At 36.3% G+C, this 144179-nt stretch overlaps 1 protein-coding gene across 2 annotated transcripts; it reads left to right on the plus strand.

Moving 5' to 3' along the window:
* The first annotated feature begins 18546 nt into the window (after positions 1 to 18546).
* Positions 18547 to 115312, plus strand: PLOD2 (procollagen-lysine,2-oxoglutarate 5-dioxygenase 2). 2 transcript variants are annotated; one of them, XM_046002161.1, is made up of 20 exons: positions 18547 to 19077; positions 60095 to 60186; positions 63673 to 63809; positions 74992 to 75155; positions 78570 to 78682; positions 80869 to 80932; positions 82356 to 82453; positions 90223 to 90324; positions 93258 to 93383; positions 95089 to 95210; positions 98626 to 98730; positions 102526 to 102651; positions 105106 to 105247; positions 106459 to 106521; positions 107534 to 107647; positions 110710 to 110775; positions 111851 to 111955; positions 113116 to 113262; positions 113372 to 113497; positions 113673 to 115312. In XM_046002161.1, exons 1-20 carry the CDS (start codon positions 18969 to 18971, stop codon positions 113826 to 113828), a joined length of 2277 nt encoding a protein of 758 aa, XP_045858117.1. In that variant the 5' UTR covers positions 18547 to 18968; the 3' UTR covers positions 113829 to 115312. The 2 variants fall into 2 exon arrangements, with proteins under 2 accessions (XP_045858117.1, XP_045858118.1); XM_046002162.1 differs by lacking the exon at positions 106459 to 106521 and having other exon boundaries at positions 18553 to 19077; positions 113673 to 115177.
* The last annotated feature ends 28867 nt before the right edge of the window (positions 115313 to 144179 follow it).

A 144179-nucleotide genomic window follows, 5' to 3' on the forward strand; every position in this document is an offset into this window, starting at 1 on the left:
ACTTAACACCATCAGAAATATTATTTGTTTGTTATTTGTTTATAATAGTTTCAGAGAAGGCAGGGATTTTGTGTTTCATGTTTACCACTATATCTTCATTGTGTGTAACAGTGTCTAGCAAGAAACAGGGACTAAATAAATTTTAACTAGAGGCATTGAATATAGGCAAAATAACATGGCCTCTATAAAGATAATTCTAAAAGAGAAATTTAAAAAGATAGGGATTAGAATAGCATCATTAGAATAATTGTGTCCCTAGTCCTGATGGCTACTTTGAAGGAAGTTTATTATTTATTCAGAGATATCCATTATTATTTATTCAGAGATATCCAATCCCAAATTGGGATGCCTGGGTGGCTCAGTGGGTTAAGCCACTGCCTTCGGCTCAGGTCATGACCCCAGGGTCCTGGGATCGAGTCCTGCATCAGGCTCCTTGTCCAGCTGGGAGCCTGCTTCTCTCTCTGCCTCTGCCTGCCACTCTGCCTGCTTGTGCTCTCTCTCTGACAAATAAATAAATAAAATCTTTTAAGAGAAAAGAATACAGCAAATTATATATATTCAGCTTGACTCTTTGCTCTTATGGTCTTCTAAGCCTTTAGCAAGAGATATTTAACTTCTGGCAATTTTCTTGGGATATAAAATCCAAGAATAATTTTCTCTTCACCAATTTTTTTTTTTTTCAGAGGGCTTTCCTGGCTAGGCCCTATCTGGGGACTATGGTTAGGAATCCAACAGATGTCTCAGAAGAAGGCCTGGGAGCCTGGGAGATGTTAGTTGGACTCATTTCCATCTCAGAACAACTGATTGCTAGTAGATGATTACTGGTTGAGATGGGAGTTTACTGTATGGTTTTGGACATTTGTTACAAAGAGAAAACAAGGACACCCCAGTTGGTCAATGGTCGACCTGAGGCTCTGTCAATAGTTTCTGGAAGGGAGGAGTGATGGTTGTTGATAGAACTTCTTATCTTCTTTGCTGTTGTATCAGGAATGGCATATTAATAAAAGATAACAGGGCTTGTTTATAGGGCAGAAGATTTCTTATATCTGAGCCTTGACCTTTATATTTATTATAGACAGGAGTAGTTAGTGACTTTATTCATTTCTAGGTTGGGAAGTCTTCTTCAAATTGGTAAATACTTAAAAAACAACAATAACAACAAAAAGTCAGTGCCAGACTATTGGCACTGGGCACAGAAACCTAGGCACCAGGGAACTCAATCAAGGTTAACTTGGCTGACTCAGTAGAAGTGAATAAAACTGAAATATAAATCTTTTCAGAGCAAGATGCCAATGAGAAGTAAACCTTGATTTGAGGGCCTATATTCAAGAGGAGAGGAGTAATGTCAAAGAATGTTGTGGCCACATTTTAAACTACCTGAGTTCCAGACAATGAAACTCTTTTCTGGAGCTTAAGGTAAAGAATTGTCTCACCCTGTGAGCCAGACCCAGTGATAAAGAATGAATAGGAGAAAAAACAAAAGGCTTCATAGTCCAGTGAGTCTGAAGTAGACTTGGATAATTTGGGGCTTGGCTGGTCTGAGCTTGAGAAGGATCAAGTTTTCTTTGGTAGCAGAGCTTGGCATGAAGAGATTGAAAGAGAAAGCTTGGCAAGGAAAATGGGAAAATAAAGTAGAAATAAAGAAAATAAAATCACTCACCACCCAGAAGGAACTAGAGTTTACATTTTGATGTGTTTCTTTCAGTGTTGTTATCTGCGTGTATGGGAGTGAGAATTGCACAATTTCAGTGAGTGAGTGAGTGAGTGAGTGTATGTGTGTGTGTGTATGCACACATGCAGGTCTGTGTGTTTGTGTGAGCATGGATGTGAAGCATTTCCATCCTACCATATATGTTTTGTGACGTTGTTTCAACCAATTTAATTTGGTGGGAATGATACTATGTGAAATATGTGACTTATGCAGCTGGGTCATGAAAGGCAATGCAGTTTCTAACTTGTTTTCTGGAATACTCGCATTTGGAGCCCTAAACCACTGTGTAACTTCTGACTGCCTTGAAGCTACCATGTTATGAGTAGCCTCAGCCCCATGGCTAGACCATGTTTAGGTTTGCTGAGCCCAGCAATGAGAGTGAATGAGACTTCATTCTCTGGAGGGTTCCCCCCTACCCTTCACATCTTCCCCGCTGCGTCAGTCCCCATACATGCAGAAGCAGAGTCATGCCTTTTATACTATGCCCTGTCTGAATTACTGATGATAGAATCTGTGCGTTTAATAAAATGTTTTTTTTTAAAGATTTTATTTATTTATTTGACAGAGAGAGATCACAAGTAGGCAGAGAGGCAGGCAGAGAGAGAGAGAAGGAAGCAGGCTCGCTGCTGAGCAGAGAGCCCGATCCCAGGACCCTGAGATCATGACCTGAGCCGAAAGCAGCAGCTTAACCCACTGAGCCACCCAGGCGCCCCTAAAAATGGTTGTTTTAAACTACGCTGCCATTTGGGGTAATTTGTTACACAGCGATAGTAACCAAAGCAGGAAACTTGAACCCAACTTGAGTCAGACTTCTGACAAAGAGCTGAAGTCAGCTATTTTTCCATGGTCCAGGAGCTGAGTGCAAATCCTTGTTTTTAGGTTGATATAGTGCTTTTCCCATATGTTTTACCAACTCAAGCAGCCTGAAGGAGAAGCTCCGCTTCCTGTTACAGAGATGCCCAAGGAGGCTCTAGGAATAGCAACTCCTCTTAAAAATCATATCCTTTCCTTAATAAGGAAATATCCTTAATAAATTATATCCTTCACCTGTGCAACTTTTGGATCCTTGGGATTTAAGGACTCATTTTCTATACCTTTTAAAATTCTAGAAATCTTCTTTCTTCCTAAAAAACATGCACTCACCTGTCTCCTTGCCTTCCAGTTTGGATTTAGCTGAAGATTCTAATCTCTGAAAAATTTTTTCAGGCTTGACCTGGGTCACATATACCTTGAATGTCAGAGATAAGAAGAGGAAATGAAGTCAAGTATAGAACACAGATACTAGCTGGAAGCACGGGGTTAAATTAGGAACCGAAAGAAATATAAAAAGAACTGTCATTCTTGGTTGTTGACTGTGTGCCAGTAGTTATACCTGTTACGCCACTTCAGTATAACAGCAGTCCTAATGATGAAGGCATTTTTATTAGTCCTATAATAAATGATGCACAGGTTTTCCCCAGTACGGCTGATAATCATACCCAGGAGTCAGTCAGGGGTTTAAAACCGGATCCTGCTCTTCTTAACCACTAGACCATACTGTCTAGAAAGAGCCAAAACTATTTTCACAATAATATTGAGTTTATTTGACTTGTTTACTCCTATTATCTCACGTGTGTGTATTTGGAAGAACTGCATAACTCAATGAGCCAATATATTTCACATTTTTAACGCACAGTGTTACAACATCATACAGAAGCGCAAGATCCATTCAAAGTGCAAAATAAACCAGTGAATTTTAATGTAACAGAATGCCAGAAGTTCATTGGCATGATTCACTTTGCAACTAATCTTTCAGATGCAAATTTTGATGTGGCATCAAAGAAGAATTGTCTAAAAAGTCTATTAAAATAATCTTGTCTTTTTCTGTCTACATATTTGTATGATACTAAGTATTGTTCATGTACTTTAACCAAAAACCAAAACATTACAACCAGTTGAATGTAGAAGATAAGAGAATCCAGCTTTTTTCTATTAAGCAAATATTTTGAAAATTTACCATTCTTCCTATGGAAATATGTTTTTCATAAAAATATGTTATTATGTTAACACATAGTGACCACAAAATGTAATGAATAAACAAATTAAATAAATAAAATACAAAAAATTAAATATTATTTAAATAATAATTAAATAAAATTAAATAAATAGTATTTAAAAGTCTATTTTTATTTTGGTTATGGTAAATATCAATGAATACAACCCACACAAACAAAACATCTTTGGGACCTGTCCTAGGCAGTTGAGGCTGCCTTAACGAAATATGTTAGACTGGGTTACTTAACCAGCAAATACTTATTTCTCTCAGTTTTGAAGGCTGGGAAATCCAAGATCAAGAGTCAGCAATGGGAATAGGGAGGGAAGGTAGTTCATACCATTTATCTGATGGCTTCCACTTCTTCTAGTAAGCAGAAGACAAATGGTTCTTTAAAGACTGAGATTGTAGGGGTGCCTGGGTGGCTCAATCAGTTAAGCATCTACCTTCAGCTCAGGTCATGATCCCAGGATCCTGGGATTGAGCCTTGCATAGGGATTCCTTGCTCAGTGGGGAGCCTGCTTCTCCCTCTCCCTCTGCCCCTCTACCTGCCTGTGCTCACTCTCTCTCTCTGTCAAATAAATAAAATCTTTTTTAAAAAATGAGATTGTATGGAGGATCTTAGGAAAGAAGTGAAGAACTTTACAAACTATTACAGGAATAGGGGAGAAAGTTTTCCAGGAACATTTAGTCTTATGCTGGCAAATGATCACAGATAAACTGTCGAATTCCTGAAACTTTCCATGGAAGAACTTAACAAATGTTTTTGTTGTTACTGAATATTGATCATTCATATTGTGCTTAGCTCGTGTGAAGGATCATTATGGCATTATCCTACTTTTGTAAAAAAAAATCCTACTTTTAATTAAAAAAATTTATTTAAAAAATCCTACTTTTAATAATCCCTCTGGAAGGCAAATATTTTATTGCTTAAGTGCACAAAAAGATTAGTGACACCATCCATGATGTGAAATTGTATTAGCAGAGCCTTGAGATGACTCAGGGAAATGGTAAATCTATGTCTCAATTTCAGTGACAACCTCTTCACACTGCCATGTGACCAAAACCAAACTTTCTTCAAATGATGCAGTAAAAAGACACATGGATTCCTGTTATAGAGGGAAATATGAAAGTCTCAGCAATAATTGACAAGAAGGGGACAATATTAGTTTGGATCATCTTGACAATGATCAAAGACAAAAAGCCAAATTTTCACCTCAGCCTTTAGAGTCCCACCACCATCATGACACTCAGCAAATGCTAGCCCTCAGGCTTTAGAGACATGTACATGGGAAAATATTATTTTAAAAAATACAAGAAGTATTGTTAATTTAAAAATTATTTCTTCAAATATGTTTTATTCTTTCAGATTTCATTCAACAGACAATTCTGTACTGATTTATTTTGGAATTTCTAGCTCTATGAAGCAATCAATTAGATGATCATATATGTAAAGATCGGTAGAGTTAGACCAAGACCTGGTTGTCTGCACAAAAGGAAAGCAAGCATATGTTTAAACAAATTTACATGGCCTCAAATAAAACTTTGTTTAGTCCTCAAAACACTTATTGTCTTTTAAAAATTCCATAATTAAACACTTTGGAGAAATGACAAATATATTATAGTGAACAGTTGTTATAAAAATGAATATTTTCTGAAGAAACCAATGTGACACCATGTTATTAGTGGTTTCCAGTCTAGATTGACTGACTTTGCGAAATACTAATAAATACTTTTTTTTTTTTTTTTTAATCAGAAAAAGTTTTGGGGCATGTTGGTGGCTCAGTTGGTTAAATGTCTGACTCAGTTTCTACTCAGGTCATAATCTGAGGGTCCTAAGACAGAGCTGGTTTCAGACTCCATGCTGGGTATGGGAACTGCTTAAGATTCTCTCTCTCCCTCTTCTTCTGTTCACCCCTGACACCTGCCCTCTCGTGCACTCTCTCTCTCTCAAATAAAAAATGTACAATAAAAAAATCAGAAAAGGTTTTATCTACTAGTTACAGTTTTCTAGTTTTCTTGTTGTCTGTAAGTTGCCTCTTGTTTTCCTTTTGACTTCTGATGGGAGAGGTACTCCTATAGAAAACATTTTGTTCTTATCACATTATTATTATTATTTCAAATCTGATAATATATCACACTAGTTTTTAAATATTTTTAAATGCCAGTTTTCAGATAAATTCTGATAATATTCACAGTAGGTCACAATATGAGACAGCAAACTAACATGATGTTTCATTTATGATGAACCTTTACAGTTTGACAGGAAAAAACATTATGGCTCAATTGAACATCTCTCAGCGGTCTGAAAAAGTACCATGTTCAACAGTCACTCTTCCCAAACTGATAGCACATTCTAGTAAATTTAACACCAGCTTCCTAACATCTGAATCAAAAAGAGGTGGAGAAGTGGAGATTCGGGTATAATGATGCAAAAGAGTGAACCAATTAAAAACAAGGAAGTACAACTGTAAAAGTTTATAGAGTGGGCTGTGGCATACCATTATATAAGAGGGGTTGATGCCCTGTTTTATTAATTTCAGTATAGTAAGTAAAATAAGTATATATCCATTATTGAAATACTGGTTAGAAAAACAAAACAATGAATTGGGTCTTTATATTACGACAGAAAGGGGCAAAATAGTAAAAGCACTCATTCATTCTTCAGATACTTATGGCATGCCTGCAATTTTCAAGGCTTTGGGGAATACAAACATGAATCAGGTGGAGCCCTGTCTCAAAGGAAAATACAACCCATGTGTGAGGAAGTAAATACTCTGATTTGGCAAGCGTGATGAAGGATACAGGCAAAATGCCAGGCAGGGCAGAGAAGGTGGGGTACTTGCAGCAACATGGACCAGGGAGGTCCTTTAGTGATAAAATGATTAGCTGCCTTCTTTTTTTATAGAATGTCCAGACACTATTAAATTCATTCTTAGTGACTAGGTCCACCCTGATGATACAGTTTTTATTTTATTTTATTTTTATTTTATTTTATTTTTAAAGATTTTATTTATGTACTTGACAGAGAGACAGCAAGAGAGGGAACCAAGCAGAGGGAGTGGGAGAGGGAGAATCAGGCTTCCTGCTTGAGCAGGGCACCAGAGGTGGGGTTTGATACCAGGACCCTGGGATCATGACCTGAGCTGAAGGCAGAAGCTTAACAACTGAGCCACCCAGGCACCCCGATGATAGTTTTTAAAGAATAGATCTCTAATATGTTGATCACTTGGACTTTATGTAGTCTGTAGTGATGATGGTTTCTATCAGGCAACGTATGGAAGTCCCTCAGATTTTGGTTAACAGAAGTTTGACAATTAGAAATATTAGAAATATTTATAAATCCATTTTTAAGTCTCACTCACCCCCCTTTCCCCTAAATCATCTTAGTCACACCAATAGTTTGCCCATAGGAAATGATTACAAAAATATCATTGTGTTTAACCACAACAAAGAGATAATTATTTGTTGGGATGGGGGACAGGGAAGTCATCAGTATATATCAATGACAATGGGTTCGCTAAGTTCACATTTTGATGATTGCAGCCTAGTAGGCCTACATGTCTTCATCTGTGAAATGCATGGTTTTAACTACAAAGATGTTTTATTTAATTAGTAAGTTCTTGAATGCAAATATGAAAAATTCAATCCAACTTAATTAGAAATAGGTAGTAATCAATAAACAGAACAGGCAACATTTCTATTCTTATGGAATTTTTAACATAAGATAAAGAGAAAAGAACATATTTTCTTGTGAATTACTTTTGCATATAAAGGTTATTGTATATATGTTTTATAACTTTAATAATAATATTCAGTTGCTGCTTATTATGTTAGGCAATGTACTAACAATTTTAATGCTTTGCTCCTTTAATTCATCAAACATATCATGAGATAGGTACTGTTAACATTCTCATTATATTGATGGCAAAATTGAGGCTTAATGCAGCTTGACAGATACCTAGTCAAATATAGTAGATCAAACACATGGATTCCTGCCTACTTTCTCCAAAAGTCCAGCTAAAATATAAAGGAAGGCATAAAAACAAAGTGGGTAAACCCAAAAGATAATATGAGTAGGATGAGAGTAAGTGATATTAGTACATTATGGGAATGGGTAAAGCAGATAGATCCCTAGCAACTCTCTTAGCAGAGTGGAGAAAGCTGAAACCTGAGTGCCTACAGACAAGAAACAAAACAGTTCTTGCTGGAGAAAAGGCTCATAATTTGGAGCTGCCAAATACCTTGGAATGCGAGACTGAGTGGTACAAACAAAAGGCTTGGTTAAAGGTCTGTGTAGAAAGTCTGTAGACCTCAGATCCCCTGACCCACCTGCATGGTCAGAACACTACTCTTTCTTTGACTCCCTCCTTCCTTCCCCCAGTAGGTAGAGATTCATTCTCTGCAGATTATGGAACAGAGGGCATGGATTCAGGGACCCATGTTAGATGAATACAAGGAGTAGGGGAGGAGGGCAGAGGGAGAGGGAGAGAATCCTCAAGCTGACTACCAAGCAGACTATAGAGCAGACTACAGAGCCCGCTGTAGGACTGGATCTCACGATCCTGAGATCATGACCTGAGATGAAATCAAGAGTCTAATACTTGGGGCACCTGGGTGGCTCAGTGGGTTAAAGCCTCTGTCTTCAGCTCGGGTCATGATCCTGGGGTCCTAGGATCGAGCCCTGCATTGGGCTCTCTGCTCTGTGGGAAACCTGCTTTCTCCTCTCTCTCTGCCTGCTTGTGATCTCTGTCTGTCAAATGGATAAATAAAATCTTTAAAAAGAAAAAAAAAAGAGTCTAATACTTAACCAACTGAGCAACCCAGGTACCCCATGACAATTAAATATTTTAAAATGTAATTATTAATCCAAGGAAAAAAACACAAAATTACAAGAAAGGAAATGAAACCACAGAAAGTTACATACCTTAATAGTGAATATTATTTACACAACCATAATTATGCAAATTTATATAGTAATCTAAGTAAAATCATGACATATTTTGGGAGAGGGAGCACGTATGTGAGAGAAAGATAAAAATACTGAATCCTCCACTTACCTTGTAGCCAGCCAATGAGTAGATAATGGGCTATTGTTGGCTGTCAACCATTTATTCATTCTTCTTAATGAAATTTTAATCTTGTTTAAGTTCAAAAAAAACCCTCCCCCTCCATGTGACTCAGAGAAAGGTTACCCTATCCACATCTCTAGTGAAAGACACTGACCCTAAATGTGAGTGGCAATCCCCTTCCCCCACCATGATTAGTTTAGTAATGACCGTGTGACCTAATTCTAGCTAATGACACCAGGGAAGACTTTTGACATGTTTTTTGGGGGACAGTTGCTGGGCAAAGACATGAAAAATGGCAGTTCCTTTTCTTTTTCAGGATATCTTCATGTCAATGTAATACCTAGAACTCCTGCATACATGTTCCTACCAGTCCAAGAGCAAGGGTAGGGCAGGTCAAGAGCATCAGAAAGAATCAGAACCAGAGACCTAACACACCGTGCCTAGGGACCTCCCTGCTTCTGGACACTGTTGATTGTGTAATAGAGTTTCTTTAATTTCAACCAACTCAAGAGGTCAAGAAACCAGGTCAAGATTTCATGGTTATAAACGGGGTAGAATTAGGATGGGAACCCAGGCTGACCTGAGTCAAAGATTTGAGGTAAACAGAATGCCAAATTGTCACTGATGAAATACCTTCAGTGTACACTTCAAAAGTATACTTATACTTTGTATACTCACAAAACTGTTTTTGTGGCAGAGGAAAAAATTAGAGCATATGAAAGTTAGCTGATAGGCAGTATTGGTCATGAGTAAAGACTATATTAAAACTTTAATAACTTACCTTCCAATGCTTTATTTTTGCAAAAAATGACATTTTTGTAATTTTTTAATGTAACTGAAGTAACAAAATTAATTATTTCCTAGGTGTGAGAATTGACATGAATAACAACAAAAAGACTTGAAAGAACATAATATTCTATTATTTAGTTAGGTGCCAAAATCAGTAAACAACAAATGCTACTCCTATCCTTATAAATGAGAAATGACCAAAAAAATTACCTTGAGAGGATAATTCAAGTTATTATTTTATATGAGACATCAAGGTCTATCCCCAATATTCTGTTATCCAAAATTCAGAACATTTTTTTCTTTAATAAAATTTTATTTAGATATACTATAGGCTAAAGAAATTATAACGTGATTTAATTTACTACTTAGTACAGTGATTTAGACATGCATGAATATATACAAAGTGAGAGAAGTGTCTAATTCATTTTGAAATCCTGAGAACAAGTAATGTCTGCAATATGGTACCTGCCCAGTAATTATTTGTTAACTGAATAATGAACAGCTGTGCACCTACTTTAAGGAAAACATAGGTGGAATAAAGAGAGAAAGGGATTTCCCACTTTTGTGATTGATCTGGGGCAATTTTGCTGTGTGGATACTAGTTGCAACATTTGTTTTGATGTAGACAGGAAATAATAATTATTGAAAAACTGAAAAACTCAAAGGTTGGCATTTATATAACTGATTTGATTGTATTTTTCATTTTCATTAAGAGATTTTTAAATTTTTAAGAAAAAATATTTTTGTTTAAAAAATTCTTCTTTATTGGGGCGCCTGGGTGGCTCAGTGGATTAAGCTGCTGCCTTCGGCTCAGGTCATGATCTCAGGGTCCTGGGATCGAGCCCCGCATCGGGCTCTCTGCTCTGCAGGGAGACTGCTTCCTCCTCTCACTCTGCCTGCCTCTCTGCCTACTTGTGATCTCTCTCTCTGTCAAATAAGTAAATAAAATCTTTAAAAAAAAAAAAAAATAAATAAATAAATAAATAAATAAAAAATAAAAAATTCTTCTTTACATGATTATTTGCCTTTTATAATCTATTCCTGAAACATTTTTTTAAGCTGATAATCCTTTGCAATTAAATAGTGTTTCCACTTTGAGTTAAAATTGTAGTTCTTAAGAATCATATTAATAGTTGGAAAAAAACCAGGGCCACACATGAACAAAGTAACAGGAGAGCAGTAATTAAGGAAAACACTGTGATTGAAGGAAAAGATAAATTAGAGGGCAGTCACCAAATGGCTACCTTCAGATACCAGAGTGGTGTCAGAGATAATGTCAGAGAACTTTGCAAAATATGATGCCTGCAGGGAGTTCACTGAACATTCACATATGATACAAAGAGGCTCACAAGCAGTCAGCAAGTGGGTTGCATGATCATTACAACTCTCTTCAAACATATGAAGGTACTCTGTGAATTGTGATCTGTGTCTATAATACAGAAAATTACATCTGATGCAAACCATCTCTTTTGGAAACCTGTAATGGAAAATGCTCTAAAGAAGACAACACTTATAATTCTTGGGGATGCATTCAGAATGTGTATGGCGTGGCATGCTGACCAACGCCATGCTTTTCTCTCTTGGCACACCCTTTATTTTTTTATTTTATTTTATATTTTAAAGATTTTATTTATTTACTTGAGAGAGGGAGATCACAAGTAGGCAGAGAGGCAGGCAGAGAGAGAGCAGGGGAAGCAGGCTCCCTGCTGAGCAGAGAGCCTGATGCGGGGCTTGATCCCAGAACCCTGAGATCATGACTTGAGCGGAAGGCAGAGGTTTTAACCCACTGAGCCACCCAGGCGCCCCTTGGCACACCCTTTAAAGGAAACCCTTCTACCTTTCAGTTCTATTGCAAAAATATTTCCTTCAATGTATGTCACAAAATTCAGTTTCCAGATTTTAGGAATGATGAATTAAAAATAGTACTAGAAACTTCATGGCATATTTTTAAATAATAACCATTTCTCTGGAGCCAATGCTTTATAACATTCTGATTTTATTCTCTCTCTCTCTCTCTCTCTTTTTAATAACATCTAATATTGGAGCTACTTATATCTGTTTTATTGCATAATGGATCCATGTTTTTCTTAGCTAGGCTATGCTTCATTTCCAGTTAACATCATTGGAGATCTCACCAAGTGAAATTATAACACAATCATTTTACTCATAGTATTTTGGCTGAATTAAACACTCATAATCAATGTGTGCTAAGTTCAATTCTGGCTTGATCAGCTCTGCCAGAACAGGGATGCTCAGAATCAGACCAGCCAACCATAGGGCAGAGCACACAAGGAAGCACTCAATAGCAGGTAGTAAGATGGTGGCAGCAGGAGGCCTTGAGGGGCTTCAGAGGTTGGCCAAACTAAAGGACTCCGTTCTTTGGAGATTTATGAGACAAAGAAAGCTCTCGGTCTGAGATTCATTAGGCTATCAGACAGCAACCCAAGATAAAGCTAAATACTTGAGCTAAGGCATGCAAAGGAGAGCTCAGTCACATAGGAATAAGGTGACAAAACCATTTTTGGAAACTGGGCATGGTATAAGATCAGAACTGACTCAGGAAGGTCTAAGTCCAAGCTGATCAGGAATTACTGATTATAGATTCCTTATATTCTCAATACTTGTAGAAAAATTGGGTCTAGATTTAGAGGTAGGACAAGGAATGAATCAAAGGATTAAAGTTGATATCATTTTAGCCCTTTTTAAGAAGAAAAAGACCGTAGAGTTACAAATATAGAATAAGGTAAAGAGTGAGTATTTATTTGGGATAAGGAAAGTAAACCTAACAATTGATAGAATCCTTGGGGTTCAGGTCTCCATTTTTTTCTAGGATCTCCCTTGGCAGTTTCTGTGAAATGTTTTTTTAGTAACTGTTCCTCATTACAATCTTGCTTTCTACTCAACACAGGATATTATACAATTCCCAGACACTCCCGATATGCCCAGAGGCTCTTGCAAGTGAGGGCACTGATGCTTACACTCTGTTAGCGCAGAGTAAATGTGCCTCTAGGTAGAGATGTTTCCATAGAAAGGAGTTGAATGGTCCTGAGAAGAAGCAGGTCCAGGAGAATGAGGAGCAGAAAAGGTACCATAAGAAATCATTAGAAATTACTATTTGAATAAGAAATTTTTGACACGATATTGTGGTTAATCAAACTTAATGTCATTCTGGTGTCACCTATGTCAGCAAATATGTCACAGCTTTGGTATGAAACTTTGGTAAAACTGTTCGGAAGACTGAATGCAGAAGCCACACATTACTTCTGCTGACCTTGTAGAGTGACTCACGGCCCAGACAGCTCTGTCCCAATCTGTGTAAATGGTCACAAAACATCTGTTAGGATCATCTTTGGAGTACTTTTGTGCTCTCTGGCTCTCTTTCCTGGCCTCCTCTTCTTACTTTGAATCTGGCTGTGTTCAGCTTTATGTCTGACATCATTTTGCTAGGTACGAGGGTTTCACAATTCATATCTACCTAGAGGGAGATTCTATACAGCCGTGCTCAGATGACTAACTCATATAATGAAGGTTTGAAAAAGTGGCTGGAAGTGCTGAATGGGAACTCGAATGTATTAAGGGCTTCTCTCTTTTCCTGAAGACAAAAAGAAGCTAGAGAAGAAGAAAACTTCACAATACAGCCCATGCACATTTCCCCTATGATAAGTTAATGTTTTTCTTGGGTAATGAAAGCTCTTTTGCTTACCATATGTTAAGCATGTGTTTATTTTCTCATACTGGTCTTGTCTGAATAGCCAACTGTTGAAAAATCGCCTTGGAAATCCTTCCCCTCAAATTGCAGCTTGAAGAATTTAAAAAGAAGATGGCTGGGGCCCGCAGAGTGTGCTAGGAACCTCTCATTCGTAGAAGATAACTTCAGCTTGGTGGCAACTTGCTCACCCTAGATTTAGAAAGGCCGCCTCTGACATGTGCAGGGACGCTGATTTAGACTAGAGGAACAGCCTGAACGTTCTGCGGCAGTGTCCTCCACGCCCTCATCTGCAGTTTATATTACATTCACTGTGGTTTCTGCTCCCATTAAAGGATTTGAGCTTAAGCTCAGCCTCATGGTGCTACAAGCACCAATCTTTTCCTAGGGTTTCTTCTATTTCCAAGTCTCTCTTTTGAAGAATGTTTGCTGTTTCTCCGACTTTATCAGTGTCCTTTGTCGACTCCTCCCCTTCCCCTAAAAGCAATAGTCTTCTCCAAGTTTCAGCTCTTGGCTGGCTGGCTGTTTTTCCTTCTCATCTATTGCGTTTAACCTCTCCTTCCATCTCCACCCCCAGGGCTATTTCATGTGTTCTCAAGGTTTGGCTTCTTACTCATTCAACAAATATTCATTGAATAAATATCCTCGTCTCCTTTTTTTTCTCTCACACCTACATTCAAACCATCAAATTTTGTTGGCTTGGTAATCAAAATCTATTTAGAAGTTGACTTGCTTTTACTGCTATCCAACAGGCTGAAAGCACCGTCTTCTCCCGGACCACTGTATTAGCTTCCAAACCGGTCTCCCGGCTTTGTATTTCATTTTCTCCTGTTCCTTAGTCTAACCATGCATCTGGATTCTGTGAGCCTTTTCAAACCCTGCACCAGACTATGGGTACAGCCATCAGAATGGTGTTCTCTCTCTCTCTCTTTTTTTTTTTCACTTGCGGTGAGAACACTTACCATGAGATTGACCTTCTTAACAGGCTGTTAAATGTACTGGAGATTATTGTTATCTATGGATGCAATGTTGTTCAGTAGATCTCTAGAACATATTCATCTTGCGTAACTGAAATTTTACACCCTTTGATTAGCAACTCCGCTTTTCCCCCTCCCCCAGCCTGTGGCAATCACCATTCTATTTTTTGTTTCTATGAGTTTGACTGTTTTAGATGTCAGTGGCTTATCTCACTTAAGAATAATGTCTTTAAGGCCAAAGATGGTACCAGATTCCTGACTTCACACTGTCTGCATGTCTGCTTACTTTTGTCCTCCTTGTCACCTCTCAGGGTCTACATCTCCCACTGGTCTTAGCCACTGTCACTGAACTCCTGCTCATTGCTATCTTGCCTTCTTTTACCATTCCAGCCAGATATGTTCTAGCCTTGGAATCTTTAAACTCCCTCTCTCTTCTTCCCAGGCATAGTTAGAATATAGCAGAATGACTCTCCTTCCCTCGCTACTTTTAGGTCTTTTCTCAAGCATCATCTTTTCAGTGAGGCATTCCTAGGACTTCCTATTCCAACTTTCCACATACCTTCTCCTCCTTGGTCCTCCCAATTTATTTTCTCTCTACCACTTATTCCCATTATATGTTTATTTTCTCTTTCTTAATGTAAGAGTAAATGCAAAGGGATGTTTATTTTTTCACTGATATATTTGTTTTACCAGCATCTAGAACAGTGCCTAGACAGAGTACACAGGTACCTAGTCAATGTTTTCTGAATGAAAGAATGAATGAATGGGGGGCGCCTGGGTGGCTCAGTGGATTAAGCCGCTGCCTTCGGCTCAGGTCATGATCTCAGGGTCCTGGGATCGAGCCCCGCATCGGGCTCTCTGCTCTGCAGGGAGCCTGCTTCCTCCTCTCTCTCTGCCTGCCTCTCTGCCTACTTGTGATCTCTCTCTGTCAAATAAATAAATAAAATCTTTAAAAAAAAAAAAAAAAAAAAGAATGAATGAATGAATACAGGTTACTATGTGCCAGTTATATAGTATGCAATGATTAAAAAACAATTGGATTCTGCCCTCAAAAAACAAACTAATAAAAAACTAATTGAAAAACTCACTAATGAGGGGCGCCTGGGTGGCTCAGTGGATTAAGCCGCTGCCTTCGGCTCAGGTCATGATCCTGAGGATCATGGTCAGGTCAGGTCCTGGGATCGAGCCCCGCATTGGGCTCTCTGCTCCGCGGGGAGCCTGCTTCCTCCTCTCTCTCTGCCTGCCTCTCTGCCTGCTTGTGATCTCTCTCTCTCTGTCAAATAAATAAATAAAATCTTAAAAAAAAAAATCTTAATAACAAAAAAACAAAAAAACTCACTAATGAGTTTTGTTTAAGGTGTTAGAAAGCCTGGAATAGGGATACCTACCTCAGCCCGAGGTAGGCCCTGTAGGAGGCAGCTCCTGAGCCTGAAAAAAGTTAGCCCAATGAAAGGAGAGGTTTGGAGAGGAGCTTTTTAGATGGAGGGACAACATGAACAGAGGCATGGTATCTGGGCTGATGCTGTTAGTACTCCTCTCATTTCTCCTCAAAGCTTTCTACCATTTCCAAATAAGTCAACCTGACTTGGGGCCAAGAGCTGCCTCATTACTGGGAGCTTGCTGCGCCTATGAGCATAAGCAGGCTGGAATGCCTGAGAATTAATAAGTACCCCTCAGCTCTTAATGACTAGTGAGTGTTGGGGTATATATACCCTTGTTCTCTTGCCCCATGGCCAGGATGTTTCTGAGGGGTAAGTACAGCAATTTTGTAGGATTGAATTCTAATTACTGTTGTTGATTTACTAATGTACCCATTATCAACTAAATTCTCTTTCCTGTGTCACTTCACCCTCAACTATCCCTTTTCTTTGAAACTCCCAACAAACTGTTGATCCTTGAATCTTGGGTCAGGGTTGGCCTCTGGAAAAACTCAAATGAAGACAATGATTTTTACCCAAACTCTAGGGAGTAAAAATGACAAAGTCTTTGGCCTGCTTTGGGAGATAATAAAGCAAGCCATATTGGTTGTGTATAGGTGTAGGGAGAGGTTAGTAAAGGAATTTGAATTCTACGTGAAGGGATTTGGACTGTTTCCAAATTCCTTATGAAATTTGAGTTTGGGGGTAATGTGATCAAAAACATATCTGAGTATGATGAATCTAGCTGTGGCATATAGTGGTATTGTACTGGGGAGAGGAAAGGTCTAGTTAGGAAACATTCAGGCAGCACAGTTAGGATATATTCAGGAGTGCATTAGTGAGGTGGCAGTGAGAATGGAAAGGAATAAATGGAGAGAAAATGTCAAGGGAAAAAATGACAGGATTTGGAATCGAGTTCTGAGTGTTGTAGGGGTGAGAGGGGAACAGAAAATGTCCCAGGCTGTGTGAGTTAGAGAGCAGAAGTATCATTAACAGAGTTGAGGAAGCTGTGAGTGGGATCTGGATTTGATGAGTTAAAGACATTTGGAGTTTGTGCCAGTGGAATGTTCAAGCACAAACGTTCAACAGACAGCTGGAAATATAAGAAGGCAGGAAGGGTTTGGTTTCAGAATTGGGGCTCTTTTAAACAGCGATAAATGTGCCTGGCTATGTGAAAATCCCAAAGAAATGCTTGCTTTATCCAAGTCTTATAGTCCTGACATTGTGACTCTCAACAGAGGAGAAATTTCATAGTAACCCACTGGTAGACTTTGCAATTGAAATAATACTTGTGATGTAAAGAGGCTTTATGTGTGTATAGAGACAAAAGGGGAGTGCCAGGGCAGGAAGGTAGTCTCTGACCAGGTGAATTTTTGAAGATACTGGACAACCAGGGAAGCTCAAAGTCCAGTTCAAGGAGTCTGGCAGAGTTCAGGTACTGTTGGCAGGTTCTGGAATTCTGGAGACCTAGATTTGGCCAAAAGACCAGCCATTCCTTTCAGAGTCCTCAGACTCAGAAGACTGATGTTGTTTGTTTTCTGCCTAAATTTACTGAGTGGCATTGGCCACACACTGAAGGATGTTATTAAGGAATCCATCCCTTAGTGTTTTCTTCTTCCGACTAAATAAACCTATTTCATTCTTCTCACAGGTCATACTTTCCATTTCTTTAATTATTTGTTACTCTTCTTTGTATTTTTTCCAATTTTCCTCTTAAAATCCTGAGACCAAACCTTCAAAGCAGTAACAACTGGCTTAGCTCTGGGCACAGAAAATTATTTTCTAAAATGTCACACCCAGGCAACATTTCTTTGCAGGTTTTTTCCACCTGTTTTAAATGTGAACATTTATTACTCATCTTATCTTGAAATCATGCTAATTTTGGATAAAATGTGGTCATAATTGGATTTTTTTCAATAATTTTCTGTTTTAACTTCAAATGCTCTGAGTTGGAAAAGATACTGGCTAAAATTACTATTTTTTTTTTCATTTTAGGAAAATACAGGTAGAAGATTACAGAATCCTACCGTATTACCAGTCTGATTCTTTTTCTTCCATAAGATAGCTCATGTTAGCACTGGGTATTGTGCAAAAAGAATGAATACTGTTACGCTGAAAAAATAAATAAATAAATAAAAAGGGGAAAAAAAAAAAAAAAGATAGCTCATGTTATGAAAGATATGAAAGAAAACTGTCACAATTGAAGTTTTTGTCCCTGCTCACCCCAACAGATTAAATACTGGGCTAGTTAAAATGTGATGAGATGTAATATAGAAAAAGGGAATTTACTTAGACATGAGTCAAAACTGGAAGCAGGGGAGGACGTGCCAAGGACCTGAGAGATCGCTCAGACAGCCCTGGGAGTGATTTTCCATGTGGACTGAAGGAAGATCTTGTAAGGCACAGCCCCAGGTTACACATGCTGGACTGCAATTCTGCGGGATTTACAAGCCATTACTGGAGAGAGTCTATGGCTCTTCTGGCACAGGCAGAGGAGGAAGAAATGTTCACTGGACAGTAAAAAAATTCGGTTTACAGGGTAAAATAAAAACAGGGCCTTCTTACTACAGAGTGAAGAAACTCGCCCCCTGAGTAAGGGTTGAGAAAGGGGAGGGGGATCCATTTTCTTGACTTAAGAGGTCTCAGCTAAGATTGCTGAGAATCTGCAGTCCCTGCTGGTTAGAAAGAAGTCTCCGAAGGCAGAGAAGAGCAAATTCACACCCTCTGAGGCTACTGGGAACCTTCTGGTGCTGAGGCAGCAGAGAGGGGAGGGGAGCACCGCCCGCCAGACTCCCCGCGGCTCCTCCCCACTCTCCCAGGCCCACTCCCAAACTCAAGCACACGCTCCCCTGTTCCAGCCAGAGGCCGGGCGTGAGCCTCTACACGTAGCCGCAGACAGCTCCTTAAATAGGTCGGAGTTGAGCAAACAATCCCAGACGTGGGGCCGGGAGAGGCGAGCGGAGGCGACCGCACCGGCGCGGCGGGTCAGTCGGCGGCCAATAGCCGGGGTGCGGCCCGCCCTGTCGCCTCCCCCTCGGGGAGCCTATAACTTGCCCGCAGCGGCCGGAGGGCGCCCACTCTTGCGCGCCTCCGCGACGGCCTCATTCCGCCCGCCCGCCGCTCCAGCCGCCCGCCGCGCCTCCGCCGCGCGCACTTGGCCCGCGGGTCCCGCCCGCAGTCGTCGGCCCGGGCGGACCGGGGTCCCCGCGCTCTCGCGAGAAGTGAGCCGCCGCCGGGCGGCGTGGGCTCTCCAGAGGCCGGAGATGGGGTGCCGCGGGGTGAAGCTGCAGCTGCTGCTGCTGGAGCTGCTCTTCCAGCTCTGGAGTCCCTGCCTGGGTGCAGACTCGGAGAAGCCTCCCAGCATCCGCACAGGTGAGCCCTCCCGCGGGTTGCCTGTGTCCCCGGGGGCTCGGCCGGGCGGGCAGTTCATTCATCCACAGGCCCTGCGCGCGGGGCTTGCCAGGTGAGTCGGCGGGGCGCCCTGCCTCCCCAGGACCGCAGAGGTGAGTAGGTGGGAGCCTGTCCTTCGCCCGGACCACCGAGGTGAGGGACTGCCCAAGACCGCTGAGTCCTCCCCAGAACTGCGCTCGGGCGGCGCTGGTCCCCGGGGAAGAGGGAGCCCCCGCGCTCGTCGGTTCTGGGAGTTCACCGTAACCTGTGAGCGCACGAAGTTTTCTTCAGCACAAGCTGCGGTTTCCTTTTCGTCTTGCAGGTCACTGGGCGCCGACACCTTTCGGGCAGCTCTCCTTTCTCCTCCTTTCCTGGAATTGGCAGGATTTATGCGTGTTGGAAGAGGCAGTAGTCCCTCTGTGACCTAAACACGGGGCTCAGTGTACTTTCTGATTGATGGTGACACATTCCTTCCAGCGCCCCAGGAAGCAGCCGGTAACACCTACCTTTTGCCAAAAACAACGCTCAAAACCTTGGTTGTTTTCACTGAGGGGGCCTGGCTACCCAGTAACCTCCGGGCGGCAGCTTTCCTCCTTGGGGACTTGGAGGGGAAGCTGTGGACACACATCTCCCCTCAGCCACCCTTTTCCTAAGCCTGGTGCCGTTTCTTGTTTTCAGAAGCTGGAACTGCAGCGAAGAATCCAGTCTAGTTCCTGTAAAACAAAACCTTTTACATTTACCAAGATTAAACAGTTTCACCACTTGTTGCTGCTCAGGAGATGTCCTTGGAGTTTTCCGCTTTTGTGCTCTGACTATGCTCAGCCCTCTGAAATTAGATCCTGCACTTAAATGTCCTTGTGCTGTACTGGTTTTTTTTTTTTTTTTTTTTGTTTTGTTATTTTTTTTTTTAAGTTAGGATCATTCTGTTCTTTCTTTCTCTTTCTCTCTCTTTTTGGTAAGTAAATAGGGCGTTTTTCTGCTTGAACTTTAAGCACAAGGACAAATTTCTATTTTGGATTTACAGTCGGAAGATGACATTTGGTGTAGAATCCAGCTCATCCCTCTAAGCAGTAGTTTTGTCTTCATCTTCAAGTGTTTCAGAAGGCTTCAGTGGGCTAAACTGCCCATCTTTCTACATTCCTGCCAAACAGTACTTGCTTTGTTAGCTTGAGAAACTTCACCCTGTAGATGATGCTTTTCTTTCTCGTAGATAAATGTGTTGGTTTCACAATGGGTTTCTGAATCCTCTGTGGTTCCTTTAAATTTGAACTGAGTTTTTCCATAACTTTAAATTTTCTTTGAGTATAACACCTAGAAAATAGACAAGAAAATGCCTTCAGCAAACTTGGAAATGGAGACATTAAAAAAAAAATCCCCAGAAAAATGACTTTCTTTGTTGAAGCACCCAAGGAAACCTTACTGGGAAATAAAATAACCTCAAAGGGCTTTGCTACTTTTAGAGGAATCTCTTTAGCCTTTGTATATTTTATTTAAGTGCATTACCACCTCCCCTTTTTATTTACTAGAAGGCAACTCTTTGTAGCTTCATTTAGGTTTACAGTCAAAATCATCTTGCTTTCCCACTCTGGCTTTTAAGTTTCATGGATCTGGATAGTAAAGTTTTAATGGATTGTAACACAACGGAAAGGGAATTTCCTCAGAAACTGACCACATAAAACCCACTGCTGAAATCTGAGGTCTCGTCCATCTTGTTGGGTAAGCATGGGGATTTCAATTAGCACCTAAATCCAAGAAAATACTAATTTGTAGTACATGGAGGCAGCAGTAGCCAGTTGGATTATGAACATTTGTGTAGGTAAATGTGATGAGCTGATAAATATAGATGATACACTGCTCAATAACATGGCCAGTCGTGGACCATGTTCTGTTTTCTCCCTAAAATATTGCAACTGAAAATTGCTAAATTGGAGATTTTATTTATCCATCTATCAAGTGAACTTTTTTTTTTTAAATTTTATTTATTTATTTGACGGACAGAGATCACAAGCAGGCAGAGGGACAGAGGTGGAAGCAGGCTCCCTACTGAGCAGAGAGCCCAATGCAGGGCTGATCCCAGGACGGTGAGATCATGACCCTAGCCGAAAGCAGAGGCTTTAACCCACTGAGCCACCCAGGTGCCCCTATCAGGTGAACTTTAGAACTCTAACTTGTTTCGCTTAACAGGAGGTCTTTAAGAAAAGTACTTACCATTTCTGTCCACCTGTTTTTGTCACCATGTCCCAGTTAGCCGTGAAGAAATACATTAAACCAGGCTTTCTTGGCCCAATTGACGTTTTGAGCCAGAAAATTATTTATTGGAGGGGGGCTGTCTGATGCTTTATGCCATGTTTAGCAACATCCTTGGCCCCAACCCAGTAGCACCCTCTTCCGCATGTGAGAATGGAAAATGTCTCAAAATGAAAAATGGCCAAATGTCTCCTGAAAGGCAGAATTGCCCAGGTTGAAACCCTTGGAATAGAAAAATGTGTATCTGAGGCAATATGGCATTATAGTGTTACTGGAATAATACTAGCAATTCCTTTTTGAAAGCAAATGTTTATAGTGATTTTCCATTTTTCCACTGTAGTAGGGAATGTGCTGTTTGAATCACATTAATCAAGTTTTGGAATATGTTTTTTCCTAGCTTTCTTTGATACTGTGTGTTGACTGGCGTGGAGAATGCTGCTTTCGTTACACCTACCAAGGGTTTCGCTGTATTATGTGTTCATTCCTATTTGGTTGCCACTTTGTTTTTAGCATGGAAATAATCTAAATAAGATTTTGGTTAAAAACAATTATTTTCTCCCAGAACTATTTATAGGAATTTTCCCTTAAAATTTTATCCCTGTGGGAGCTTTTGAGGCAAAACCTTCCTAATGAGTGTCCACGCAGCAGGTTAAAACCCTGATTTATCTTTCCTATAGTTTTCTGCCTTCTGGATGAGAGGGAGAGAAGTGTGGATGTATATCTGCCCTGTATTCACAACAGGGTCTCCAGGCTTGGATCAAAATTTTTGTGTGTTTTCTAGGGTACCTTGAGTATTCCATGTTCTAAATTGGGCAGAAACTAAGTTTTGGGCAAAAATGGAGGAAATGGTTTCAGATGTTTCTGTCAAGACCCGTATTTTTCAACCATGTTCATTTATGAACTCTTTAATTTACTCTGGCACATTCAGGAAGGAAAGGAAAGGTTTGTTCCATCTGCTGAGGCAAACTGACAATTTTTGGGGTGGAGAGGGAAAGGCCAAGGTCCTGGAGAAACCTCTGGAAGGAAGAGAGAGAGGCTTGTCCTCTGTGTATTTTCTGTGTCCTGGACGCCAGCCGCACAGAACAATTCATCATGCTTAAGCAGACTATGCCATTTATTTCATAACATAAGAAGGGACCTATGAAATATCTATGGAGTATGTAAGGATAGGAAATGAAAATTAAATTGAGATATGCTTTTCTACCCATCATGTTGACTAAAGCATTAAAATAAACTCTGATCATAACAAATGTTGTAAGTATGGGAAGCTGCTAACTGTTGATAGAAGTACATCATTTTTGGACAACAATCTAGTGGAATTGATAACCCACATACCCTGCAATTCTAGATACATACATGTACAGTAGTCTCAAATTTCTGTGTCTGTCTCTTCTTGAAATTCTATTCATTGTTAAATCCAGGTCTCAGGAAATCATTTCCCTTACTATCTTTTTGTTTTTTTTAAGATGTGTTTATTTATTGAGGGGGAGAAAGGTAGAGGAGAAGGGAGAGGGAGAGAAAGAATCTCAGCAGACTCCCTGCTGAGCCTTGAGCCCAAGGACAGAGGGACTCACTCTCAGGACCCTGAGATCCCCACCGGAGCTGAAACCAAGAGTCTTGCATTCAACTGACTGAGCCACTCAGGCCCCCCACCCCTTACTATCTTTTGTTTGGATCACTTTCTAACTTTTTACTGCAGTTGGCTTATATAGATCACACCTGCTTTGTGTGATGGATTTTTATGTTTAATAAATTGTAGATTCTTTGAAATGAGGGACGAAGTTACTCATTTTGGGGCTCCTCACAGTATCTTCCGTGTTCTGACACAAAGATTTTCAATGTGTGTTTGTTGAGTGTCTGGCCCGCTTGTAGAATTTTGAAAAGTGGCATGCAGTCAATGAGATTGCTGGATGCTTATTTTCCTAGGATTTTAACTGAATTCCCCTAACATCCTTTCTCTACACAAGGACCCATATACTACCATGATCTAGCAATTTATCAATGAAATATCTGGCAAGGACTTGTTTCTGGACTGAGGTTTGGCAACTTTCTCCACATGTCCTTTTTTTTGCTCTACCTACCTTCCTCAGTATAAAGTTACACCTTCAGAAATACTCTCAAATGATTGGATACCATGATTTTAATTTGTTTTTTAAATTTTATGAGTGGGGAAGTGGACACTTGGAATGGTAATATAACATGCAGAAGATCACAGAGCTAGAAAGCAACATGGCTGGAGCTTGTGTCCTTTCTCCAGGCTGTGTTCTATGTCTTTCCTGACCTCCTTATTCTGCTGGGCTTTTGGAACCTATGGGAAATAAATAGAGACTAGACATTAGAGACCGAAAGAAGCAAAAGGAATGCTTTGCTAAAATGAAAGCACATATTCGTAGGTTTGTGTAAATGGAGGGGAAAGGGATTGGCACAGGCTGAAGGAAAACTGGGCCGTGGCCCAGAGTGGCAAACGGTGGCCCAAGGGCCAAATATGGCAGGCCACAGCTATCTGCTTTTGTACGGCTGCTGAGTTAGCAATAATTTTTACATTTTTGTAAATGTAAATGTAAATGTTGAAAAAGATCAAGTGAAAAGTAGTATATCGTGATATGTAAAAGTTCTATGAAACTCAGTAGTCAGGTCCCATAAAGTTTTACTGGCAGACAATTCTACTTATTTATTTACATATTGTTTGTGGCTGCTTTGGTGCTCTGAGGCAGAGCGTTATAGTGGCCATAAAGACTGTATGACTTGTAGAGTGTAGATTATTTACTATCTGGCCTTGTACAGAAAAACTTGCTTGTGGATCCTTGCTTAGGAGGTAACATCCCCATTTCAGCTGTGGCTCGGGCAGAGCTGCTGCTCTCTTGGAAGGAGCTGGATTCTAGACAGTAGCAGCTGATTCCAGGCATTTGAATGGTCTGTTTTTCATTTTAGACTTTCCAGTGATTTCTGTGGTGTTTTTAATTCAAAGATAGAGCTTCTCTGTTACGTTTTTTAAACATGGCCCTTGATACTAAATAGACATGTTGCTGTGGTGCAAAGAGTGTACTCACGATCAAGAAGGAGGAAGACACTGATGACTGGTTGGAAAGGAGATGCATGTTTCTTCTTCATAGCTTGTGGGTGTTGAACACTTTGGTCTAGAAACTTGGTTATGAATTTGTGGCTCCATTCCTGGGAGGAAATGATTAGCATATTTATCAGTGAGTACTTTTATTTTTCTTCAACAATGCTATGCATTAGGCTAAACTGAGAAATTGGTGGGTTTTAAAGTGACAGATATTTCTCTTTTACATTTTACTTGTTTGCATTTGCAGTAGTGTGCTTGCCTCACTAAATTAAACTTAAATAACAGAACTAATTTTTACAGCTATCAAAATTACAGTTAGCCAAGAAACAGTCAGCCTGAGGGGTAGAATTATAGACAGTCTGTTATGATTTGTTGTCATTATACTGCTCACTACCTTAAGGCTTATGTGTTGCAACCTGTGTTTGAAATGCTGTTAGGATGGTCTAGCAGTGCAGAATTTACTACTCTCCTATCAGTTATGTCATAAGAATGCCCCTTCAAGGGATGCCTGGGTGGCTCAGTCTGTTAAGTGTCTGCCCTCAGCTCAGGTCATGATCCCAGGTTCCTGGGATCAAACCCCACATGGGGCTCCCTGCTCAGTGAGGAGCCTACTTCTCCTTTTCCTACTCCCTCTGCTGCTCTTCCCGCTTGTGCTTTCTTGATTTCTCTCTCAAATAAATAAATAAATAAATAAATAAAATCTTTTAAAAAAAGAAAAAAAATGCCCCTTCAAAAACTGTTGTTTATAATGAGAAAATAACTTTGAACATCTCCCACACAAGATAACTTTATTTTAAAATAAAATTCAAAGAGTGGAGGTATGTTATTTTTATACACAGAGGAAAGATTTCTATTCCATACTTTTTTTTGTATGTTGAAAGAGGGGAAATTGACTTCTGTTAATAATTTTACTTAATTTTTAAATATAAATCTCTATAAAAAAACTAATTCAGGATAGTGGATTTATATACTTAGTTGTTGAGTTGACTCAAGTATTTTTCAGGCCTTAAATTGTATTAGTAGCATACTGTATCGGTTTTGGGAAAATAACAATCATTTTTTATTTTTGCTGAAATGTGCATATATCTTCTCCCATCTTAAATTTTTATCTTTTTTAAAAAAAAAAATTAATTATTCATTTGGGAGAGTGAGTGAGAGAGAGAGAGTGCGTGTGAGCACAGGAGCACAGGAACCGGGGCAGAGGGAGAAGGGGAGAGAGAGGGAGAAGGGGAAGCGGGTTTCCCTGCTGAGCAGGGAGCCCATGTGGGCTGGATCCCAGGATCCTGGAATCATGACCTGAGACAAAGGCAGTTGCTTAATCAGTTGAGCCACTCAGGTGTCCCTTAAATTTATATCTTAAAGAAGATATGATTAAGTGAGGAAAAGCTTAATTTGTTAGTAAAGAAATATACTTTGTTGACTATTTCTCTTCTACAAGAAATTTATTTTTGTTTTTAGAGATTTTATTTATTTATTTGATAGAGAAAGACACAGTGAGAGAGGGAGCACAAGCAGGAGGAGTGAGAGAGGGAGAAGTAGGCTTCCTGCCCAGCCCAGAGCCCGATGTGGGGCTCAATCCCAGGACTCTGAGATCATGACCTGAGCCGATGGCAGCCACTTAATGACTGAGCCACCCAGGCATCCCAAAAAATTTGGTTTTAAGTTTAGTTTGTATAACTTTAGAATTAAATTTTGTCTGCCAAGGGAAAAGCTTTAAACAGTGAATAGTAGACAGTCTTGTCTTTGCTTTCATTTAAGATCAACACTGAAATATTTTCTTTTACTGTTCTTTTTGAATTTTATTCTTCCTCCAAGGGAGTATCATCCAGTTTCTATGCATGTTTCTGAGTGATGGGAGCACTCCCGTCATTATGAAGATGGAATGGCAGGGCCTACTACATCTGAGTATCTTCTCCCTTTAGCCTGAAGGCTCATATTTCTGGAGAATTACTACTTTTATAATCAAAGTTTTCACTATCAAAGGAAAAAAACCCACCACGTTTTAATTTTAATACAATTCAAAGAACATGCAAAAATGTATTCTCTGCATATACATTATAATAAGTATACAAATATACTATATACAACTTTTAATACTAATAAAAGTTGTGGTGAACATACAGTTAGTGAAGGGCTGAATTTCTAACAAATCTGTTTAAATTTCTAAAATGGGTCAGTTTCTGAATCTCATTTGTTAGATTGTTATGTTGATTTTAATAATTGCTTTCATTATTTTGGGTGCATAAGACATACCAGTGTGTATTATGTTTACTGGTCATCTAGTCATTTCCATTAAGATTACATTCTCAAACTTGTAGAAGGAATTCTCTTTATTTTCTAGTTACTGTTTATCTGTTTTAAAGGGCCTTCCAAAGGGAAAGAGAGGAGGTTCTCCTCTGATTTAAATGCTAACGTCGTCCTGCTTCTCCATGCTGTGGTCCTCACAAAGTAAAGGTTCTTAGGGCATGAAGGAACTTTCAAGCACATGTAATTTTTATCTCTTTCACCACCATCTGCAGTCAGTCCCAGACACTCAAGTACGTGAAGCTGAATATGCATCAGGCCACACAGCCCGCACAGCAGCAAGCGGAACTCCTGGCAGTTTCGGATTCCTGATTCTGGGCCTTGTTCAGGAGAAACTCCAGAAGCTATCCTCCTTAATTCCAGTGGCCACAAAGTCTTGGCACAGAGCCATTGTCCCATTAACAAGGTTCTGTCATTGACTGGTGACTGGTTTGAAGCCACAACTTTCATGGGGCCATAGGGTGCTAATTACCTATAGGTACTACACAGTGCTAAGAAGGAAGCCAGTTACTTTTCTATATTTCAAATTCATTCCCTGACCAGTTCTTTAAACTTTCAGTCCTTTTCTTCCTGGTTGTCTGGATGATAAACAGCAGCAGCTACTTCAACGTCTCAAAAGAAAATATCAGCAAATACAGAATTTAAATCGTTTCTTAAAAAATGAACAAACAAAAAAAAAACAAAAAGAAGCTGGCCAATATTTTGCAGGCAGACTAAAATGACCTTCCTAATTCAGTCATCTAGGGAAGTCTCACAGAGCTGTTATGCAGTGAACAAACTGATTCTTTGATGGGATTTTCCAGTTGTGCCCAAGCCACTCTGAGGCCCCTTGTGTTCAGAAGTCCCCCCTCTTCTTCTCTAGACATGTTAGGTCTTTCCTGGCCTCCATCTGGCACCACTGTGACCAGCTGCCCTGCTTGTCCAGACCCTCTGAAATTCTTGTCGGCCACATCTAGAGAAGGACAATTCTCCTTTTCTTCTTAGTTTAGTTTAAACAGGGTTGGAATTTTTTAAACAGTGACTTTACTAGGTAACCAAGGCAAAACAAAACAAAACTCCAAACTGGAAAACCACCAAAGCAAAGAAATGAACAGACTTACAAAGTAGAGACTCAGAGTTCTTACTCTACTCTGACTTGAGTATAGTTAAAGACCTGCATACCTGGCATATTTTGGGGGGCTTCCTAGGTTGTGTGTTGTTGCTCAGCTTTTCTTTCTCCACACTTCGATCCCACTTCTAATTCTTCTTATCATGTTCTTTTACATAGACAGCTCTTTCTTCTCCAGGGTTGGAGTCTATAAAATCATGGACTTTAGAAGTCCATAAGTGTTAATAGGTTGTGAAATAATACGAGATATATTTTGGTCTGTGCCTCTGTTTCTTGCTAAATATTTGGTCTTTGACCCTTGTTCCTGACTCAAAGTTCCTAAAACCCTTATAATTTTTGAGTGATAGGAGTATCTGTCATAGAACTACTAAATTCCTTAGAATTCCTGGGTGAAAAGAGCATCTTTTGTTCTAATGAAGTGACTCTTGTTGGGCTCTTGAATGGTCACCAGAAAAATCAAGCCATGATTAGAAGATTGAAGCTTTCAGGGGTGCCTGGGTAGCTCAGTCAGTTAAGACTCTTGATTTGGCTTGGATTGTGATCTCAGGGTTATGAGATCAAGCCCCATGTGGGGCTCTGCGCTTGGTGGGAGTCTGCTTGAGATTCTCTCCTCCCTCTGACCTTTCCCTTATACTCCCTCTCTAAAAATAAATAAATCTTTAAAAAAAAAAAAAGAAGAAGAAGAAGAAGAAGCAACTTGAAGTTTTCAGGCCTAAACCTCATTTTCTGAAGAGGGAGCGGGGTTAGGAAATAAGTTAATAATTGATTATTCCTACATGGTGAAGCCTCTACAAAAAGAACTGAAGTATGGGGTTTGGAGAGCTTCTAAGTTGAAGATTGCATCTATGTACGAGGAAGGCGGTATACCCCAAATTGATGGGGACACGTAGGATCCTTTCAGATCTCATCCTATTTACCTCTTTATATGGCTGTTCATTTGCATCTTCTAAAATATCCTTTGTAATAAATCTGCAATAGTAAACTTTTATCCTGGGTTCCGTGGACTGCTTTAGTAAACTATCAAACTGGAGGAGGAGGTCTTCGGAACTTCTAATTTGTAGTCAAATCAGACAGAAGTTGTGGGTAACCTGGGGACCTACTACTTGTGATTGGCTTCTGAAGTGTGAATAGTCTTTTGGGACTGAGCTCTTAACCTGTAAGGTTTAAAATTCTGGTTGAATTGAATTGAATTGAATTACCAGACACTCAGCTGCTGTGGGAAAATTGGCAGTGTGGGAAAAAATCTATGCATCTGGTATCAAAAGTATTACATGTGAGTGGTAGAGGAGAGACATGACTGTGTATTCTATAGACATAGGTAGACTAGATATCTTTATAGTTTCATGGGACATATCAGCACAACCTTAGCCATTAGACAATCTATTTTCTTCTGTGAGTGAAACTTTTTATGCATTTTTTGCTTATAACTCTGTTGGTAGTGCTTTAATTCTTCATTTTGTATAGCAATTTACATTTTCTTTTATGAGTCTACATACTTTAATAAACCTGTTTATTTAATTAACTAAACTTCAAAATTTCTCCCAGAATATATTTTTTCTAGAGGTAACTAACATATTGTAACTTCCTAGATACAAATGTATGCTAAGAACAATTCCCATTGTGTAATACTCTGAATATGACTATTAATATTTCAGAATTTAATTCAAGTATTTACTTAGTGACTAGCCTGTGTTCTATGTTGCCTTATGCGAAAGAAAAATAGAAAACCAAAACAAGGCAAAGAAAAAACACACCAGGCTCAGTTCCTGCTCCGCATTGAAATTCTAAGATTCTTGTGGGAGAAATACTGCGTGTGTAAAACGGAACAAATCAAAGAAGCACTTAAAGTGAATCAGCCTGGCTTATGGGGAAGAGCACTGACATCTGGGCATCAGGAAACCTTCATCTAAGTTCTAACCCTTCCATTCACCAACCTTGAGCCAATTACCTTGCTTCTCCAGACTTCCTTTGTAATTTATGATCTTTATAGGTCTGTTATTTGATGTCTCTTGAATTCTAAGTGTCAGGATATGGAGTAGAGACACAGGCTGCAGGAATCAGAAAACAGGCCTGAAGGAAACTTACTATGAATACGTTCGGTATGTCAAAGGAAGCATAGATACAAAGTTGTTTTGTATTAAAAGTCTAGTTATTCACTCAGGAGTTGGACTTGGACAGCCCTTGAGATTGCTTTTTTTCCTAATTAACTTTTGATTTAGAGGTAAGAAAGTAAATCTAAGAATAACTGGAATTAAATTTACATTTAAAAATATTCCAAAGTGCTTTAATGTGAGACAAGAAAGTAATCTGGTGTTTATGTGAAGCTATTTTCTGTCTTCTGAAAGGAATCATACACTCTTCAGTACATACTATAAGCTGTTTTAAAAAATAACTTGATATTCTTCTGCTTCAGTTTTGACTGTTTAAGTCCTATTGATTAACAAAAATGATACTGGAACTCTTTAAAACTAGAAAAAGGTTTATTTGTTTTATTTATTTGTTCATTTATTTATTTATTTAATATATAATGTATTATTTGCTTCAGAGGTACGGTCTGTGAATTATCAGTCTTACACAATTTACGGCACTCACCATAGCACATACCCTCCCCGGTGTCCATATGAAATGTGCGGTTTAAAAATTGGAGGCCCTCTTCCAAATTGTTCCTGAAACAGTTATCAAATCACCTATCTAATTTTTAGATTCACTAAAATGTCTTTAAAAGAGGATTGCATTCAGTAAACTAGAAACATGGTAAATAAAAAGAAAATCAGTGTATTGGAGAAAAGTAGTTGTGTATCTGACTCTGTGTATATGCATGTGTCTCTAGCCATGGAGATTACTGTTAAGCCTTAAGAATGGAGTAGAAAGTTGGAATGCCTTTTGATCTGGAATTTTCTTTGATATGCTGTTCGATCATTGTCACAGTAACATTTATTCTACATGTTTTTGTACTTCTAGAATGGGACTTATCTTGAGAGTGGTATTGTCTTAGACACAGTCTTTGGAGGAGATAGTGGTGCCCAGTGCTTTTTCTCTTTTCTTGGCTTTTCCCTCTACTATTTGCAGAGGGATTTTATGTAAATTGAAGGCAGCAGTTCAAATAAAACAATTGGAGGAGGAAGAGAGTGGTTTAATTTTGAAAATATATACAGTTGTTGCTTTTTCAAGTAAGATTACCAGAAATCACAGAACCATTTAGCCTGGATGTTGATTTTGGAGATTAACTGTGATTTTTTGAATAAGCAAGTAAGCATTAGCAGATGTTTTTCCCGTGGGTTAGGCAAGTTAAAGAAAGATCTGTTTTAAAAACTGATAAACTAACCTTTATATTATTATTTAGTATAAAGTGGTTGGTATTTTTATATCCCACAAATGTAAGCGTTGGTTTTTTTCATACGGTATAAAATCCTAAACTGCCAAGTCACTGAATGGCTCTATTGCAGCAGTATCAGCAGCACCATCATGGGCTATGGTTTATGGATGAGTGGATAGGTAAGATTTTTCAGGTTGAGGTAAAAGATAAACTAAGCAGCATACTTTAAACCGAACATGCAAACTTAAGAAATGACTACAATTGATAGTTACATCTTCTTTTCTGTAACTGTATTTAAATTCTTTGTAGTTGCGAGATACGAATTTTTCCTAAATGTCAGAATAGCCCACACTTGAATTACTTTCAAGCATATTTGAATTGTAGAAAATCGTTTTGAGAATGAATCCTATTCAGGGTGAAGAGGTGGTGGAAGGTAGAAGGTAAGTGGAGAAAAGGAGGTGAAATTACTTGTAAGCATGTTAGAAAATTATAAAATAATGTTATTTGAATGTGTTCAGACAAGTAATTAAAAAACTCAGCACTAGAAGCCACTGCCCCAAATGCTAGCAAAAGGGAATTTTGCTTATGGTAGATTGGATATGCACCAAACAGAAATATGGCTTGCATATTTTCATACTCAGGAATTTGTTTATCTGGATTATGCTAGTTGATAGTATAGCATTTCATATTAACCATAATGGCATGCCCTGACCCCTAGCCTGCTGTCCTGCATTAAGGACCCTAGTGGGACCCACACCAGGGACAGTGTGCAGTACTGGATTCACTTTTCATTTGGTTGCCTTGGGGATCAGCAGAAGTTCAGAAACGTAGATACTGTGACTCTGTGAAGCCAACCGTGGCTGTGTTCATGGTGGAAGAGGGTGCCTCATATCTCTTGGTATGTCTGATAAACCGAAGTACAAGTCTGTTTTGCTTTGAATTATCTGGAAAGCTGTCTTGGTCCCACTTTTATCTTGAATATGATACTGATACTTTGAAGGAAATGCTACTTTGTTCTTCAAACATTAAGCGGTACAGAAGAGAATGTTTGCTTTCTAGATATAGCCAAAGAGGGTTTACCATACAGGAAGAGGATTGGACACCTCTTACTGTGAATTAAAGGTATGTGTGGTCTTGCCTAGCTCACTGGCATACATGATTTATTTTAAGGCCAGAGGCTAATATACTGCTTGCCTGATGATCATGAAAGATGCACTGTGGGAGACAGCCTAGGGTAATGGTTAAGGGGATAGGGTTTTGGAATCAGGCAGCTTGAATTTAAATCTCTTCTCTATACTCATTTGCTGTTTATCCTTGGAACAAGTTACTTGAGATCTCTGAATCATAGTTTCTTTATAATGATAATTATTGCCTAGGATTGATTTGAGGATTAAATGTGGTAATGCCAGTAAAAGCCTAAGACAGTGTCTGGGAACAGAAAGTGCCCAGTAAGTTCTACTAACTAATGTTATTATTTAAAACAGAATTCTGATTGATATTATTCTAAAGTGGAACCTGGACTTCCTGTATAGAATTAATTCTTTTATTCTGATTGGTAATGGGAGAAAAGTATCGGCTGTCAATAAATTCTAGAAAATAAGTTTTAACAAGATGTATAGACAGCTTTTTCCAGGGGAACCCAAAGGAAATAAATAAAAAATTTAGTGGTTCAGTCTCTTTGGTGATATTCTTTATTTGCTCAAACTCAAATCTTTGAAGTCCCTTTTCCTCATTCCTCAGATTTATTCTTGATATTCAGTTGTGTTGAATTCCACTCATTTTCTCTTTTTTTTGTTTCATCTATAATGAAAAGCGTATCTCTATATATCTCTATATAACATATAATTAAATATCTCAAACAGATGAGTCTTTTTTTTAACATAATCTTAATACCATTATCACACTCAATAGTAACTCCTTCATGTCATCTAATGCTTAGTCAAGTTCACTTTTCCAGCTGTTCTCAAAACTATTTTTTTACAGTGGGTTTGTTTGATCAGTATCCATTAATTTCTCCTAAACTCTCTAAGCTATCATCACCTTAGTCCAGGCTGCAAATCTTGGGTAGCTTGAGGGTTAAACCCAGCCTGTTTATTGCTTTCCAGAAAACTTAAACTAAGTCCTATATTTTTAAAATCAGGGAATTTACTTAAAAGTCTGGAATTTACTTCTCTTGGAAGGGGAGGTAGGGAAGAAAGACCTGGAAGCCTGGATTTGCCTTCCCATGGCAACAACGGCTGACTGATGCTGGGGGGTTCTCTCCTTGAGATGCTGCTTATGCACCTGTGTTCACCACAGCTCCTGCTGGCCTCTTCACTAATATGTGTTTGCAACTCCTGATCTGGGCACACTTCACAGGATGAGATAGCTATAATTGCTTCTTAAATTATTATTCTTATCTCATCTTTCCACACTAATCTTTCTGGAGTCCAGTTGCTCTTAATCAGGAATGATTCTGTTACCAGCCCTGGGTATATTTGGTAAAGTCTGGAGATATTTTTGACTGTCGGGAGTAGTGGGTGCCACTGGCATTCTATGGGCAGAGGCTAGGGATGCTGCTCAAACATCCTACGGTGCACAGCACAGCCCCCACAAGAAAGACTTACCAGGCTCCACATGTTTCTAATTTCTAATTTCACTGCCCTATTCAGAAGCTTCCAGTGCCTTCCCTATTTTCAAATATATTTATTGTTTCTCAGTTTTCACTCTGTATTCATACCAGACTCCTCATTATCCAGTGAAGATATAATGCTTTTTCACCTTTCTTAAGTCATATCTGTTTTTCCAGTCCCCCCCCCCCCCCCCACTGTCATAATCCCACTTGTCCCTTTTAAGACCTCCATCTTTACCATTCATGAAGATGGCTTTGATGTCACCTTATCACAGTATTCTCCAAAAATCATCTTATCAGAGTTGGGAACTTTTTTTTTTAATATTTTATTTATTTATTTGACAGAGAGAGATCACAAGTAGGCGGAGAGGCAGGTGGGGGGGTGGTGCGGGGGAAGCAGACACCCTGCTGAGCAGAGAGCCTGATTCGGGGCTTGATCCCAGGACTCTGAGATCATGACCTGAGCCAAAGGCAGAGGCTTAACCCACCGAGCCACCCAGGTGCCCCAGAGCTGGGAACTTTCTTAAAGATGACTGATGTTAATATTTTCTCTTACTACCTCCCCGCTCCTCTAACCCAAGTAACTGTATGTAGAAGTATTAAGTGATACATTCAAGGTGTCTCCTGATTCTTTGTCCCTCCCCATGCTAATATATAATCTATTACTTAATTGGTACTTAATATGTTATTCTCAGTCTTTTCTTGTGAATTAACTTCATTTTCTTAGCTGGATTTACATATAAGAGGACAGAAACGGTATCTTTTATTGTGGGTACCAAGTCTGTGAATTGCTATGCCTTAGAACTGAAGCCTCTCAAAGTTTCTTTATGGATCCTACAGAGGGGTCTGGTAACCCATGGCTCACCTCAGTCACAACTACTGAGAGGAGTGGGCACCTATGTCTGTCAGAGTTACATTCAGAAAAGAGAAGCCATTTTAGATATTTGGAGCAGAAAGGAATTTAACGAAAGTAGGTATGGGCTTACACGACTGTGGGGAAGGCTGGAAGGGTAGGCTTTAGACTGAGCCTTCAACCTTGACACCTAGGACAACAGAGTAGCTGACCAAAGTAGGAAGTTACTACCTTGATTAGAGTTGGGGTGTACTGAGTTATGAATGTGCTGACATAAACAATTCTGGGATCAGGAAGCTGTCTCCACTGACTCCTTACTCACATGAAGCTGGTGACTAGACTCTAGCAAGCAGAATTAAACTACTGCCTCTGCAACATGTCTGTCTGTGTGTCTCCTTCCCTGTCTCCTTTTTCTCCCTTTCTTCTTTCTTCCTACACAAAATGGAAGACTGGAACACTAATGTAGGTAACTCCACATCTTGTTGAAACATGCCTCCCAGTAGAAACAGCCAGAAGTCATGGGGAGAAGACCATCTGTCTTCCATATCTCATAGGCATGAATCTGAAAGATGGGGCATAATTTTCATCTAGAAGTTTAGCTCCAAAGGAGTTGGAGAAATATAGCTTTAACATTTATTTTTGTATGACTTTTTCCAGTAATTGTTCTTGAAGGTTGACAAATGATTCAGTAATTTCAGAATTTTATGTCTTTTTGACTGTGGGGAATCCAAGTATGGGGTCAGCATTACATAAAACACATGCTTTACTTACTAACATGAAAGTCTATTATAGAATTCTAAGATTTTTGAGTACTTTCTCAAGTTTTAAGAACAACTGCTGAAGAAAGTCATGGGGAAAATGAAATAAAACTATAATAATAGGAATTTATCTCCCCTTAGTCTCTCTCTTTTTTTTTTAGGCCAGTGGATCATAACTTAATGTGGAAGGCAGTGCAACTTATCACTAATTAAACTTTTATAGTGTTTATTTGGCTTTCAGCTATTCATTCATCTTATTTTCTAGTTTTTTCATCTCACACAACACCCTATTAGTCTTCAGTAATCACTTAGCTAACTAAAGTCACTTTTCTGAGATGAAACAACTGGGGCTTATTTAAGGCTTCTGGAATTTGAGAAGGTCAAGAGATAGTGGAAAAAATTCTGGTTCATTTAGGAAGGAAGGATTTAATTTGATTCCACTTCTTAAGTAGTCATGAAAGCAAAAGTACAAGAGAAAACTTTTGGATCACCATAACTCTACTTCACAATTATAGATTTAATGATTTTTATATGTAAATTTGGTTTTCATGTAATTTTTTTTAACTTTTGTAGTTTCTTTGCTTATTGTGGAAACTATAAATAAGCTTGTGGCTGAAACTTCTGTGAGTAAATTACAGGAGAATCTTGCATTATAATTAGAATTTTGGGCTTCCTTAAAATTATTGGAGCTGAGACATACAGTGCTTCATTTTACTTCTCTAGGCTCTAAGCTCTTTGCGAAGTACACATGGCATTTATTTATTTTTAAATTACATTTGTTTTGCTTATTTTTGATAATTTTTGACAATCCCAGATGATAAGTGCATACACTTCAGTGTTAAAATGAACAAATAAACAAAACTAGGTTGGAGATGGGTGGGGTAGATTAATAAGTGCTAATACCGGTTTAATATGCAGCCATGGAAAGTTTAGCTTTTTTGGTTTTATGTGTATGTGTTTAAAATAATAAATCTCGAAAAAATTTGCTTTCATTTTGATGAAGATAAAAATAAATCTTTGGTGAATCTGGATTTATTTTGATGGCATGTGCCCAGTAAGCGGTTAGTTTAGCCCTTTCTAAACTTGTTTTTCACCCGAAAATCATTCTGAAAACTAGTAAAAAGTGACAAATCTTTTCTAAGACATGTTGAAGCACCAGTGGGAGTCAGTAAGAACTAAGATACAGTAGACTTCATGAAGATGGTATAGTTTCATTTAAAAATTATATTTTGGGGGGCTCCTGGGTGGCTCAGTGGGTTAAGCATCTGCCTTTGGCTCAGGTCGTGATATCAGGGTCCTGGGATCGAGCCCCGCATCAGGCTCTCTGCTTGGCGGGGAGTCTGCTTCCCCCTCTCTCTCTCTGCCTGCCTCTCTGCCTACTTGTGATCTCTGTCTGTCAAATAAATAAATAAAATCTTTTAAAAAAATTATATTTTTGGTTACAATGAAAATAAATGTATGTAAATAAAAATTAAGACATTTAAGAAGAATAAGTTAAATTTGTCCATAATCCCACTATCATTAATAAACAATATAAAACATTTTGATAGTTTTTTCGCTTTCTTAGTTCATATTTCTTCATAAACTTTATAAAATCAGGACACATACACATATTGAAAACCATAAAGAGATAATTTTACATTCTGCTTTATTTACAAAACACTACATTGTAAGTATTTTCTCATGGCTTAAAATACTGATCAAGTCATGATTTTTAAGTAACATTTTGATATCTGTTGGGTTATGCCATAATTTGTAACCATTATTCTATTATTGGATATATGGTTTCTTTTCTATTTTGTAGTAGCAGAAATAACATTGTAGGGATATTCTTGAAAACGTGTTTTGGTTTCCATTTTTACAAGACACGTCCAAGAAACAAAATTTGGAAATCAATGGATATGAACTCTTTTTTTAAATCTCTTGTTGCACATTATTGAGTTGCTTTTCAGAGCTTATATGGATTGTCATCTTTACCCATCTCTTCCATCTTTTCCACACAAATGGTCTGTTGTGTGGAATTCTCAGTAACATTACTTTTAAGATTTTCATCTAGTTTCTATGGGAAATAAGAATTTGATTCTCAAATTTATAATGATTTCTTTCTTTACTTGTCAAAATAAAATCATTCTCTTGTCCTTGCTATTTCTTCTGTGAGTTGCATCTTCCTATCAATGAAGCGTACATTCTAGTGGAGTAAGAAAAGACAATAAACCGGTGTACTAGGTAGATACAAGTATCACAAAGAAAAATCATATGGGATGAGGGCCAAGAGTGTTGAGGTTGGCAGTGCCATTTTAGGTACTGTTTTCAGAGAGGACTTTCCATACTGGTTATATTTGAACAGACCTGAAGGGAGGAATTGTTGCTGGGGGAAAAACGTTCTTGGCAGCAGGAATCACAAGTACCAATGCCTTAGAATGTGCTTGATGTGTCCCTGGATGTGTCCCTGGAACATGTGTCTGCAGCAGGGGCAGGGAGGGGCTAGTGGTGGAAGAGGAGCTCAGAAGGACAGGACCAGATCACTTAAGGACCTGGAGACTGTGGTAAGGAGTTTGAATTTTATTGAGAATAAGCTCCTTTCCTGGGTGGCTATGTGGAGTACATCTACTTGGTTATATACTGAACAGCTGACAGTGTTGTAGTGTAAGGAATAGTTTGGAGTGGGCAGGGATAAATGCAGAGAAATCCTTCTGGAAGCCATTTTGGTAGTCCAGGGAAGAGCATGGTGCCCAGATTTAGACCACTCACAGAGATGGTGGTTGGGTAAGGCTGGATTCTGTAGTGCTGATAGAATTGCAGATAGATTGGATGGGGAACGTGAGCAGAACAAGAGAGTCAAAGTTTTGCATGTTAGAAATTTAAATTTGTTCTCAGTTCAGGCACCTACCAGGGATATTGGAATATATGCCCCACCAATAAGTGGGGGGGGGGGGTGCGGTATGACACTCCTGTATATGTTAAACCATTATGCTGTACGTCTTAAACATACACATTGATGTATGTCAATTATTTCTCAATAAAACTAGAAAAAAGTTGAAATTTACCTAAATTTAAATCAGTAATATAATCTAGCCGCCATTCTTATATCTCATTTTTGTGAGATTTATGGTTTGGAACTTCCCTGAGAGATATTGGTAACTATTTTATACAGTCATTTTAATAATCACCATTATTAAAACTTAAAGTCCGTTTTGTGTCTATAATATTGTTATCCAAATGTTTATTTGGTAAATTGCTGGTACTGAAAAACAGACCCCTTACAACAGAAATTTTGCAAGAGAAGTCAGAGTGTTAAACTCCAGGAAGGAGGCCAAAACAGCTGTTATGATTCACTGAACTGTGAGCTTGGGAGGGAGCACTCAGCAAAAGTGACAGTTAAAGTGCTGAAAAATTACAGAGCAGCTTGCAGCAGATTTTTAACTTTACAGAAATGCCATATAACCAAAATGAGGAAGATGTGAACAAATAGGGGGAAGCTCTGGCTTCATGACTTTAAGATCTGTCAGTGCTGCACTCAGTGAGCTGTGGTTTGCATCAAGGCATCGTTGCGTTTGATTTGACTGGAGATTGGAATGTGCTGATAATGCCTTTCTCTTATAATTGAATGCAGTGTGTTAATTAAAAACCTTAATTTGAATTCAGTTTTTATTATTTGTTATTTATCATGCTTAATATGTTTAAAGGCAAACACTAGGAAGGAGATGTATGTACCTGGAAAATACTCCCCTCACCTGCTTTCCATTTAATTCAATGGGAAAATTAATAGTGTAAGAGAGGGTTGGATTTTGCAGTATTTTCACTGACTATCCTTTGCATAGAACATGGAGCTACCCTGTAGTTGGAAAAAGGTCCCCAGGGCTTCTGATATGTGCCACTGTTAGTTTTCTGAAGGAAATGGATGGATAAAAACTGGAAAAAGACATTGAGAATGAATAAGCAAAGAGAGGAGAAAAACAGTAGAGAGAAATATCTGGAGGGAATAGTTTGATACAGTTAGATAGTGAAGTTGGTGGTAAACTTTTTTGCTAATTGAATCAAACAAGGAGACTTGTTGGATTGCATAATTTTCTGTTTACTGAGAAAAAGAAAATACCGTCCATTGATTTGGGTGACAAAAATTGTTTAGAAAAAATTAGTTTCTTTTAATGAAGGGAATTAAGTAGTAGATAGTAGCTTCAGTTATAATTTATTTACAGTTACTTTCAACAGGATATTTTCTTATTGTGTTAAGTTGTAACTTGGTAATTGTTCTTCTGACAGAACTTTTGTTAAATGATACAGTAACAGACATTGTTACAACATCTCTAACCCTCGAGGAACAGAAATGAAAAAAATCCAGAATAGCTGTCTTTTAAAGAGGGGACTCCTGCAATGTCAAAATTGCTAGATTATATTCAATTCCAGTCTCTATACAAACAGTACATTTTTTCACCTGAACTCTTCTTTCCTCCAGGTCTCAGCTTCAGTGTGAATTCCTGAGAGTTTTTTCCTAACCTCCCAATTTAAAACAGTTTCCTTTATTAAAATCTCCTCTCTCATTCTTGCTTTGAATTCATTCTTAGCATTTACCAAAATTTCCACTTACACTTAGTTATGTAATTATTTTCTTATTATCTGCCACCCTACTCCCTATTATTTTGTAAAATCCATGAAGGCACTGATTGATTCTTCCAAGAATATTTACTGAGTGCCTACTATGTGCCTACTAGGAGTTGGGAACACAGCTCTTAAAGTTTACATTGTCTTAAGTTCTGGTGTTTGCTTGTATCTCTAACGTTTAGCACACAGGGCCTGGTTCTCAGAGAACCATCAATAACTATTTGTTGAAAGAATGAAAATGAAAGCCGTTGATGATAGAATGCAGTCAAGGTTTAGATCTAGTTCAGGAATATAAACTCCTAAGGCTGGGACTCTTTTCCCCTATCGCAGGCTGAAATTGCCAAGTGCCCCTGCCTATGTGGTATTCCTTTGGTGAACAAGGGTTTCTCTCTAACCACAGTGATCTACCTCTCTGAACAGGGAAATAAGAATAATCCAGAGATACTGAATGATTAATTGGCTTGAGGTGAGTTGGGGCACCAGTTTTTGTTGTTGTTTGTTTCTTAAGTTCTTTAGGTGTTTGCATTATGCATATCAGGTCCAAAATTACTATCCTAAAGGAACAAGAGAATGGAGTTTATGTCTGGAGCGTTCTCACTTCAAATACTGCTTGTCTTATTTTGGCAGAAGAGTTTTTAGGTAGGGTGTGTGCATGTTTGGTTGTGCATTTTTCCCCCAGAAGGAGTTTTGAATTTTTTCCATGCCATTCTAATAATTATCAAAGCAACACAAATTTTCACCAAATACCACGGAAGCCAGAGATATTTTTCACTGCTTCAGCCCGAGAATGTTTTAGGTCAGCATGACTTTTTTTTTTTTTTTTTTTTTAATAAAAACTAGAACCTCCCTAAAGTTAGATAATATTTTATAACTGCATTTGGAGAGTTTATATAGTTTAAGTAAGTTGTAAGATACATCTTTAAAGTCTTCCAGTGGTAGTGATCACTTGATAAACATTATGAAATACAGAGATTTTAATTTTAAAATACTTAAATTTGTTCTTTCCTTTTGGATATAATTAATCGAAACATCTAGCTGTCTCTTGATATTACTGATAATTAAAGATAGGAAAGCCATTTATTGACTTTATTTAATACGGAGTATGAGCAAATGAGTCTTCTACCTCTTAGTACATAGTATGTTATGAAAATTATAAGGGGGCAGTAACTGGAGAAACATACTATGTTGTTGATAGAAGCAGACTTACTGACACTCAGACGTCAGAATGGAGACCAAGAAGTTAAAGGTAGGAAATAGCATGTGAAAAGCATGGGGATAAATAGCTGTATAGAATTAGATGTGTTTGGGGAATTACTGTATCATGGGAAGATAAAGTAAGGAGGTATCATGAAACATCAGGAAGAGATTATATTTGGTATTCGCACTTAGAGCATTTTATAGAATGATTTCTATTAAGTGTTTAGAGGAAGATCAAAGGCTCCATGGTTTAACTGACTGGAATGCTCAATGACTAAAAATGCTAACAGAGTAATTTGTGACTTTGGGAAAATATTTTCTATTCTTATTTTAAGCCATATTGTATATTTCTGGAAAATGACACATAAATAGTGTGGCTTAATCCAGAATCTCTGATGTAAGTAATATACCTATTTGTGAAATCACTGTGAGTTTTCTCTATTTTGAGAAATTCCAGAATGAAGAGCAAGTGAGGAGTGCTGGAGAGGTCTTCGATGCTCAGAAATGCTGAACGCTTACCCCTGCTTCTAGGTCACAGTGAAATCAGACTTCACTGGGGAGCTGGACTCTGATGAGTAATGTCAGGAACTGTTTCGGCAGTGGGAATGTCTCCTTGTTTTACTCTTGGGAGTTTGGATTTTGGGGGATTCCTCACATCAGTGGGTCCCATGTGACACGGGCCGAGCTTTCCAACCAGGGGATCTTCATTCCTATTACAGAAGTTTTATGGCTGAAATGCTGACTCATTCAGATATAACCTGACCCAGTACCAAAGAGCATCCTGCCCTGATTGGACCGACACTGCTGAGATTAGACTGCATTCAGAAGAGAGCTATTTTATAAACATCTGTTTTAAATATGCATCTTGTTTATGGCGACTTAATGACTTGCTATGTTTCTGTTCTTTTTGAAGAACCAGTTGAACTATTCATTTCTAATGTGTTGCAGCTAGGTATTAGTAGAACATGATTGTACAAGAGACAGGGAAAGAGAGGGAGGGAGAGATGAGCTTTTGCGCAGTGACCATCCTCCAACAATGCTCTTTGCCAATAGCTGATATTTCTTTTCCCCAGCTGCTTTTCGATGTACATGTTCTAATCCTTGTAACACATTTCTTACTAATGACTCAAAGTGATGAAATTTATACAGGAATGTGCAGCTATGCCTTGCTTATTCTAAAATCATTTTTTTATAAAAAAAGAAAATTTCTGCTTATGATTTCTGCCTAAACCAATAAAAATCTAAATAAAATTTTATGAAGTACAGAAAAGCTTCATATTTTAGGATGAGCTCAGTCATTATCCTGTTCTATGCATTATAATGAAAGCTTAATCTACATTTAGGGGTGTCTGTAATTCCTCCAGGAGCAAACAAATGACAAGGAGATGTTAAAAGGAAGTTATAAGGCCTGTATCCCCTTCAGGATAGGGAATATGGCAGTTGATATCTTTATTATCTAGAATTGCACAGTAAATACTTTTAATTTAAACATTTTCCTACCACTTTACCCACGCAGCAGGCCAATCTTTTAAAGTTTGTCTTCTTAAATAACGTGGAGTTCTTCTTCACTCCTTTCCTCAAATCTGACATTTAATAAGTCAGTCAGTTTTGTTTAATCTACCTTCAAAACATATCCAAACTGACCATTTTTTATCTTCTTTACTGCTACTCCTTGATCCATATCACCATGGCCTCTATCCTAGATTGTTACTGTGAACACTTCCTAGTCAGGCTTCCCGATTTTATCCTTGACTTCTTTCAGTCATAGCAATCAGAGTAATCCTATTAAACTTCAGTCTGATTATCGCATAGCAGTTATGAGCACAGACTTTGGAGGCAGATTGTCTGGGTTCAAATCTAGGTCCTGCCATTTATAGTCTGTTTAACTTAGGGCAACATATTTAAATGTAAAACTGGAATAACTGTATCTTTTTAGGTTTTTGGACCCCATGCCTATTAGGGTTGCTCCTCACAATAACCCCTAGCAATTCTCAGATACCAGCTGGGTGTCTGAGAATTCAACTCAATTCTCTACTGTCTACTCTGGAGATAGCATCAGATTTCATGGGTTAAGTGCTCAGTCCTGTAAGATTGCTTCCCACCCCTCATTTCAGATACCCGTTGCAAGTTACATGTGCTTCTGACCAAATGGCTGTAGACTGGAGGTTCCAATGAATTCCTTAGGTTCTTTTAATTTGCCAGAGTGTCTCACAGAATTCAGAGATACACTTACATACTTAACACTGGTTTATTAGAGGACATAGTAAAACCTATGTATCAACATCCAGATGGGGGAGATACATAAGACAGGGTATGAGGAGAGGGTGCAGAACTTCCATGCCCTCTCCAGATGTGCCATTCTCCCTTAATCTTAATGTGTTTACCGACCCAGAGGCTCTTTGAACCCTGTTCTCTTGGATTTTTATGGAAGCTTCATTGCATTATCATGATTGACTAAGTCATTGGCCATTGTCTGATTCAGCCTCCAGCGCCTTGCCCTTCTCCAGAGGTCAGGAGGTATGACTGAAGGTTCCAACCTTCTAATCACATGGTTGGTCCTCCTTACAACTAGCCCCCACCCTTGGGTGAGTTCCAAAAGTCACCTTCATTAATAACAAGATACCCATTTTCACCTTTATGGCTCTGAGGCATTTTTAGGAACTGTGGAGGAAGACTAAATTATACCTGAGAAACATGCTTTGGTCATTGGAATGACCAAATATATATTTCTGACAAATCATTATATCACACTGTAGTACTTAGATTAAATTAATTAATAGTATCTACATGGTAGACACTGCTATTAGTAGTAGAGTAGTACTAGTAGTAGTATACTAATAGTAATATTTAGCAACTGTCATGTCATCCTTTCACTCAAAATCCTCTTAAGAGCTTCGTATTGCATTTGGAACAAAAGGCAAATCTTTACCATGACCTGCTAGGCCCTGCACAATCTATTTATTCTGACTTTTGAACTCATCTCATTTTCTCTCTTGCTTAGTCTCTTCTGCCCATTCTGGTATCTGTAGTGTCCTCTCCTCACTCCCCCAAGGACATATGAGAACTGGATCCCACTTAGTCAGATTCTTTGTATTCTTTGTTTCCTTTTACTGGAAAGCTTTTCCTGAGGTGTCTGCCTAGCTGGCTCACTTCCTATGCTTCATGTTACCCTCTAAGTGAAATTTGGTTATGCTATCCAAACTGTAATATATTCAGGACTCCCTATTCTACCCCCCTTCTCTTTAATCCTGTAAGTTAAATGAACATATTTTGTTTGGCTTTTGTCTACCACATGTATGTAAATTCCATGATGGCAATCTTATCCCATCTTTGAGGCCCACCTAAAACTTTTTCTTATGTGCGAATATCTCAACTACTCTTGACTTCTTCCTTCATTGTTTAACATTCTCATTGGACTATAATCTATAATTGGAGTTACCTAAGTATGTCTATTCATTGGCATAGCTGTTCAGCATCGTCACCATCTCCTGGTGCCGAAGCCTGGGCTCAGAAGTTATTCCTGAGCTTTTCCCAAGACATACCAAATCAGAAATTCTGGGGGCATGGTCTTGAAATTTTTGCTTTAATAAACCTCTGGGTATTTCTAATGCGTGCTAACATTTGTGAAACACTGGACAAGGACATTGGCATAATTAATCAGATTGGGAAAGTCTGGATTAAGGATCTAGTTGGATCTTCAGAGTTCAGGGATCTCCAGGGGTAGAAGGAAACTAAGCTGGGTATAAGAGGTTCAGAGGTAGAATGTTCCAAGAATGAGTACACAAAAACATTTCTCTGAAATGGTTCAGAAACTGAGAAGTATGTCTGCAAGATAAAGGAGAGTCAAGGGAATAGAAATCTGCCAAAGACTTTCTTATTAAGTAAATTTTGGAAAATAGATGGTTAGCAGGGAACTTGGAAGTTATGAGTGTTAGCATCTGGCAAATCTTGAGAATGGTAAGCCATGCAAAGATTAAGGCAATGCATATATCCTTTTTTGGGTGGTGAGCATTTGAGATAACAGCTCTTTTGATAGGAGCTAAAATTAAGGAAGATTATACAAAACCAGATTCTGGTCACCTATTGAAATGGTATGTCATGATAGAGTTCTGACCTCTGATGGAAGTAGGCTAAGAAACACAGTTATTAAGAAAGGAATATATCTCTGCAGAAGAGCTTGGAATTGGAAGAATCTGAGCACTGAGAGTATGTCGGCGTGAGCTTCTGGAACAAAATTAAATGGCCTCAGAGGTAGTGTTTAGAGGGGCTGGTTTTTACATAAATCATTAAGGTCAACAGTGTCTACTCTGTGTTACATGCCAAATTAAATATTTTACTTGAAGATAGGTGATTTATAAATTATACATCTTTCTGTCTCTTCATTGCCAGAATGATAATGGATTGAAATCAAATACTTTCATAGCTTTCTGTTTATGAGGACATATTTTAATTGTATATATGTGTTTACTATGTGATATCGATCTTTTTTACCTTTTCCCCCTAATTTTGAACTTGAATAAAACAGTGCTTCAATCACCAGGAGAATATAGCACATGTTTAGAAAGACTTTTGGCTCCCTGCTATAACTGACTTACCATGGGCGCAAAACTTAGAAAAGTGAACATGTTCAGGGTTTTATATTTTGCATGAAATAAGATAGAAGTTCAATTGTGTTGAGTTTCTCTGCTGCTGTCCTTCAAGTGTTCTGAGCCCCATGAGGGGCTTAGAGGTGCATGCTTACCCATATCACATCATCCTCATCTCATGGAATTTGCCTAGATCTGGGTGTGTAGTGCAGGGGTTCTGATGCACTATGACTGGTATGACTGAGGCTGTACTGGGAGGATGGCTGTTTTAAGATTGTGAGGTTAATCAGACACAGGCTGGATTTGTCTAACAATGACTTGTCAGAGAGAATCATCCATGTATGTATTTTAACATATGACTTGGTTCAGATTTCAAGTAAGTCATTATTCAGAATTGAGAGAAGAAATAAGAAGGGAGGAAAAACAGGCACTTAGACAATAGGGAGCCAGTTGGGACAGAGGTAATTACATCTTAGGTGAATTTTTGTCAGTGTGGCAGATGGGAGCACATAGAGAACCTTCTCTATAGAGAATCTTCTATATAAGGCTTTATATCTAATCAAAATAGTGTTAGAAAGCCAATTTTACTTAGAAAAAACCTTTATGAAACAGTCTTCCTGTTATTTTTAGTGTTTCAGGGATTTGTATACTTTGAGACATGTAAACTATCTTGGTTTATTCTGTCTTTAAAACAATCACAGGTCACTATCCTGTCAGACTTGAAATAAGTAATATTTTTCACAAAGCATTATGGTGTTAATTCATCATAAATTTTGATAATTCAGAATGGAATCTAACGACTTCCCTGTTGGAGTAATATGAGAGAAAATCTCAGCAGGTTCATTACTTCATTTGTGCAACATCAGAAATACGAGAAAAGAAAGAAATGTAAAAAGATGAAACTGAAAGCACTAGAAGAAAAGAGGGAAGAATTGTTGTATAGCTGTAGGAGGTAGAAAGTCTTTCTAATACCCAGAAGGCATAAAAGAGTTAATGGCTGATAAAAACAGTGCCATAAAAAAAAGAAATTCTGCCTGGCAAAAATCATACAATCAAAACAAAGTCAAAAGATAAATGGTAAATGGGAGAAAAATATTTGACCTGAAAGTTCTACTTTGGATTTATTCTACAGATACAATCTTATAAGTGAAATAAATCAGAGAAAGATAATTATCATATGGTTTCACTTATTTGTGGAACATAAGGAATAGCATGGAGGACATTAGGAGAAGGAAGGGGAAAATGATGGGGTGGGGTGGGGTGGGTGGGAATCAGAGGGGGAAACAAACCACGAGAGACTATGGACTCCGAGAAACAAACTGAGGGTTTTAGAGGGGAGGGGATTAGGGCATGGGTGAGCCTGGTGATGAGTATTAAGGAGGGCACATATTGCCTGGAGCACTGCGTGTTATACACAAACAATGAATCATGGACCACTACATCAAAATGTACTCTATGGTGACTAACATAACATAATAAACTTATATAAATCATTATCCATTACAGATTTTTTAAGTATAGCATTGGATTGGGAACGATGTGAATAACTGTCACTAGCATAGTGTTTTATTAAATTGTAGTTTATCTATATGATGGAATATAGTGTAGCTGGATTACATTTGGAAATATCTCAAAGATATGTAGATTTTAAAAAGAGATGCAAAAAATTTTTTGAACTACAGAATAGCCAAAAAACTGTTAACAAATCATCAATAAGCACATACTTATCAATAATTACATTGAATGTCAGTGAACTAAATTTTCTAATCAAAAGAAATGGAGTGGCAGAATGGACAAAAAAAACCCAAGACATTTATATGCTGCCTATGAGGGACTTACTTTAGATGTAAGGACACACTGGAAGTGAAGGGATGGAAAAAGATATTCCATGCAAATAGAAACTAAAGAAAGCTGGAGTAGCTATACTTGTATCAGACAAAATGAACTTTGAAACAAAGACTATAGTAAGAGACAAAGAAGGACATTACATAATGTTAAAGGACTCTCCAAGAAGAAGAAATAACATTGTAAATATTTATGCACCCAACATATATAAATATATAAAGCAAATATTAACAGATCTAAAGGGAGATACAGACAGCAATAAGTAACAGTACGTGAGTTTAGTATCCCACTTACATCAATGGATAGATCATCGAAACAGAAAATCAGTAAGAAAGCACCAACCTTGAGGCGCCTGGGTGGCTCAGTGGGTTAAAGCCTCTGCCTTTCGCTCAGGTCATGATCCCAGGGTCCTGGGATGGAGCCCCGCATCGGGCTCTCTGCTTGGTGGGGAGCCTGCTTCCTCCTCTCTCTCTCTCTGCCTGCCTCTCTCCCTACTTGTATCTCTGTCAAATAAATAAATAAAAAATCTTAAAAAAAAAAAATCACCAACCTTAAATGATGCATTAGACCAGATAGACTTAACAGTTAACATTTCACTTAAAAGCAACAGAATATACATTCTCAATAACATATGGAAAATTTTCCAAGATAGATCATATCTTAGGCCACAAAACAAGTTTTAATAAATTTAAGAGAATTGAAATAGTATCAAGCATCTTTTTTGACTAGTGGTATGAATCCAGAAATTAATTACATGAAGAAGACTGGAGAATTCACAAGTCTGTGGGGGAAACAACATACCACTAAACAACCAATAGATCAAAGAAGAAATCAAAAGAGAAATAGAAAAGATACCTTTAGGCAAATGAAAATGGAAATGTAACATACTAACATTCATGAGATGCAACAAAAGCAGTTGATTTCTTTAATCTGACCCCAAAAACAAAAGCATCAGAAGCAATAATAAAATACACAAAAACAAAAAGAGAAAACCACCAAAACCAATAAACATGTTGTACTATGTCAAACTAAAAGGCTTCATCATAGCAAAGGAAACCAACAAAATGAAAAGGCAATCTACTGAGTGGGAAAAAATATTTGTAAATCATACTTCTAATAAGTGGGTAATATCCAAAATATATAAAAACCCAACTCAACAACAACAACAAAACAATTTGATTTTAAAAATGGGCAGAAAGTCTAAATAGACATTTTCTAAAGAAGAAATATAGATGGCCGACAGACACATAAAAAGATGCTCAGCATGATTAGTCATCAGGAAAATGCAGATCAAAACCACAGCGAGGTGGCGCCTGGGTGGCTCAGTGGGTTAAAGCCTCTGCCTTCAGCTCAGGTTGTGATCCCAGGGTCCTGGGATCCAGCCCAGCAGCATCCTGCTCTCTGCTCAGCGGGGAGCCTGCTTCCCTTCCTCTCTCTCTGCCTGCCTCTCTGTCTACTTGTAATCTCTGTCAAATAAATAAAATCTTAAAAAAAAAGAAAACCACAGTGAGATCACAGACACTTGTTAGAATGGCTATTGTCAAAAAGATAAACAATAACAAGTATTGGTAAGGATGTGGGAAAACGGGGAACCCTTGTGTACTCTTGATGGAAATATAAATTGTTCTAGCCACTGTGGAGAGCAGTATGGAGATTCCTCAAATAATTAAAAATAGAAATACCATGTGATCCAGCAATTCCATTTCTGGGTATTTGAAGAAGATGAAAACACTAACTCTAAAGTTATGTATGCACCCCATGTCCATTGTAGCATTATTTACAATACCAAAATCTGAAAACAACCTAAGTGTCCATCGATGGCTAAGTGGGTAAAGAAATGCAGTACATATATACTATGGAAACTTGCTCAGCCATAAAAAAAGAGTGAATCTTGCTATTTGTGACAACATGGATGGACCATGCAGGCATTATGCTAAGTGAAATAAGTCAGAGAAAGACAAATGTCATACGATCACTTTTATATGTAGAATCTAAAATATGTATCAACCAAATTCATAGATACAGAGAACAGATTTAGTGGTTGCCAGAGGTCAGAGATGGAGGAGGGGAAGGAAAATGGGTGAACTTTTGCTTTTTAAAAATTTTTTTAAAGAAATTGAATAATAAAAATTTAAAATATGCAAAAATGGAGTGTAGGATATGTATTGACATTTTTTGAAGCATCCATAAGAACAACATTATTGGTATCTCCTAGGGGAAAGTCAGCTAGAGTCTGGGAGAAAGGTCTGGGAAGAAATAGCACTTCCTACTTTATCACATAATCCAAAAAAATAAATTACTAATTTGAGGGCTGGGAAGGAAAAATCAGTCATCAGTATATATAAACATTTTTTAAATCTCTAACTTGGCACAGTGACTACTCGAATGTGTCTTACATTTTCTGGGACATACCTTCCAAAAAATAGGACATTTCTCTTACATAAAGATGAAAGCTTATGACAGTTTACAACATAAATTAAACAATAAAACTCCTTTTTGGGGGGGGAGTCTTATAGTAATTCCATAGAAGGAGGTATCCATAGTTGTAGATATCAAATCATCTATATTTAGTTTTATGTTCCCCAAGTATCAAATGTACAGATTCTATTTTCTAGAAATCTCTTAATTATGACAAGTTCAGTTTGTTGAACAATGTAGGAAGTTGTTGGGGGAGGATTTTGAGCTGCCAAAATAGATGCCATAAAACTTTCTAGACAGTGTGGGGATGGGCTGCTGCTCCGATTAAATGTACTCATTTTGTGCAAGATGGATACAATGGAAAATACGGTCTTTGAGAAGAATGTATTTATAATGTGTTCATGGCAGTGTGGAGTAGAGGAAGCAAATGTTTATACTTGAAGATGAGGAATGAAAGTTACGACTTTTTTCTTGTTTCCATTTCAGCCACTCTACTTTATTAGGTGTGCTTTTTGCATCCCAGATTCATTTATTTTTATTCCTTTAGGTTAGGCAGACTTCATGATTTTTCTTTTTCCATTATGGAGGAGTAAGGCCATTTTGGGTCAGACACTTCATCCTTCCAACTTTTTCTCTCAGAGTGTGGCTTGCTTAGCCACAAGTCCATCTCAAGTTGGCCTCTGCCCAAGGGCAGATCTTCCTTTCATTTGTAGTTGAATTAGCAGGAATATGTTATCTTAGCCTCTGCTGTTTTATACTGGTTGTTAAGTTTGCAGTTGATGCCCTTTGCTTATGACTCTGGGAAATATTTTTAGTGCCTATGTAAGATATGGAATAAACAGCAATAAATCAAATTTGTTTGAGTAAACTACATAACCTTGGGACCAGATTTTTGGCAGACAATTCCTAGTCTCTGCTAAAGCATTTGGCTAGCAGATGGGTTACCCCAGCCCATTCAGCGGAGGTTCTCATTATTGTTACATCTTTCTATTTTGGAGGTTGCTGTAACCTTTGAACCCTTGGAATTCTACAGATTAAAATCTGTTCTGTCCGTGAAGGGGGCAATGCCATTTCCCTTTGACATTAAAATTATAGCCAAGATACAAATTTCTTATTTTGAATGAGTCAAGTGTATCCCCCAAGTAAAAAATCCTGGAAAATGGACCTATCCTCTTTGTATATAAAGATAGGAAACACTGCTTTTCCAAGACAGTCCATTCATCCTGGATCCTTTTAATATACTTTGTATTTGCTGTGGTCTGAATGTTTGTGCCTCCCCCCCGCCAATATTCCTATGTCAAAAACCTAACTCCCAAAGGTGATGGTATTAGAAGATGGGGTCTTTGGGAGGTGCTTGAATCACAAAGGTAGAGACCTCATGAATATGGTTATATTATAAAATATATATAAAAGAGCCTCTTATAAAAGAGGCTCCAAAGAGACCTCAGCCCCTTTCACCATGTAAAGACACAGGGAGAGGGTGCTGTCTGTAAACCAGGAAGAGGGCTGTCGCCATACTGGTGAGGTAATCTTGGACTTTCAGCCTCTAGAACTGTGAGAAACGAATTTCTGTTGTTTATAGACTACAGGGTCTGTGGTGTTTTGTTATAGCAGCCTGAATGGACTAAGACAATACTGATATCAAAATCTGCCTTCTCTCCATTGATTCTTCCCCAGCTAGTTATCTTCTTTAAAATAAAATAGAGGAAGTCTATTTTTTTCTTTTCAAATGTGATAAGGTAAGGAGATGCTGGATTTTTTTTTCAGGTAGAAAAATTCTCAATGCCTCAACTATTCAATATATGAAATAATTGTCAGACCTCTAACCATGATGGTCAAACTCCATATTTGTCCAAATTTTCCTCAGTGTAGCATGCCAGACATCTCATAATTTTCTATGGGCTGCACTGATTACAGAGGGATCCTCACCCCTCTTGTCAAGATAATTTTTTTGTTTGTTTGTTTGTTTTGGCCAGCTGTCTCATATATTGGCTCATTTTTGAGTTTATATTCTGATAAAGCCTGTAGGGTACTTTTTATCCTTTCATTTTTTAAAGTCATGTTTTGTTTACCCTGATCGAAGCCCTCCTTACTGTGATCATTCCTGGTGTTTAAATTTTAGTTTCCCCTTCTAAACTCCAGAAACAATTTGTTGGAACTCAGTGTATAGTTTTTGACTGCAATCAAGTCCTTGCATTTTTATCTGCATGTTTCTGGAAGGGGATGGGGATGACTGTAGAGGAGTGAGTCTCCTTTAATTTTCTTCTTGTCTATCACCTTTAGGTTGAATTCTTAAAATTCTTAAAATTTAGGTCATGGATATTTATTGTGAAGGATGGTGGGGTATTACCAAAGAGAGTTATTGAATTGGAGTTCTGAAAGTTTGTTGTTGTTGTTGTTGTTTTTAAACAGTTTGAATAGATTATATTGTTCATATTAATGTTTTTCTAGAGTATGTGAATACTTTTGTGATTAAGTGAAGACAAATTTGTTTAAGTATAAATTTATTTAAATTTATTAAATATGTATTTATATCAATGTTTTTATAATTTTCTCAGTGGTTGCTGTGATTAACATGGTTATAGAGGAGCCACAATTTTTGATATTAAAAATTTCACCTCATTCTAAAATTCCAGTGTTATCCTAATAGTTATTCAAGTTTTACTGACTATACGTGTGCTAAAATTGATGTTTTTGTAATGTAATTATCTGTTTGAATGCTGTTCTTAAATGCCTTTAACCTCTCATAGCACTGTGAAAGCAACTAGCTGCTAGGAATTATCAGGCAAAATATTAAATATCTCTTTTGTCTGTATCTTGAAATTTGTCTTTCATTCACTAGTAGGTTACCTAATAAACTAAACATGGGTATATACTGTCAGGAAACATGGGCCCCCCAAAAGCAAATTAGAAAACATTTTTTAAAAAGGTGATATTTAGTGTATGTACAAGTTGTGTTTTTTTTGGAAAAAAAAAAGTTTAGAAATGTATATTATGATTTGAAATACTTATGAGGGAGGCAAGTGGTCTTTGTCGACTTTGACCTTTTAGGTGCCTAAGGCCTCTGGTGGTCTTACTCTGGTCCTGCTTCACTATATCCGGTGTTGGTTAAACTTCTGGTTCTGGAAGTGTTTATCCTTAACATGATGCTGTCCTACCATTTGGCTCCTGGACCATTTGTTATTCAGTCTTTTATACATAACTGGCTATATTCATGTTCTCTAATCCCACTGCGCATAATGCTATAGGGACCAAATCATCCTGATTTGCTCAGGACTTTCCAAGCTGTGTTTTTTGGTTTTTTGTTTTTTTTTGTTTGTTTGTTTTGTTTTATTTTAATTGTGTGTGTGTGTGTTTTAAAGATTTTATTTATTTAGCAGAGAGAGAGAGAGAGAGAGAGCGCATGCTTATGAGCACAGCAGGGAGAATGGCAGTCAGAGAAGCAGACTTCCTGCCGAGCAAAGAGCCAGATTTGCGGGGGGAGGGGGCGGGGGCAGGAAGAGCTCCATCCCAGGACCCTGGGATCCTGACTTGAGCCCAAGGCAGATGCGTAATTGATTGAGCCACCCAGGTGCCCCAGGACTTTCCAAGTTTTAAAATGGAAATCCCCATGCTCTGGGAACTTTCTTAGTTCAGGGCTGACTGGAGTGATAGGTCATCCTACATACTGCCCTTCCCCTCTAACCCGTGGAATATCTCCTGATTTGCTGTAGATCAATGCTGTAGCGTTGTCCAGAGTAGGCTGTGGAAGCTCAGGCATCCGTCAGAATGCGAATGTGTGAAGCTATTCCCTATGTAGCATCAGTGGTTGAAAGTTTATTTTTACTTTTTTTTAAGTATTCCCTTTTTTTTCCTACCCTTTCCTACAAAAATCCTAAGGAATTCTTTGATGTCTGACATACCCCTTTTCGGTTTTTTTCTTTGTTGGAATTTTTGATATTAGTTGTTTTTGAATCATTTTTCTTTTGATTTTTTTTTCAAGAATTTCGCAAAATACGGTTTGTTTGCTACCTACACACTGTAGCTTTGGTTTAATTGTCATAGTGTTTGGGTGATGCAGTACTTAAGAAAGCAACAAAATTGTTCAATACGACGGTTTAATTGTCATAGTGTTTGGGTGATGCAGTACTTAAGAAAGCAACAAAATTGTTCAATAGGACCTAGGAAAACCAGGTTTTTAGTAACTGAGAATCCTGAAGTCCAGTCCTAGATTGGTTACCACTGAGTTGGAGGATCCTGAACAAATGTTTTCTCTTTAGGTCTTGTTTCCTCCTATGTAAGAGAAGTGGACTTTGCTACATTATTCAAGAGGTCACAATTTACATTAAAATAAAATGACTCTGGAGCACCTGGGTGATTTCAGAGGGTTAAGCATCTGTCTCTGGCTCAGATCATGATCCCAGGATCCTGGGATCCAACCCCTCACTGGGCTCTCTGCTCAGTCAGCAGGGAGCCTACTTCTCCCTTTCTCTCTGCCCCTCCATGCCCCCCCCCCCTTGTGCTGTCTCTTGCTCTGTCAAATAAAGAAATCTTAAAAAGAAATAATAAAAATAAAATAAAATGACTCTTGGCGAAGGAACAGAGTGTGATTGTCTTATGTACCAAATACTTCTTCTTTGGAGTCTGGAGTCTTTTCTGTAGCTCTGTAGTGTGACCTTTGAGCCCTAAACCCAATACCTATCCCTTTATCAGGCACATAACCAATTAGGCCCATAATGTCTTTTTTCAGATGAAGATTTGCTGCTTGTAATTAGAAGCATGTTGGGTCTGGCATCCTCAAGGCCATCCATCCCCAGATTCAACCATTCATTAGGATTAAGAGGATGTAGCATTTAAGTCATACTTATTGTTGTGATTTATTATTGTGAAAGGATATTAAGCAAAATCAACAAAGGGAAAAGGCACATGAGCCAATCCAGGGAAATGAGATGCAGCTTCCAACAGTCCTTTACCAGTGGCCTCACACAGGATTTGCTTAACTCCCCTAGCAACTAACGGTGACAGTACATGTGAATTGTTATTCATTAGGAAAGCTCATTTGAGACTCAGTGCCCAAGGTTTTTAGTGGGGGCTGGTCATATAGGCAAGCTCTGTATCAAAATTCCAAGCTCCTGGAAGGAAAGCAGTTGTTCAGCATAAGTACATTGTTTCTAAGTTTTAGGCACAGTGAACCATTCCTATTGGGAATGGTGGGAACCCTCCCTATATCCAGTTTTCCAGATGGCAGCTAAGGACCATCCCTGCATGCAGGTCTTTCTAAGAATAGAAGCTTCAGGCTTGCCACGTTCTCTCTTTTCTACACATGTAGTAAAACTCAAAGTTCGTATCTAGTCTCTTAACTTCTCACTAGCAAGTAAGTCCACGTGAAACATTGGAAAGAAATGGACTTGGAGAAATAACTGAAGTTCTATTCCTGGCTTTGCGAGTAATATGTTGGGTGACTTTAGTGAATTGTTTAACTTCTTTAAACCTTACTTTCTTCATCTGTGAGTTGGAGATAATAAAGCTAATGACATAGGGCTTTTGTTAAGAACACATTATTTTATATACACATACATATGAAGCACAGATTTACATGTCCCTGAATCTACTCATTCAACAAATGTTTATTAAGAACCTACTATATGCTGAACACTGATATACCGTAGAGGTGTAGTGTTGAGAAAAAGACATCCTGTAAGACATTTATAGTCTAGCTGGGGAGAAAGACTTTAATCTCAAATAATAATTGTGAATATTAGTACACAATTTGTGGTAAGTGCCTTGAAAGTGAGGTAGTCAGGGACAGTCTCCCTAAGGAAATAGCCTATTGTGAGAATCTGAAATTTCAATAGGGAGTGACTCCATCAAGAGGTCAGGAGGGGAATTAGATAATGACGTTGTATAGGCTCTTCTCTTTAGGTGGGAAGGAGTAGGTGTTGTTGCAGGGTGGAAAACAGCCAGGCAACTTGGAACAGAGAGAAGAGAGAGAGCGGTAGTGGATGGCATTGGAGAGGGCCACTGTCAAAGACCACACTTATGCACCATCCTAAGGGCAATGGAAAGCTAGTTAAGGGTGTTTAGCGGTGTGTTTTGAAAAGATCACTCTGACTGCTTTGTAGAGCTATGACTGGAGTGGGTTAAGTGGGTTTAGGAGACTGTTGGAGAAGCCTGGGCTAGTGATGTCCATAATTTGAGTTAGTGTTATAGCCTCATTGGAGATGGGGAGAAATGTAAATATTTGAGAAGTCCTATCTGCATTTTCATGCTTAACTATTTGAATAAATAGCTTCAAGCTTATAGAGGTTGGGTTTCTGTGTTTGTGTGTTTCAGTCATTACTAGGACCATAAAATCTTGAGACTTGGAAGGGGTATCAGATTCTTGAGTGTGTAACTGGTTAGAGATGGAGTTATAACCTGCTGAGATTTGCACAACTAAAACCTACCTTATCCATGCATTTGTTGAGTAGAAATGAGAGGATACTATCTATGTAGATATATGTAGACTTCACAGTGTCAGCCACTTTGTATATATATTAACTAATTCTCACAACAAACCTATGAGGCAGGTGCTATTATTACACATAATATTATAGATGAGGCATAGTTGGAGACACACAGAGCTGACCAATTTCTAACAAATAAATGGAAGAGCTGGGATTTGAACCCAAGTATTTGTCTTAAGATTCATTTGGGCAACCCCAGTGGCAAACTATGATTCTTAGGTCAAATCTGACCCACTGTTTTTGTAAAGAGAGCCAGAAAATTAATAACTTAAAAAAATTTGTAAAAGCGTTTTAAAAAAAGAATGAATATAAAGAAGAATCACGACAGAGATTATATATGGTCCACAAAACCTAAAATATTTGCTTTTAGGCCTTTTACCATGAAAGTTTGCTAGTCCCTGTGCTATGCTAACCATTACTAAGAAGATACAATATGTTCCTTCAGTAGAAGGTTGAGAGTCATTGATAAAGGACATATTGGTCATAAAATGAGTTAGTTGCAGAGAGAATAGTATACTCATAGTTCCTGTTTTAGAGTTATTTTTCTTGCTATCTGCAGATTTTAAAATTGAGGACTGGTTTGACTTTGTGCAGAGAAAGTTTCTTGGAAAGATAAATTTATCCTTCCATAGTAGGATCAAAAACAGCAGGGCTAAAGCTGAGTTAATTAATGTGATAACTGTCATTAAGACATTGAATTTCAGATGAATTTTATGTGCTGGTTTAGCATTTGGAGATGGTATATTATCACAAAACTTTCTCTTTAAAACCCATGGTTTGCTTTTGAAAAGAAAAATTAGGTCAGCACTAAATATTGATAAATTCTGCTCTTATAACACAACTATTTGGAGAAAGAATGTCTCTTTAACAATCGATTTCTTCTGCCTCCAGAACTTCATTAATAAGAGAATATAGCATATTGGTGGCATTTCTAGACAAACTGACTTCTTGGTTTCTTCAGAAATTCTGATATTCATCTGAATTTTTATAGAAAGCTATATATTTTGCCACTTCATATTTACTAAATCTTACTAGAATGACAGGTGTTTGGGGGATTGTAAAGATGATTACAGAAGTTTTTGTTTGTTTTTTTGCCATGGTGTGAATTTTCATTGATAAATGGTGGTTCTAATCTACCATACTTTATAGATGCATTACATGTTTCTTCCTTATGCAAACTGTATTAGTCTATTTTATGACAGGACCAGACCGTGGCAATAGAGGTTACATTTGGTCACAGTTAAGCTTCCATTTGTCTTTTCTTTGACACCATTATAGATTGGTTTTGGTAATGGTTGATGGGTGCCCCTTATTCAAGCCCATTTTCTTTCTCCATCATCTCACATTATCATTTTGGTTGTGGTGCGTGAATTGAGTGAAATACTAATAGTAGTTTATTAAATTACAATTTTTTGGGTTAGACTATTTCTGCTGTTTCATCCTTGTTTTTACTTATTTAAATGGTTAAAAGTTTTATATTGAATCTTTTTCTGATTGGAAGATTAGGGATTGTGTATAAATTTGAACTCTCTTTAATTGTAGAAATTTCCAAACGTATACAAAAGAATCCAATTTTAGCAGTCATCACATATGGCCAGTCTTATTTAATCTTTATCCTCCTCCTTCATTGCCTCTTCTCAACCTCAGACAATTTTAAAACAAACTGTAAGTACTGTATATTATTTCATTGGGTAAATACTTAATATGTGTCTCTAAATTATGAGGACTCTTTAAAAAATCAATGCCATTAGCACAATAAATTAATAAATAAAAAATTAACAGTAATTTCCTAGACAACAAATATCCAATTAGTGTTCAGATTTGCCTAATTTTCTCAAAAATACCTTTCTGAAGTTAGTTTTTCAAATCAGAACCCAACTAACTCCATGGTTTGCTTTGGTTGAATTATCTGTTAATTCTATGAATATACTATATTAGTTTCCCTTCCATTCTTTTTCCCCTTTGCCACTGATTCCTTAGTCAATTGTGAAATCAAGTATATATCAAATTTATGTTAAAGTTTTGACAAGGATACTTCATAAATGGTGACCAAGTTAGACTCTTGAATTGATTGGTGAAAACTTATGAGTGGTACATGTCAACACTTTCTTCTTTTATTGCTCCCAATTGAATAAGATTTATTTCTCATCATAGCAGTGATACTGAATACCAGGTCAGAGGAAACATGTTTATATGTAATGCTATTAAACATAACTTTTTTTAAACAAATTACTAATTCATTATTTGTTTTTGGTGTTTTTATTTTTGTTTTTTTTGTAATTAAAAACAATAGTAAAACAAGTGTAGTCCTTATTTGGCAAAAGATTGCCAGACATAGTCAGACTACACATTTTAAATTTTGCCTTCTGAGTCATTGGATTAGGTAACATTTCTGTCTACTCAGTGGTCTGGCCAACATTACTTTTCCTATTAAGGATGTTGAAATCCTTGCTGTTAATTTCATACTGAAAATAGTAAGTATCAAAAATCCATCTGACCAAAATCTAAGCTTGTGGATAATTCTTACGATTTGTGTATAAAATATTTACAAAAAATCTGGTATTCTCTTTCAAAATTCATTGTGAATGGTAGTATATCACATTTTTTCAATCAGTTAAGCCTTGTTTGAAACTTTACAAATTAAATTTTGTTTTTTAAAAAAGAATGGTTAGTTTAAAAAGTACTCTTAAAATATATTCATTTGGGGCCTGACAACTTTATGAAAATAACTTATTTTTCCTTGAATTTTTTTTCTCATAATGGTGAAAATTATGTGAGATACACCTTTTTCCAGGAAAAAAACCCCTAAGAATATTGATATTTATCTCCATGGAAATGTTTTCTTTTTTTGGTTGACTAATGGATGTTTGAATCTGTTATTTCTTTATCTGTATTGCACCTATATGCTTTATTGTTTTATTTATTTTAAAAATTTGATGGAAAATTATTTTGATTTATATGGAATTATTTCTAATTAAATTCTTTAATGCATTAATGCTATTTTCAATAATTGCCTATTACTTAGAAGACATTTATAAATTTGTGGATTTTTGGTTATTGGTAACAGGCAAGTGAGAATCAAGCAATACAGCTCAGTGCCTAGAATGTTGAAAAGATGTTAATTTTTGCTTTCTTAGTCCACGGGTCCTTCTATGTCCTATGGTTAAAAGAAATGTCCCAGCACTTTTGATATCTGCTAATGTACTTGCTTCCTTTGTGTATTTTCCAGTATGTCTTTTCCTGATAATGATTCTCCTTAATAGCTTTTATGGGTATTTCGAAATGATTCCTTAAATCTACTTCCTCCTACTAAGAAGTGGTTTTATGTTGGATAGAAAATAATCATCATCCTTTATAAAATGGTGACTAAAAGTTGTATATTTACTAGAGCAGTGCTGATTTGGTTTCCTTTATTTGTTAAAAAAAAACGATGTACTGACTGTGATGTCAATGTTGCTGTGGCTTTTAAGAGTTCATTACAAAAACTAACAGGAGGTAGGTGGGTAGGTTTAGTGAGGACTCTAATCGCTATTGTAGGTTGTAAAGTGGGAGCATTTAACCTCTTGGTAAACCATCTTATGTTAGCCCTTCTGTCTTTGCAGATAAATTATTAGTCATAACTGTAGCAACGAAAGAAAGTGATGGATTCCATCGATTTATGCAGTCTGCCAAATACTTCAATTATACTGTGAAGGTACAGTATATCTTTTAATTCATGGAGATGTTAGAATATATGACTTAAGTACATTTTTTCATAACAGTAAAAATACCACCCCCACAATCTGCAATCCATACAAGGGAGTTGAAATTTGGTTACATAGTTATTGAGTTTGTGTATATAGTTGATTGTCTTACAGGTATACTTTGACCTTATTAATACTGTGCCACTTAGGTAATAATTTCTTCATATTTGATAATGCTTTATATAAACACATTATATAAAACAACATAAAATATGTTATATATATTTATGTTTCTTTTGAGGGGTCATATATAAGCACAGTATAACAGATTTGACAGTAATGTTTTTCACTTTGAAGAATTTTTTTTTGTAATGGGTGTGTCTGTCATAGTCTGTTTCTTTGTCTATAGAGAATTAGAAACATGGCTGTGAGGGAAACACCTTTTCTGTCCCATTATTGAGAGTTGTTCTTCCTATTGTTTGTTTTAGAGGAGTTCGGAATGTTATAAAAGTATAAAAATGTTTTTTAGAAGACTGACCTCCAGGACAATATCTCATTGATAAATGATCAGAGGAAACCTGGGGACTTTGGTAGAACTAGTAAACTGAGTGTGAAAGGCCTGCCTTTTTAATTTATTTATATATTTTTTTATAGAAATGAGGATCTGTCAGCCAAGTCTTTTCACAAATAAGAGGTGGATGGGGAGGTATCCCAAGTAGGAAAACAAACCAGCCAACTAACCAACAAACTGAACACATTTACAAACCTCCCCCCAAAGAAAACCCTAAAACCAACCAACCAAACAAAAAACAACATTAAAAAAAAAAAAAAAAGAGCAGAAGATCATTTTGCTTAGGGAAAAACTGAGCTGTTCTAGTATGTAATGTAGAAAGAAGGTGGTATTCACTTACATAACCCCTGGGAGACTAGGTACAGATGTTAATATAGAGCAGCTATTAAGGAGGCTAAGCTCTGCTGGAAAAGAGCTCTAGTGTTAACAACCAGATGTTTAATGTGGAATAAATGAGAAATAGGTTAGAAGTTTGTTAGGATAGAGGAAAAATATAGTAGTATGTACTGATAGGTGGCATATGGAAGTAAGTTGTGAAAGCAGAGCAACATAATGCTGAAATCCAGTAAGGAGGGGAAATCTTTAGAGTTTGGACTGGGGAGAGTGTGGATATTCCTTATATGTGAAGCTGTTTGGAACTTTATATATTGTATTCTGTTGAAACCAAATATGCTAGATATTATTTCATTTCTAGGTAAGGAAAACTTGCCCTAGAGTATATAGCTATGAAATGTCAAATCTTGGACCCAGCCCATTTGAGTGACTCTTGCTGTCTTCCCAATCATGAAATGTAATAGTTCTTCAAGTGTGGACTGCAGACCACCAGCATCAGCATCACCTGGGGAATTGTTAGAAAGGAGATTCTCAAGGCTGACATCAGACTTACGGAATCACAAACTCTAGCAGCAGGACCCTGCCTGTCAGAGACAGTAGGATCCTATATTTTTTTTAATAGTTATTTAAGAGAGAGAGGTCATGAGTGGGAGGAGCACAGGGAGAATCTCAAGCAGACTCTTCACTAAGCACAGAGCCTGATGTTGGGCTCAATCCCATGACCCTGGGATCATGACTTGAGCTGAAACCAAGAGTCAGACCCCCAACAGACTGTGCCACCGAGGCACCCCAAAGCAGTCTGTGTTTTAACAGACCCTCTATGTGATTCTGATTCATATTAAAGTTTGACACACTGATAGAGTGGAAAGAAAATAGAGAATAGAGCTTAACGTGGTGCACTGCACAGAGTAGGCTCTTGCATGTGGCTGGGTCTGGTATTACTGTGATATTGGAGAAATCCAGAAGGGTTTTGGAGTTTAAGTATAACAAAGCACAGGGCTATAGGAGGCCAGTTTTTAGGACAAAAACTAACAATACTCCTAGACTAGCCTCAATATGAATCCAGATCCACATCAGTTTTGAGTTTTCTTGGTAGCGTTTATCTCCAACCTGCAGTAGAGATGGTGATCCAGTAACAACTAGAGATCTGAGGCTAGGAGCCCCATGGACTTTGCCAGCCAGGTTTATATTTGGTTCAGGGTTTAGTGATGTTGGAGCTAATAGTATTTATTTTCTAATAAGCAACAAAACTAAAAGGAAACCTACTGTGTGGGAGAAGATATTTGCAAATGATATATCCAATAAAGAGTTAGTATCCAAAATATATGAAGAACTGATACAACTCAATACTCAAAAAACAAATAATCCAATTTAAGAAAAATAGGCAGAAGACAGGAACAGATATTTCTCCAAAGAAGGCATCCACATGGCCAACAGATACATGAAAAGATGCTCAACATCACTCATTATCAGGGAAATGCAAATCAAAACTACAATGAGTTATCACATCACACCTGTCAGAATGGCAAAAATCAAAAACACAAGGGAAAGGAATTGGCAAGGATGTGGAGAAAAAGGAACCCTCTTGCACTGCTGGTGGGAATGCAAACTGTGCAGCTGCTGTGGAAAAGAGTACGGAGGTTCCTCAAAAAGTTAAGACTAGAGCTACCCTACGACCCAGTAAATGCACTATAGGATTTTTACCCCCCAAATATAAAAACACTAATTCAAGGGATGCATGCCCCTCTATGTTTATAGCAGCATTATTTATAATCACCAAACTATGGAAGCAGCCCAGTGTTACCATGCATTTCCAAAGTGGGAGCCAACTGCTGAGCCTGAGGCAAGCAGTGAGGAGAACAGCTGCAAGTTTAGCTTTGATTAACTGTGCTTAGGCAATTTCTTGCATTGATAAATTATGAAGCTTTTGAGGTTTACGGGAATTTAAGATTTATAAGGTAAAGTAGGTGACATTGGACCTAATGCCCTCTGTCTTTCCTTGAATGACCCATATGGTTTAGTAGGAAAATCACCCAAGGGCCCTGTCCAGGAGTTATTGAGCTTTCAGTGTTCATCAGACAGATTTCCTGCCAGATTGAAAAGTGTTATGGAAATTTCTGTATTTTCCTTTTTATTTTATCTGAACAAATTAAAAATAAGATATGAGACAGGGGTGGGAGGTTGGGGGAACAGGTGGTGGGTAATGGGGAGGGCACGTTTTGCATGGAGCACTGGGTGTTGTGCAAAAAGAATGAATACTGTTATGCTGAAAAAATAAATAAAATGAAAAAAAAAATAAGATATGAGAAATACTGTCTGTGCCCCCCCCCCACCCCGATCTCCTTAGATTAGACTCTCCTTTTGAAGTGGTAAAATTGGGAATGGCATTTTATGGGGTGGATAACATTGAAGAATCATGACCTGACCTGTGCATCAAGTGTTTTTCTCTGTCGCATCGTGATTTCGTGATTTTGTAAAATGTTGAAAGAGTGGATACTATGTCATATTCTACAAGTTGTTGATGACTTCTAGCTTTTATGTTACTGTCATCACTTGAATTTTACTCAGTGATAAATGTTGATCTCATTTATAGGTCCTTGGTCAAGGAGAAGAGTGGAGAGGTGGTGATGGAATTAATAGTATTGGAGGGGGCCAGAAAGTGAGATTAATGAAAGAAGTCATGGAACATTATGCCAATCAAGAGGATTTGGTTATTTTGTTTACTGAATGGTAAGAGAAATAATCTATAGATTTTTAAGTTTACATGAAATTATTTTTACAAAGTGTCAAAATTCATATTTGCAGATTATATGTTAAACTATTTTATTCACAAGGAATTATTGTTTAAAAAGTAGATTTTACTCATGATTATAAAACAATGGTCTGATATAATTATGTAATGGATTGAATCTGATGAGTTACTATAAGCAACAATGAGAAAACATGGCATGAGCTAACATTTTCATGAAATTCATAATTCAATCCTAACTTGAGGTAGAAGAAAGATCATGTTGAGCTTTTCTGTTGAGGAGAATAACTCAGTGGATCCTGGTCAACCACAAAGAAACAGATCATGAAAAACTATAAGTGAGAAATGAGAAAGCCCATTTTTAAAAAGAAAAGCCTTTCCAATTTGTGAATATCTTTTTGCATATTGTTTCATTGTCATTTCAAGTGTCCACTGTACTTCTTTACCTTCTTTCTACAAGTTTTTATAATGTCAAGTTGTCATGAGTTATTAGTGGTTGCTACCTTCTTTCTTCCATTTTTTTCTACCTTTTTATTTTTATTTTTTTGTCATTGATTGCTCTTTTCAAATACCCATGCACTTTCCTCTGTAACTTAGGAAAGTTTATTTATATCTCTCCCTCAATTTGAAAATCCAAAACCATAAGTTATGCAGATATATAAATAAGAAAGGCATAAATTGAAATGAAAATTGACATAATGAAGTCCTGGTGCCATCAACTATTAAAGGTTGAGAGGCTCTGTATACTTGCTTCTTTAGAATTTCCCTAATGTCTACCAGGAAGGAAATAAAGTTCTGCTTATAGCTAAACTGTTCTTGCAACATGAAATGTGGGATAGCTGTTATCAGCCTGCGTATTGGGAATTTTTCTGCAGAATCTATTATTATATATTTTTTATCCTTGGAAAAAGAGTAGAAACTCATAATAACTGTTCAGATTAAATATTAAGTATGTTTTGGTTTAAAATTACCATGGATTTCAAACAACCATTTTGGTGAGCTTGTACTTGCCACATGTACATTTTGATCTTGACTTTGAGGCAAATTCTGCTTGTGAAAGTTACCACAGATGTGCCAGTAACGGTTTTAGACACCCAAGCCTCCTCTTGTGTTTTCAGAAGAACCTCTTAACCTCTACCTTTACCCTCCTGCCGCATTCTACCTCCTCCCACCACCACTCACAATCTAAGATTTAGCCTTGGAAGAAACGGATGTAATAAGATGCCATTTGTTTCTCTTTAAGAAAAGGGATACTTTGAGATATCTGAAAACTGCTTGAGGTTGCATTTGTTTATTCAGGTGATATGTTAAGATCCAGCTTGACAAAAAAGACAACAGTAGGATTTATTTATTTGGGGGGAGGGGGCAGAGGGAGAGAAAAAGAGAGTTTTGTTTTTTTTTTTTAAAGATTTTTTATGTTGGAGAGAGAGCGCGAGAGAACACAAGCAGAGGGAGCCGCAGAGGGAGAAGGAGAATCAGGCTCCCCAGTGAGCACAGAGCCCAATGTGGGACTTAGTTCCAGGACCCCGAGATCATGACCTGAGCCAAAGATAGGCACTTAACCAACTGAGCCACCCAGGCACCCTGAGACGGAGAATCTTAAGCAGGCTCCAAACCCAGCACAGAGCCCAATGCAGGGCTTGATTTCACAGCCCTGAGATTATGACCTGAGCAAAATCAAGAGTTGGTTACTTAACCAACTGAGCCACCCAGATGCTCTTTAGAACATTTCCAATACCTCCAAATAATCCCTTGTGTTATTTAGATAGGTTTTTGTGAATTAATTTGGAAACAACTTATAACATTTCTTCCATGGGAATATGTATTCTAAACTGTCTTTTGGATGAACATTTAAAATTAAGAGACTAGATATTTATAAATATACTCTATAGGGTAAGATTTATCATATTTAATTTAGTTATAAACAAATATTTGTCAAAGGTTTGGGTTCTTAAAATGAAAACTGAAGCTGTTCATATAAGAAAGTACTACAGGGCGCCTGGGTGGCTCAGTGGGTTAAGCCGCTGCCTTCGGCTCAGGTCATGATCTCGGGGTCCTGGGATCGAGTCCCGCATGGGGCTCTCTGCTCAGCGGAGAGCCTGCTTCCCTTCCTCTCTCTCTGCCTGCCTCTCTTGTGATTTCTCTCTATCAAATAAATAAATGAAATCTTTAAAAAAAAAAAAAAGAAAGTACTACAAACTTTTTTCAAGTTATTTCATACTGTAGTGTGTGTATGTATGTGTATCTATGTGAATATAATTTAGATGTTTTATAAATCTGACACTTTCTCCTTGATTAGAGCAACTACCAATAATTATAATGAATTTGATGACTTGTAACTGAGGAGTGTGAGGAGTTCTTTTGGAATTGACTCATAGCGATTTTGAGGACAAATATTGTAGCTTGGTAGCTGCATATTCCCTTAAGGAGAAAAATTATTCCATAATGATTTTATAATTCACCTTAATCAAGGTATCTGAGCCCTTTGAGTTTTATTACAAGGTACATTGCATTACTTTTAGAATTACCTTGTAAATTATGTGTTTCTTTTACTTTAGTCACATTGAAGACAGATGGTCAGATCTAATAATTATTACATAGTAAACAGGGTTTTTTTTCCTTTTTTTTTAGAATAATGTATAGACCAGTATGTAACAAAGTGTTTTATTATGAGTAAATTAGATACAAATTGAATATCTCCACAGGCTTGTACTGTATTAGATAGAGTAAATTACAAACCAGCAGAATCCAGACCCCGAGATAAGCATGAGGTAGAATATTTTGGGTATCAGATTAATGTCCAATGAAAACCTTGCTTATTTCTTTTATTCTTTTTCTTTTAGACTTAAGAAAATTCCTTTTTTAAAATTTTGTTTCATTTTTTTCAGTGTTCCAAGATTCTTTAGAAGTAATTAGAAATAAAGTTGGTATAATTATTTGAGTTTGAATTTGGACAGAGCAGAAATTTCTATTTTTTTTTTTTTTTGGTGGTGTTGAATATAATGGCATTAAACAGAATGCAGATGGTGCTACATTTTTTTTAATTTTTTAAAAAATATTTTATTTATTTGACAGAGAGAAATCACAACTAGGTAGAGAGGCAGGCAGAGAGAGAGGAGGAAGCAGGCTCCCTGCAGAGCAGAGAGCCGGAAGCAGGCTCCCTGCAGAGCAGAGAGCCGGATGTGGGGCTCGATCCCAGGACCCCGGGATCATGACCTGAGTCGAAAGCAGAGGCTTTAACCCACTGAGTCACCCAGGCGCCCCCACATGGTGCTACATTTTGAAAGACTCCAATATGTGAGATATTTAAAAGACTTATTTGGTGGTGGTTATTGGCCTCACCAAGAGGAGTATTTCCTTTATGAAAATATCAAGGATTTTGGTAGATAGAGACTACTCCATTCATTTAAGTATTTGTTTAAATATAATTAACTCTATGACTTTGAGGTAAGATAAACGAATTGACTTTGCAGTTTATAAGCTCTTGCTATCGAATGATATAGTAAGGAAGACTGAACTTAAAAAATTAGAATTGTAGTCAATGTTACAATACAGAAGTCAATATAGAATTGAAATGAATATAAAGTAAAGCCATTATTATAGTAGTTTTCTAGTTGGCTCTGTTCTGGGACATGGATTGAGGATAAGTAACACTGCTTGAAAATGCAGAGATAATCTTAGTCATACAAATCTTTTCTGTTAATGTGTATGCCTTACCCCTTATATATTGCTAGCTTCCATTCACTTACCATGTTGGATTCTAATTCTCCTTATTTCCAAGCAGTGAAGTTGGGGGATGTACCTGGTTTAAATATTGTCTGGGTAAATAGCAAGGTATTCATAAATATTAGCTAACAGAAACTTGCATTAAAAGAGCGAGGAAGGGGCACGTGCGTGGCTCAGTGGGTTAAGCCTCTGCCTTTGGCTCAGGTCATGATCTCAGGGTCCTGGGATCGAGCCCCGCATCGGGCCCTCTGCTCATCGGAGAGCCTGCTTCCCCCCCACCCCCACCTGCCTCTCTGCCTACTTGTGGTCTCTCTCTCTCTCTCTCTCTGTCAAATAAATAAATAAAATCTTTTAAAAAATAAAATAAATAAAAGCAAATTAAAAATAAAAGAGCGAGGAATAGCTCTTGCAAGAGGAGAAATATAGTGGATGTTTTGAAACTGTTTTTAATTTTTTTTTAAGATTTACTTATTTATTTTTGAGAGAGAGTAGGGGAGGATCAGAGGGAGAGACAGCCCCAAGCAGAATCCCCGCTGAGTGTGGAGCCCGACATGGGGCTTGATCCTACAACCCTGAGCCAAAACCAAGAGTCAGCACTTAACCAACTGCACCACCTGGTGCCCTGTAACTGTTTTTAAAGATGGATTTTCTTCATTCATTTAGAGAAACAAAATGATTTATAAAGGAAGGAAAGCATCCAAATTTTCTAAATCTCAAAGATTGAAATTATTAGAAAAACAAATTTTGATTGTCAGAAGTCGAGAAAATGATGCTTCTGGTCTTCCATATCTAGGCCAATGTTTCTTTTTTTTACTTTATCTAAATATTACTTTGCTGAGAAAGTGAGGTAAGTGGAAAGACTTTCCATTTTACATTTAGTACACATGTCTTGAGCACAAACTGTGATCTAGGGATTAAACTTAACATTACGGAAAAGATAAACATAGATCCCACGCTCAAGGAATTCACATTATACTAATTTTGCAAATAAAACTGAAGAGACCTAATTTGAAAGACATAATATGTCTCCGAATGTTTGGATGTTAAAAAAAATTGCATTTCGGCATAGTCTCTTTAGAATCATTTACTTTTAGAAAATTGTCAAAGATTATGTTGTATTGATTGTTTTGATTATGATTTATAAAAATATTTTTATGATTTTATTGTTGTCATAAATATAATTTATATTATTCATTTAATAGATGACCAGATTCTATTTTATTCCATAAAATAAGTATTTTATACCTTTCATAGTTCAGGTTACATACCCAACATGCCTGCAGCTTTTGTCTTACATAGTTTATACAGAAGACACAATAAAAATTTTCTGAAAGCAAAGCTTTCCAAGTATGATGACTATAATTTTAACCAACTATGGCAGGTTTATTTGATGGACTCCTCCTTCCTGGCAGTGATGACAATTTAAGTGTGCTGACACAAAGAACCTATTCATTAGAAATGGACAACATTTCATTATGTTAGTATGAAAGAAGGGCAAAGTGTATCATAGTTCTTAGTTCTAGTATTGCTTTTTTCTTTTTTTCCCTTTTTTGAATGGAAGATTGAAATCATTAGCTGTCACTTAAATATATTGCCCTGCCTTCTGGCTCATCCAGAATAGTCTGAAATAGGGCTAGGAATTTTGTAGGAAATGAGTGACTTGTTTTTTTCAAATTGTTCAAATGTTCTTGTTAATATTTACTGAATGTTAGAATGAAGATGAAATAAATTATATGCAAAAGAAGCATTGGGTGTTTATATATATATATGTATGTTTATATATTATCTGTCTATATGTAAATTGATATATGATACTCTCATATGGCATTAATTTGCCTGTGTATATATGTATACAAATACGTGTGTGTGTATAATATGTAACATACATATATATATATATTTATTTATTTTTCCAAACCAGATTGCTTACTCCTTAAAGTTTATTCTTTTGAGTAAACATGTATTAAGTATCTGTTATGTGCAGAATACGGTGCTAGCCCCTGTGGTTGGAACTGGAATCAGGGAGAAAGGGCTGAGTGGGACAGAAATCTTGCCCCCGGATACATTTTTCCATCCATAGCTCTATAAATATTGTATCTGGCATGTTTGGGGGATTTTTTAAGGTTTTTTTTTTTTAATTCCCTCGTTGATTTACTGAATATTTACTGTGTACTAAATATGTGTCAGATTTAAAAGTTCTCATGTTGCAGAGATAAAATTAGTTATTATTTAAATGTAGAGGAAATTTTTTCATTTAATTAACCTAACTTTTGACTTTTTATTTTCCCAATATGGAGAGTGACCCAGAAACAAGTAGTGGTGACTCGTGGCCTCACAGGTAGCTAGCTAGCAGCTTGAGTAGTTTGGTGTCTTGGTGCCATTCCTGCCTTGGCTACCTTCTTTGTTAGGTTACTCCAGTGCTAGCCACTCAGAAAACAGTCCGGAGAAAATGACTCTCCAGCATCGCAGTGTCCTCATTAACTTCTACCTCTACCCAACCTCAGTAAGAATTCTGTACAGGAAATGAAAGTCTATACCATTTGGAGAAAAAAGTCTCCCAGTAATATTTAGTTTTTAAAATAGTACCCACTTTTTAAAAGCTAATTCCTACCCCTTCCTCAAAATTCTTACAGTAAATTATTTATCATTTTATACTGTGCTTTTATTGTAATGTATTTTTTAAGTTCAACTGAGTCGATGTTGTTTAAAAAATACTTATTTATTTTTTTAAGTAGGTGCCACACCCAATGTGGGATTCAAACTCATGACCCTGAGATCAGGAGTTGCATACTCTACTGACTGAGCTAGCCAGGTGTCCCCTGGTTGACATTTTTAAGTGCCTTTTTTTTTCTTCAGGGGGAGGGGACAGTGGTTTCATAGTGCTGGTTTGTGATATTATCTATAGAAATATTGATGTGTATTAAGGTGAGGACATGATTAAAGGCATGTTGCTACTTGTGTGCTTCAGTTTCATTAGACTTCAAGCTTTTCAACGCTAGCTGCTAATAGTTTGGGTGATTATAACTTTTGGCTTAAGTTTGTGTCAGTGATGAAGAAATTGTTGGATTGGGGAGGAACAAATAAATAAAATTAGGGAACACACTTCTGTTGTTTTCTTTTCTGGCTACCCAGTAACTTTTGCTTCTTGTTAAGACCGGGGATGACTCATTCATTCATTTGTTTGTTCATTCATTTGTTCAACAAATATTTACTATCTTCAAAATACAAGGCTTAGGGGAATACATGGATAAATAAAGATGTGGAGCTGGCTGATGAAGGAAGAACAGGCAGTCTAGTATAAAATAGGCATTCCTAGCATGAAGAGCAAGAAATAAAATGTTTCATGAAAGGGGAAACGAAAAGAGCTGTGGGAGTTAAAAGAAAGGGAATGATCTTTTCCATTTAGGCTGATCCACTAGAAGTTTTTAGAAGAGGTGAGATTTGAAATGGGCCTCAAGAGTGAATGGTGTGGACCCAATTGGGAAAAGATGTGCTAAGTGGATGGAACATTATGAGTAAACACAGATGACAGATCAAATAATTCAGTCTGGTCTCAGAACAGGTTACTTAATGGAATGTTATTATTGTGATGCTGATTACTTTAGACTTTATTCCAAGGTCAGGGATTGGTAAACTGTGGTCTAGCTTACTTCTTGTTTTTATAGTTTTATTGGAACACAGCTATGTCTATTGCTTCTGGCTGCTTGTGCACCACAATAGCAGAATTGTGTCCTTGAAAAGGAGACCATATTGCCCTCAAAGCCAAAAGTATTTTCTGTAAAAGACTAGATAGTAATTATTTGTAGAGTCCTGCTTTAGACCTAGTTGAGAACCACTGATCCGGTCTTGGCTGGAATGGTTTTCAGGAGAGTTTATTAGACAGTCCTTATCAGAAGTGGAGCAGAGATAGGTAATGTGGGGGGCTCGTAGGGTTTTTCAATCAATCTAGTCCCGTGTCTTCTAGAGAGAGTGGAGAAGATTTGAATGCTAAATAGATTAAGTAGATGGAATCAGTAGGATTTGGTGAAATATTTGATGAGAGAGGCTGTAGAAAGGGAGGAGGCAAGGCTGGAGGAAAGATTTTCAACTTGGGTGACTGGGTGGTTGATGGTGCCACAGAAACAGGGAACACAGAAGGACAAACGCTTGTAAATGTTTGAATGAACTGTTGGAGATAGAACGCTGACATGTCTGTTAGAGAACTCAATATGACCACATAAGGTGGGACCTTATAGTTTTTGCAGGACCCAGGAATATTTACCAGAGTTAACTATGGAAAAATTTTATTATTCATATTTAAATGGACCAAATTCCTATGAGAATTATTTTTGTGACTGTTGTGCATTTTTTAAAAATTTGATTATTTGGTTTGTTCTGGCCAAAGTAATTTTAAGTAGAAAAACTTTCTTCCCTTTGAAAAGTTTTAAATCAATTTAGAGAATTTTTCTAAAGTACTTAAACACAGAAATAAAAATGCCACTAAAATACGATGGGAAAGTTTTAGCAACCTTAAGTTTTTATTCAAATTCTTACTTAAATTATGTGAATGTAATTTTTGCACTTACATTTTGCTTTAAAATAATTGGTTTTTGTTATAAAGGTAAAGCATACTTGTAAAATATGGAATCATAAAAGTAAAAGTTGCTACAAATGCTCCTTTTCAAGCTACTGGCTTTTGCTAATAGTTTGAGACATAAAATGTGGATACTATATCCTTCACTAGGATTATAAAGACTGAAAGTTCTCACTTTCCAAATGTGCTACCTGCAAAATTTCTGAGTCAGTTGGCCTCAGTATCCAATCATGTGATTCTCTGACATAATAAGCTCTTTTTTCTGTGTCCAGACAATGTATTGGGGTTCTTCTGCAACTTGTAGGTCAGTCTCTGTCTCAGAAGTTTTGATTTATTTTCCTTGCTTCTCGAGACTCAATTACATATGATACTGGTCTTCTTTCCTAATCTTTAATATTAAAAAGAATATATCAACAACTGGTTGTCTTCGGGAAAGTAAACCTGTTAGAATAGATAGGATTATCTTAGTAGGCAGAAATCTAGAGTGGTCATACTGAGGAGCTAGGTTGTACTTGTTTATAAGAAAAAGAGGAAATTGATATTTTTAAAGTATTATTTTGTGTAGTCAGATTCAGTTTTTTAAATCAACAGGGAAAAGTTAGTTTGAGGTTTTCGTCAGAACATATTTATTCTGATTTAAAATTTATCTTAACACACGTGTATATAAAAATAAAATTATTTTAAATTACAGATTGGTATAAACTTAAAAGTGAGTTTTCTCCTGCCTTTCCCATTACTGCAGTCTCTTCTAGTAACAATAATGTTAATTTTAACTTCAACTAGTGCTCATAATGTGCCATGTATTGTTCTTAATTTTTTGTTTTTTTTTCAATAACTCGATGACATCAGTGCTCCCTTCTCCTATGTTCTACATGAAGAAATAGAAGCATAAAGAATTTCAGTAGCTGGTTTAAGGTTACTCAGCATGTGGCAGAGCTGAACTTAGAAACCCAACTAGCAGACTTCAAATTGCATGGCCTCAGTCCCTTTATGAATATATTATTAATAGTATTATTATAGTACTATAGTACTATATATAATATATATATAATAGTATTATATATATAATAGTATTATTATAGTACTATAATATATAGTATATATATATTATATACTATATATTATATATAATATATAGTACTAACAGAAGCTTGCCAATTCTGGAAGAAAGAAAAAGCTATGTACCAAAATGTGTATATATAGACATGTTTTAATTTTGAGGTACTATTTTCTATAACTGAAGAAAAAAACATCATAAAATTTCAATCCTCTAGAACAATATAAAATGAAAAGAAATAGTCAATCTCTCTGATCCCAGCCTTATTTTTACTTTTTAAAAAAATTGGCTGGGCACAATTACTAAATTTAGTTGCACATTAGTAACATTTTAACTCTCAGTTTTGCTTTAAGATTCAAAAGTGGGCTATACAGTGAGGGTTTGTGTATGTCAAGTATTTGTTACTTATGAAGTGTAGTTCACCATGAAAGCAGAAGAAAGAGAGGGAAGGAGCAGAGGGCAAGCAGCTTCCTTTGTAAAGTACAGGACCTGGAGATTACAGAAGCACACCAGTTCCGCTCACATCCCACGGGACAGACGTAATCATGTGGCCACATCTAGCTTCAGAGTAGTCCTTAGGAGGATGGTCATGTGCCCATTTAACACAGGGGGATTCCATTACTCAAATAAAGGCTCAGAAAAGTATATGGGGGTCAATCAGCATCTCTGCCACAAGGATAAACTTACACTATTCTTGCTAAAGTAATTTTTAAAACTTCATGAGGTTTTTACTTTGATAGAGATGAGCAATAGTGTGTTTTATTTTGATAAAGTAATTCACATCTAAAAAGTTCTTAAATCTTGCCTGATGTGTTATTACTATCTTGGCATACTAACAAGCTCTTTGAGAGCAAGGGTGGCTGGGATAGGCAGTGGAACAGCCTCCTTACTCCTCCACTCACATATCACAGCAGTGACTCTAGACTATCAGCTGGTAGGAAGACTTGGTGCTGAATTCGTGAACATTTGTTTGTTCTTATCGTTCGCTGCCTGGGATGTCAGGTCAATAAATTATGATCTTTAGAAACTTTTGGTCTTGAGGTACTCTGATGTGGAAAGAAAAAAAAAAAGGATGCCGAAGAATTTGTGGGTTATAACAAAAATAAAGAGTTTTTTTGCAGACTGGAAGCATATCCGGTAGTGGCTGTTACACTTCCTATTTTGTTAATCAATATCATTCTGTGAATGAACAATGAGCAATAATGTCTCCAGAAAAATCAGTGAAACCATAGGCATTAAATCCTAGTGTCAACTTTTAGACTTTTTTTTTTCAAATTTATTGAGCTTTAAAAAGATGCAGTTGTCTAAACACTTTTATTTTAAGATTATAGGCTAAATAGTGATTCAAATATAAATTTATATAGGTGATATTGAGTAGTTGAACACATTTTGTCAAAGATAATGAAATCTTCAGACATTATAATGGATGGGTACAAATTACATTGAAACATTAGGCAGTTATAATGGCAGCTTCTGTCAATGACTACGTCTATATTTTATTAAGTTCTACAGCGAGTTATTGACTTCTTAACCTTTCAGCACTGTTTTAACATTTTCATTAGACTAGAACTAAAAAAAGTTGTCTTTGTTTGGACTTCATTTGCCAATGTAATGTAAACATGAATAATTTAGTACAATCCATATAATTTAACTTGAGGGAAAATTGTTTGGAGTATTCTGTAAATAGCTGGTATTAATCTTAGGTTGGATTTTAAATTCTAACTTTATTAGCGACTATTTCTTGGTTTATGTGCCTAAATTCTCACAAGTGTATTTTAAAACTTCTTTTTCCCCCTTCATTAAACAGCTTTAATGTCATATTTGCTGGTGGTCCAGAAGAAGTTCTAAAAAAGTTCCAAAAGTCAAACCACAAAGTTGTGTTTGCAGCAGATGGAATTCTGTGGCCAGATAAAAGACTAGCAGACAAGTATCCCATTGTGCACATTGGGAAACGCTACCTGAATTCGGGAGGTGGGTAAGATACTAGCAGAGAAGTTTAATGCTAGTCACAGAAAATTATAAAGATGATGAAACAACCTTTTTTTAAAAGTTTTTAAATTTTTTTTATTAACATATAATGTATTACTAGCCCCAGGGGTATATATCTGTGAATCGCCAGGTTTACACACTTCACAGCACTCACCATAGCACATATCCTCCCCATTGTCCGTAGAAACAACCTATTCTTGATATATGTAGCTATAGACATGAAACTTTAAATAACCATTATCTTTTTATTACTATGAAAAAATATATCAGTTCAGAATCTATGGCATGTTTTGTAGTTGACAAAAGATTTTCCACATATCATACCATATGATGCTCCTAACAAAACTAAATGGTATAAATATTATTTCCAGATTAAAAGTGGGAAAATCCATGTTCCCACAATTTAAGTGACTTTTCCTAAAGACATTCAGTTGTTCAAGGAAAAACAACATGGATTCAGGTCTTCTGATTATAGTTTCATGGAGAATTTTCTGGCTATAGGATAATGGGTTTAGTAAGTTCCCATACTTAGGAAAAAGTGCAAGCTATGATTATGTAGCTATAAAAATAGGCATTACTTAATTTTATCTATATTTTAAATATATCAGAGTCACTAGTCAAAAAGTTTGGCATTGAATGCCTGGGTATAAAGTATTGCATTAGCTTTAATCATGGATTAAAGGAACAAATTATTACATTTTCCCTCTCCCTTCAAAAAATAAAATAAAACTTGACTTTGGGCATTATTATGACTCCAAAATGTTTTCCTTAGACTGAGATTAATATAAACGTATGACCAGAAGATGTAAGCAAATAGGATGGGGGACAAGTTAGAAAAACAGTTTGGATGGAAGTTGCAAGCCACAGTGGGAAAACAAATTTTTGGGGGTGATTTGCATGTGTATAACTGATGCTATTCAGTCTAGTTCAAGTAAGTACTACTTGAGGTAACAACTTTTTTTTTGGTTTCTAGGCTCTGCTCAAGCTGCTTATAGCAATGAAACCTTTAACAAGCAATATGCCTGAATGCCAGCTCTATTTACCCACAATATATTTTAGCAACCCATTCCCATAGTTGTACCCTGGAACTTTGTCAGCCCATTATAAATACTGCACTTCTGAAACCTTAAATTCCAGTTTGTATTGCCTAGTTTCAGCTCACTTTTTCTCCCCATCTCAATACAACCATAGTTTATCGTTTGGGGGATATCTTGATCATTTTATTATTCTCCCAATCTATCTACCACCTTTGGATTTTACTTCCACATTCAAGTCAGAACCTAGGTTTTCTCACATTGGTCACTCTGATCTCATTGCCTTAACCATCTTTTCCTTTTAGATTTACAGTTTTATATACTGATGAAGCATCTCCTAGGATTGTTGCTCACTTTTGATGTCTCTGTCTGAACTCTTAATTATGGATTGGTGTAACATCTGCTTCCAAACTGTCAGGTTCTCAGAAACACATGGCTAGCTTTTAATTTATCTGAATTGTTTAAAAAACCATTTAGCTATGGACCTCTGGGAGAAGTTTTATTTTATATATATTAATTTATCTTAAGATGACATATGTAGTAAAATAGCATATGTAAATGCACCTACATAGAGATATATTTATTCAATTTATATTTATTCAGGAATCTAAATTTCAGACAGATGTACAGTGCTGTGGAAACAGCGGAAAATTAGCAAGTGAGTGCCTTTTTGAGCTAGTGTAATTGAGGAAAAGTTGCTTTTAAGTGGGAAAGAGATCATATAAGGACATCAAAACATGATTTTTGTGCTTTCTGTAGTCATAGTAATTAAAGTGATGCTAGGAAATCTAAATATATTCAATAAAAGTGTATATAATTTCATGAATGGGGAGTTATTTAAGGGACAAGAGTTTTATGATTTTTTTAAAAAGATTTTTAAAAAATTTATTTATTTGACAAAGAGAGAGATCACAAGTAGGTGGAGAGGCAGGCAGGGGTGGGGGAAGCAGTCTCCCTGCTGAGCAGAGAGCCCGATGTGGGGCTCGATCCCAGGACTCTGAGATCATGACCTGAGCCGAAGGCAGTGGCTTATTAACCCACTGAGCCACCCAGGTGTCCCTTGTTTATGATTTTATCATTTAGTTTAAAAATATATGTCATGGAAAGAAAACATGTTTCCTAATCAGGAAAATTTCAGAATGTTATAAACATAATATGGCAGTTTAATAAAAAATATAAATATATGAAATATATCTCACATAATTTGAAAATAGATGGAATTTCTTTTCAATTTTGAAATAGATTTATAAAAAGGATAAGAGAAACTAATTTTTGAAAAACAGCAATATAAGCCATTGAAAAATGTCATGTGTCATTACTTAGACATATTTTTCTTCATAGTAGTTGGGTCATAGGAATTAAAAATGCACTATTTTCCAGTGTTTTAGGATTTTTTAGTTTGATGAAAATAATAAGAATGAGCAACCAGTGATTGGTTTAAGCATGTTTTCATTTTGTCTTGTTTTCTCTAGGTAACATTATTCCTAGACTTATTTCTTTTCATTCTTTTATTCCTACAAGGAAATTTTAATATTGAAGGTAAAAAAATTAGGTTTTCTTTCAAACCTAACATTTGTCCCTTTTTAAAAGTATTGCATGTCAATGAAACATAGCATCTGCATTTCTGAAATGCAGAGGAAGATTTAAAAGGGGGAAAAATGATCCTTTTGTCTGTGTCTTTTAAAGACAACTGTTACTGGCAAACTTAATGCTTATGCTCGAAGGCCAAGGGGAACAGTCCAATTTTAGACTTCCTTCTCCAGACTATGACACACAAAATCTTGCCAGAAAATGGTTTAGCAGGTACAATAATGACTAGTTCAAGGAAAGGAAAAAATTTCCAAAATGGCCTAGATAATAGAATTTCTTTGAGATGTTTGCAGTCAGTGACATTTCCAACATTCCTTTGATTTTGTTAGCATCACTGGCACTGACATTAAAACCACTGTAGTAGAGACTTTTTTTTCCCCAGAAACAGCGAATTCTCTCCAAAGGATTCAAGAAAGAGCATTTTAGAAGGTCAAGAAGAAAATTCTCTGTCTTATTCTGTTCTTTTCCTAGTAACTTTTCCCCTTAGGGGCCTTGGAAAACATTCCCTCTCTTGTGTCAGTTAATTTTGGGAATGTGTTTATGTGAGTCTCTGATTTGTAGTTGGTGGTAGTAAAAACTCACTCTATTTTAGTTTATATATAAAACAAACGATGCTCAATAACATTGTTTTTTCATGGTGAGCTGTAAAATTCCAACCTAAGGATTAGGCCTAAAGGCTTTACAATTCTATGCAACTGGTCAGTGGAATTAATAGACACAAGTTTTGGTCTTTGACTACTAAGTTCTCTAATCTCACTTTATTATATTGCAGGATTTATTGGTTATGCTCCATATATCAACAAGATTGTTCAACAATGGAATCTCCAGGATAATGATGATGATCAGCTATTTTACACCAAAATTTACATTGATCCACTGAAGAGGGTATGGAATAGCTCCCATTTTCAATGTAACCTCCTTGTTTAAGATGGCTACTGGAGCTCCAGCCATTGCATCCATATTATAGGCAGTTAACAGGCAAAATAGTAAATAAAGGGCCATCTCAGTTGTATCAACTCTCTTTAAATAACCTTTCTAGAAGAAAAAAAAAAATCTCTTTTCTTTGACCAGAACATATTTATGTGGCTATGCACAATATGGAAAGAAAATGTTGGCCTTTATTTCAAGCAGAAACATCCTACTGAAAATCTGAGTTCTGTTATTAAGGAAGGGACTGTAGGGACAATAGCTGTATTACCAGTCCCTGAGAGAACAATCCTGAGATTGATTTAAATGAAACCTTGGAGAAAAGTAAAACCAAAGTTCCCTAATTTGAGAATATTTTTAGTATATTTACGTAATGTAAGTTAATGTTTCACAAATTCACTGTGTGTAACTGATATAAGTTAGAACTGACATGGTTCTCAAGTGTCCTGAATTATATAATTTGTAGGTGGTATTACTGTAAACAAGTTTTTTAAAGTATATTTTATGGTGAGTTTCCAACTCTAGCTGTTTCTGTTCCTTAGATAAATAGTTCAATCATCTAAATATTTTCATTAGACACTTAATACTGAAGAAACCTTATTCTTAAAATGTTTATTTTTCTTCATCTCCGTTTTTTGCTTTCCCACTTATGTGCCTGACAGAGCAAGCCTGACGACTTGTTTTTAATCTGGGAGGAGAGACCTACTATTGGCATGAGTTCTAGTCCATGAAGCATCATGCTTGTCTTTCTCAGTGTAATTCAACTAGGAATGTACTTTGAGTCTTATTTAGTTGTCTCTGCTTCAGGATGCTTTCTCTGAACTCTCACTGCTGAATCCGTAATATTTTTAGTCGTATAAATCCTGTTTAAGATTTTTTTGGGACTCTGGACTTTGGAAAACAAACTGGGGGTTGCAGAAGGGAAGGGGGTGATGGGATAGGGTAGCCGAGTGATGGGTATTAAGGAGGGCACATGTGGTGATGAGCACTGGGTGTTATACACAATTAATGAATCACTGAACACTACATCAAAGACTAATGATTCACTATATATTGGCTAATTGAACTAAAAAAAAAGATTCTCTGGTAGCATAAAATTTTATCTGGTTAGCATGTGTCGTAGTCTGTTTGTCATAACAAAATACCATAAACTGTTCTGGAGGCTGCAAGTCCTAGATCAGGGTGCCAGCTTGGTTGGTTTCTGGTGTAGACTCCCTTTCTGGCTTGTAGACAACAACAGCTTCTTGACCTGTCCTCTCATGCTGAAGAGAGAGAGACACACACACAGAGACACAAAGGCACACTCATATATACGTGAAGAGAGCGAGAGAGTATATATGAACTCTCTGGTGTCTCTCTTCTTTTATAGACATTAATTCTATCATGAAGACATCGCCCTCATGACCTCAGTTTAATCCTAATTACTTCCCAAAGGCCCTGTCTCTAAATACCAACCATCACATTGTAGATTAGGACTTCATATGAATTTTGAGGGGACACAAATATCAGTCTCTAACAATATACAAAGTCAATTTTAAGAGTATTATTATACAGAGAAATGTAGCTGAAAAACTGTTATGTTGAGAATCATAAAGTTTGTACAGCAGATTAATCTTTATGATTACACTGATTAATTATAAACCTATTGTAGCAGTCGGATTGGGAATTATGCTGCAATAATTACCCCAACCCCAAGAGCTTAACACAACAGAGGTCTGTTTCTCCTGCTATACATCCACTGTAGGTCAGCAGAGGGTTTCTGCTTACTCACCTGGGACCCCGGCTGACAGAGCAGCCATCTTAGACTTTACCAGTGCACGTGCCAGAGAGAGAGCACACTTAGGGTCTCAAACTGGAAGCTCCATGCTCCAGGTTAGAAGCAAAATATTTCAGCTCTGCTAAAAGTCACTGGCCAGAATTAGTCATAAGGTAAGGAAGTGGAAATATTTGGAGGGTAGCATGAATACTTGGCCATTCCCTTTATCCTTTAATCCAATCAACTATAAAATTCTGTCTTTCAGAAGAATATTGCTGGAAAAATTTACAAATAAGATCCTTAAAATCTGCAAAGAATAAAATATGGTAACATGATATGTTGTTTGCATATTTGTTGTCATTTTCAATGGTATCTGTATTCTTTTTAGGAAGCTATTAACATCACATTGGATCACAAATGCAAAATTTTCCAGGCTTTAAATGGAGCTGTAGGTATGCTTCCTAAATACTGAATTCCTTATGTATACAAATGAATACCTGTGTTTTCAACTGTGTTTTCAACTGTCTGTCCTTTGTCTTATCCATTTTGGGAGTATGATTAAGGTTTATTGTATAGATATTACCACTAAAAAATAATGGACTTAAGGGGGCGCTTGGGTGGCTCAGTTAAGCCTCTGCCTTCGGCTCAGGTCATGGTCTCAGGGTCCTGGGATCAAACCCCTCATCAGGCTCTCTGCTCAACAGGGAGCCTGCTTCCCCCTCTCTCTCTCTGCCTGCCTGTCTACTTGTGATCTGTCTCTCTCTCTGTCAAATAAATAAATAAAATCTTAAAAAAATAAAATAGAATAAAAATTAAAAAATAATAGACTTGAGCTTAGCTTGATGTAGTGAAATTCATTTATTTAAAACATGTCCTAAGACTAGTGCAAAAAAAGATAAGCTTCTAGCTTTAGGTAATTTAGAATTTAGTGTTTCACCCTCTGGAGACTGTAGATATGTTTTTAAGTTAATTATACCTTATTATTACACATTTTTCAGTATAAATTCTTCATATTGTGAATTACTAGGAGTATGAGTATTAGAGTACTTTACCTAGCTGAAGGTAACTGGTAACCAGGCACATATACTATAGACTGTGTGGGTGTTTGTGTGTCGGTGTTTTTGTGTGCCTATGCATGCATGCCTGTGTGTGTTTTCCTTGATAGACATATATCTTAGCAAAAATATACTAATACTTCAATTTATTAATATATTAAAAATAAAAACACATTAATTCATTAATGCATTAATACTTTAAAAATACATTGCAATTCAGTACAACTCTTCAAGGCAGTTCATACGCTATAAAGTTTCTCAGGATGAAAGCATTTAGTTTGTAATGTTTAGAGAATGTGAGGAAAAGAACTGGGAAACACCACCTGACCTGTGTATTCCTGGAATTGGCATTAGGCCTGATTTTCAAGAACTGGCAATGCTCTCAATGATGTCCAGCTGTGGAGACCTTGCTTATGTCTGGCAGTGTTCTATTTCCCATATTTATGTTGTTATTTTCATCATAATAACTTTGAAAGGCAGGCAAGGATCCCATTTCACAGTTGAATCAATTTAATTGTTTAGTTCATCCTGGATCACATTACTATCAAGAGTCCGGGGGTGGGGGCAGGATTACAAAGAAGCTTTCCTTCTGCCGGAAACCTCGGTGGCTTAGCACTTCAGTTTGCTGGTGCCCGCTGCAGTGATTGAAGTGCTCTCTGGTGTAGCATAGGCAAAATTCGTAGAAGTGTTGTGGCATGTGGAATGGCAGTTATGGGAAATTCTGTAAGAACCAGAAGATATAGAATAATGTACACACATGTATGTATATATGAATACACACACATTTCAAATGACTAAAATCTGGTTTTTCTTAACCCAGATGAAGTTGTTCTGAAATTTGAAAATGGCAAAGCCAGAGCTAAAAATGTATTTTATGAAACCTTACCAGTGGCAGTTAATGGAAATGGACCCACCAAGGTGAGTCACAATGATTTTTCCCCATTTCTTTATTTCTGGGAGATAGACTTTAGAGCAATACATAGAATGTCCTCTTCTCCTTCTCCTTCATCCCCATCCCTTCCCTTCTTCACCTGCTCCCCGTCCTTTCTTTTTTAGTGTCTTTTAAGAGGCTCTATTTTGATGCTAGCGATCTACTGGCTTCATCTTTTACCCTGTAAATTATGTGGTTTCCTTCAGATTCATCAAATTGATATTTCCTAAGCAAAGTGATATCTTTTCATTCTGTTTTTTTTTTTTTTAAATACTTTTTTTTATTTATTTGACAGAGAGAAATCACAACTAGGCAGAGAGGCAGGCAGAGAGAGAGGAGGAAGCAGGCTCCCTGCAGAGCAGAGAGCCTGATGTGGGGCTCGATCCCAGGACTCTGGGATCATGACCTGAGCTGAAGGCAGAGGCTTTAACCCACTGAGCCACCCAGGCGCCCCTCATTCTGTTTTTAACACATTTTAATAATAACAGCAAATGAGAGACTAAGCCATATTTCCCTCATACAGGATCTCCTATCTGAATAGGAAATGTTCAGGTCTGTAAGTCACCATTTTCTTGCTTAACAACTCTGTTGAGATTGAGGTGTAACTTTTTATGGCTGGAAGCTTCTTGCACTTATGTTATACAAAGGTTGCTGGGTTATAATTGACAAAGACTTAATGTGACTAATGAAATTTTGGATCCTTTTCAAATATATATGATTGAGCTTGCTGAAAATGTTATTGAGAGAAAAATTCATGTTTAGTTTGGTAGTTATCTATCTATCTATCTATCTATCATTTAGGTATCTATTTCACAAAAACTGTGCTTAAAGCGGTGTTCTGAGATACTGAGATGCCTAGTTTACTCATAAGTCCCTAGAAAAGAGATTAACAGATCTGCGCTGTGGGAAGAGGGAGTAGGGAGATGTTGTCTGCTGTTTCAGAGGACTGAGTAGTCTGGAATTCCAATGTAAGCTACATGGATGGGAAGAAATGCGAGGGGAAGCCCATACTGGCAGCTTTTCCATGATCAAATTGGAAGAAGTAGATTCCTCTTCTGCTCTAGTTAATCTTTCCGCCTTGCTTTTTGTCCCATTCCAGTCCTCCTGCAAATCCCTCTTGCTGGGTGCAGTAAGGACTCTCAATCTTGGATCAGTTCTCCTTGCTCTATCCTCTCATACTCATCATCATTTTTAAAGATCCTCTAGTTTTTCTCATTTTAAAACAAAACGGAGCCAGCACAAACTAAAACATCCTCCTCAACCCCCTTGCCTTCCATCCTTGCCTGTCTCCCGCCTCTTCGCAGCCACATTCTTTAAAGTAGAGACAACTAACTGCCGCCTTTGTTCCTCTTGCCACCATACCAGGAAATGCTCCTCTGACATCTGTTGTGACATACTTTTCAGCCCTGATTTTTACTTTACCCAAAGATAACATTTGACCATGTTCATCCCACTTGGTCCTCTTTCTCTTTGTTTGCACAATTCTCTGCTGGTTTGTCCACTAGTTTTCTGGCCTCTTGAATCTCTCTCTTTTTCTCTCTATTAAATCTAAAAAATCTAACACATTGTGTGTAGGGGGTGATTCGGGGGTGGTTGGGGCATTCCCTTTACTTAGTTTAGTTTCAGTGAAGCATTCCACAGGTATCCATCTGAGACATCTTCCTTTTCTCTTCTACACAAATTCTTGGCTAATTTGCTTCATTCCTTTATCAGCAAATCCTGTCTTAATGTTGATGATTTCCATTCCCTACTCCCAATCCAAGAGCTGTTTTTTTCTGACTCCTGTACGTGGGGGTTTGTCTAATAGTCTCAGCGCCATTGACAGCTTCCTTAGTTCATGCCACCTGCGCCCTACCACCCCTCACGTTCCCCCACCAGGAGCCTGGAACTAGGGCATTCTGCTGAAACAGAAAGCCAGTCACATCACTTACTTGTGAATGCCCTCTGTGGACCTCAGGGTAAAGATCCAAATTCTCAACTGGTTTTTAAGGCTCTTTTTAAAATTTCACTCCTGGTTTAGTGGTCGCCATTACATCTACTCCCCCTCTCCTGACCCTACAAATATCCACACATACATTTCTCATACTCATTCTCTCCCCCTTTCTCTCCCTCAACTCCTACCACACTGAATTACTTTGAACTTCACAAGTTTCATGTTTCCTCTTTCTACAAATCGTCTGTATCTGCCTTTCATTCACATGAACTGCCTTTCATTCACATCTTTGGCCCCAATTCCCACTTACTGTACCCACCTACTAAATCTTCTTCACCTTTTAGATGTCTAAAAGGACTAAAGACTTAGGACTAAGGACTAAAGACTTAGGTCTCCTGCATACTTTTATAATATTTGGAACGTCCTCTGTCACAGTGCATATTGCCACACACTGGACAGGGATGGAATTTACTTGTTTTTTTGGTCTCTCTTACTGGGCCTTTAGCCTAGGAGTTATAGAAATCATGTCTATCCCATTTACTTTTTGTTTCCCCAGGGTCCAGCCCATGTCTGGCATATATTAGCCTTTCAAAAAAATGTTAGAGTTTAGAAACAATCTAAGGACCTAGCATTATTCTTGGGAGTGGTAAGACAGATGATTTTTTGGCAGGGCAAAAATTCATAAAATTGAGGTGGGTCCTGGAACTCTCCATAAACAGATAAACGGACAGATTTGTCTACGAAGCACTTTACAGGATGTGTGTGTGTGTGCATGCACGTGTCTCTTTTAGCTCTCTGTCTGAGACCCGTAGTTCCAGTTAGGCTAGGGCTTTTGCACAACCAGACATCTTTTATAACTAAGTAGGGTGCTGCTTCTTCATTGTAATTTTTTATTCAAATGTAAATTCATTGTTTTAATCTCCTCATCCTTGCCCTTTTTCTAATATCTTATATTTTCCTAGACAATCATGCACTTTATTAAGGTTTTAAAATATACTTCCATAAAGTTGAAACAGTGATTATCTTAATTTCCTCTTTATTATGGTTCATTCTCATTACCAGTCCTAATTTTGTGATTTTGTGCTTTTTCCTGGATTTTTAAAGTTAAGTTTACCTATTGATTGATTTTTTTCCAAAGAAAAATATTCTGAGTTCATTCATTGAAGTTATTGTTCTTATTAAAACAAAACAAACCAAATGTCCGTGTCTTGAAAGAGGGGGCTTAACCTTGAGACTTCAGCTGTTGCGGGTAAGGCCTGATATTCCGTGATCACAATGTCATCACAGTGCCTTTCCAGTTCCCAGGATGATGCTACCCGGAATTTTGCAGAGTGGCTAATTTCGGACTTTTCATAAGAAAAGGAGCCCTAACCTCAGTACATTTAGAAAGACCTGGTCTAGGTCTTCTAGGAAACATTCTCAGTTTGGGCTATCACAGTTTCTGGCATTTCAAGCCATGTGAGGAACCTGGTATATTTTCTCTGACATGATCCCATCTCGTCTATATTCCTGGGATTCTATTTGGCAACAAAGTGAAGTAAATTTTTTTTATTATAAAAATTAGATTTGTTATGGACATTGGGAAGGGTATGCGCTCTGGTGAGTGCTATGAATTGTATAAGACTGATCATTCACAGACCTGTACCCCTGAAGCAAATAATACATCATATGTTAATTTAAAAAAATATACTTATTATAACAAAAACATCTGAGAAAAGATCATGTAAATAAACATTTACTTTATGTTAATACCTTATTTAATAATATTATGTTAAAGTTAGAGGCACATGAATATATCACATTTTCCCCTGCATCCAGGCTAATGGGGGAAGAAAGCAGATTATTCTCTAGATACAAACTTGGTTTTTTTAGTCATCATGAAAGGTAAAAGGATATTCTGTATGAATTTTTGTAAGTTAATTTTACTTATTATTTTATTTAGTAAAGGGTGATTATAATGTCAGTGTCTTTCGACCATAACATTGACCTAACATAATATTTAAGCCATTTTTTTCATTTAAAAATTAAACATAATCTGTAAATGATAAATTGTTTTTAATGTGTTTGTGGACTGAAGTTATTAAAGTTATTTTCTCTAAATCTCATGCTATTAAAATTTTTAATTATAATTAAATTGTATATATATAATTTTAATTAATAAAAAAACACTTTATTCCACTAACCTACACTTTGATATTGTTTTGTTCATGATTTCTTTCAGTTTTTATGTCCTTTCAGTCTATATCTATAAGCATTATACTTTTCATTTGTTTTCATAATGATGTGTAAGTAATTTTGTGTTTTTAAGTAATATTTTATTAAAGATATGTTCTTTAAAGTTTTATTTTATTTAAAATAAAGTTTCATTTTATTTGAAATATGTTATCTACATAATTAATTTCATACTTGGTTAGATACATAGAATCTGATATAAATAAGTTTTTAGACAGAAACTGATTTCTGGCTGAAACTTTACTTTTTATGCTTGAAGCTCATTTACTGTTAGTAACACATCATAAGATGCTTACTTTAATACCTAACCTTTTCTTTTAAATATCAGATAAGATACATGTTAAGGTAATCATGAAATTGGTGGTATTTTTATAGAAGCTAAGATTGAACAGAAGAAGATCCAATCACCTAATTTGCACATGAAAATAAGCATTTCTGAAACTAACTTGCAATAAAAATAGGGATGTTAATCTTGTACATACTTGGTCACTATAACCTTGAATAATTGGATGATTTGGAGGAAAGAGTGGTAGAGAGAGAGAAAGAAAAAAGAAAAGAAAAAGAAAAGAAAAGATTGGTTGGAAAAGTTTCTCTGCCAATGAAATGACATCATTCCTGGAAAGGGTTTGATAATTGTGCAAGAAGGATCAGGAAAGTACTACCACCTAGTAGCTGAGGACTGCCTGGAACAGCCAAACTACAGAAACAGTTTTCTGAACTTTCCAAAGCTGCCAGCATAAATGTCTGCAGATTTTAATGAAGAAAACAGATGTAAATGGAGGGGGGGGGGTGTTGGATAACGTCTCTGTGTGTAGTGAGAGATCCAAAAGAGAAAGGTGTCCAGTCAAAAGTAATGCTTTTAAAATATCTTAATTATCTATGAAAATTAAATTGAGTTAAAAAATAGAAAGTGGAATGGTTAAAAATAAAGTCTTAATTCTGAAAACTAAAAGTAACGCCTTTTATGCTCTAACCTTTTAAAAGAGATTGATCATTTTCACATTCACATAAGCGTTCTAATAGATTGATCAATAATTCATGAAATAAATATTTAATTAAAAAAAATTTTGTTATTTGTTTATTTACAGCATAACAGTGTTCATTGTTTCGGCATCACACCCAGTGCTCCATGCAGTACATGCCCTCCCTATTACCCACCACCTGGTTTCTCAACCTCCCACCCCCCCACCCCTTCAAAACCCTCTGGTTGTTTTTCAGAGTCCATAGACTCTCATGGTTCATCTCCCCTTCCAGTTTCCCTCAACTTCCTCTCCTCTCCATCTCCCCATGTCCTCCATGTTATTTGTTATGCTCCACAAATAAGTGAGACCATATGATACTTGACTCTCTCTGCTTGACTTATTTCGCTCAGCATAATCTCTTCCAGTCCCGTCCATGTTGCTACAAAAGTTGGGTATTCATTCTTTCTGATGGAGGCATAATACGCCATTGTGTATATGTACCACATCTTCCTTATCCATTCATCCGTTGAAGGGCATCTTGGTTCTATTTTTTATGAGATTTCTGAGATGAGGAAAGTGCCAGTCTTTATACATTGTTGGGAATTCTAGATATGGCCAACTATTTAGGGGATTTTTTTTGTTTGTTTGTTTTTAAGATTTTATTTATTTATTTGACAGACAGAGATCACAAGTAGGCAGAGAGGCAGGCAGAGAGAGAGAGGAGGAAGCAGGCTGTCCGCAGAGCAGAGAGCCCGATGCGGGGCTTGATCCCAGAACCCTGGGATCACGACCTGAGCCCAAGGCAGAGGCTTTAACCCACTGAGCCACCCAGGCGCCCCTGGGGGATGTTTTTTCTTCCTTAAAAAAAAAAAAATTATGTTTCCCACTAGCCTTTAAAAAAGGTTTTTAAAATTTCTTCTAGAAATAATGCTTAGTACAGGATCCATTTTCACATGAATCTTTTTTCTTCCTTCAGAACCATATTATATAGAATGTGAATGATTAATGTTTGCATTTGTAATTTGACAATAACAAAACTTTTGTTTTTACTATAGAGGCACATTAGAATGACCACATTGACTCTTGAAATGTCATTAATGAATTTCATGAGTACATATTTCCTGCCTTGTAATTTGTTTCATGAATTATCATGTAGTTCAAAAGAGATGTGAATGAGTTAATTTTCCCTGTCCTATGGTCGTACTCTACAGATTACACAAAGATTTTCTCATTGTAATGAATACTGTACTATTTCAACAACATTTGTTTTGGTTTTAGTACAGTAGAAATATTTGGATGGTATCTGAAATATTTGAGAGGAATCTAGAAAAATGGTACTAGACTAATTACCTCATCTATTCTGAACTGGAGGATCTCTTAGGGTCTTACGAAGCTAGAAAAATCCAGTTAGCACATCCGTACATTTTTGACCATCTTTAATATATTGGCACTTTTTTCTTTTGAGTTTATCTCACCTTTCTAATGAAAAATTAATGATTTTATAAGCATAGTGACGATTTTACGTGCTTCCTTTTCACGGTACTATAAAATCACAGCTAAAGCTAATTTGCTGCAGCTTCACTGTCTTGAGGTAAAATAGTTTTTGAAAAGAAACAAAAACATAAAAATTTAAAAACTACAAATGTTCATACAACTTCAGGTATTGAAATTGCAGTAGAAAAGTGTGCTGATTTTTTAAAAAGTAAATCAGAATTTTCCCTATAATGTTTACACTCTAGGAATACTCAGGATTTGTTTGAGGTCTCATATTTTAGTGTTTATGTCTCTCCTCTATCTTCATTTTCTTCTCCACCCAAAACACATACAAGCGACTCAGATTTTACAAATGAAGTGATTGCCGGTAGATGCCTGAGGAGAGGGGAAGATGAGTTACAAAGGAGATGCTCTGAGTGGTCTGAAAAAGAAGGGTAGATGGGGAAGCAGTATTGTACTTCAGTTTACTGTTCATAGGATTTGGGGGAGGGGGCAGTAATTAGGACTTTGTTCTAGATCTGTTCTAATCTGCAAGCTTTCTTTTCCTGAAGTCAGTGCCCCTGAACCACTGCCCAGAAGCCTAGTTTATAGCCGTAGGTCGCAGAGCTTCCTGGAAGAGTTTAGTGCCTTTTGGTGATAAGGTAAATATATAACACCTGTTTTGTGTGGTGATGGTTGGCAAGAGATTAACTGGCACTGGCCCCATCCACTGCGGATGTCTGCACTAGGTCTTTCATCATATTTATCTTATTACCAAGTTACAATTCCCATGACTGCTCTTATCAGTGGTGTTTTTGCTGAGTCTCATTAACTCAATTAAAACTGTGTTCCATTATTTGACATATTACTTAAATTCTGTCTCATCTGGTATTATTTCTTACATACTGAAATAAGTGACCTTTGTGATTTGTAAAGCATTTTTTGGCCTTTCTAGACAAAGTTTGCCCTGATTTTATGATTCATCGTCTGGAGAGAATTTAGTTCAGTGTATACCTCTAGGTGCTAAATGTCAGCAGAATTATTAAGGAATCTACCTAATGCAGAAACCCTACTTTGAAGCTAGATGTTTATGGAATGAAAGCACATTGATGGGAAAGGCTTACCTTTCTTCATATAGTTTTTCTTCATTTACTAGATTCTCCTGAACTATTTTGGAAACTATGTACCAAATGCGTGGACGCAGGATAATGGCTGCACTCTTTGTGATCTGGATACCATTGACTTATCAACAGTAGATGTGAGTGGAATTGACTGTGTGTGAAATGTACAAATAAAAAGCACAGTGTCATGAAATGCAGTGATTTTTCAACAGAAGCATGTTAATTTATAGTTTTAGTGATATGGTAGATAATGGATTTATAAAGCCAAAACATGATGACTCAGAAAATTGCTAGATTTGTGTGTTTCTGAACTGTTTTTGAAAGTAAAACTGGCTAGTAATTGATCCCAACAAAAGAGACTTAGTTGTTAATATTTAATAGCTTGTTATGATTGGATGCTCTTGTTTTATTTGAGTCTGCTAACTTAATCAAAACACTGAGAAAAAAATGCTTTAGCATTTGTATTGACTAGTACTTTCCGTGCTTGATTTTCAAATTTGATGATTTAAAAAATAATATATGATTATATAACTAAAGAACTTATTTTAAGTATTTGACATAAAGTAACTCAACTAAACTTCACAAAATCTCTTAAGTACCATTATTCAGTTTTACAAATGAAAAACTGAAATACATACAAATTAATTAATTTTGCTTAAGGGCACCCAGTTTTTATAGGTGTTAGAGGTGGGATTTGAATGTAGGCAGTCAGGCTTTAGACCCTGTATTCTTGACCACTGCAGGTACATATTATATACCAGGCACGGTGCTGTATGTTTCATAGACAATTATAGCTGTAGTTTATCTTTTACATTTTGAGGGTAAAGGAGCAATTAGAAGTAATATTTACCTGTAGAACATTTTGATGCATCCTTCTGTCATCAACCAGAGCAGTTTTAGGATATCTTATAGTAACATTTTTCTTCCAAGAAATTACTCATTACATGGAAGACTTATTGTATGTATGAACAGCTGGATTCTAGGGATGATTTTGTCATTAAGGCTGATTCTTTCCTTCATTCATCATAGGTTTATTGAATTTCTACCACATGCCAGATAGGTAGAACCAATATAAGCAAAAATAGAATTCCCAGTTATATGGTCTTGGTAACTCCTGGATCCATGTGAATATAAAATACTCTCACTGGAAAGAACTGAAGCTCCTGAATTAGTTTCTATGCTTATCACTGTCTGAAAGGAGGACAAAGAGTAACTTGTGCACATTTAGGAGCTTCTGAATAGAGCCTTACTTTTCTTAAAAATAAGACTTTTTGGCTGATCTCTCAAATAACAAACTGAATATTTCCTATCCAGAAAGAGTGCCAGAATATTTTTGAATGAAGCAGCACCGTGATGTTTAAAAATTCATCCTGATCTTTTTTGCAGAAAGTAGTGTTGTTCTTTGGAGGGAGGGTTAATGCTTTTTATCTGTTCGGTCTTCTTTTACATAAACTTTCTTGTGCAAAGATAGAAAAATATTTAGTTAAATTAAATTTTAAAATATTTACTTAAATTAAAAAAATTTTTTAGTTTTTATACAGTAGGGATATAAAAATTTAAATTACGTAGGTAGTTAAGATCTCAGGTCTATCATATTCTTAGATATGGGCCATAGGCAAGTTTCCTTCTGTATGAAGAAATATTATATAAATAGTATTTTATATGTATAAATTATATATACTATGAAGGGCTAAGCCTTCAATATATGTTAGCTGTTGTATTACCATTAATATATAAAACAAATTTAGATCGATAATAAAAAAGTAGTACATTGAAACCCTGATCTTTACCTACTAGTTATGTATTCTGAGTTGCTTAATTTCTGTAAATCCCATTTTCCTCATGTGTAAATTCAGAATAGAAGTAATTCTAAAGTTATTATGAAATGTATTATTTCATTTAATAAGGGAGAGTTGTAATCTTCTTTTTACTTATTTCCCCTCTTAAACTGAGAACTCTTAGAGGGTAGATATTTTGTCTACCCTCTAGCTGTTTGTATTCTTTTATTCAGTAATAAATATTTGGGTAAGTGAATAAATTGATAAAGAAGTACAACAGTATATAAGATGTACTTCAGTGCAAACAAATATTAAGTTATGATCCTGGTAACAGAAATATATGAGGCATCCATCATGAAAAGATGGGAGAGGAGGTACCTAATTCAGTACATACATATATGATACTTCTAAAAACCTTTAATCTTTAAATTTAGGCTTTAAGACATGTTTTAAAAAGGCATTATAACAAAATCTTTCATATAGTTTTGATAATAACATTATTACATGGTCATTTACTTATGTTTTGGTCTTCCCCAACCATTTGTAAATTTTTTAAGCCAGGAATGTTTTACTCCTTGTCATAAATGTTGCTCATCATAAGGATGAACAAATATAATGAATATTTCAAGAGTTCTCATGCAATGAATGAAAGATAAACTATCCTCTAAAACATAACCAAAAAGAATTTTTAAAAATCTATAGAAATAGATTGAACAAGATAAACTATGTTAGTGAAAGAAAATAGTTTTCTTATGTATATAATAATGAAGCAAAATTAAGTACTATCCATAAAAGGAGATTAAAGGAAATATTTAAAGATAAAGATAAAGGCTCAAGATCTCCATGATTGCTTTATCTGAGCTATAAATTAAATGCTGAATTTCCAAGCCATAGAAACCAAAAGGGAAACACAATTAGCAATCAGACTTCTTAGATGAAGATGGTAAGTAGATTCAGATCTGAAGGACATTTCTTTAAAAACTATCATAAAGGAAGCATTAAATGGTAGAATAGGCAATTTCCTTTATTACTTTTATGTAATAAATATGATAGTGAGTTTCCTCCTCAAACTTAAATCATAATGTCAAGATGTGATTGAGTAAATCACTTTGATGGGGGCCACAGGAATGTATTCTAAGTGTTAGACAATTGCCAGAGACAATTAAATTTAGCAGATTATGTTGAACTCATACTCCTAATATATTTTATGTTTCATTGATTAAGACTTAAATAGAATTTAGAGTACATCCACACTAGTAATAATTTGCTTTTATGTTTGCCATAAAACAAAGGTCCATCCAAAGGTAACAATAGGAGTTTTTATTGAACAACCAACCCCTTTCCTACCTCGATTTCTGGACATATTGTTGACACTGGATTACCCAAAAGACGCACTTAAACTCTTTATTCATAACAAAGTAAGTATTTGAGAAATGAATATTTTATGTGAAAATTGTTTTTGATCTTCTTTGGAACTACTTGCTAGTATTTATTTATGTCTAAAATAACCCATTGAGCTAAATACAGTGGAGAATTTGCAGGGTAATTACTGCCCAGTGTTTTAGGATCTAAGGATTTTAGAGTCTGGAAACTAGTATCACAATATTGGAGTGAGTCCCATGAAACCCAATTTTGTAGGCCCAAAATTGTGGAATATCAGCTACTTTCATATGGTTCATCTTAATATAGAAGTGAAGAAATGCCAAAGGTCCTCATATTCCTTTGCCTTTGGGTTAGTTCTAGGACCTTAGATGGAACTGGTCATTAAATTGTTTGCAGCTTAAGTTAATACTGTGACATCAGAACTGAAAATAGCTTCCAGATATTGTATTGTTTTGGTTAATCACACAATGGCCTTCTCTTCCCCAAAGGATTTTGATACTGTCATTTCCTCCAAAAATAATCAGAACCTCCCCCAAACCTCCCACATATAATCTAAACTTAAAGACATTTTTCCTCAATATTTTCCCATTTACTTGTCTCTTTCCTGTTAAAACAATTGACACTTAACATCTTCTAGAAAAGTACAATAACTATGAAGTATGCATTTTCTCTTTTGCCCAATGCTTTTTGTTTAACATAGTTCTTTCTTCTTAATGTAATGTCAGCTTATCATTTGCCTTTTCCAGAGAATATTTTAAATTTGCAGAAAAACAGCTAAAATTAGTTTAAAAGGGTGACTCATTTAGCATTTGCTTTGTAAAATGTGTCATGATACATTTATTTACATTGAAATATTTTGTTTTTATATATTATGTCATTATATTTATGTCTTTCTCCTTTCATAGGACCTCGTGATGAGAGGGGATTTTGTCCTTTTTTTTTGTATAAAATTAACTCTGTGCAGCTTTTATGCTATAAGTAGTTTTAACAAACTGAAAAGCTTTCAAATAACTTAGTGAAACAATATACAAAAAGCTCTGAAATGCTCTAATGTTGGACACACATCATCTTATCTAAATTTTAGCATAGTTGAATCATAATAATTTGAAGAGTTTTATGTTCATGATTTCCTATTATATTTCCTTATCAATGAAGTTTTGTTAAAGTTTACCTACTTTTTGTAAAAATATAATTTTATATATGACTATTCATTTTTCCCTCTGGCTTCAGAGAGTATTATAATACCTCTTTTATAAAATATGATTATATTTATAACTTAGATTAATAGCTATTAGGTTTAATAGACTTTTTTTTGATATTGGGTATTTTAAAGCACATGTCTGAAATTCTCAGGTCACAACCCATTTTTCCTTCAAGTCAGAAACATTTTGTAACACTCAGGATTTAAATATTTCTTCAAGTACATGTCCAGGAGTAGATGTTAGAAAAATTTTGTAGTATCTTCTATTTATAGATATGTATATGTATATGTACAGATATACAGATATGTATAGATATAGATTTATTGATATGTATCTGTTTTAGATTCTTCATGTGATATTTAGGTGACATTTAAATATAATGTGTTTGATACAGGTTATTTTATCTGTAATTGAGGGAATATGTTAATTGTGGAATTCACAACTTTGAATATGATGCCAAACCTACATATGAATACTTCTGAATACTTCAGTCATCCTATTGTCATTACTAATTTTCCATTTTTAAAATATGTTACAGGAAGTTTATCATGAAAAGGACATCAAAGTATTTTTTGATAAAGCTAAACATGAAATCAGTACTATAAAAATAGTAGGACCAGAAGAAAATCTAAGTCAAGCTGAAGCCAGAAACATGGGAATGTATGTTTTAATCAATTTAAATTAAGTAATTGCTACCAAAGAAATGTGAAGAAAAACAACTTTTCTTCAAAATTAGTATCCTGAACTTGAGTGTGTCAACTCTGTGTGTGTGTGTGTGTGTGTGTGTGTGTGCATGTGTACTTGTGTATGCTCATGGGCACACTCTACTATTATACTATTTCTACATTTGTGTGTATTTACTTGTAAAAGGCAATGGAAATTACATACATAATACATATAGATATATATGTAGAGAGAGAGAGAGACAGATATGGCTAAGAGTCAACATATTTAATCAAACTCTTAATTGAATTGCAGATCAAGATTTAAAAAAATACTCCAACAGGGGTGCCTGGCTGGCTCAGTCAGAAGAGCATATGACTCTTGATCTCTGGGTCATGAGTTTGAGCCTTACATTGGGAGTAGAGATTGCTTAAAATAAGATATTTAAAAAAATTCTTAGACAAATCAATAGTATGATTGCAGTAGCAGTGATTTAAATGTTTACTATCTGAAGATTATGTGTGGTGAAAATGTGTGTTTCAGATTATGGGGTGTGAAGGGTATTCCTATTTTCTAGTCACCTACTAATCTAGATAAAACTATAACCCTCCGAAGAAAGTTTTAGGTTCTTTGTTTAGCCAGATTACTAGTAAAATTCTGGTTATAATAAAGCAGTCATTTTTCAGTGATTGTTAATTGAATATGCCAGCCATGAGTTAAGAGCTGCTGAGAAAAAGGTGAATAAGTCATGTGACTTCTTTTCAGATGTTCTCATGTGTTGTGGAAGCTCACGGGACTGAGTGATGGGTAGTGCCTTGTGTGAGAATAAAGATATAGGCAGGAAAACAGGCCTCAGAAAGACAAAACTAATGGTTCCATAATTTATTCATTGGAGAATACCCTGGATCCACATTTGGAACTTATTTTCTCTAATTTTTTTTAATATACTTTGTTGAATCTGGCTTCTTTGGCTCAGTACAGTGTATTTTCATTCACTCTGGTCAATACAGTTATCAACAATTCATTCTTTTCATCACTAAGACTCTGTCATATGAATATACCACAAATGATTTTATACTTTCTGAGTGATAGAATTAGATCATGTCCAGTTTGGAGCCACTTGAATAAGATTGCTAATGAAGACTCCTTACTAGAAGTCTATGTCTATGTGTATGTGTGTACATATTTTGCTTCAGTATATTTTAGGAAAATACCCAAGAGTAGACAAACTAGGCCATAGGGGTAGAGTAAATGTATGTTTAACTTTATAAGAAGCTGCTAAATAGTCCTCCAAACCATTTGTCAACGGTTAATGTTGCCCATCTTTTTCATTTTAGCTGCTTTATTGGGTAACAAAAATATCTTACTGTGATTCTAATTTAATTCCCTAACAACGAATTCCCTATGAAATCTAAGACAATATCCCTATTTATATATTAATTGGCTATTTGTATATATTCATTTGTGGACTATCTGTTGAAGTCTTTTGTGCCTTTTTGTTTACATTGGTTTGTCTTTTTTGTTGTTTATTTGTAGGAGTTCATTATATAATCTGTATACAAGGGGTGTGTGTAATATTTTGTGAATATTTGCTCCATTCTGTGGCTTAATTTTTTACTTTTTAACCATGTCTTTTGAGGAGAAGAAATTTGACTTTCAATAAAATTCCATTTCTCTCTCTCTTTTTTAAATTTTATGCTTTGTGCTTTTTGGGTTTATTTTCTATTTAAGAAATCTTTTTTATTCCAATGTCATGAAAACATCCTTTGGAATTTTATAAGCTTTATTGTTCTAGCATTTACGTTTAAGATGTTTCAGTCTACAATTCATCCTGAATATATTTTTTTGTTTGGAGTGAAGTAGGAATCAAATTTTATTCTTTGCAAAAGGAATTCCAGTAGTTTCAACACTCCTTTTTATTTTAAGGCTTTTCTTTTCCTATTTAATTGACTTGGCTTTGGTCAAAAATCAATTTACTGAATATTTATGAGTGATTGTAAACTCTCTACTGTCTTCTGTTGATCTTAGATCGATGCCGCACTATTAGAGGGATTTATATTAATCTTGAAATCAAGTAGTGTAATTCCTTCAGTTTTTTTTTTTAAGATTTTATTTATTTATTAGTCAGAGAGAGGGAGAGAGAGTGAGCACAGGCAGACAGAGTAGCAGGCAGAGTCAGAGGGCAAAGCAGGCTCCCCGCCGAGCAAGGAGCCCGATGTGGGACGATGTGGGACTCGATCCCAGGATGCTGGAATCATGACCTGAGCCGAAGGCAGCCGCTTAGCCAACTGAGCCACCCAGGCGTCCCATTCCTTCAGTTTTTATTCCAAAATAATTTTGGCTATTTTATTTTTCTTTTATTTATGTATTTAATTGAGGTATGATTGACATATATTAGCTTTAGATGTACAACATAATAATTCAATATTTGTATACATTTTGAAAAATGATCACCAAAATAAGTTTAGTTGCCATCTGTCATCATACATAATTACAAAACTTTAAAAAAATTTTTCTCTATTTGTTTGCACAAAGTTTTAGCAAAGTTTCCTCACTGCTGTCTTACATGACAGTTGTGTAGAAACAAATGTGGAATAGGGATACATACTGACAATGGTGGAAAGTGGTAATTAGATTCAGCAGTGAGGGAGCGGAGCTCAAAAGGTGAGAGCCTCATATGTAGAAACCATTAATACTTGGAAGCATCCTGTGTACCAAAATTAGTACTTTCCTTTTTGTTGCTGATGATAATGCTATAGACTGTACCAAGAAAAACATGTATCATAGTCCATGACCCCTGATAAGAAGCAGGGGAGTAAATTTCTTAGAAAGAATTCCATGCAAATCAAGTTTAAAAAGTATTGACAATACACATTTGTATCTCCAAGATATTTGTATATCTAAATATCTGGTTATCAATTATCAGCAATAATACATTTGTATCTTCAAGATTCACATTTGTATCTCCCAAGTTTCACTTAAAGCTGAGTTGTTGAATAAGCGAGATTTTGCACTGTGTGTATGTGTATGTGTGCAAAAACCATTTTGATTTGTGAAAAAAAGTTGTTGATAAATATATTGAAATAAACTATGTTTCCCTTTTAGAGAGGTCTAAGTACTAACTTCTGAATTCTGACTGGGTCTTTTATGCCTTAAACTTTTTAGTACCTTGAAAATGTATTACACTTGACCTAAAATTTTTAGTGTTGATCTCCATATGAGTAATTGGAGTTGATATGTTGATAAACTGACCATTTTGAAATCTAAGACACTATCCCTTTGGAGACTGTCTTACTATTTTGATTAGAAGAATATGGTAGAGAAACTTTATTTTATATATAAGCTTTATGTTGACATTTTTCAACTAGCAACTATTTGTTTTATCTAATTCTTATTTCTTTTTCAATGTTAGGGATTTTTGCCGTCAGGATGAAAATTGTGATTATTATTTTAGTATGGATGCAGATGTTGTTTTGACAAATCCAAGGACCTTAAAAATTTTGATTGAACAAAACAGGTACTGCATAAGATTCATTGTCAATTTATTTTTAAAATGATAATCACTTTCTGTGTCTATGTGGACACACTATGCTTACAATCCTGTGTTTAGTGAATTAAAGGAAATCACATGAAGTTATTTTCTGTGCATTATAAACTTAAAATTCTGATTAGTTTTCTTTTAAAGAAGTTAAAAGAAAACAACCTGATGAAAATTAGAAGTATTTAATATTAGTTACAAACACAAATGCAATGTTTATCAATTATATTTGCCTATTTTTCTGTTAAAAGTAATATGAAATCATGATATATATGTAAATTTGGAATTTTTAAATTTCTGTACATATTTTTGAAGTAGAATTTCATAAAACTTATGACCTAAAAAGTTACTGCAAACAGAGATCTAAGTTATTAGAATTTGAAAGAAATTTCAAAGATCTGTGATTTTATTTAGTATCAAACTAGTAATTATTGTTTGGCAGTGACTATTTTTATTTAATGAAATTGAAGTGTGGAAAAAATCATCTATATCAGCTTATCATGATATTAATCATTATTTATTATATTACACCTATTGCTACTAGTAGTTCATTAATCCTCCTACTAATATCCCACCTTTAATGAGCGCTTACTAAATGCCAGGTGTTGTTTTTAAGTATGTTTACATATATTAATGCAATTATTTCTCTTAGCAAATAGTATGGTTAGCAGTGAAACGTTAGAATTACTGTTTTTATTTTGCTGAGTAAAATATATGAGAAATCTGTTATGCTGTACTAATCTCTATATGTCATGATTTACCAATTTGAGAATTCAGTTATTCAAAATCTAAGACTGCTTAGTATTAATCTATATATACAGTCCCACTGTATATCTATTAATTGCAAGCAATTTTTCAAAACATATAAATAATGCTTTGATCATTAAGTAAGGAAGAACAGGCTACCTTAGAGATATGGGATTGAGTTGCAATTTGTGATTCTTAAAACCTAGTGGAATTCAGTAATATTTTCTTGAATTTGCACTGTTAATTGCCTCTTAATTTGATTTAAATTCAATATTATGGAATGTACATTTTTTTTTTAATTTTAAAAGATTTTATTTATTTATTTGTCAGAGAGAGAGAGACAGCACAAGCATGGGGAGCAACAGGCAGAGTAGGCAGTGGAAGAAGCAGACTCCTTACCATGCAAGGAGCCCCATGCGGGACTCAATCCTAGGACCCTGGGATCATGACCTGAGTGGAAGGCAGTCGCTTAGCTGACTGAGCCACCCAGGCATCCCTGAAATGTACTTTTTTTAGATAATATTTATATGTTTTTATTATATGACACTTTTGCAAGTACTTGTTCTTACAGTGAACTATTTAATGAATTCATATTATGTATTTAACATATATATATATATATATCCCTTTAATGTTAATCTAATGTTTTAAACCTTGTAAAAAATAAAATTCCCTCATAAGTAACTCAGCTGCCCTCTGGGGCCATTGCCCTTGAAAGGCCAATAAAACTTAGGATATTTTTCCAATTCCATAAATTTCTGTTACTGATCAAAGGTTTAGGTTCATATGAAATTTATGGTTCTTGCTTCTGTATCCAAGCATATAGTTTTCGTAAAGAATTTGCATACAACAAAAATTTGTGAGATTTAGCAGACTTGACTGAAGGTTAGAGGAACAAGGGATGGATTGCATCTTAGGGCATGTAGCTTTCCAGCATTTCATCAGCTCTCTTTTCCCATCTCCACTATTCACTGCCTTACTCCAGATTTTACTCCTTCAGTAATGTAGTGTAATTCATCATCCCCCACTGCTATTCTGATAAAGTAGTTCCCCCTTAATCGACAGGGGATATGTTTCAAGACCTCCAGTGGATGCCTGAAACCACAGATAATTCCAAAGTCTATATACACTGTTTTTTCCTATACTTACAGACCTGCAATAAAGTTTAATTTATAAATTGCATAAGAGATTATGCACATAAGAGATTAACATAATAAGAGATTAACATAATCTCACATAAGAGATTAACAGCAATAATAAAAATAGAACAGTTATAACAAATACTGTAATAAAAGTTATGTGGATGCAGTCTCTCTCAAAATATCTTTTTGTTCTGTACTCAACGCTTCTTGTGATGATGTGAGATGATAAAATGCCAATGTGAGGAGATGAAGGGAGGTGAATGACGCAGGCAGTGTGATTTAGTATTAAGCTACTGTTGATCTGATGATTCATCAGAAGAAATCATCTTCTGGACCATGGTTAGCCCTGGGTAATAGAAACCATGGAAAGTGAAACCATGGATAAGGAGCTTTACTGTATTTCAGTACTCAAAAACGTTGAGGGGTGCCTGGGTGGTGGCTTAGTGTTAAGTGTCTGCCTTTGTCTTGGGTGGTGATCCCAGGCCTGGGATGGGGCCCCGCATCAGGCTCCCTGCTCTGCTGGAAGCCTGCTTCTCCCTCTCCAACTCCGCCTCCTTCTGTTCCTTCTCTTGCTGTATATCTCTCTGTTAAATAAATAAATAAAATATTAAACAAAACAAAACAAAACATTGAGGCACACTTAAGATGGATGTTGATTTCCATTTCTTTGCCCAACCTTCTTTGGAAGGCAGCTGGGATTATAAATTACAAGATTTGTTTTTCTAGTATATATTTGATCTTATCAGTTATCACTATTGAATTATTCCTTAAATTATTATAATATATAGATTCTAATTTATATGATAATTTCTAATATTATAGATATTCTAAACAAAACAAAATTTAAATGTTTCTGGTTTATATTTCCTTTTAATAGGAACCAGGAAAAATAACAAAAATCACTATTTTGAATGATCTGTATTTACAGACTATGTTTCACTTTTCTGTAGGTAAGGGAAAAGGCACCCCTGGTGCTCACAGGACTGGAATATAGGTTTTTTTGTGGCAAATACCTGGTTTATAAACTTCCTCATGGAAGAGTTGGGTGAGCTTTTCTTAAAAATTGACACCACTATAATTCACTTCATTTTTAAAGTAATTCTAGAAGAATCTCAGAATTACCTCATTTGGAAAGTGTTGACACATTATAAATCAGATTTTCCTAAGAAAAAAATCTGACATATTTTGAATTTGTAACTTGTGCTTGTCTCAAAGGAACTACTTTTCTGGTAGGTAGTCAGACAGGGTGCTATGGCAATTACCCTCTGTTTTGTTTTTTTTCTTAAGTAGTTGAAGGGCCAGAAGAATGTCCAGTATTGCCAGGACTAGCACAACCCATTTTAAAAGTTAAAAAAAAAAAAAAAGGAAACATACTTTAAAGTAATTCAGGACTTAACTTTAGGAAAACTGGCCTATTTACAAATATCTCAGCTCATCATTATTCATTTTTTTATTCAACAAATATTTATTGGTACTTCAATGCACCAGGGATTGTTATGTCTTCTCAATGACAATGAAAATATTTTATTTCATTTTGTATAATTTCTGAAATGCTTAAAATAATTAAATAATTAAGGTAATTTGACTTAGTTGGATATAAGTAAGTACTTTTCAAAGTCATTTTTATACTTGTATTCACATTTTCAATGACTTTGCCTTTCTTGTTACTCTTAAGAAACATCATTGAAAATCGGCAATGTGCTTATTTAAGAAAAAATGGAAATTCCTGTTTCTCTTTTATTTTACTTTTTTTTTTTAACTCATTACATAGGTATTAAATGAACTTTAGTGGTGCACGTATTGTGCTAAGCCCGAAACAAAATTCTGTGGTAATTTAAGAATAAATAATTACTTGGATTTGTTTTTCCTTTCACGCTGTCTTTAGAAAGATCATTGCTCCTCTCGTAACCCGTCATGGAAAGCTGTGGTCCAACTTCTGGGGAGCCTTGAGTCCTGATGGGTACTATGCTCGATCTGAAGATTACGTGGATATTGTTCAAGGGAATAGAGTGTAAGTTACTTGGTTAGTCTTTTAATGTAAAGTGCCATAATCTCTAAATGTGGTCTTGTTCACATTATCTGAGTTTTTTTTCCTCTTTTCTTCATGATTAGTGGAAATCTGAAAACCTGGAGACCACTTGGGATCCTGAAATACTAGTGTAAAATAATATTACAAAAATCTGTCATTGAAGTTCTAAATCTTCACAGGAAAAAACTTAACTGTTGTGGAAAATACTAAGAGATACTACATGGTAGGTGGGAGTAGCCATGAGACAGTGTCAGAAGACTAATATTATTTAGTTAAAAGTTTAGAAAAGGAATTTCATTTAGCTCATCTATTGGCCAGGATGAAGCCAGGATGAAAGTTATTTTGATGGCTTTTAAAATTTACAAGTGAACAGCACCTCCCCCACCCTCCACCCCACCCCAGTTGCTCAGTCATTAAGCCTCTGCCTTGGCTCAGTTCATGATCCCAGGAACCTGGGATCAAGCCCTGCATGGGTGGAATAGGGGTGGGTCCCTGTTCAGCAGGAAGCCTGCTTCTCCCTCTCCCACTCCCCCTGCTTGTATTCCCTCTTCGCAGTCTCTCTCTCTTCAAATAAAGACATAAAATTTTAAAAAATTAAAAAAAAAATTACAAGTGAATAAACAAAATCAATACCAAAAGCAATGATTTACCTTCTAACATTTCCTACTGCAAGAGTTTTCTATGTAACATAGCTAATATTCTGCTTTAAAGATCAATTTCTTCACCAATATCTGATTTCCATTTCTAGAATTTGAAAAGAATGTACTTGCTACCTATACTTGATATTTATTTCAGAGACAACAGTTGATATTTTTAGACTGAAAGATAATCAGAATTGAAATAATTTTTTTTGCTAAGGTAGTAATAAAGTGGAATGTTGTCCTTTCTCTTCATACAGATGATGAACCAGAGTGACTGAGATGTTAAAGGCTTTGCCTAATTTCTCAGATATATCAGCCCAATTAAAAAAGGAAAACATTCTTTCATGACTAAAGATATGTGCCTCTAAATTTAGAATAAAAGCCCCACATACTTTTTGATGAATATTTGAGTATTAAAAAGATGTTTTAGTTGTGAAAATAGTGATAGTAGATTTGAATAATATGATAAAAGCTTTTTTTAGCTGCAATTAGCTGAGAAAACACTGTTCAGATCTTACTCTGTTGTTTCAAAATATTTGATTGTCTCTGGGATGATTTGTGTAGACAAAATGCCTGATATTGTCTGTGGGTATAACCGAAATAAGTAAGGGTTCACAGAAGTAGAATACAGAATTAATGTTTCCTTTAAGTTGCTTTAGGCACTCGTGATATTTTGCACAGTCTTTTGTCACTGTGGTTTAAAGTATAAGGAAAAGAACATTGGAGAGGTTTTTGATCTAGTTTATACAAAAATGCACTTCGTGTCCAAAAGCTACATGAAGGAATGACATCTTATGACATGTATGCACACGGGTATGCGTGTCTGTGTGCATTTCTTCAAAACTGAGATACTGCATACTCTGCCAATGACAAATTTCTGAGTTCAGATGATACACTGTGTATCTTTTATGGCTATTTCCCTTGAGGTTCATCTAGCAAAACAAAATGAAATCATATTCCTTTTAATATCTAACTACATTTCCTTGGTCAAAGTCTTTCTTTTCTGTTTCCTAAAAGCAACAGGCCTATATGCCTTCTGGCGAAACCTTACTCACTATTCTTAGGAAATGAGTCACTTTTAGAGTAAAAAGACAAATGTGGGGAAGAATGAAGGACAAAATAAGTATCTCCCACCCCTCACGTACTTCTAGCTCTATTTCTTCATATCTTCTCTTTCTCAAGAAATTTGAGATGGTTTAGTGAATTTCAAAAGAATATATTTTAGGAGAAGTTTAGGCTTTACTCAGTGGTGTGCTGGTAAGGGTCTCACAACTGGATCTTGGGGTTGAGGGTTGCCCTGATTTGTAGTGTTTGCCAATTTCTGTGGTGTAAATGCTTCTGCCATAACTGATTTCAAGCTTCCAAGATGAAGTCATTGAGCATAGCTAAGTGCTCTGGGGAGTCAGTGTGAGCTAGTTCTAGCACACCACAGGTTGTATGTGATTATCTTTGCTGCCAAACTGCTTGATCCTAAATGGAAGCTCTTTCTATTTAACAATATTATACTCTAATAAATGAAGTGAAAGATTATAGCCAAAATTCTAAACAGATAACCCTAAAATGAAGTTTATGTAGGGAGATAGTGATTTATTCTGTAGTATATAGCAAGTAATGTCATCTGTGTGTGTGTATGTTACATATCATTACATGTGTTTGCATTTGCATGTAATTTGATTCAATGCTTTATTTATACAAAATTTAAAACATACAAGGCATGTTTTTTGAGAACATAAAAATAAACCTTTAAATATTTTTTTATTTGTGGTATTTTGGAATGTCTTGTCTTTACTTTCAGAGGGATATGGAATGTCCCATACATGGCTAATGTGTACTTAATTAAGGGAAAGACGCTTCGTTCAGAGATGAATGAAAGGAACTATTTTGTTCGTGATAAATTGGATCCTGATATGGCTCTGTGCCGAAATGCTAGAGAAATGGTAGGGTATACAATGATGGCTTGCATGAATGTTCTTATAAAATGGCTTGCTTTACCAGTTGATGTGTCATTGTGTTTTGATGTCCCTTTTCTTTCTAATTTGTAAGTACTTGCCAATTTTTTTGGTTCCATGTTGAAAAATTGGGAGCTGTTATGGAGATAATTTGTGAACATTTACCTGTAGAAATAGCTTGGAAAGTATTAGGTTCCGTGCTTAGGCTAATTCATAAGCAACAGAAAGATTTCAGTCATAAACATGGATTTGTAACAAATCCATGGATTTGTTATAAATCAGTTACAAATGCTTAAATATAAAGCATTTTTAACCAACTGAACCACCCAGGTGCCCATTAAATCAGTTTGCATTTTTAGGAATTCATCTTCACTTCCATATGAAATTTCATAGTGGAAAACTGACCTAGGGTGAAATAATCATTTACACATTTAAGAAGAACAGACTTTTGTTCTGAAATCAATGTCAGTTCTCTTTATTATTATAAACTGCACACTCCTCAAGGCAGTTCTTTACCACTAAACTGAGAGAGGGATTGGGATATGTAGTATATTTCATCTGTGTGAAAAGTAATGATACATTGCTATTCTACAAATGTACTTTCATTTTAAAACTTCAGTGATTATAGAAAATAGTCTGTTTTTCAAAATGTGTAAATGTTTCAAAACATGTTTCTATGATTTTCTATTTTAGAAGTGATTGGGTTATTTTACTCAAATTTATATAAGCAGATGTGATTTGGGGAAAAATCAGAAAAGTTGGCAAGTATTTCTTTCTAGTTTAATAAGGCATGTATTGTTTGAGTATATTTGTTTTTTCCCACAAACCTGTGTGCATTGTTATATCGAGTATCTTCAGTACTTGTGATTGTAATTTGTGCTCATGTTCTGCTAATTTGACTCAACAGCGCATCCTGGAATGGCCTCTCTTACACATTTTTTCCTTTGTCTTAATTTTGTGTCTAATGACAATTCTACTAAGGAATGAGCTTGGATTTATGTTTGACCAAAAAAAGGGGGGGGGGGGCTGGAGTTGTTTCTTTGTGTGCGCTATAAGCTTTGCTTGTTATGCATGTTGTCTATGAAGGACATTTCAGAATGTCAGCTTTTGATCAAGGGCTGCTAATGTTATTTACCTAAGATTACCTGAGAGAGTGTGGGTGTGCAGGTCAACTTACCCAATGCTTCTCTTCATTTTAGACTTTACAAAGGGAAAAAGACTCCCCTACTCCGGAAACATTCCAAATGCTCAGCCCCCCAAAGGTGTTATTTTTATTTATTTTTATTTGTTTTTGTTTATTTAATTAATATTAAATATGGTATATTGCCTACCAGTAAAGTTTCTTTAAGAGTCTTCTTTCCATTTAGCCCGGTAAAATGTTGGTATTCATTGGTTCTTAATTTGTATATGTGTGTATGTTTTGTGTGTTGGAGTATCATAATTGTGATATTCAACTCTTAGTTCTTTGGGCCGATTCATATTTTGTGATTGATGAATGAGAAAGTTAAACCCAAGTCCCTTTTACTAGTTTTTCTAGTTTTTTTTTGTTTTGTTTTTTTTTTAAGGGGAAGAAAACATAGGAGTAAGTATAAAGTACATCTTGACTACAATGAGATTGGGGTACTCTTCATTATTTTTATATTTTATTAATAACTAACCCTTTTATCATTAAAACAGGTACAAAAAGAAACAAACTTACCATAGTGGTGTTTGCCACATTTATTTGGTCTGGGGCAAGGGAATGAGACTGGTTTTCTTTAGCTGCCTTTAATGAATAAGTAATTTCTATGTTCAGTTTTTAAACGTAAGGACAATAAAAAGAATGACATAGTCTGATGAAATAATACTGACATTTGAATTCTTGTTTAAAAATATGACATTTTCTTTGAAAGGGAAAGAAGCCAAAAGAGGTACAATTCATTGCACTTTGGTGTCTCAAAAATATTTCTGCTTTCAAACAGGATTTTTTTCCCTCGATGTCTACATCTAGGATCAAAGAGAAAGGGACAAAAACAGTCGTTCTTCCTCTTCTTTTTTTCAGTTGAGTGTCAGTGCTATCAATTAGTTTTATGTGGTGTCTGAATCCATAATTAATAAAAATGTTATTTCTTTTATTTTAAATCATGCATGTTTTATATGAAAAATAAAAATGCATGTTTAGGAATGAAAGATGAAAGTTGAAATTAATATCTCATTTATATTTTTCCTATGGTTAAGTTTATTTTCTTGTATTTTCCTGTAAGATTGTTAATACTGTTATTCTTTGGCACATAGGGTGTGTTTATGTACATTTCTAATAGACATGAATTTGGAAGACTTTTATCAACTGCTAATTACAATACTTCCCATTATAACAATGACCTCTGGCAGATTTTTGAAAATCCTGTGGTAAGTATTTCATACTCAACTTCATTCATTTCTTCTTTTCCTATAACTCTAAATGGATATCAGTTGGGTTAATAATATGAAAATGTGGTAAGAGGCTTTAAAAAGTTTTAAAGTTTAAAAAGCAGCTTAAGAAATATAATTAATTGTGCTTTTTAAAAATAAAATAATTTAAAATATTATTATTTATATTATTCTTTAAAAGATACAATTATATTTCTTGACTGAGAATTTTAAATTTTTAAAAAATTTTTCTTTTTTTTAAACTTTTTGTAATAATTTATTCTTTTGTCTTTCCCAAGAATTTTTTTAAAAGATTTTATTTGTTTATTTGACAGAGAGAGATCACAAGTAGACAGAGAGGCAGGCAAAGAGAGAGAGGGAGAAGCAGGCTCCCCACTGAACAGAGAGCCCAATGCGGGGCTCCATTTTAGGACCTGAGATCATGATCTGAGCCGAAGGCAGAGACTTAACCCACTGAGCCACCCAGGCACCCCCCAAGAATTTTTTTTTTTTAATTAAGACATATATTAGATGTGGGTAAAAGAATTATCAGTTTCTATGGTTTTTCTCAGTACTTGTTTTATATATTCAAAAGCATTATAAAATTTTTAATTGTAATTTCAGAAAAACTGTTTACAAATAGCTCACATATGACAATATTATGTTTTGATTTTCAAGAAGAGAATTCAAGAAGTTAGTATGGGAACATACATTTTATTTTATCATTTTATTTATTTTTTTATAACAAGTTTGTGAATGTATGCCAAAGACAGCCAGAGAAGATTGCAGAGTAAGGGGATTCAGCATATATCGAAAGTCTGAGGTTGAAGAAATTATTACCTTCTAACTCTAAAATTATTTCATATCTTAAAGATTTGAATCGTGTAAGAATTCACTCCTTTTTTTGTTTTACGGGAGCCAAATAAATTTGGAACATGTATTCAAGTGAAAATACTCTCTTTAGTAATCATCTCTGTAATGCTACTGTTCATGGTTTTCCCCTTGTCCATAGTAAAAATTTTAAATTACAAGGACTCTAGCCACCTGATCAGAATTGTCTTTTATTTTGTAGGAATAGTTGACATCCAGGAATAGTAAATTTAGTGCTCTCTGAAGACTCTCTTCAATAGAAAAAGAATGTCTTCTGATATTTTTGTATTTTAAAAGTATTTTCATTTCACCTTAGCTATATATCTTAATCTTTCACAGGAGTGTAATTAAAAAGAGGCTTTTTAAAATGGTGAGGATGGGATTACATATTTTACTTTGGCACTGAGTCTCTTGGTTATTTTGAGGAATAGAATTATTTCTTGGGTAATATTAGTTCCTGAAAAAATGTCCCAAATTATATCCTGAATTGTAGACATTTGTGTCAGAATTCATATCTTTGGAGAATATGAAAGAAAAACATCAGAAGTAAATAGGAACTGCTTTTCTTTCCATGGATTCGTTTTGTTTTGTTAAATTAGCCTGATGGATAATGCCTCCTGAGGGATGTCCCATAGCAAACCATTTGACGATTGTCCTATTATCAGAATTTCTTTTTTTTTTTTTTTTTAATTTATTTATTTGACAGCGAGAGAGAGAGATCACAGGCAGGCAGAGAGAGAGGGAGAAAGGGAAGCAGGCTCCCTGCCGAGCAGAGAGCCCGATGCGGGACTCGATCCCAGGACCCTGAGATCATGACCTGAGCCGAAGGCAGCGGCCTAACCCACTGAGCCACCCAGGCGCCCCTATTATCAGAATTTCTAAGCAATGAGTAAAGTCATAGTTTGTTTAATGATACTTTAAAGGTAGCCTAAAATGAGAAGTTAATGCCTTACTGTAAGATCTTAGGGATTTTTTTTCCTTCTACTTCAAAAAATCAATAATGATGCATAGGAAAAAAATACTTAAAGATTCTGAAATGTTATGAATGACTTTTTTCTAATTTCCCACCATATTCTGGAATCAGAAAATAACCACTATTAAAGGGATTAATGAGATAATGCAATAATTTGATTCTTATAATTATATACTATGTATAAATTAAATGTACTAAAGAATTAGAAGATAACTTTGGTTCTTTCATATTAAAAATATCTGCATATAGGCAAAGATGTGCAAAACTAAGAATGGTGTATAAATTATCAGGGCCTCTCTGAAATCTGATCTCAAAAGATGTATTTCAGACACATATTTTCTGCAACATATTTTGTTTGGAATTATTTTGAGTCTATACCTCAGTTCTTCCATCCTGGCTCCCTTTGTACTTGGTAAAGAGAAAATTAAAAGTTTGTTAAACATGTCTAAATACATTTAAGAAGATATCTTTCTGGATACTAAATCACTCCATATTTTCATATATACCCTCTAAATATGTGGTTTTTAAATTAAACACTTGACCAAGGAAAAGGATTCCTTAGCCGATGTTGACAAAAACCGAGATATCTTAGTATGTGGTTCAGGTGTCATGTATCAAAGAAAAGAATCAGGTTCCTAAATTAGCATGAAGAGAAGCTATTTCTCAATGTATGGTTCTATATCTTAATTTCAGTAATTAAAAGAAATGAAAATGTTAGTAATCCATGATCATTCCTTGATACATATTAAAAGCTGAAGTGAAGAGAAAATTTTGAAATAATATTTAAAATCAAAATTATTTTAGAGTAATTCACCACTAAAGTATATATATGTAAGACCTTAGTTTGTTAATTTGCTAATTTTATTAGTATTTGTTGATAGGATTTTGTTATCATTAACTTTTAAGCACATATTTACCTATCCCTGTGTATATGCATAAAATACAGTATGTAAATCTAATAGCTGTAAGATTACTCAGGTTTTAAAATCTTGAAGTATAACTTCATAAATAAAAATTTGATTTTCATAGAAGGATGTGAACAAATGCAGACTCAGACTATGTTTAAAAAACATGAACTGTGATTTCTGAAAATTCCTTTTTTGTCTAGTACATGTACCATTTATAAATTGAGCAATTTCTAAAATGCATCATCTTTGGGTTTTCTATTACTTATAAAAAGGTATTTGCTTTAATCTGTGCAATTAATTTTTTTTGGTAGGACTGGAAGGAGAAGTATATAAACCGTGATTATTCAAAGATTTTCACCGAAAACATAGTTGAACAGGTTTGTATTAATAATTGTATTAATAATTACTATGCTATTTAAGGCACTTTTGCCTTGTTTTCCAGAAGGGAACAATATTAATGCAATATGGCTTTAGCAAAGGATGTTGTGAAAGTAAAACCATTTTTGTTTTTGTGATGGTTGTGAAACCATCATGTGTAAAAATCATGTGGCTTAATTACAAATGTTATAGCCTTAAGGGTCATGTAGTTGTAAAAATGTAGAACATGGAATTGAACAATAATTTTAAGATCTTGCCCTTTTTGGGGGATGCTTCCAAATGTTGTATTTGTCTCAAACCACAGAAAATAAAGAATCCTTGGCAAATCTCTGGTGTAGGCTTCATTCATTAAGTTTATCTTTGAAAGAAATTGAACTTCAGGAGTCTTTTTTCAAAGATACTTTAAAAAAAAAATGAACTCTAAATGTTCCAAACTGTTGCTAATAGCTTATTTCAGAGAATGTAAGGCATCTTTGATTCTGAGATGCTGTTATTTTGTGTACTATGAGAAAGAATAAGGATACTGCCATTTAAACTAGGACACAAAATTGTCTAGTCATTTAGAAATTTTTTATTTTATACATATTGGAAGAGCTAATTTAGACTTATTAAGGTATAGATGTTATCACATGTCATAGAGCCTTGTATACAAAATAACTTTCATTTCAATGGCAAATTGTAGTATAAATTATTTAGAAAACATTTCAAAGGGCAAATCAACTCAAGTGCAACACGAGGTACATGGGTGTGCATATGTGTACACACACAGATGTACCCGTACACACAAGGTAAGGCAGACTGTAGCATTACAGCTGTATCAGTGGCTGCCTGGTCAAATGTGAGACTAGGATCTGTCTTGATTTTACAGATGTAGAATGCAAAAAAAGAAAAAAGTCTTAGCATTAAAGAAAAGCTACTATTATTTATAACAGTAATGTCAGTAATATTGGCCAAACCTCTTAAAAAGGCATCTGAGATGAATATTGAATATTCCATCCTGTTACTTTTGAAATGCCATTTATTACTTAAGAGACAGAAATATTATTCTCTTCATGATGATGCCTTGTTTTATAGCCTTGTCCCGATGTCTTTTGGTTTCCCATCTTTTCTGAAAAAGCCTGTGACGAATTGGTGGAAGAAATGGAGCATTATGGCCAGTGGTCTGGGGGGAAACATCATGTAAGTGGTAATTTCACACAAAGAACTATAATGTGTATATGGGATAGATGCAGGGGTAGATGTATTTAGACAGAGGGGATATACCTGTTTTGTCATGTATCTCTGACTCTTGGACCTAAATGCAAGGCTGACAAGGCTGTAAGGAGAACTCTGATAGCATTTAATCTGTCTGGCCTCAGGTTGTCCTTTATGTATGTAATTACACTGGATGGTTTCTAAAGGTCAGTGTTTCCAGGCTGGAATGGTAAGGTAATTTATGTCTATTGTGTGGTATTGGTCTTCTCCAGGGCCACTTCCTATTCTCTCCATTTTCACAGTGAGCTATAGTGAAAGTACTGAGACAAAGTTTATCTGGTTGACTGCCAAAGCTTTTTGTGGGTGGGTAAACATTGGTAGAAAAAATCTGTTTGAGTGCCATTGGTGTGATTCAGTTTTGCATTTATATTCAGTATCAAAGGCTTGGCAGGAAGTATTGCTGGTTTTGTTTCAGTGTGTTTCTTTTCCTCAGAGTATCCACAGATGCCTGCATGTTCCTTAACAATACCAAGGAATTCTAGGGGAATACTCTGGAATATTACTGCCTCTGCTCAACTTCATATTCTAGCTAGTCAATTGACCAGAGAGACAGAAGGTCAAAGTATGAGGAAGAACTTGAAGTCAGCAAGTTGTAGGATAATAAAAAGCAATCATGGAAGGAATTTGGGTATCATAAAATTGAAGTGGGGAACATAGCAGGGAAAGCTTGTTTTCAGTGGTAGGGGATTCAAAGGGCAGACAAGCAGAATCTTTGTTGGCCAAGTAGCTTAGACTGCCTGAAGGGTTACTGTAAAAAACCAAGTTTTTAGGAGGCATGGGAGGGCTTTAGAAATATGTTTTATTTACTTTATAGTCAGACCGCCCATATATATTAAGTGAAAAAGGAGTCTACTGACTCTGCCCAACTTTGCTTCATCATTGATACATTTGCAATGCCATGTTATATAACATTTATATATATTATTTTGCTAGTTTTGCAATTAAAGCAGATGGTACACCATAATTGAACAATTGTTATTTTTATTGTCTGTTATGATCTTGTGGTTGAAAAAAAAAATCCAAGGTAATATAAATGTGAATTGCATGTGGACCACACTTTATGACATCATTAATGCTGTTTCTAGGATAGCCGTATATCTGGTGGTTATGAAAATGTCCCAACCGATGATATCCACATGAAGCAAATTGATCTGGAGAATGTATGGCTTCATTTTATCCGGGAGTTTATTGCGCCCGTTACACTGAAGGTCTTTGCAGGTTATTACACGAAGGTAGTTATCTTCCCATTCCCCCCGTCTACCTCCTATTCGTTTTTACACAAATGTGCTATTTTATATTTTTATTGATAAACAAATCCATTGGTTTACTTTGCTCTTTTAGGGGTTTGCACTATTGAATTTTGTAGTAAAATACTCCCCTGAAAGACAGCGCTCTCTTCGTCCTCATCATGATGCTTCTACATTTACTATCAACATTGCACTCAATAATGTGGGAGAAGATTTTCAGGTAATTACGGCTTTGATTTTTGACATTTTGAAATCATAAATTTACGTTCACGAGAAGGCCTTTGTCTTTTTTTTTTTTTTTTAGATTCTGGTTAGGTGGGCATAATTTGAATTTTCCCAAAGATTAAAAATTAAACATAATAAGCTGATACATTTATTTGTTCCATCTCTTTTAGGGAGGCGGATGCAAATTTCTAAGGTACAATTGCTCTATTGAATCACCCAGAAAAGGCTGGAGTTTCATGCATCCAGGGAGACTCACACATTTGCATGAAGGACTTCCTGTTAAAAATGGAACAAGATACATTGCAGTGTCATTTATAGACCCCTAAGTTATTTGCTTCTCATTGAATTGAATTTTCTTTTGGACTGGACGAACATGTCTTTGAAGTTGTGCTTGAGAAGATGAGAGGAATATTTAAATAACTTCAATAGAACAACTTCACTTTGGGCCAAACATTTGAAAAACTTTTTTTGTAAAAAATTGTTTGATATTTTTTAATGTCTGCTCTGAGCCTTAAAACACAGATTGAAGAAGAAAAGAAAGAAAAAGTAAAAACAAATATTTATTTCTATGCCTTACTGTCTCTGAGAATAACGACAGTATTCTGGATTTGTGTTTCAATTGATAAAATACTCATCTATAAATGTACAAGTGACAAGAGACATGGTATTTTATTATAAAAAAAGCATGGGAAGGATTTTATTTATTAACATATGAGCAAAGTGAATATAAGTGAAAATTGGCGATTTTTAAAACATTGGAAAACTGGAGTTATAACTGAATTTGTATGCAACTAATTGTGTAAGTACTTTTTTGATGACCTATACAGGTACCTTTTACAGTAGTTACTGAAGGAATACAAAGAACAGTAAATATTACACAACGTTTTTCTTCAAGAAACTTGGTACAGAATACAACTGAGGTTTAGAACCAGTTGAAAACATTATTTAGATTGTTAGACAGATTTTTTTTTTGTTACATTTGTATTAAAAATCAAACCCTATATTCCTTCAGATTAATTTTCCAAGGTGGATTATATTGAGTAGGTATTAGATTTAGGAAAGTTTTCAAGCCTTTCCATTTTGTAAATTATATCAAATATAAACTTAAGATCACCAAGTGTCCTTAAGTCAAAACAGGCTTTTGATTTTAATTCTAGAAAATAATGAAGAAAAAGAAAATTTCACAAGATTAGTAGTAGCATTTTATAATTTTTTAAAAAACTTTGTTAAGTACTTGAATTTTATATCAGGAAAATAAAGTTGGTGAGCCTTTCTTCTTCTCTTTGCCCCTTGTCTCCCTCATTATTCTTTTTTTAGAGAAGGTTATTTACCTTTTTGTCTTTCCAGCATAGTCTCCACTTTGTCCTTCCTACTCTTTTTGTTACATTTTCTTAATCCCGTTTTTAAAAAAAATTCCCCAGCACAAAAAATTTGTGACTTGGTTTTTCACCATTTCTCTGAGTGAGGTTTAAATATACTTATTATAGCTACTGTTTTTAATTTAAAGGTTAAACTTGAAAAAAGTTCTAAGTCATGGTGCCAAAATTCATTTTTCTAACACTATGTGTTAGAAAATTATGAAAAATAAAATAATTTAAAATAAGTTTCTGTTGGTCTCTTTATTACTGGTGATTTATCTTTAGAAGAGAATGTATGATGGGAGTGTCCTAAAAGAGTATCTAGATGTAATAAGCTATGATTTTTTCATTTTGATTGGTATATTTACTAATATTATGACTTAATGAAAACTCTACTTATTGAATTATGAATTGAATTGTAATATCTTCGGTCTCATAATGACTAGGGATTGATCTAGTCTATTTTACAAGTGAAGAAATCGAGACAAAACATTCATTCAATACATATTTATCTATTCAGTGATGTATTTGTTTATTTATTTATTGACTCTTCAGATCACTTTTATTAGGGGGATGATTTTATGTTTAACTAGCCAGCATATAGTACATCATTAGTTTTTGATGTAGTGTTCACCGATTGATTACCTGCGTGTAACACCCAGTGCACATCATGACGCGTCCCCTCCTTAATACCCATAATCCAGTCACTCCATCCCTCCACTTCCCTCCCTTCTGTAAGCCTCAGTTTGTTTCCCAGAGCCCAGAGTCTCTCATGGCTTGTCTCCCTTTCTGATTTCTTCCCATTCAGTTTTTCCTCCATTCCCCTGTGGTCCTCCACACTATTCCTTATGTTCCACATATGAGTGAAACCATATGATAATTGTCTTTCTCTCCTTATTTCATTTAGCATAATACCCTCCAGTTCCATCCATGTCGATGCAAATGGTAGGTATTCAACCTTTCTGACAGATAAGTAATATTCCATTGTATTTTATGTATTCAGTGGTGTTTTACAAGTCCTTACTATGGGCCATGCAATGTTCCAAGCACTGAGCAGTTGTTCCAAGCACAAGATTATGATTACTGGATGATTGACTTAGGAAATAAGGAAGTTGGGTTCTATCTCTTTTCTCTTCTTTGGTGGCACTTAATACTCAAAGTTAATTCCTATAGCCCATCAACTTTGTTGAAGAGACATGTTATTATTTTTGAATTACATTTCTATACTTCAAGGATGGTATTCTAAATATGTAACAACTGGTATGTCATGGATGTCAGCCAATCAGAGCAGACTCTAGTTATAAAAAAACAGTGCAAGCCAGCATAATAATACAGCATAAACCTTGTATACCTAAGAAGAAAGACATCTGCTCGATCCTCGTTCTTTTCAGTTGTGGTTCATATCTGTGGCAACCTATAGTAACTATTTTAATCTCATGTTTTGTTTTCAGAAATTGGATCAAGGCAGTCAATAGCATTTTCTATCTTCCCTCTTGTCCCAGTCTTCCTGAAATGATATGAAATTTTAAAAAGAACAATTCATTATTAGTGAGGGAAAGTGTGAAAAATTCCCATAGGTAGACCAGCAAATTGGAAAGATGTAAAATAGGTAGGATTGGATGTATGGAGAACTCAGCTCTGGCAACCACCTATCTGTTCTCCTGTTTCTATTAGTTCATTTTTTTTTAGATTGTGCATGTACGTGATAGGTAGTCTCTGTCTTTCTCTGACTTATTTCACTTGGTATAATGCCCCCAAGTCTTGTCCATGCTGTCACAAATGGTAATATTTCCTTCCTTTTTAAGATTGAATAATATTCCCTTGCATATATACCACATTTAAAAAAATCTATTCATCCACCTGTGAACACTTGTTTCCATGTCTTGGCTGTTATAGATCATGCTGCTACAGCGAACATGAGGGTACAGGTTGATTTTTGAGATAATGATTTTCTTTCAGATACACTCCCAGAAATGGAATTGCTAGATCATACCCTTGCTGTTTTTAGTGTTTTGTGGAACTGAAATCTTTTACTGTGGATATATATTTGTATATTAATTGTTAAATATAAAGAAAAAACAGTAGAAAGAAAAGGGGAAAATTCCTATAACTAATTTAATTTGAATAAGTGGAAGTATATTGATGTCCATAGTAACTATTTGAAGTGTATTGATGTCAATAGTAACTATTTGTGTTTACGGGTACATGTTTGTGTCTGTGTGTGTGTGTATATATATGTATTCCCAGAGAGCTTTAAATGCTTATATTGGTGGCTTTTTTCCTAATTCTGAGTATGCATAAGAATTAATGTGAATATTTTTCCTTAATACAGATGCTTTAGTAGTAGTCTAGTATATTAATTTTCTTGATCCTGCTACATTTTTGAAAAATACTAATAATTTACTTGTGTTAGTAAATTACTGAAGAGATCAAATACCCCTCTACAGCATTAAAATAAGGAAAACTATTACCATATGAATTCAGTCCATTCTGTCCATCCTAATGGCAGAATCTTTTTATATATTCCTTCACTCCCATTTTCTTGTCTGACATCGGCACTTATTAATTTCTCTGCTTGCTAAGCCCTACAGTCCATCTTATATGACATTTTTGGGGCCTGTCATTTATTTGGAATATGGAGTAGTCTATTCAACAGATCTCTTCAAGTTGCAGGAAAAGCCAGATAAAATTTTTAGTCACAGCCGAAAGTCAGTCTCAGCAAATAGCCCTCTTTGACTAGATGTTGACTATTTTGGGAAATTAAAGTGTTTAAGACTTCATGAAAGCAGTCTTTGTCAAAGAGCACATTTTTCCTGTGGTCTTTCAGAATAGCAAGGTACAAACTTCTTTAAGAATAACTCTTTCTTAAGAAGAAGCCCTTGGGGTGAAAAAAGGGGAAAATGTATAAAACTCTTTAAAGATAGCAATGAATTTTGGATGAAATTTGAAGAGAAATGCAAATAAGTAGTGAAAAGAGTAGAAAACTACATGTAGACATGCTTTAACAAGCAAAGTACGATGTAGCTTAATTATTCTAATAAAAGGAACTAGAAAAATTGGAAAGATGAATATACATCTTTCTAGGGATGTGAGGACTTTCTAAATCTAAATTTTTCTTGACAGCTTTTTTAAAAAGATTAAATTATATCTTTGTATCGTTGTTAATATATTAAAATAGGTTAGAATATACTCATGTGGGGGGCTTCTGGGGGCTCCGTCAATTAAGCTGTTACCTTCCGCTCCAGGACCTTGTCTGGCCCCTTGCTCAGTGGGGAGTTTGCTTCTCTCTCTTCCTCGCTGCTCCCCCTGGTTGTGGCCTCTCGCTTGTGCTCACTTGCTCTCTCTCTCAAATAAAGAAAATCTTAAAAACAAACAAACAAACAAACACAAAAAACACTTCATGTGAAAATAGTTTCTTCGCTGATTTTTGAGGTGGTGGTGCTTGCTTCTTTACTAAATCAAGTAACATTATTTTGGCATGCTGTTTTGTCTCTACTGAAAAATCGTTAACTGAGAAATCTGAATATAATCTTTTGAAAATTGGAAAGGAATTTTGACCTATTTAACAATACAAAACACACAATCAACTTAAAAGAAGTTTTAACAGATGATATGGAGAGATCATGCATGCCATATATAACATAAAGAAAATATGGTCTCTTTCAAATCATCCTTACCCCAAAGTAACTACGGGTTGGCCCTTGAACAATGCAGAGGTTATGGGCACCCAGACCACCCTCCTACCATCACTCCCTGCACCGTCAAAAATACGTGTGTAACTTTTGACTCCTCTCAAATTTATTAATAGCCTCCTGTTGATTGGAAGCCTTACTGATAATATAAAGTCCAACACGTGCTTTTTGTTACATGTATTATGTACTATATTCTTACAATAGGTAAGCTAAAGAAAATCTAAAAAATGTTATTAAGAGAATCGTAAGGAAAAGAAAATACATTTACAGTACGGTATGGAAAAAAACCTCACCAAGTGTATGCGTGCAGTTCAAACCTGTGTTGTTCAAGGGTCAACTATATTAGATTACAAAAAAAGAATTAAGGGATAGAAAAGGAGAAAAAAATTTCATGTAGATTTGTGATGAGGAATGAACTTATTTGTGCTTAGTAATTTTAAAAGTCTTTTTTTTTAATTAATTTATTTTCAGCGTAACAGTACTCATTGTTTTTGCACCACACCCAGTGCTCCATGCAATACGTGCCCTCTCTATTACCCTCCACCTGGTTCCCCAACCTCCCACCCCCCCCGCCCCTTCAAAACCCTCAGGTTGTTTTTCAGAGTCCATAGTCTCTCATGGTTCATCTCCCCTTCCAATTTCCCACAACTCCCTTCTCCTCTCCATCTCCCCATGTCCTCCATGTTCTTTGTTATGCTCCACAAATAAGTGAAACCATATGATACTTGACTCTCTCTGCTTGATTTATTTCGCTCAGCATAATCTCTTCCAGTCCCGTCCATGTTGCTACAAAAGTTGGGTATTCATCCTTTCTGATGGAGGCATAATACTCCATCGTGTATATGGACCACATCTTCTTTATCCATTCGTCCGTTGAAGGGCATCTTGGTTCTTTCCACAGTTTGGCGACTGTGGCCATTGCTGCTATAAACATTGGGGTATAGATGGCTCTTCTTAAAGTCTTTTTAAAAGACATTTTTCTTAACACTGATTTAATTTCAGTAACTTTTAAAAATGCAGTGTGAAATGGTGGCAAGAATCCTTAAAGAAATCACGTCGTTATATATAATTTTACACCTACAAAGGAGAATTTTGCGTTTGAAAAAAGCTCAATAACTCCCGAGTGAGAAATGGACAAATTACAGTGTGATTTTCCTTTGCTGAGCATTAGAGATTGGATAATTGATTAATTGAAAATATATGCATATTTGAAACATGAGATTAGCTTATTAAACTTTGCTTTATTAAATTATTTTTATCTGTCTTTATGTATTTTATAAATCTTGCCAAATTGTGACATCACAGCCCCATCTTGTGGTCAATGTAGATAACTAGTAGAGTCCAAAATTGATACAAAAAGCAGGAACCTTAATTTTTTTTATACTTTCAAATTTTTTCTTAAAGGCTAATATAAATAAAAATGATAACATTGGATGATTTGGGGGGAAGTTCTTATTTATTTTGGTAATATAGTACAATATTTTAAAGAGAATTAGATATCTTATTCTGAAATAAAGGATAGCCAGCATTATTTTCAGTTAGTACTGAGGAAATAATTTGTTTTCTATTTTTTTAAGATTTTGTTTATCTATTTGAGAAAGAGAGAATGCATGTGTGAGAGAGAGTGTGCATGAGCAAGGGAAGGGAGTCGGAGAGGAGGGGGAGGAGCGGAGGGAGAAGCAGATTACCTGGGGTTCAAGTAGGCGCTCAAGGGGGTGGTCCTCCAGGAGTGGGGGGCTAGATCCCAGGACAATGGGATCATGACCTGAGCCAAAGGCAGATGCTTAATTCTCTGAGCCACCCAAGCGCCCCTATTTGTTTTCTATTTTTTTAACCTACTTTGTAAACTGCTAATCTACGTTCACTATGGAATATGGGCCTAGATGAATAATAAAATCAGTGTAGAAACGATCAGACTCAACTACAGCTGCTACAGTAGTTGGTTTTGAGTAGACAAAATACCTTACATTAGAACAGTTCCAGGGAGTTTAATTGTAAATGTAAATACATTTTTAAAAACTTCATGGTAGGCAAAGATAAATCACAATGATTTTCTTTTCTTTATAATCAGCAAAGGGCTAGTAAGGGCTGCAATGGGGACAGAATTTGAGTGATTCAGACAAACTGTGAAAGTTAATAATCTCTGTTTTGGCTTTTTGAGGATTAATGAAATGTGTTCCTGCTGAAGTTGTTGACAGGAGGTATACTAAAATAGTGCTAATTTACTCCAGCTCTCTATTCAAATGTTGACCACACATCCTCTCCATCATCTTTCCTTCCATTGGGTTACCCTGTGCCCTGGCTGCTTGACTGAATTCAGATGTTCCTCCTCTAACTCTAGAGTGACTCCATTGATTTCCACATTGTCTCAGGACAGCTTCTCTGTTGATCTTCTGTGAGGTAAGAGAAAAGGAAATGTAAAAAAAATATGTATTACTGAAACCTGAATGATTTGGTACCTGTGATAGCAAGTCTCCAAAGGTGGTCATCAATGAGCCATGACCTACAGGATTTATAGCTTTGTCCTGTTCCCTCCCACGTTGAATCTGGGTGGGTCTTCTGTGACGCTGAGTCATGAGAGAACTTGCAGCTTTGCTGTCTTGGAATATTCATTCTTAGGACGCTCCCTCTAGAATCCAGGTGCCATTCTGTGGAAAGCCCATGCCACATGGAGAGGCCATGTACAAGCACTCTAGCTAAGAGCTGTAGCTGGGCTGTTGTGTGATCTGGCACCCGCGAGTGAATTATTTGGATGTGATGAGCCCACCTGAATCTTCAGATGGCTATTGTCTCCACGGTTGACTTCCTATTGCAACCACATGTGAGTCTCCAAGAAAAATCCACCCTTTAGGCCCATTCGACCCATAGAACCATGAGAAACATAGATAACCTTGTTTTAAGTCACTAAGTTCTGTGTAGTTTGTTACATAGCCATAGATGACTGAAACGGGGATAATCTCCAATCCTGCCTCTCTAATTGCCCCTGCTTTTCTGAGCACTTAACATACTGCATTGTTTATTTACCTTTCCTTTTCCTCAGTAAGGTCATAAGCAATTTGAGGAAAGGGATTGGGCCTTATTTAGTCTTTTCTGTTTTAGACCCTAGCATACTGCCTGGCATATAGTATACACTTAAGTGTGAATAAGTAATGGAGAGTTGGTTTTATGTCAGATTTTATTGTATTTGAATCAAAATGATCCCTGAAGGGAATAGGAGTTTTGAATTTAACAGATAGAGTAAAAATAAAAATAAATCTGTTTTTAATAATGTATATTTCGGTTTTGAGGCGTGAGGTGAAGACTTGAGAAAGATTGTACAGTTTGTTCTTGAATAAAGGGATACATACGTAGGTGGCCTCAAGTTGGATAGAATGATATACTATGATGTTGTAAAAATAAACTGATTTCATTGTTATTCTCAGCATTTTCTGCTGAAGAACTGAGACAGGGAGTGATCAATTCATGAGTAACCTGTTTAGTGGCCATATGTGTATTAGACTTTCAATAAGTATTTTGAATTGCATGAATTTGTTTTTACCTATCCTCAGTTTTTAACAAAATGCTTTAAAAAGCATTATGCTTATATAGTGACTAAAATCTCTGTATTTTATCATCCCACTTTAAACAGAAAAATGGAAAACAGTGCATTTTGAAACTCCAAGGAGAGTGTGGCCTTGATGTGCATTTTCACTGAACTAAGGTTGTTACTATGGTTACAGATTGCACTGCTGTTGGGTGTGGCTCCTTGATTTTGACCAAGCACCATTTTAATATCAGTGTGGTCCTAGAAATGTGACGAATAATGGCATTAAAACTTCATAATTTCAGAAGTATGGACCTGTATGAATGTGATAAAAAAAATGAATTGTTTAGTAGGAGAGTTGTGATGGAGATTATGTCAGAAAAATCCAGAACTTAGAAACTTCTTGACTGCATGTAACGAAGAGTTTGAAAAAAGCAGATTTGGGTCGCAGTATTTTTATAAAATATGGAGGAGATATTTTTAACTACTTAAAATTGGCTAAAGATAAGGGTGCCTGGGTGACTCACTGGGTATAAAATCTTTTAAAAAATTGGTTAAGGATTTGGTGGATCTGAAACATTTAAAAGATAACAAACAGTGAATTCAAGTGTGTAAAAACTTGGGAGAGAGCAATGAGATTCAGAAGTTATAATCAATCTAATTATATTTAAAAACAAGAATATGACAAATGGGCAAAAACCTACATCTAACTTGCCATGAATTAGAAGGGTCACGTCTACTAACTTGGGACATTTGTTTTGACCTTAAAATGTCAGATTATTCTATTATTTTTGGAAAGTATGTTGTGTGTACTGTTTTTCAGTTTCATCCTTCAACAGACTTTCTTGCAAATATTCAGCCCAATGTTACACTATTTTTTAAGGTGTAAAGTGAATACGGAACAAGAAGTGCAGAATATGTGCTTGTCTATGTGACATGATTAATTGGTATACACTCTCAGATGCTTGTAGCCCAGAATCTAAATCTTCAATGATGGTTTCCTTTTGTGACAATTTCACGTGCTTTTTACAGAATCTCCATATGCTTCCAGATTTCCCATTCATAGGTGGAGCCATGTGACTGCTTTTGGCCCGTGGCTTATGAGCAGAAGTGGTATGGATCACTCCAAAGGCCAACCATTTAAGAGCCCACCGTAGTGACCCTTAAAGCATATATATTGAAATGTCTGGGTCCCGAGTCACTATTTGGAAGGGAGTTTGCCTCTACAGGTGCCAGGCCCACAACAGATGTGTGTGAGAAAGAAATGAAGCTTTATACGTTAAGGTTTCAAGGCTTTGAAAGATAGCTTTTTACCTGATTAATAAAACCAATCACATGTTTGAGAAAATGATACATATTTTGCTTGGAGAAGATGGATTGAGGTATGTATTGATTATAAATTAATAAAAACCTAGAGTTATTGTAGGGTTTAGAGATTTAATTTGCTCATCTGACAATAGAATCTCAGGATTGGAAGCAGTCTTAGAAGCTAGGTAGCCCAGTCTCTGCCCTGCTCCCACCCTCACCCTTTCACCTCGCCATATTATCTTTTCCACACTTAAAATATCATATTTTCCATGAGTCCTTGTATGACCACCTTTGGACCTCCCTCCTGCTCAGTGTGGCTTGCTGATTTTACGAAGTGTTAACATCACAGCAAGCACTCTCCTTTCCACTTGGAATGATCCGTCATTATGTCCATGGATGTTTGATTGCTCTGGCCTGCCTTTAGCAAGAATTCTGTTAGGTTGGTTTAGCCAGAATTCCTCCTTTCCCCCGTGTTGTCTCTTAAGAATTTTCCATCAGTTGACCTCCACCCTGCGCCTCACCTGTATACTCCCACTGCCCAAGCTGTGTTCCATGTTGACCCCAGTCTCTCCCCCTCATGGCAACATCCCCCTGCAGTGGTCCCTGTACCTCTTGCAATGGTTCTGAATAAAGTTCGCCTTACTCTACCTTAATGGTGTCATTAAATATTTTTTCTTTAACAAACATGTTATTTCTATTACCATACAATACTCATAACCTATACTTAGCTTACTGCATGAGGGTTTTCAGCTAATCAGTGGAACTGTCTTAAATGGAAAGTGTCTAATCAATCGTCAAATGGCAATCTAAATGAAATCTCAAGGTTTCTATCTTGGAAGACAAAAATAACCAACCTCTCCCTAGGTTACTACATCCAGAGACTTGAGCTGTGCTCAGGCGGCCATCTTGGACCTAGTGTGATCACACACACACACAAAACAGTTTATGGAGCCTTGGCTCCAGCCAAGTTCCAGTAGTCAATTCTTTCTTCTGCTTTAGCTCCCAAAACACTAGAACACAGTTTGAGAAATTTCACGAAACTTCAAGATGTTCTTTCAGCTTATTAGTACAATGAGAAAGAAAAGATCATTTTGTTCAACCTCCTTCCCACGTCAGGGACAGATCGCTTGGCCTCTACTTGAGGATTTTTAGATTGCTCATCTGTGGACGAAGTGCTTTTGTTATCAGAATTTTCCGTGTATGGAACTGATGCAAGTTACCCTCTTAACTTCTTCCTGTTGGCTCTAGTTCTGCTTTCTGGAGGAACATCGACTAAGTTGAATGCTTTCTCCATGTGTTAGCAATGCCAACGGATTGTAATTTTCCTAAGTCTGCTCTCCAAAGTAAATATCTTAGGTTTTCGCAACCATCTCATCATCCTGTCCTCTGTGACTCCCTGCTTCTTTCTCCTTTGTCAACATCACTCTTCCCATGTGTCATCTGAGTAGGGCATCGACTATTGCAGTGGTTCTGATTACCTCCTTTGGTCTAGTCACTGTACTTCTAGAAAGAGCACTTACGATTTTATTAATTTTTATAGGGGTCATACCACAATGACTTAAAGGAAAATACTAGATCAGTGGTTTTAAAAACAGACTGCAAATTAAAATCACCTGGTGAAGCCTTTAAAAAATACTGATGCATGGGACACCTGAGTGGCTCAGTCAGTTAAGTATCGGGCTCTTGATTTCAGCTCAGATCATGATCTCAGGGCCCTAAGATCTGGGCCTACATCGGGCTCCATACTCAGCGGAGAGTTTGCTGGAAGAGATTCCCTCTTCCTCTGCCTCTGCTGCTTTCCCCCACACTCTCTCTCTTAGTCTCTCTCTAAAATAAATAGATCTTTAGAAAGAGTAAAATAAAAAAATACTGATGCTGGCGCTAACCAAATAAACCAGCATCTCTGGAGGGAAGGCCCACGTGTGGGTATTTTTTAAATGTGCTTCAGTGATTCTACTATGTAACAAAATGGGTTTTGCTCTTAAATGATGTTTCTCTCCACCTATGTGTAAATGCAATGTTGAAATTTGAATGTAAATATCAGATTTTGTTCTGTTCCAGTGTAATTATCTCTAATAATAGGATTCCCAGAATATCCAAATGTAATTTTATGAGGTCAATTTTCAACTAAATTAGAATATTGAAATTGCTATTGATGCCCACAAAATGTTTAGAAAAGTTTGGAAAGGATTTTGAAAAAGCATAAAGATTAATTCATTTCAACTTCATTTTTCTTATCTTATTGAATTTATGCACAGCATAATTGTACTGTATATAAAAGTATTCTGCCATCATAGTATGAATAAATTTGGATGATCATCAATAGCAAATGACATGGCCCAGTAAGCTTGGGATAAAAGAGTGGTTTTCCAAATTCAAGGGCTTTCCAAATAAAACAAGCATTAATGCTATGCTAGTTGGCTCTTTTTACTTAAAGCACTGGGTTGTAAGGCATATCCAAATTAAACTACTTTTTGGTCCCTTCACTTTTGATATCTTTCAGCTGTTAAAAGGAGCATTCTTTCAGAAAGTTTGGCAGCAGAAAGCTTTCAGTCTGGCACATCTGAAATTAATCACAGTATTGAGTAAGAGTTAAGAGGAACAACTGTAATTACTTAAATTTGCATCTATGGGGCATTTGGCAAAGGCATTTTTTTTTTCCGAAGTTGTTAATATTGCCTGAATATTTCAGTGTAGTGAATGAGAATTTCACAAAAGTCAATGTTATTGGACCTTTATTTAAAAGGCCGGAAGCAGCCCTCATGTAGTAACCCCCATTATTCTTGGTATATTGAGTACATTGTTGATGATGATCAAATTTACAATTTTGAAGGCATTAGTTCATAGGCTAAGGCATCATACATTGATATTTATAGTATCTGTCATACCTATCTGTAAAATGAATTATGGATAGTCTGAATGAATAGGGTTTTATTTTTGTTTTTTATTTTATCCAAATGAATAGTGTTTATACCAGTCAACTGAAGATTAAAAAAAAGGTCAGGAAACATTTGCAGGAAGTGGTAAGAAGTTTACGGTAATTGCACATAAAACTTATCATTAAGCTCCCTTGATAGCCAAGTCAAAAGAAGAAACACAGTGCTTATCTATGTAGTGGCCTCTTTATATTGTCATAAAGGCACTCCTCTCTCCTCAGCTACCATCTGTTTTATTTTTTTTCTTTTTTCTATTTCTGTATTTATTAGGCCTTAACCTAAAGATGCAGTCTTGCTTGATTTTAACTCCATTCTAATCCTGTCTGAGTTTAAGAGCGCCCCAAGTAGATCAAGTAACAAGTTAACGTCGATGCTTGTCTTCCTTTGACTTTTCCCTTTCAGATCTGTTAACCAAGTTTTATTTTGAGACTGTGGAGAAATCATACACTCCATTTGCTAGAATTGGATTTGTCTTGTTCCTTTTGTCTGAATACCTTCCTAGCTATCTTGAGTCTCATTGCTATTACCCTAAGACTGGGATCCCCTCAGGGACTAGGGGTCAGCTTGTGCTTTAGAAAGCTAGCAGTCAGCCTTTGCCACACAAAAGACTCATGGATCTGTGAGTCCCGTGGGCTCAGTTTAATGGGATTTTCTCTACAAATTTCTTACTTCCCTCCCAGGCCTGGTGGGCTAATCTCAGCACATGCTCCTCATGGCACTGATAGAGGCATAAGAGAGCAAATGGAATCATAGGCCTTTCAGGCTCTAGGTTGAACGGTCACATCATCACTTCTACCTTATACTTTTGCCAAAGCAAGTCACGTAGCTGAATCTAGACTGAGTATATGTGCTGCCGAAGCGAGCACTGAATCCAGACTGAGGGTTGGAGAAATATACGTGGAACCTTTAAAAACCCCAAAGTCATATGGCAGAGACTATGGAAGCAAGGAGGATTGTTGAAAGGTTTAAAGTGTTACTTAAATACATTTAAAAATTGTGATTTCAATCTTTACAATGAAATACTATATTGCTAATTATTATTTTGAGAGAAGAGTGCTGGTTCATTTATCAATTCATTTCTTTCAACAAATATTTGAGGGCCCAGTACAAATGCATCTGCTTTTTCTTCTGACTCACCACATAAAAGTCACACAGTCTTGGGCAATTCACTTAACGGTTTTTTATTGTTGTTGTTTTTTAACCTTTTCTGGTTTTGATGTATAGTTTTGTAAATTTTAACATATTTTAATTAATATTTTACTCTTTCTGTTGAATGTAGAAACCTTACCACCATATCTCCCCTTATGTTTCCATTGTAATATTCATTAACTGTATGTTTATTGGACAACCCATCAGAAAATGATATAATTTTTACTTTCAACTACTAAAGAATGTACAGTCTGCTTACGCAGATTTTTATCATTTGTGTTGCTCTTCTTTTATTCCCAAATCTATTTCCCTCTGGTATCTTTTTCCTTTCACCTAAAGAAACTCCTTTTGCAATTCTTTCATAACAGGTTTTTACTGGTGATGAATCCCCTTAGTTTTCATTCATTTGATAATGTGTTCATTTTGTGAACGAAAGTTATTTTTACTAGATAGAGATGTCCACGTACAATATCATTTTGTTCCACAGCTTTCTTTGTGGTGACCAATCTAGAATCATTTAAATAGTTACTCTTCTATATGTAATACATTAATTCTAACTGCTTTCAATATTTTTCTTTATCTTTGATGTTTATTAGCTTGATTATGATGCAATAGGGCATAGATCTTTTTTTTTTTTAAGTGTATCCTGTTGGGGGTTTGCTGAACTTCTTGGATCTGTAACTTTATATCTTTACCCAAATTGGAAAGTTTTCAGACATGATTTCTCCAAATGCATTTCTCTTTATCTGGAACTCTAATGACAGAAATGTTAGACCTTTTGATGTTGTCCTCAAGTCTTCAGACTATTCATTTTTTCTTTAAGCTGTTTCCTCTCTGTTGTTCAGACTGGATTATTTCTATGATCTATCTAATCTATCATTAACTTTTTCCTTCTCCATTCTGCTGTGTAGCTCATTCAGTGATTCATTTCTTTTTTTCTTCTTAATTTTAGTAATTGTATTTTTCAGTTCTAAAATTTCTGTTTGATTCTCTTTTAAAACTTCTATTTTTCTGGGGCGCCTGGGTGGCTCAGTGGTTTAAGCCTCTGCCTTCGGCTCAGGTCATGATCTCAGGGTCCTGGGATCGAGCCCCGCATCGGGCTCTTGGTTCAGTGAGGAGCCTGTTTCTCCCTCTCTCTCTGCCTGCCTCTCTGACTACTTGTGACTTCTCTCTCTCTGTCAAATAAATAAAATATTAAAAAAAAAAAAACAAAAAACTTCTTTTTTTCTGATAACACTTTCTATCTTTCCATTTGTTTTAAGAATGTTACATTTTTTAGCATTTTAGGGTAACTTCTTTAATGTCTTTGATAATTTACCATCTGATTCATATTAATTGATGTCTGTTGATTTCTTTTCCATTGGTAATTTGTCTGATTTTCTTTATTCTTTTGTAAGTTTGAGTAATTTGGGGTTGGATGCTAGGCATTTTTAATATTAAGTTATGAGGATCTGGGTCTTGATCGAATCCTATGGAGACTATTTTACTGTTGTTTTATTTTCTTTTAGTAGGCGATTGAGTCAGTTAGTACTGGCTGCAATGTCTGAAATGCTTATGTGGACTATGGTTCAAATGTCCTTATACTGTTTAAAGCTTTTGCTGTTATTCAGCATTCTCCTGCATGTGTCCCACCTGAGGGCCTGTCTGAGGCCTGGGTGGTTGTCTACTTCCTACTTCAGTCCTCAAGGCTTTTGATATATTGTTTATGGTCAGATCCACTACTCAGCTGGGTAAGCCAAAGGGTTCATATAAAATGTTTGGGTCCTTTTCTTTCTCCACTGTCTTCCCTAGATGGTCTGGTTCCCAGGGTTCCTCCTTCCTTGTCCCGTGCTAGTCTCCTTACACTGCATGCATGTCCTGAGTCTCCCTCTGCTCCCAGATGCAAGTGGCAGGAGGATGGAAGGGAAAATGAAGATTTTCCTCCATGGTCCTTGAATCCCAGAGTTTCTCTGATTAGAGAGAAGCATTCTCTTCCCTTCAAGTATCTATCTCTTGTTGCCACATTGCTGCAGCTTCAGGAGTGGGGCTTGCTGGAGATAAAGCTGAGAGAGAAAGAAAAAAGACCATGAATTTCTCCACAGTCTGTCCTCCTTTGAGAGGCTCCACTTTCCAGTACTAAGACCAAAAAAAAAAAAAAAAAAAAAAAAAAATTCTCTTGGAGCTCGTTTTGTCCATGCCTGCTATACTATTCTGGGACTTGTGCTGACTCAAAGATGAAAAGATATGGATGGAAAAAGAACAAAACAAGGAAAATTTCCACTGATTTCTTCTACTTTGAGTTCTGGTTTTCTTCTCCAAGTCACCTGCTCCCATTTACTTTGAGCTGTCATCGGAGCATTCACCACATACATTCTGGGTGGGACTTTTGGTCATACTCAGATGGTGAGATAGAGTGGACTTGCTTATCTCATCTTCCCCAGAACTGGAAACTTCACTTAAGTTTTGTAAACTTTAGTTATTTCATCTTCAAAGTAGATGTGATTAATACTTGCCTCTTCTAACTCCCAAGATATTTACAGAAATAAAATGAAATGGAATATTTGACATTGTTTTGTAAACTGTAAAGTACCCTAGGATTGTGATCATGGTGATATATTGACTTTTGAATACCTACATTCAATTTGAAAACATTTTATCCTGTTTCAACTTTTTCACTTTTGGTGGTTCCCTAAACATACACAGCCATGTTAATAAATATTACAGTGCCTGAAAAGTTGGAAACCCATGTTAAACAAAGCTAAACAGCTTTCCCTACAGCAGAATTTCCTAGAGTCTCTGAGAGGTTACTGTACATTTTGAGTTCCCAAGAAATAATTGAATAGATTTAGGGACTTGTCTGTCAGCTATTTTCCTTGCTATAGGTCTTTTAAGCAGAAATAAATGTAGAACTATATATTATAATTACATTCTAGAAAAGTCTTCTCTGTGGTATCTTTAACATTGAATAAGAGCATTGTAAGCCTTGGCAAAATCTTTACACCTTTTAATTACCTGTCAAATGGAAAGTCTTGCTCAGCGACAGGCATGTGACTATAGAAAGAAAAGATATTTGGGGAGGACATGAGGCTTTAAAGAACCACAGACACAAAATAAAATAATGTATATTTGGTTATCTTTCTAAAGTTCCATTCAAGGCTTTATTTTTCACACCATGGTCTATTATGTGAGTAATTAGAAGGCCCTCTTAGAATCTGGGACTGCCACGAAAATCCAGGCTATGTACTTGAACCATTTATTATACTAGAGATAAAGCCCAGGTGTTTAGCAAAGTGTTATCTGAATCCTTATTTACAACTCCTGCTTCTTTCAGTTAAAAAATAATTTCAAGAATTAAGGAACATAATGCAGTAGTAAATTGTATGTATGTAACCTCATTTTTCTTGTAGGACTTCTATTTCCTATCTTTAATGGCCAAGACTGGACACAATTCAAAATCATTTTTCTCCTCGACTTTAAGTTTTTGGGTAAATAAGTTTATATAAACAAAAGAAATGCAAGGAGATTGATATTCATTAAAAGAGAAAATGAAGACAGTATAGCTTTAGATAAGGAATTTGATATTTTGAAGGTAAAACATGGATGTTAGTTATGAATCTATTTAAAATCTCAAATTCACTACAAAGAGATCTAATTCTAGAAAGGGGTCATTAAAATGCCAATCTATTGATTTATGTGTGTCCTTTAGAAGGTAGTAAGTAGAGGTAGTAAGTAGAGAAACTTACATGTACTGAAGACCTGAACTTTGGTCAAGAATCGTCTTTTAAAAAAGGTAATCGTTACTCATTTTATCACATTATAATCCAGCTCTAATTATGGCCCTGGTTCACCACTATTCTCCCTAGTGAAATTTATCAGTCCTGTATGCTCATAGTCTATGCCACGCAGACAATACTGAGGTTTGCCATGCATGCATTTTGAGAGTACAGACTGCCATGACTTGCTAATTTACAAACCTAGGATAAATAAAGCATAGAGAACAGTAATTCAAACTTACCACAGTAACAGCAAAGTCACATTTGGGGTCACGTCTAGCTACATCTAGCATCTGACCAACATCTGGCTCGTGTTATTGAGAGATCGACTGTGCTCTCTAAAGAACAACATCTGATGACCCTAGCTTAAGGCAATATGCTAACACTCTAGGTTATTTAAACAATGTCCATATCTCGTCTTTTTCTGAATAAGAGTCAAAACTTTTGTGAGAGGTGATATTACAAAGGGCTGATACACTCCATATTTGTACAGAAGAATTTCATTGATAGATTGTGACTTTTGGTGCCCCTTCTGTGTCATCATCAAGCCATCCAGAATGTCGGTTCACAGGCAGGTGTGAGCTTTGGCTGCCTACATGTCATTCAGATTTCTCATCTCTTGTCACTATCACAGCTGGAGAGTGGAAATACTCAATTTCTCAACCTTCCTTGGGTGGGACACCACATCAACCTTAGACTACTGGCCTCTGGAGGAAAACATTATATTGTGGAAAAATGGAATTTGAAAAGACTGTGGAGATGCCCTGGATTCCAGTAAAATTGTACTTCTATTTACTATGGAACAAAATATATGGGGTTTTAGTGTTTGAGGATTAAAGTAAGCAAGAAAAGATTGTATTTCCTTTGGGTAGTCAATACAGCAAAATTTTTAAGCAAAATCTCTTTTTAGAATCTCATTTAGTTTTAGTTTGAAACCGTTGTTCAAAAGGTAATCATCTGTGATAAGAGAATGAAGCTGTTCCAGAAAGCGAGCCCTGAAGAGTCGCAGGCTTTTACACTCTTCAGGGCAGCAAGGGAAAGTGCTAGTGTAGTTTAGAGGCTTCCTGAGGAATCAGAAATCTGAGTGAGGTTAGGGGAGACTGTGCCCTCTCTAGAAAACAGCAGGGAAAGGGCGCCTGGATGACTCAGTCAGTTAAGAGGCTGCCTTCAGCTCAGGTCAAGATCCCAGGACCCTGGGATCAAGCCACATGTCAGGTTCCCTGCTCAGCCAGGAGCCTGCTTCTCCCTTTCCATCTCCCATTTCCCGCGCTCTCTCCCCACCCCACCCCTATCAGCCCCTTGTGCTCTCTGGCTTTTTCTGGCTCACCATCAAATAAATAAATAAAATCTTAAAAAAAAAGAAGAAGAAGAAGAAAGAAAGAAAGAAAGAAAGAAAGAAAGAAAGAAAGAAAGAAAGAAGCAGCAGGAAAATCTCAAGAGACCCCAGTTGTCCCCTTGTACCCAGTGAGGACACAGAGAAAATACAGCCAACTAAGAACCAGGAAGCGGGTTCTCACCAGACACTGAATCTGCTAACAGCCTGATTTCTGGATCTCCCCTTTCCAGGACTGTGAGAAATAAATGTTTGTTGTTTATAAGCCACCCAGTTGTTAGTATTTTGTTAAATCAGCCCAAATGGACAAAAACACGGGGGGTGGGTGGGTTACTTGGTGGATTTTTACATAGATGGTAACTGAGTAATCCTTATTATTTTCTGTCAGTTTCTGCCAATTGGGAAGGGACGGGTGGGGAGCTGTGGATTAGAAATATTGATAGAGGCAGAACTTCTGATGTTTAGCAAAAGTATGCGCTTTCCGGGCACCAGGTGTCTCCGTGGTTAAGCGTCTGCCTTCCACTCACATCATGATCCCAGGGTGGTGGGATGGAGTCCCGCATTGCGCTCCTTGCTCAGTGGGAAGCCTGCTTCTCCCTGTCCTGTCTGCCTGCCGTTCCTCCGGCTTGCGCTCTCTCAGTCAAATAAACAAACAAAATCTTAAAAAAAAAAAAAAAAAGTATGTGCTTTCACTTGCTCCTCGAGGCCTTTGTTGCTGAAGGAGGGATTCTGCTTAGACTTTTTTGAAGCTGTGTTTAGCTGCAGTAACCCCTGGAGCTGTCAGAGTTTGATTATTCCTAGACCACTAAGATGTACACAGTGTAAGCTGATGAAAACAACATAATAGTTTAATCAAAATTTGCTAAGAGGTTTATTAGTTAAATTGATATTTGAAGTAGTGGTACTAAGTGAAGAAAACAACTGTTATAGTTTTTTTTTTTTTTTAGGATTTTATTTATTTATTTATTTGTCAGAGAGAGAGACAGAGAGCCCAAGCTGGGGGTGGGGGCAGAGAGAGAGGGAGGAGCAGGCTCCTCACTGAGCAGGCAGGCAGTCCAGTGCAGGGCTTGATCCCAGGATCTGGGATCGTGACCCGAGCCAAAAGGCAAATACTTAACCGGCTGAGCCACCCGGTCCCTGTTGTTTTCTTTAAACATTTACTTACTGGGTATTTATGTTTAGTTTGGTGCTTGGTAGAGATAATTACATTTAGTTAATTGAACACAATGTTCTTTTGGTAATAAAAAAGAAAAATATTTAATTGAGGTAAAATTAGCATATAGAGAAATCCATAGATTTAAATATAAAATTGTAGAGTGTGGATATTTGCATATACCCATATAATCAAGATAGAAAACATTTTACACCCTAGAAATTCTTCCTAGTCAATTGCTGAATACTACCAGTCACCGAATACTACTCTATGGTGTGAATACACCCTCATTTCTTTATTCACATATGATGGACATTTTATTATTTTCAGTTTTTAGCTACTAAGAATAAAGCCGCTATAAACATTCTTGTACACATTGTTTTGTGGAGGTATGTTTTTCATTCTTCTTGGGTAAATACCTAGAATTGGAATTTTTGTTTCACAGACTAGGTGCATGTTCAATTGAATAAGAAATTGCCAGACTAACTTTCAAACTGATTTACCAATTTATACTCCAGCAATGTATGAAAGTTCCAGTTGTTCCATATTCTTGCTAATATTTGGTGGTATTAGACTTTTTTATTTTAGCCATTCTGGTGGGTATGTAATGCTTTCTCATTGTGACTTTAATTTGCAATTCTTCAATGACTAAGGGTGTTGAACATCTTTTCATGTGTTCTTTGGCCATTGGTATTTCTTCCTTTGTGAATTGTCTGTAAAAGCCTTTTGCCTATTTTTAAATTAGGTTTTTTCCTTCTTATTGAGTTAGAATTGCTTATATGTATAGGAAATATTTTCTCTCAGTCCAAGACTTTCCTATTCAATGTATTAATGAATAGAACACAATGGTGGTAACCTAATGAACAGAAATTTAACATTTTAATAAGCAGAAATTTAAAATTTTGATTAAGTCTATTGCATTAATTTTTAATCTTCAATAATTGATAGTTAAAATCATCTATTTTAAATAGTTTAGAATAATTAATTTTAGATTCTATCTAGAAAACTTTGCTTAACCTTAATTTATGAAAATATTTTCTTATGCTTTCTTCTAGAAACTATAATTTTAGCTTCTACATTTAGGACTATGATCCATCTCAAACTAATTTTTGTGTATCAAGTGAGGTATGGGTTGAAGCTCATTTTTTCCCCAGACAATACTGAGACAATACTGAGACTATATATATTTTTAACTATATATTTTTAAGAAAGAGAATTTTTGGGTGGTTGTGGTCAGCCTAATATAATGCTAATTAGATCGCTTCCTGGAGTGGGAGCTCATAGTCATCCTAAAACACAGCAGCCACTCAGTGCCAGCCAGTTAATGCAGAACCAGAGAGCTGGCCCTGTGTTGTTCAATATTATCATTTTTTGTTATTTTTTAAAAAGCAGAACTCCAAATACTAGTAAAATTCTCTCATTATTTATTAGTTGACAATTAATTTTCTTTTAGCACTTTCTAGGCCAACACTGAATGAAATCAGATCTAGATTGTGAGGGCAGTTTGCAAGCTCCTGCCTAGACTTGGCAGTGACTGCTGACTGAAGGCAGTTGTCTCTACTTCATCACAGTTACAAAGTTACAAAGAAGAAGTGATTAGGCTATCACAGGTGGACTATGCAAACAGGGCTTAGTAAGCATCTCTTGGATACAAGACCATAGACCTTGAATAGGTGAAATTTGTAAATTTTCCAGTAAACAATTCCCCAACTGGTTTGCCCAGTGAAAAAGAGTTGTGTTGTCTTGTTGATATTGTCTCAGAGTACACTTTTCTGGAGTGAACATTTCTTCATTCCCAATTCACATTGTTTCTCATCAAACAAATGAAATCATAGAATCATTTGTGGTCACTCAGAAATCACCCAAAATGCCTGAGGCCCTTTCCAAATCATGAAACTAGAAATTCATTTATACATTTATTAATCGAATATCAATTCCTTATGGAATGCCTACCCCGTACCAAGCACCTTTTAAGGATGGGAATTTAGAAGTTAAAAAACAAAAACTTAAATCCAGGTCCTAATCCTCACATAGTTTAATTTCAGGTTGTGGTAAAGCCAGGACTACTACATCTATTCTGATTAATATATCCAACTGGTCCTCTATATCTCCACTTAGATCCCTCACAGGCATCTCAAATCTACCTCACCCAACACTGAATTCTTAATTTCCCCCTCCCATCTTTGGTCCTGCCATAGACTTCTCTATCTCCCCCCAATGGTAGCTCTACTTTGTTAGTTGCTCACATAAAAACTATGATGTAATCCTTGACTCCTCTTTTTCCCTCACAACTTGTGTCCCAGACATCTGCAAATACTTTTGACTTTACCTTCAAAATGTGTTCCAAGAACATCCACTTCCTACTGCTTCCAACACTACACAGCCATCTAAACTATCAGCTTTTGCCAAGACACTGACTGCAGTAGTTTTCCAAATATTCTCTTTTCCCCACCCTTGTCTCTTACAGTCTTTTCTCCAAACAGCAGTCAGTAATCCTTTTAAGTAACGTCCCATTATTCTTCTGTTTTTAAAACTCTATAGCTTCCACTCTAGGTAAAATAAAACTGGAGTGTACATGAGAGCTGTCAGTGGCCTAATGATTGTGCCATCTGCCCCTTATTCCCTCTTTTCTGCTCTCACCCTTATCTTCTCCTTTTGCCTCCTAAGCCTTTTCTTGTCCTAGATTAGGCTCAGTTCCCATCTGTCTTTGTGTGCATTGTTCTGTTGTCTGGAATCCTCCTCCTCAGAAATCCATATGACTTAAGGATAAAGGTAGTATTTCCCATCATGCAGTTAGATGAGGAATCCACCCCCCCCAACCCCAATAAGAGTATTAGGGCATAAGATAAAGCAGTCTCCAGGGAGGCACCTGGGTGGCTCAGTGGGTTAAAGCCTCTGCCTTCGGCTCAGGTCACGATCTCAGGGTCCTGGGATTGAGCCCCGCATCGGGCTCTCTGCTCCGCGGGGATCCTGCTTCCTCCTCTCTCTGCCTGCCTCTCTGCCTAGTTGTGATTTCTCTCTGTCAAATAAATAAAATATTTTTTTAAAAAAGGCAGTCTCCAGGTTCAGGGGTGATGACACAATCCAAGGAATTGTGGGATGGGGGGTCAAGTTTCTCAATGATGTACCAACTAAGGGGAGGGCCCCATGTTTGTAGTTCCCTAGGAGGTTCTGTACATGCCACACAGACTGACCACAGGCTGCCTCAATAGGGAAGCAAGGCAGAAAGAAAAGACTTCACTCTAGAGGTACAACAAAAGATTTTCAAAATTTTGTAATAACATTTCTGGAAATGAATTTGATTATCAGAAAGTTGTGTCTTTACTAATACTGATAGAGAAAAAGAATCAAGCCCAAACCACCTTACCTTTATTTTCCTTCCTTGCTCAATTTCAATGGTAAATACTATGCCTACATCTCTTCTCACCCAAAATGTTTGTTTTGCTGATTAAAGTTATCAACAATAGCAGACAAATCTAAAGATTTGGATTAAAAAAATACAAAACACAGGAACTGTATCTTATTAAATTCTATTGGTTGAATGCTCATAAAAGAATTTCCCATTTATGTGTAGCTCTCTATTGCTTTTATCAAAATCTCCAGGTCTTTGAAGGAGATTTCCAATGACAATAACCACATCAGTTCCCAGAGGAAAATAGTGCTCTGGCTTCCGGGATCACCAGATCTTTTCTGGTATTATAAAATATTGCCCTCCTCAAAACTCTCACACATTAAAATGATAAGCATTTTTGTATAAAAGCAGATATAATTAAAATATTTATAATTCACAGTACTCCTGATTCCTAAAATAATCATCATGATATGAGAATTTCTAGAAATCTACCAGATTTCTGTTCAGAGCCAATTTTAGAGTCAAAAAACAGACACGTGGTGCTGAGCGATTATAAGAGTGAGTTCTGACAGTGAAGGGGCTATAAGCCATCGACACTTATTTTACATAATTACTTTTCAAAAACTGCCTTAATTTTTCCTGTATATCATTGAAGGTGTACTGAAGGATCCCTTTTCTAAAAAAATACCTTTCGAGTCATGTTTATAATTTAATGAAATAATATCATTCCATAATAGTGTTAACTGAGCACACTTTACCCCCTCATTTTTTGGCATCTTTCTGTCCCTTTGGCCTTTAATAATCATCATTTTATGCACATCTTTATGCTTTTGACTGCTTGGAACTTGGTTTCTTTCATGAAATCTTTGTCTCCACTTAACTTGTATAAGTTAAGTCAGAGTACTTAAAAACAAAACAAAAGTAAACAAAAACCTTTGTTAAATACTTATTACTGAACCGCTTTTATATTCCCCTCAGCACCAACACATTGCAAATGCTTGGTAGAAAGAAAAGACATAGATTCCAAAACATTAGGCCCAGCATGGAGTGCAGGTTTCAATTGCACTGACCCCAACTCTCAGATCCTCCATAAAACATCAGTGTTTAACCTTCTTTTCCAACTTGCCTACCAGACTGAGAGAAGATTTACTTGATGGACCAGAGCAACGTTGGCTGTGGAGCTAGAGTTTTTCTGGGAACTTTTCAACCAAACTGCTAAATTGAGGGAAGCACACAAACAAGGCCACTGCCAAGCTCTGAAGAGACATAAGAATTTCTGTGTGAATTTGTGAAAATATCTGAATCTGCAGAAACCAGGCAAGCACTGAGTTGAGGAAAAGGAAACCTGTATCCTAAGATGACCTCTGCTCTTCCAATAACTAACTGTATGATCTTGACCAAGCCCTTCCCTTCTCATGGACCAAGCTCTTTGTCTCCTTCTCTCTGAAATGCTGCATGGGATCAGAACTCTGGTAGCCACTAGATGTGATTTATTTGATTCATATAGTGCTCTGCCTTCCTCTCTACCTCCCTCCCTTCCACTCTTTCTTTCTTCTTGCTTTTAGTCAAAGATTCCTGAGCATTTCTTTTTTGTTAAAGATTTCTTTCCTTTTTTCTTTCTTTCTTCAGTGTGGGGCAGGGGCAGAAGGAGAGGGAGAAAGAACCTCAGGCAGTTTAGCCACTGAGCATGACCTTGTCCAACGTGGGGCTCACTCTCACAACCCTGAGATCAGGACCTTGGCCGAAATCAAGTTGGATGGTTAATAGACTGAGCCACCCAGGTGCCCCCAAAGATTCTTGAGCTTTTAAAAACTTCCAGTAACAACAAGGAGATACTTCTACTACCTATGAGAATGGCCAAAATCCAAAACACTGACAACACCAAATGCTGGTGAGGATGTAGAGTCACAGGAACTTTCATTCACTGCTGGTGGGATGTAAAATTGTACAGTCAACTGGGGAGACAGTGTGCTGGTTTCTTATAAGACCTAATAGATCTGTACCCCTGAAGCAAATAATACATTATATGTTAATTAAAAAAAAAAAACTAATATACTCTTACCATACCATCCAGCAATTGGACTCCTTGGTATTTACCCAAAGGAATTAAAGACTTATATCCACATAAGAACCTACACACAGATGGTTAAGCAGCTTTATTTGTAATTGCCCACTTTGGAAGCAAAGAAGATATCCTTCAGTAGGTGAATGGATTAAAAAACTGAGGTCCTTTTCAGACAATGGAATATTATTCAGTGCTAAATGAAATGAGCTATGAAGCCATGAAAAGACATGGAGGAATCTTAAACACATATTACTAAGTGGAAGAAGCCAATCTGAAAAGGCTACATACTGCATGGTTAGGGACATAGATGACATTCTGGAAAAGGTACAACTATGGAGACAATACAAAGATGAGTGGTTGTCAGGATTAGAGGGAGGGAAGAATGGATAAGCAAGGAGTAGAGGATGCGTAGGGCAGCGAAACTTCTCTGTGTGATACTATACAGTATGTCATTATGCATTCATCCAAACCCATAGAATGTACAGGGTCAAGAGTGAACCTCAGTGGAAACTGTGGACTTTGGGGGCTAATGATGAGTTAATGTCGGTTTATTAGTTGTAACAAATGTATCACTCTGGTTGGCAATACTGGTAGTGGGGAAAGCTGGGCATGTGTTGGGGAGGAAGGCACACAGGACTCTTATTTTCCATTCCATTTGTGCTCAGTTGCCATTCCTTCAAGATTGCTCTAAAAAATCAAGTTTATTAATTAAAAAAAAGTTGGTGGGCATTTGGAAGCATTTGGAATTGAGAAGTCAATTGACACATTGAAAATAACATGGCATTTAGAATCAGACAAACATGATTTGAAGCTATACATGTGTGGGGGTGTATGGAAGATCTCTACCTTCTGTTCAATCTTGTCATGAGCAGACTACTCGGAAAACAGTTGATTAAAATAAATAAGCAAATACAAAAAGAAAACTAGGTTATTTTACATATAAATCTGTGTTTCCAGTCTCTTGTGAGCGATTAGAAGATCTGGCCCTGCAAAGCCTGGGTTCTCACATGGTAAGACGAGCTGGGCCTAAGTGATGCCGCCTGCTCCCTTCCCCGGGCTCACCTCTGCTGCTCCCCACGCTCCCCACTGGACCCCCGCAGACACTCATGTCCCTGGCCTCAGTACATATGTCGGTTTGTAACCTAAGGGATTTTAGGTTTGTGACCTCTCTGATGCTTTCCTTTCATCCCAGAAAGTCTGTAATTCTCAAAGGCAAACCAATAATTACATCTTACTTATATTGCCATTTCAGCAAACTGGCAAACAGGCTGGAAAACCTTAGTACAAGACCAGACTTAAGTAACATAACCAGAAATTTGTTCTCCTCCAGATTCTCCTTGTGGGTGGCAGACTTTCTATACCATGTATCTTCCCGCATCTTTTGAAGACACTGACTTTCTCTTTAACCACCATATCCTCATAACAGGATGATGTAATTAAAAAATGGCCTCCTGTTCTCCTTTAGAACTGATTTTTTTTTTTTTTTTTTTTTTTTGGACTACAAAGCACGCAATTTTAAAACTTACAATGCATTTGCTTGAGAATTTAACCAACTCCAGCATAGGTGACTCTCCTAATGGTCTCATCTTTTAGGGAAATGGGGGAATAATAGACCAAGAAGCTTTTTCCTCATTCCTCTTTCTCCACCCCCAGTTTTCCACCCAAAACACACTTCTTTTTATTCCTTATTCTTCCTTTCATCCCCATAATGTCTCCCCCTTTTCCATGCCCCTTCTCCTCCCTCACCACTGTCTGCCTCTCCCCTCTTCATTCTGCCTTCTCATTCCCCTGAGTGAGGGAGGCGAACAAGGAAACCGAGGCAAGGCAGGCACCGGGAGCCTGTTTCCAAATGGTTTTCCATGTTTCCTGTTAAGTTCAGGGCCATTGGTATATTTAATTTGTTTCATTTCTTTTTAAACCTGACAACGCATCCTGCAACATTTATATATCTAATTGAAATTGGAGTTATGTCAAGTATTATTGAACATGAAAAGCTTTCTGTTAACTTTTTTCAAGTATGCCTTATAGAAGGAATCTGCACAATCATGATGTAAAGTTGGTCTCTGGAGGCAGGGTTTGTGTTTGGGATCATGAATTTTGTGGGAACTTTTAAAATAAATGTCTCTCAAGCTCAAACCCTTTAATTGGCTTTTCTTTGTTTCTGAATGGTGACATTTTGAAGCATTGTGAAAATTGTCTATATCTTCTTCTGAGACAGATGACTATTTTGTGTTCTTCTTCATTAACATGCAGTACTTACCTTGTAATATCTGGCTACAATCCATCCCCTCTCCCCTTTATAATCTAGTCCTCTGCTGATTTTTGGAATAGATATGTCTTTTTCAAAGCTAATAAGGCTGAATTTTACTACTATTTCTAATTTACTGCCTTGTTTCCTTCTCTGGCAATGTGCTCTCTTCGCGAACAAAGCTCTTGATTACAGTTGATTAATATTCATTACTATTCTGACATCAATAATTGTCTTCAATAAGAAATTTATATTAAAATTGGTTAAGATTCTGATAGGGTTTCAAATTCCTCCATAAGAGCCAGACAGTCAAGATTTTGAAAGGCTGTTTTCTAAGGCTTACACCCTTTCTTTTGAACAAAACTGACTCTCATTTTATTCTCATTTATGTATGCTATAACTGACTTTAACTTTCTACTTGGGGAAAGTCAGTTCTAAAATTAACTAGTCTGACTCCTGATAAGTCCCACTCTGCTTAAGCATTTTGTTAGGGAGACTCAGCTTAAGGGGCTGTTCCAGAATGCTTTCCATACCAGCTTGACGAGTTTTCCAGCAGCTCCTGTAAATTGTTTCAGCCCCAAACAAAACAATCAACTAAATTAATTGCTTTTTTCATTGGGAAAAGAAGTCTATGTATTTGGGTATTATAAACAAAGGAGAAAGTGTCATTAACTATGATCTTTTCATTGTCTTTATCGGAGTATACATTAATTTTAGGGGGCAGGCATTCTTTCCCTTGGAACAAGTATTGATTTCTGTAGTTGCTGAAAGTGATGCCCTCTTGCCATGGCTCAGGGACATAGAGTTACATTTTCATGTCTCAGAGAGATAAGCAGGGTGGACTTGGATCCCTGAGCAGCATCTAATTAGGGACGACGGAATGTCACCCGAAGCAATCCTGGTCTGTGACTCAGAACCAGGCATTCCATATTGCTCCCACAAAGATGACACCCACCAAAAGAAAACTAACTTTGCACAAGCCTCTCTCCCCCAAGCAGAAGATGTGATTTTTCATTGTGTCATTTCTTTGTAAGGTACAAGTCTAATTACATTGGCTCAGATTTTTAACTCATAGAAGGAGACATATTAAATAAAACTTACTAGGTGTCTTAACCAGTACAAAGAAATCTGATTTGTGGAATATTTTATGAGAAAAAAAGTATGTATAAATTTTAATAATTTTAAAAAGGCAGTATCAGGGAGTGATAAGAGCTCAGGCTCTAGATTCAGACACCTTTGATTTGAGTATTGGGTTTATCTTTGTTATTGTTGGATTTTTTGTTTGTTTTTAGAGATTTTGTTTATTTATTTAACAGAGAGAGAGACACAGTGAGAGAGGGAACACCGGCAGGGGGAGTGAGAGAGGGAGAAGCAGGCTTTCCGCTGAGCAGGGAGCCTGATGTGGGCCTGGATCCCAGGACTCTGGAATCATGACCTGAGCGGAAGGCAGACGCTTGACTGAGCCACCCAGGAGCCCCTGTCTGTGGTTTTAATATGGGTATACTTAGTTAACACACGTAATCTTGGGTAAGGGACCTATCCTTTGTGGGCCTGTTTCCAAATTTGTAAAATGTGCATAATATACATTCATATTTCATATGCTTGCTATAGCGATTAATTACGTCAATTCATGTGAAGGACTTAGAATAATGCCTTAGCATTAATGAAATACTAACTCTTGTTATTTCAAACCACTTTATGGTTTGGCTTACATTTCCTTTCTGTATATTTTGATAGTGTTCTTTCAGACAGTTAATGTCTACTAATATTTTGGGCATATTGATATTGAGAGCTGCAAGTAACATACTGTGTTTTCTTTTGCCTCAGAAGACTTGCTCAGCTCCTTTCTGTGACTGGAACATAATTAAATAAATGGGAGCTTTACTTTCCCCTCTGTTGCTTGTAGCTTGTTGTTGCTTGTAGTATTTGAATTACTTAAACATACCGGATGTTGAAGAGAATGCATATGGGGTAAATAGTCCTTGAGACCAAAATGATTGGAGTGAGTTAAGCCCAAAGAAGGCTTTTTTTTTTTTTTTTTAAAGATTCTATTTATTTATTTGTCTCAGAGAGAGAGAGAGAGAGAGAGCCAGCAGAAGCAGGGAGAGTGGCAGGCAGAGGGAGAATTAGGCTCCCCCCTGAGCAAGGAGCCCCGTGAGTCCAATGAGCATGGATCCCAGGACCCTGGAATCATGACCTGAGCCAAGGCAGATGTTTAACTGACTGAACCACCCAAGCGTCCCTCAAGTAAAGCTTTGTAGAGTGAATGGCTGAAGTTTCATATCCAGGAATATTGAGGAAAAAGATATGATTTCCAGAAAAGACTTCTGGGAACACTTTGACCTAAAGATGAAGGCCTTGGTCTTATTTCTCCAGTTTCTCTTGCAATGGCTCCTACAACTTTTTTTGGAATGCAGATTTGTAAAAGTGATGAGAAGGGATTTCGTCAATTAGTCAATTGTGAGTGTGGGTTTTTATAATAAAGCTGTGGTTAAAGGTTGTGCTCTTGGCGGTTGCATTTGAGATGATGAATCTGTTGCTTACTCTCATTACATTCTTTAAGGTTCTCCAAGCTAGAATGATCTCTCTGTTCTCTACTCTGAAGGAAGCTACGCCACTGAGTAGTGACTGTGACAGTGCTACCAAATTTAATAAAATAAAATTAATTAATATATGTAAAAGAGCATGATAAATTCTAAAATCCAAGGTGACAATTATGGATACTGTTCATTAATCAGTTGCCCTTTATACAATGGCTACTCCGTACCGATACGTGTGCTAACTGAGAGACTTTCCCCGGGTTGTTTC

Source organism: Meles meles, chromosome 4 (genome assembly GCF_922984935.1).
Source record: "Meles meles chromosome 4, mMelMel3.1 paternal haplotype, whole genome shotgun sequence".
Classification (NCBI taxonomy): domain Eukaryota; kingdom Metazoa; phylum Chordata; class Mammalia; order Carnivora; family Mustelidae; genus Meles; species Meles meles.

What these genes read in the sequence shown, in the direction of transcription:
- PLOD2 (XM_046002161.1), top strand. Translation starts at nt 18,969, where the DNA reads ATGGGGTGCCGCGGGGTGAAGCTGCAGCTGCTGCTGCTGGAGCTGCTC. An exon ending in ACTTCAATTATACTGTGAAG is followed by an intron (nt 60,187 to 63,672) that starts GTACAGTATATC and finishes TCTCATTTATAG; the next exon opens with GTCCTTGGTCAAGGAGAAGA. An exon ending in ACGCTACCTGAATTCGGGAG is followed by an intron (nt 75,156 to 78,569) that starts GTGGGTAAGATA and finishes ATTATATTGCAG; the next exon opens with GATTTATTGGTTATGCTCCA.